At 37.6% G+C, this 101,388-nt stretch overlaps 1 protein-coding gene across 2 annotated transcripts; it reads left to right on the forward strand.

The window, feature by feature from the left end:
- Positions 1-7,651: 7,651 nt before the first annotated feature.
- On the forward strand, positions 7,652-96,802 carry ROCK1 (Rho associated coiled-coil containing protein kinase 1). 2 transcript variants are annotated; one of them, XM_050316371.1, is made up of 33 exons: positions 7,657-8,751; positions 40,924-41,005; positions 44,478-44,578; positions 45,389-45,526; positions 46,733-46,908; positions 49,701-49,785; positions 51,725-51,869; positions 52,154-52,292; positions 52,700-52,791; positions 52,977-53,136; positions 55,025-55,091; positions 58,613-58,701; positions 60,206-60,254; positions 60,756-60,891; positions 61,272-61,363; positions 61,496-61,742; positions 63,507-63,613; positions 64,730-64,880; positions 65,753-65,913; positions 66,792-66,976; positions 67,656-67,725; positions 69,140-69,234; positions 70,500-70,665; positions 72,314-72,407; positions 75,197-75,285; positions 75,617-75,805; positions 76,339-76,504; positions 83,442-83,512; positions 87,392-87,480; positions 88,600-88,678; positions 88,796-89,057; positions 89,812-90,019; positions 95,281-96,802. In XM_050316371.1, exons 1-33 carry the CDS (start codon positions 8,659-8,661, stop codon positions 95,282-95,284), a joined length of 4,077 nt encoding a protein of 1,358 aa, XP_050172328.1. In that variant the 5' UTR covers positions 7,657-8,658; the 3' UTR covers positions 95,285-96,802. The 2 variants fall into 2 exon arrangements, 1 of the variants encoding a protein (XP_050172328.1); XR_007629084.1 differs by lacking the exons at positions 88,600-88,678; positions 88,796-89,057; positions 89,812-90,019; positions 95,281-96,802 and adding an exon at positions 82,887-82,935 and having other exon boundaries at positions 7,652-8,751.
- The last annotated feature ends 4,586 nt before the right edge of the window (positions 96,803-101,388 follow it).

Genomic DNA, 101,388 nt, shown 5'->3' on the forward strand with positions numbered 1-101,388 from the left:
TAATAGTAACAATAATAGTAGTTAGTACTACTACTAGTAGTACTAACAAAAATAATAATGAAGTACAATGATGGGGTACAACTGATATAAAATTGCCACCTTCCGAGTATCAAGACTTGAATTACCCAACAGACTTGCATAGTATACCACAGGAAGTAGGAAGTTTGGTGTCTTTTCTCTTCAAGAGAGGAGGGAGAGAAGAATAAGACTTTGACTCTAGACCTGAGAAAGAGCTTGCTCACACTTGCATACATGCAGTTTTCTGTCTATGATCACACCTATAAAACTTTCATTTCTGGGTTTTGGGTTGTTATGGCCAAATGAAAACAGCATTATAATAATCAAATGCAAACCCTCTCTGTCCTCTAAGGCTAGGCTTTCTTAAACCTTATAGATGTGTTCTTAGAGTAGTAGAGCTCTACAAACAAAGCAGTAGTAGTGTTAGTGTAAAACAACAGTTAACCCATTGCCTAGTGACATGAGATTAATAGAAGAATTTAAAAATGTCCTGAGTGTGAACAAAATCAGTAATTCAATATCTGTGATTTAGTTACTAAAAATCACCAAAAATAATTGACTCATTTATAATTCCCGCAGTTGCAATGAATTTGAATTCTTTTTTTGTGACTAAACTTTTAAAATTACTTTTTGATATATGGAAGAGAGTCATATGAAACACATGGGTATTTAGAAACTGCATATTTAGTAGCATTTGAGTGCCTTAAATTTAAGACAAGCCATGTAGAATCACATGAAGCTTCATGGTATAAAAGTAGCTGTACATAACTGGTGTTGCAAAACTTTACACTGTGTCAAGAACAGCAACTTCTGCTGTTCTGCCCAGAAAAGGATCATATGAAGCCCTCTCTGTTTATACCAGCAAAGTTATGAGAAGTTAATTATCTATTAAAGCCTGAAACTGTTAAATATTTCCCAGGCCCAAGATAAAAACCACAGCTTTTTATGGATTTGTCACAGTCTTCAGCAGAGCAAAGCATTTACAGGGAGCGTAGATATTTAGGACAGCACACATAAAACCAAAGCCAGAAGAATTAAAGCTAGTCTACTTTTAAACTCAGCCCAGTTTACTTTTAACTTTTGTCTTCATAAGAACTATTTGAGCAAGGACTGCAAAACTAATCCAATCACAGGAAATGTGATATGTGTAAGTCAGGGAAGTAGGAGTAAGGTGAGGTGGGAGAAATTTATTCTAGGAGAGAGCACTTAGGGTTATGAACTGGAGAAATAAGAAGAAAACTTCTTAATCTTGTAGGTGATTCATAGCTAACAAGGCAATAGTAGTGTAGAAAGATGGATTCATGATAGCTTAATCTGTAAAGAGATCTAAAATTATGGAAATCACTCTACTTTTAATTGACATATATATTTATTTATATTTCCATTTATACAATGGAAATATACAGATAAAAATATATATATTATTTATGTTTATATCCTGATAGATGAGACCATCAGGAAATGATTTTTTAGCTCCTGCTTTAATACACTCCTACCTTTCCAAAACCTTTATTTTTTTCAGGCTATTTTTTTAAATGTTTTTTCTTTGACTTAGAGTTCAGTTTGCTTGGCTTTTTGAAGATTTCAAACAAGAAGTACTCGGACCATTTTTAAGCTCTGGGATAGGGAAAATAAAAAGCTTTTTCCCAGGATAAAAGAAGAATTTCTGGCATCTTGACATTTTCTGTACCCACCAAGTGACTTTAATGGGAAAATAGTATTTGCCACGGAAATGGTCGTTACTGAGGTATGAAGCTTTTAGCATTTCAGTGGAATTTTGTTTTGTTTTGATTTCACATTACTTTGTGAGCTTTTGCCATATGCTGGTTACAGGCTTTTTTTTCTGCACTTTTAAAGCATAAAAGCAGAGGGAGCCTGTGCTGTATATGCACTTGAAGTTGATGTTGGCCTGAGCCATATGGTGACCAGGTATGTGAATTGGGATCTGTCACTGGGGCCACAGTCCCCTCCTTTCCAGATACAGCAGAAGTTACTTTGGGAGTGCCTATGCTGTTTATACAACTATGCCCTTGTCTGCTGGCAGCAAACACATCTGTGTTTGCGCTGGAACAGACAATGCCATCCAGTTTACTTCCTCCCTTTAAACAGTTTGTTTTCAGACTGAATCCTCTCCATCAAACTGAGCCACTGCAAGTTCCAAATAGTGATTCTTTTTTTCCTATTTCTAGACTGTTCAAGAAAATACAACAAAGATTCAGGTGCTCCATTTCTTACTCATCACTCACCACTCACAGGCAGCAGGAGCAGTTTTTCCTGAAGTTTCCCACGCTGTAAGCAAAACAAGTACTATGGTGCCTGAAAATGCTCTGTAATAAGGAAAAGCAGCAAATGCCCTTTGCTGGGAAGCTGAGATACACTGGAATAGGCAAGGCCATATGCCTGGAGCCTCACATCTTTATTAAAGCTAGTGACATGTAGGAGAAACGTATTTATATATGTATAGGTTTATGTTACACTGTTTCAACATCAAACATATGTTTGTCAACAGATATTTGAAAGACACCGCTTTTGTTGAGTCTATCCATGTGAAATTCTCTTTTGATCTATTATATACAAAATTATCATCTTGTGCTAGCGATTCTTATTGCCTAGGTAATTTCTATTCTATTCTGTTTTTGTTTTATTTCCTGTTTTGCCTCATTGAGTACCAAGATGCCTTTTTTCAGTGTACTAAATTATATGATTTATAATTCTCACATTTCTTTGCTTTCTCTCTCTCCTATTAGTAGAGCCTTTTAGTGTGTTCACTACTCAGAGCACCTTGCACCTCAAGCTTACTGTCTCTAATTCCTTGAGGAGCCTTTTCAGTACACAGTTGAGCCCCCAAGGGAGGTGAGGGGGCTGCATTGTAGTTATCACTGTGACTGAAGCTTTAAATCAGCTGCTTACAGCCACCAGCACTCATCACCTAACGCAGCTTTTATTTTTCAGATTTTGCAAGCACACTGAGATCAGTTCTAGTGTGACTTCATCATTACCTTGAGTTGGTTCAGATATGTCTGATTTAGCATTCATCATACCTTGCCTTAAGGAGGGAACTCCTGCAAATGGCCTATTGCATAGATGAGCTTTAGCAATGGTAAAATATTTTGCCCATGGACTGGATTTGTTGACCACAGTTTTATCTCAGAGCGTTGAGCTGCACTAGCCTGTGCTATTAACTGTCTGGAGGACTAGAGCTGAGGCTAAACTGAGACAGTTGTGTATGGCAAAGAAGGAGAGAGGGTGGTGAACCAAAGGCAGGCTTAACTTAATGTGATTTAACTGCTGAAGGTTTCACGATGACTAAATCGGAAGCTGAATGTGAGGGGAGCTCAGGCATTACTAACTTGGCCTAATATGGTGAACAGGATATAGTCTCATTTCACTCTTGTGCAACTCTTCTGAAGTCAGTAGTTACTTCAGGAACTCTGGTTTCCTAGCCTTTTCTCTCATTCTGAGAGTTTATGCCTTTTAAAGATGCACACTCAGTGACCCAAAAAATCTAGATGGCCTTTGACTTTATTACAAGCTCTTTTGCTTATTTTTTCTTAGCTTTTTCACAAGAGAATGTGAGTAACAGTACCTGCTCAGAGAGAGCTGAGCCAATACTTTTTGAGTATTCCACTGCTCTTGTGTTCTTGCTGTTTGCTCATTTCCTGAAATGGGCATTACTGAAACCTCTTACAATGCGCAGTCTCAGTACTCTAATGTACACGAATGTTATTTACACAATAAAAAGTATTACCTGTACTTTTTATAAGTACATTATTATCTTTTAGAAGAAGCCAATGTAATAGTTCTACAGCATACTGATTTTCCGTATTTAATAATACAGTTTCTTCCAAACAATCAGCTCTTAAGTCAGTGTCAGTTTGTGTCATATCAAAAGTGAGAACATTTAAATATCTTTTGAAATATACGTGACAACATAGATCTCTGGACTGTGATTTTGGTTTTATTAAGGATTATCAGTTTGCATGTTTACTATGCACGGACATCAGCTTATGTAGAGACACTTTCAAGACTTACAGACTATATGCTTTTGAAGCAAGAAAAAATTATCTTTCAGGCTTGCATGCTTTATCAGCTGTTACCAGCTCATGCATATGTTGAGTAATTTCTATTTCACTCAACAAAACCTAGCTTGATTACGAAATATGTGACACAACAAATGCAAGAAGAAATTATCGATTTTCAGGGAGATTAAACCAAACCAAACCAAACCAAACCAAACCAAACCAAACCAAACCAAACCAAACCAAACCAAACCAAACCAAACCAAACCATCGTGTTCAATGCACTGGTTGGTTACGTAGGATGGAAATTCCTATGATTTCTAAGTGGCCAATGCTAGAAATATGCAAGCTTCTAATCCTATAGATACAAATGGTCTGACTGAAGTTTGTGAAAATGGGCTTCAAGATCCAAGCACGTGAATGAGTGTTCTCTGGATTAAAAACTATTACATTACACTCTTGAGCTATAACATGAGCACACTTTATCACACCAGACACTTAAACCAAACTTGCTTTAAAAAATTAGAATCAATTTTTCTTTTTGCTCTCTGTAGCCAAAGCCTCTCTTTTACGGTTTCAAAGCAGGGCTCAGTTTCCTAGACAGCTGGGTGAAGTACCTCCCACACAAATTCTATTCTATTTGAGAAATACAGATAAGCACTTGTAGTCCACCACAGTCATGAGAAAAGCCCAGTCTGACAGACACGTTTGAATCACATGGACTTTGCGCGCAGCTGAACACAAACACAACAGATTCACTCACCACGAACACTGGTAGAGGTTCTCATGTGTATTGGTCTAGAGGTAAGATCCTTCACTAGAAAATAAACATGTGAGGCTGGGCCTGTCTGATGCCCAGCTCTTGTATCTCTGGGAGTTCTCCAAGTTGCCGAGCCAGTGGGATGGTGCTTCTCACCACCTACTCTGTTGTATCTGAGCCACTGTAAAAAAAGAAATGCAAAGATGCAAAGGGCAAGTGGGAGTAAGATCCATGTAGCTTTATTTGCAGGGACATCTGGAAAAGATGGAAGAAGTTTTGCATTTCTAAGGGTACCTATAAGTTTTCCCATAGATATTGGATAAAGAACATAAGCAGCATCTGCTGATCACAGGGGTGATCTGCCTAGTGAGCTGCAGATTCAGGCTTCCTTTTCTGTACTCTATTACAGGCTCATGAATTTTGCATTCTTTCCACCTAGGTGCCTCAAATCACCCTGCTGAGGCCTGGCATCATCCCTGTGTGTGTTTTAATGCTTAAACCAGTTGTTCAAGAGCACTGTGAATTAGGCTCTGTATCTCTAATGATGATTTTCATCTTGCTTAATATGAAGACTACAAGAAGCATTTTCTTTGTGTTTTAGAAACTACTTGCTGCATCACATATGAAACAATCCTGAGCCTACACCCTGTAGCTTGTGGAATACATGAGATGTTCTTTTTGGACTGTGGTTGCTGAAATGGAACATCTGCATTTCCAAGAGCAACCAAACCCTCTGAATCAAAGGGCTGTGGTAATAGCCAGCACAAAACGAGAGAGAGTGAAATGTTGTTGTAGACTGTAGTTTTGCTTTAACTGTACATGCTTCTCAGTAGAAAACAAAAACAAAGATGCAGGCAGCTGTGGACAAGAAAAAGCAAAATGTAGAATGCCATTTCTTTTTTTTTTTCTCTGAATAAAACAGAATAGCAAGTAGTGACATTCAAGACTGAACAGCTTAAATGCTCTAGCAGTAGGTTATACATTTGTTTCTCACTCATGATATTGAAAATAACTCACAGCGCTAGTGATTCAGGTTTGCTATTGGCAACTGTTCAGTGACCAGAGATTAATGACTTGACATTCACTACACAATTTTTAGTGATTTTTGTAAAAATGACATTGCTATTTATGGAACTGCAGTGGAAGTCAAAGAACCGAACCAGTACAGTGGCCCCTGTCCAACATTACTTGAAATCATTATTTTGCTGGAGTCTCAAGCTGTGCCAAGGGAGGTTCAGGTTGAACATTAGGAGGAATTTCTTAACAGAAAGGGTTAAACATTGGAATGCACTGTCCAGGGAGGTGGTGGAGTCATCCTCTCTGGAGGTGTTTAAAAGACTGGCCTGGTACTTTGTGCCATGGTCTGGTTGACATGGTGGTGTTCGGTCAAAGGTTGGACTTGATGATCTTAGAAGTATTTTCCAACCTAATTGATTCCGTGATTCTGTTTCCCTATTTGAACAAAAGGTCCCTGCTGCAAGTCTGAGGGTAAGGTTTGAATTGGAAACACCAAGACACACTGCATGGATTACGTGTTTAATGCTGGTATCTATTCTATGTTTGGTGTACTACCTTGCACATGGCTCTTGTAAGGACATAAACTGGAATGCTTCGAACTTCTGGTCTTGTGGAAGGTGGTTCCTCCTTCCCAGGATCACAAAGTGCCTGTGGCTGGAACAGATCTCTGACGGTCAACTTCTCCAGTCCCTCTGATCAAGCAGGACAGACTCACAGGATGGGTCAGGTTGGAACATACCACAGCAGGCCATCTGGCCCAACTTCCCTGCTCCAGCAGGGTTGTCCTAGACCACGTGGCACAGGGTTGCATGAAAGCGATCCTTGAATATCTCCAGTGAGGGATCACCTGAAGACCACTTACAGCCGGCTGCCTAGGGCAGTGTCTAGGCGGCTTTGGAAGATCCGCAAGGATGGAGAGACAGCAGCAGCTCTCTGGGCGACCCTGGCTGGCACCTGCCACCCCCGTGCCCGTGTTGCGCAGGTGGCGGAGCCACGACCTCTGAGGCGCCTCCAGGGAGTCGGGGCGGAAGCACGGCGGCAACATCTTCCCCCCTCCCACCCCCGGCACGAGGACCTGGCGGGAAGAGACGCTTTTCCCAGCGGGACGGGGCCGCCGGAACAGGCGGGGGCGGAGCGGGGCGGGCACTCCGAGCCAGCGGCTCCCGGAAGGAGCGAGCCGGGGCTGTCACACCCGGCCTGCCCGCGCCGGGGCTGCTCCGAACCGCCTGCCTTCCTCCCGCCCTTTCCTTCACCGGGACAACCAGTCTGGGGAAGGGTCTGGAGCGCAAGTCCTGCGAGGAGCGGCTGAGGAAGCTGGGGTTGTTTAGCTTGGAGAAAAAGACGTTTAGGGGTGGCTTTATCCCTCTCTACAGCTACCTGAAAGGTGGTTGTAGCCAGGTGGGGGCCGGGCTCTTCTCCCAGGTTACAAGCGAGAGGAAGAGAGGACATAGTCTTAAGCTGCGCCAGAGAAGATTTAGATTGGGCATTAGAAGGAATTTCTACACAGGAACGGTTGATTAAACACCGGAATGGGCCGCCCCGGGGAGATGGGGGAGTCACCGTCCCTCAGGAAAGACTGGACGTGGCACTTAGTTCTGTGGTCTTGTTGACATGGTGGTGTTCGGTCAAAGGTTGGACTGGGTGATCTCAGAGGTCTTTCCCAAACGAATCAATTCTGCGACTGATCCTGCGGTTCCTTCCCGGGCGCGCGCCCGCTCCAGCCGCCTCGCGCGCGCGCGCGCACTCCCCCCTCCCGCCGCCGTCCCGTGCCGTCCCCGCCCGCACCGGAGCCGTTCCCCCGCGCATGCGCCCCGCGCCGCCGTGCCGACTGTTCAAACGGAAGGCGGACATGTTGGCGGCTCTCGCAGGTTCCCCCGCAGCCGCCGGACCTCACGCTCTGCCCTCCCCTTAAGCCGCCTCCGTCCCTCCTCCCCTCGCACGCCGCAAACCTCGGGTCGGTCCTGCAGCGGTCCGGGCTGCCGTCCCGTGCGTGAGGCGGAGCGGGGAGCGGAGCCGGCGTTGGCAGCAGCGGGAGGCAGCGAGGAGGAGGAGGAGGGAGGAAGAAAGATGCTGCTGCCGCCGCTCCGCCGGTGAGGTGACTCGTCCGCCATCCGCGGGGGCACTCGCCCTGTGCCTTCTTTCCTCGCCCCGTGCCCACGGACGGACCGACCCCACGGCGCTGAGACACGCCGCCGAGAGGATTCTCCTAAGTTTGATTTTTTTTTTTCCCATCCGTTCTGCCTTGTTGGTGTGCCTGCAGGCTTTTGTCTTTTTTCTTTCCTTTTTTTTTTTTTTTTTTTTTTTTTTTTTTTCCCCTTTTCTCTTGTTTGTTCTGGTTCACCGGAAAGCAAGCCACGCTCCGGAACCTGGCACCGACCCGCCGGCGCTGCGGCAGCGGGGCGAGGAGGAGGGACCGCTACGCTGGATCCCAGGGCGGCTTCCCCGGCTGGGAAAATGGGAATGCTGAGACGGTGGGGCCCGAGCAGAGGAGGGAGGGAGAGGAAACCTGCTGCTGCGGAGCTGTGAGCATCCCGGGAAGCTGCGTGCGTGCCTGGAGAAGCGGGGGGAGAAGCAGCCTCGTTTCCCCCGCCGTGCCACGGACTCCCCTCGGGTTCTCTTGCCCCCTTGGCGGGGACTTGCCCCAGAGACTGCCGTGATTGAAGGGATCTCCCAAGAGGCGCTTCCTCAGCCGGGTACAGGCTGTGTGGTTTCTCTTTTGTGCTCGCCTGTTCCTGTTTTTTTTATTCTTTCTTTTTTTTTTTTTTTTTTTTTTTTTAAACGTTTCCATTATTTTTTTAACCTTACTTTGCTCTGGAATAAGGGAAACTTTTTATCTCCGGAAACATGTCGACGGGAGAAAGTTTTGAGTCTCGCTTTGAAAAAATCGACGTGACTTTGAAGGACCCCAAATCCGAAGTGAACGTGGACTGTTTGCTGGTGAGTAGGGAGCGCCGGTGGGCCCCCGGTCCCGTCTCCCCGAATTCCTTACCCTGTGGGACCGAATCTCGCACTCCTGGCTGAGTCACCGCCCTGCTCAGCTCCGCACTGGTGTTTTGTTTACTCAGCCGAGGGTGCGTGAATGTCTCTCTGTGCTGGGAGAGCGGCTCATGCCAAGGAGCGCCCGCCCAGCCCTGCCTCACACTTGTCATCTCTCGCTCCGTGCGCCTCTCTGTGCCTCACCGGCTGTCAGAGGGGCGGTGGAGCCTTTCCACAGGGGTGGAATTGGGGAGCGCCACTCCTGTGTGTGAGCAGAAGACTGTAAATAGCTTTGATAGCAATTTTCTCTTCAACAACTTTTTTATTAGACTGAGGTCCTCTTAGGCGGTGGTTAAGCCCTGCAGCGCTGACTTCAGCCTGCAAATTAACGACGTGTAAAACACGATTAGTGTGCTCTTATAGGTGGACAGGGGTTTAAATGCATTTTAAACTAGTGGTTGTGCTAGGCCTGCTCGCTTATTGTTTCCCTACTTGATCATATCTAATGGTTCAATGTGTCTCACCAGTGCTGTCAGAGTTATTATTGCATCATAAGAAAGCAAACCATAACATTTCCTGACATAAAACCAATCGATGTCATTTGGTAGCTGCTTGACAGAAGTGGATGGTCTTTCAGTTCTGATTATAAAAAGTACCTCAGCAAAGTGCATGCCAAATCCAACCAATTTTTTTAACATGTAGCTGCGTCCTTAGATATGCCTAGAGATGCCCTTAACTAGTACCAAATTGTAATTTGTACTTTCACACTGAAGTAAAGAATTTCTTTTCTTTGTAGCAAGTGATAAAAGTTCTTCAGTGTATTTTTTTTTTCTTGGCATTCTGTTGTCAGAGAGGAACAAATAAATCGAATTTGTTCCTACTATGAACTCTGACATTTGGATTTGGAAGGGAAGGGAGGTGTGGGGGTGGAGATAGCTCTTAATAGTCATTCTTCATTTTTCTGCTGCATGGCTCTTGGCAGAAAGCTTGCTTGAGCATAAGGTGGGGAAGAGATTAAAAGAATAATGTAGGAATCTGTACAAGTTCATGATACTCTGTTTAGCTTATTACTGATTTGTGAACTTCTGAAGTGTTGGCCCATCAAACCTACATACCTGGATAAAGGAGAGCCTTGTGGATGCTGCTGCCACAGGGAAAATAGCTCTGCATCTTATAGTTAACTTGCTTCTTTTGATCTAGTTTACAGATCTGTCATCTTAGAACCAGAGCTAAAGAGCAGACCTCTGGTGCTTAGGCTATAGTATGTCTATTCTGATAACTCAAGACTGCTGTGTGATCAGAGATTTTTATACCCACGTTCTACTGATAGGTGTCAAGACTATAGAGTCAATTAAGAGTCCAGAGTTTTATGTGAACCATGACTCTCAATTTGCTAGTACAAACTCTCATGGTGGCTGTTCTATGGGGACCTTCCTACAGTGATAGAAAGGAATTTGCAGGTATCAGACATGCAGTTGGTAGTATCTTTGCCCGTATTCCTTAATCTTATAATCAGTTTAAGGATTTGCCCCATTTCAGTTATCTTAATTGCGATTAGGAGCTAAGCTGTAGTCAGTTTGGGAATGAACTTGTTGGGATGCTTCCTGTCATGCTTGTCTAAAATTTTAGAACATGTGTTTGCATCACATCGGATCTTAATGTCCTTTAAAGTGACAGCTTTTTAGAAAATTACTTTTAAACTATTAACAATTAAAAAAAAAGGTGCCAGTTCTAAGCAAATCAGTTGGCTCAGTTTTTATGTGTTTGGTCAATAAATCTGTTTTTCTGTTAACTGGACTTTTACTCTGTTTCACTTGTTCTTGGGTGCTTTTCTATAGAATTTAAGTATCCTAACACTTTCTGAAGAGCTTACATATTTTACTCCAGTTCTTAAAGTGATGATTTAGACTACAAGGATCATTCTTGTCCCAAGGTGGTACTAATGTATCAAATCCATTATAATCTCTGTGGATCTGCATTTAAGAAAGAAACACTTAGGTGTAATTGATCTGCACTTAAAATATCTTCTAAAATGAACATCCCATTCCCCTCCCTGCATCTTCAGTTAGAGGAAAAATTGTCAGACTTTAGACCTGGTATGCTTAAAAAGAAAATAGAATCATGTTTTTCTGATCAGACTACATGAAAAAAACCTCTTTTTTAAATTAAACTTTTAAAATCTAGAATACTTCTTTTACCTTCAGTTGAGGTTGTGAATTGATGTTACTTATAATTGCTTTCACTTTTCCTGAATAAGGGTGTTAGCTAACTGTGTGTATCTGAGTGGAAATATGTGAATAACTGGTACACAGGCACTTCAAATGCAGCATCTCATAATCTGTACACCTAGGCTTAAAATGTTGGGGTTCATTTAGCTTCAGGAAACATACTTTTTTTTTGCTGTACAAGGAAAAGTCTCATCAATGCCTTTGGCTTTATCCTCTTTAACTTTGTTTTAATTCTCTTCTTACTCTTCCCCATCAGTTTGTACCCCTTGTAGACTGAAAGGAAGACATGGAATAACCTTTAAATCAGTTTTGTAATAATTTGGGTTTTGCAAATGTCATAAGTTGTGTTCTGTATGCTAGAAAGATTCTAAATTTACATGTGCAGTAGTATCAGAACGCTAAGAAAAGATGGGGGTGGGGGCTGATACAAAGGAAGATGTGTTACCGTTTCAGGAAGGTGTGGGAGAGGAGTGCTGACAACAGAGCAGAGCAGGCGGAAAAGGCACACTGAGGACTTTATAGCTTCAGTTTACATGCTGTAGGAAGGAAATTCATAATGCTGAGGTGCGGGAGAGAGATGTGTTTATTTTTCCTGTTTTCTCTTATGCAACTGTAATAAAACTGTAAGAATCAGTTGCCACTGTCAGTAACTAGATTTGTTTGTTTCTTTGGGGCTTCCATGCACTTGGTTTAGTACTAGGCTGGGAAATCCGTAAATAGGCTGTCATTTTTTTGAGGAGGCTAAAGCCTGAGTTATGTGTAAATGATGTGTCACAGCATCATTAAATGCTTTTTCTCAAAATATTTGGTACTAGGAGTCCTACAGTCCAAAAAGACCTAAAAACACTGTGAAGGCTGTGTTAGAGAGGTAGTCACACTCCAGTGGTCAGATCCTGGTGAATCCCATAGGTGTGCTGAGTAGGCCCAAAGGCAGTGTAACTAACTAGCTATGAACTTGAGCTAAGTGTCTCATTAATCATATTAAACAGTGAAAAGTAATATTCAGTAAACATACCTCTACAACAATTTCAGAATAAATCCATGTTTTGTTAAATCCTAGGGGTTGATGGGCTTCCAGTTTTTGGAGAGTGGTGTAATAAGTGAATGGATATGGGGTATGTTAACCTGAAGTTACCTTTGCTTTTGATTGTGAAATAACTAGTAAATTTTAATGAAAATGTATTTTGGGACTCTCTCTGTTCTGTTAATAACTCACAAAGAGTGTTTTCATTGTTTATGTAGATGCTTGGGTAACTTGATTATTCAGGTACTTAGTCAATTACTTCAGTAGTTGATTTTTAAAACATTGGACTTTTGGTGGTCTTAATCTTCAAAGATGTCAAATGTTTCACTTGTTGAGCAGTGTATCTTCAAATTAACTGACAATAGTAAACACTGCATGTGACCAACTGGTTTTATCTACTCTGAAGAGATTTCTATTTTTGTTGCAACAAAAATACATAGCTACAGATTGTGATTCATCTCTTTTTTCCTAGGCCTTTTTTATCCACTAGATTAATTCATGTTCATCTATCTTGCATAGCAAAAGGCGAGATGATCTTCTCATCTTTGGGATTTGAAGTTCTATATCTCTATCACTAGACATTTTTTTCCCTTCTGTTAAACTAGTTAGGGAGTGATTCTGAGGGCCTTGTTGTAAGACTCCAGCCCCAGGAGCTGCGGCTCACAGGCTTAACTAGGAGTTTTACTTTAATATATATATATATATATATATATGGTGCTTTAATACCTTGAGATAGTGTTAAGAGAATAAACTACGGACTTGTTCTCAAGAGGTATCTTTATTAATTTAGGGGAGAAGATAAGGGAACTTGGCAAAGGTTCAAAAAAGGCACCACACAAGCTAGACAAAATGTTCCACTACTATACCAACTCAGCACATATTAATCCACAGCACTTAAGTCAAAATCCAGTCTATCCACAACACTTTTAAGTCAAAATCCAGTTCCTCCACCTCCAAGCCACCCCAAAGCATCGAGAAAAGGAAGCAGAGAGAGTAAGAAGAGAGAAGGAGAAAGAGGAGAGACAGATCACGTAACTACCACTGAAACTTTGCAGAGACCAGCTCTCACATGTCCAGGTGGCAGGGCCGCAACATGAGGCAAACACAAGCCTTTGGGTTTATCTGCTCTGGTCCCTGTGGCCAGCCCTTCCAGGTGGGGCCTCTGACCCACCAGCCACTCTGGGGTTCCAGGCCATGGTGAGGGGCAGTGTCCTCACTGTTCTTACCAATCTGAGTCTGGGTTAGGGGCTCTAGGATTTGTGGTGTGTTATAGTTTTCCCAGGCTGTTTGTGATTGGCAACTACTCTGGGGCTTCCCCCTGCTCCAGGGATGTGCCATGAGGGATATGATGCCACTTCAGCTCCGTTCAACCCATCCCTTTGTCCTCCACACACACACACACACACACACACACACAGACACACAGCCCCTACAAGGTGGTTCTGACTCCGTAATTACTGATCTAGTGTCTAACACTTGTGGTTAGGAGTTTGGTTAAAAAGTTTTTAAAAAGCAAGTTAAGTAAAGAAGTAAAGAAAATAACAGAAAATACCTTTTCTTCAGAGGTTCTTATCTATCCAGATAACTGTCAAAAATCACCTTCACTGAAAACACATTAACTCTGCTCTTAGAATCTAAGTGATAAAGTGCTAGAGAAATTTGGTATCCAAGAAGCTTCTTGTACACAGAAGGAACTTTATGAAAACATGCAGATTGTCAACTTCAGAATGCTGTAAGTTGTCTGCACATAGTTCAAAGTAAGGGAAGGTATTATGATGAAATGTCCTTGACCATGTTTCTACCATTCTTTAGATCCAGGTGATATGTCCTGCACTTGGGTTGGGGCAGTCACCAATATCAGTACAGACTGGGTGTGGAATGGTTTGAGAGCAACCCTGTGGAGAAGGACTCAGGGATTTTATCTGAATGTCTGTCCTTCTGACAGAGAGCGACCTTTTTGCTAGGGTCCTTTGGTCAGTTTTTTACTGTGAAGGTGCTGAGGCACTGGCACAGGTTGCCCAGAGAAGTTGTGACTGCCACATCCCTAGAAGTGTTCAAGACCAGGTTGGATGAAACTTTGAGCGACGTGATCTAGTGGAATGTGTCCCTGCCCATGGCAGGGGTGTTGGAACTACATGACCTTTAAAGTCCCTCCCAAGCCAAACCATTCTGTGATGCAGTAGATCTAAAATAAGGCTTCTGACTGACCTAGAAATATAATTCCATGTCTTCAAGTTACCACATCCAAGCTTTATATGCAAGAATACAATTGGTGTTAATATTATCTGCTCATCACTGAGGATTATGGATTATAAAGGTTGATGTTAAATATATGCTAAAATATGTACCTGGATATGGTAATCAAAGGGAAAATGCAACTGTAAGTTGGCTTTGGAAATATAGGAACTTAGTGGGTTCTTGTTTTAAGGTTATGTGTCTTAAGACTTTTTTAATAAGCCTTTAGAATATCAACAGAGGTGGTGGAGCTATCAAAATGTTAGCATTTGTTTCATGGTGTATGGTAGGTTTTACGGAGAAGTAACAGTTAACTTAGCCAATTCTTCTGCTCATAAAACTAGAGGCTGTGTAGGAATGTAATTATTTATTTTTCCTATAAAAAGTTTTAATGAGGGATGATAATAGAAAGTTGATGTTAAGACACGTTCCAACAAGAGGAATAAAACACCCAACCAAACTATAAATGCTCTTACAAAGTAAAAATATTTATAAACAATGTCCTTTTCCCTGGCAACTGTAGAGTGTATTCTTGTTGCTTGAAGGAAGGAAGAGGGAAACACCTGGAATTTGTTTGTTGGACAAATTGAAAATCAACCTGTTGGACTGTAAACCTCTGACTTTGAGGACAGTGATAGTTTCAGAAACCACTCATTGAGAACTTAATAAATACTTAGAAGCCCTGTGAGCAGATGATGTTGGTAGCCTCATAGTTAGCAGAATTCCCTAGGACATCCTTTAGTACTACATAAAAATAAAAAGCTTTTTTAGGTCTCTTAGCAAAGAATACTGAGATGTTTGTCATGGTGCAGGATGTTTATCTTGAATTTAAGAGGTCCCAAACCATGTAAAAAACCCACTTTTTTTTGGTGGATGTTTCTTGATGTTATTTATAAAAACTCTGCTGTCATCAAGAAATTGTGGTTCTAAATGGAGATACTGAAAAACCAAACTTCCTTCTTTGAGGACAAAATTGGAGAATGTTTGAAAACTAATCTGTCTTTACCTTAATTTGTCCAGTCCTTCAAGCAGCAATAAAACCAGAAGGATTATGAGACAATATTGGTAAACCTGCAGGCACTATGCAGACAACACCCAGTTATAGCTCAGTTGAAGCACATGCAAATAATACCATCTTTAACTTTCTCAGCAATCTGCTGAAATAAACACCTGAATTGACAGTGATCGAACAAGAGCTGAAATTTGATCTTTGTGAGGAAGAACAGTGGTTTGGAGCTGCTCTTGTCCATGGCGTTTTGCTTTGCTGAGGATGATTGGATGTCCTGTAGTGAAGTCTCTTGCGAGCAGAGTAGAGGTCTCTCTGTAGTCTGCTCAGCATCAGCAGGGTATAAGATACTGTGGTGCATCTTTAGTTACAGCTGTCTAAAGACCGTCTAGACAAGCGGTGATTGCTTTGTTGGTGAGCTGCCCATGTTGCTAGGGGAGAACCAGTACAGGATCAGCACCAGCTTCTGACTGGAGCACAGGGCAAAGTCTATTCTGATACTCAAAATCTTGTCAAGGATTGGCTTTAACTAACTGAAAGGTTGCCACTCCCTGTCAATATTTATACAATACAAACTATCATGGGGACAGTATGTAAGATCTCTTTATTAATATGTCCTAATTTAAATCTAACTGTGGATTTCTTTATTTTAACATCTCTTAAATTTTTTAAATGCATTCATTTCTCTGTTTCTTTCATATAGTTGAGAAATATGTGAACGTTTTCTTGGGTTTTTTTTGTTTTTTTTTTTTTAAGTGCATGATCTGAGGTGATGCAAAGACTTAATGCTTGGAAACCTCTGTAGAAAACACTGCACAAACTAAGGCTTTATTTTGGACTTTAGATTGGAACTACCTAAATATGTTTCCAGCTTGTGTGTGTCTGGGCTGCAGAGCTTATAACTGAACTGAAAATTCACTGAAATGAATCGAAGTGGAATACATACTTGCTTTTCCTTACAGATCTTCATGAGTCAATGCACTGAAAGGAAAAATCCTTGAATTCTAATAGTTATGTAAATATTGAGTAATTACATCTTTTATATTTTTTCTCTTAAAAGCTGCATAGTATTCAGATAGTGCTGCATAGTATTCACGTGTATTAAATTCTAAGGTAGGAATACATTTAGAGGAAAATTTGTTGTTAGGTATCTACATATGAAATGCATTAATACAAGATGGCTTTTTTCCCATGCAGTCTCTGACTGAAATGAAAATACTGTTTGTGTGGAGGCTGAGCTTCATTTTTAGCAAATAAATAATGGCCAAAAAAACCCATGACTACACAAAACTTAAGTGTGCCATCTGGAATGTGCTTTTTGAAGAAGAGGAAGCCAGAAGCTTCTCTTGACATCTGGAGACTTCAGCTAGGAAATTTTTCCTGGTTTTTTTGTGGTTGGAGAAGTTATGTTTTTCAGCAGATGATTAGTAGGGCTTGTATTATAGCCATAATGGTTATTTCCAGTGGGAAAGTGTGAAGGAACAATGGTCAGGACGTTCATCTCATACTGGCTACTGTTTGATGATGTTTCATCTCTCTAAATCAGTTACTTTGGATGATGATTTCAAAGTCTGCCTTTTTACTGTTTAATACCACGTGCTCAGTGAAAATAGTATTTTGTAAAGTAAAAGTGGTAGTTATTTCACAGAATGATTGAGTCTGAAAGGAACCTCTCAGAGGTCCCTCATCCCTCTGCTCTGGCAGAGTGGCCTAGAGCAGGTTACACAGGATGGCTTTTGAGTATCTCAGAGGTGGTGAACTCCACAACCTCTCCAAGCAACCTGTAATTTTCCACTTCTCAGCAGTAACACTTGCTTGGTTGATGCTTCACATAGAGAAAAATAAAATTCACCGTAACTAGATGGAAGAATGGTCAGTACTCATTTGGTGTTTATTTGCAGAGTTCTCCAACTGTTTTGGTCTTGGTGAGTAAAACTCTTCATAGCTCAAACAGTTTCTAAATCTACCACAAAAGACCAGAAGAACTTTCTGCATGGAGGCAATTGTAGATTTGAAGATTTTAAGCATAAAGACTTTTATCTGAGGGGCCAGATAAGTTGCTGGGAATTAATAAGCTCATGTTTAATTTGGGACTGTGGTTGAAACATTATAAATGTAGAATTTTTCTGTTGGAGGTAAAAAGAAAGAGTGAATGCCTTGCTGTGATGTCGAGTTTGCACTCCAGGAGTGCCACTTCAGTTTTCCATGATTATGAAACTTGGTAGTGTTGTGCTTTCTGTATCTGTGTACACACATAATTTTCCTTCTGACAGGCAGTGAGGTAGGCTAGGTTGGACTTCCTATTTGGCATGGAAATTTGGAAGACTTTTTGATACTGATGGGATAGGAACCTGTCCTTGAGAGACAGGTGAAGAGGAGACTGTGGAGTTGTCAGGCAGTCTTTGGAGGAGAGACTTCAGCTTCAGACTTTCACTTCAGAGAAGCTCAAGGGTAAGGTGTAAGCATAACAAGCACCATCTTCCTGGAGTACAGATGAGAGGGTCCAACACGTTAATTCCAGCTCCTACATCTGGGAGCTCATTTGACTACAAGTGTGAAGCGACTCTGTTAAATACTTTGGAGGGAAGGAAACCTCTCTAACCGGGAGATAATAGAGTAGGAGTGGACAGTGAAGATTCTTCAGGGAGGAGTGAAGCTAAGGGTAGGACAAGGAGTTAGTGCTGGTTATACTTACCTTGTGCTTTTTAGGAGGTGCCAGGTTGTGCAGAATAATGCCAGGCAGGACATGAAGCTGTAGCTGAAAATAGAGGCAATACTGATGCCTCCCACCTTTGTCTTGGTACTATGCATTTCTGTCAGAGGTGTAATCAAAGAATTTTCTCATGAGCCCTTCTCTGTTATGAAATCTGATTATACCAATGTATTATTATACTAATCTCTTCTTAGAAAGTAGCTTTAATTGTAGGCATGCAAGGAATCCTGTCAACATTAAGCTGAGAGAATTTATTCTCCACTTTAAAAGAGGAAAGGTGATTCTGCCACATGATTGACAGTTCACTGCTCTAATACTTGATCTGTGAGTAGCTGTCCTCCTTCATCTTAATTTACTACTAAGTTCATTGACAATTAAACAAAAAATTACCAGCATACCAATCATATAATTTTTTGTGGTCTTGGAACCTGCTCTTATATGCCATGTATCTTCTTTTATAGGAGTACAAAGCAAAAGCGGTGCCAGCCGAATGGTAGACTTATTAGGAATTGAAGTTTTTGCTTTGCTAGTATTGGTAACAGTGATCATGGCTTTTGAAACTGGAGCTACTATTGCCAATACTATTGGAGAAAAGATGATGTTGGAAATAAGAAAATGCCCATGAAGACTTGTGGAGTGAAAGCTGAACTAGTGGTGTGATCGTGTATTTTACTTTTGTATTTGCTTTTTTTTTGAGGGGTGTGTTGGTTGTGGTTTTTTTTTTTTTTCAATACACTGAATTTATAATTGGAGATGTCATTAAAGAGCTAGGCTTTCTCTGTAGAGAATAAATCAGTGTGCTTCCTGGAAGAGCTTTTGTCTTCTGTCTTTTACTAAAATGCTCATGACTATTTTTAGCTTTTCTCATACCCCACAAACTGTTTTGTGCGTATGGTTTTGCGACGTAGTGTGACCTTAAAATGTTCGGGGATGGTTTTGCCTTGTAAAATCAGATGGCTGGAGGCATTGTCAAAGCTAATCACATTGTGGTTCTGAGTCAACCTATGAAGACTCTTGTTAAGAAGACCATATTCAGGAGAATTCTGGATTATTTGTGTAAAGAATAGAGTTGTGACACAAATGAGGTCTTACATCAAATAACTTGCACACTCAGAGCTGTTCATTGATTCTACATGGCAGATTAGATTGGGGAATGGAAAGGACTGAAAGTCTCTCTTGCTGTAATTCTTGATGAGTGTAAGGTCAGAGGATTCTTCTCTCCTTTTGTTTCTTTTCTGTCCTCAAACGCCTTCCAGCTTTCATAAGAAAGCTTTTGTCCTTCTTAATGCAATGTGTACATGAGAGTATTTTCATCAGTAGTTTAGACTTGAGATGTAAGCAAAGATGCCATTTGAAGTAAAATTAGGGTGTTGATTATGCTGGTGCTGCTGGAGCTGCTTCGGTGCAGGGACTGCAATGACTGTAAACAACTCCTGTGTGACTTTCTGCCTTCTGTAAAATTGATTTTGGCTGCCATCAGGGAAGAGTCTGGATGACTGCATTGTTCTTGACCTTTTCTCTTGCTCAGTCTCCTCTTTGAGCTCCTGGCAAAGAAAAGGCCTCAGATTAACTTCACCTTCATATAAAGAATAGTTTCTATCCTATAAATAATAATTTCTGTCATAGTTCTTGGTACGTTCATGGGAAAGAAGGGTCTGAGAACCATGAATTCTAGGGGAAAGGAAAAAGGTATTTTTTTTTTTGTTAATACCCTTTTTTGTTGTAGTTTTGACAAACTCATAGATGTGGTCAGGAATAAAAGAAAAGATTGATTAAAACCATTTATTTGCAGGTTGGGAAGTTTGGTGGTTTTTTTTTAAAGTTTCTGATGCCCTGGAAATAGAAGCTTAATTTTTCAGTTTAAGATTCAACCAGAATAGGCAGCTGAAGATTTTCCTTCAAACCAGGCTGTCTTGTGAGAGGCTGTCTAGTTCTTTAACCAAAGCAGGACATCTTTCACTTTCTATCTTTCTTGTGTGTTTCAACATCAGCAAACCTGCCTTCCAGTGGTGTTGTGTTACTCTTATTTTGTGGGAGGAAATAACAGTATTCAACAAAGGTGTATTGTAGAAACAAGTTGATGGAATCCTTAAACTGTCTTCTGACTGATAATTTCTCTTTCATGTGTTTACACTTTATTTAAAAAAAAACCCTTATGAAGTGATGGGTTAGCAGAAGTGGAAAACATGGGGTGATGAGTTTTTTTAATAATTACTTTCAAAAGTAATCTGGTGTTTTTACTAAATACATTTATTTTCTCAGAAAATCAACGTAACAGTGGAAAAAGACACATCTTTTTTAACTGGTAACTTGCAACTTCGAGCTAAAGCTTATGCTTAAGATTAGACAATTCCCTGTAGATCTTGCTTTTCTTGGAATTGCATCATGATAAACAAATGGGTTTCAGGTGTAATGAAATGCAGCTCATAGAAGTGAGGTGGTTTATTTGTTAAGCTTCCTTTCTTCATCTGGAAGAAAGTGAAAGCAGTGTTAACCATAAGAGGGCACGGTTAAGTTGGACAAGATACCTGTGTCCTCATCTCTGCAAAACACAAGAATCAATTAATTTTTTAATCTGGAAGGGTGATGTCTGTTGTCAAGATCTGATGTTCTTCACTGTTCAGATATTTTTAATTTTACTTCTGCACTAGAAGTGAAACAAGTAATCAAGTTCTAAATATGAAGAGGAGGAGCAATTACTTGGGCTGTAGACAGAAAAAAGTGATTTTGTCAGTACTGCTAATCCTGTCCGTTCACAGTCTCTCGAGTTAATGCTTAAACTCGTGCAGTAGATATTTGCCTACCATAAATTCCTTAACAGTTTGGTAAAACAGCTTTATCCTTTTGGCTTTGAGATTGTGGAAAGTCAATCATTCCATTTAAATACTTCCTCTTGTTTGAGTACCAATCAAGTATCTTCCTCAAAAGACAGAGAAGTTGAAATCAAAATTGGTGTGCCATATTGTCCTCTTACCTCCTACGTAGGAAATGAAATATCAGCAAATAGGGAGCATCAGTGCAGTGTCCTTGATACTGTGATATGTCCTTCTTTACTTTTGAATATTTGTAACTGCAGAACACAACAGATTTCGCTTGGTGGGAGGACTGGTAGCGTAGAAAAGAAATACTCTTTGTGGAAAAGGAAGTCTTGTCCATCCTAAGGTATAAATACAAATATGAAGGTTGGAAAAAGAAGCAGAGAAATTAGGAAGATGATAATTAAAGATGATTTTGGGGTTGGAATTGTTTGTGTCGCCTATGGTGACTTATGTCAGGGCTTCCTGATTTCTTTAGGCTTTTTGTGAGACTGTTTTGAATTTCTGTTTCCTGCATGTAAAATAAGGAAGTACTTTCCTCCACCCCCACAATTTGTGGGTTTGATGGTGTAGAAGCAAGCTACTTTTTGTACTGTTTTTAAGGGGCAGGAAATTTCAGTGGTAGTACCACGGGATATTTGAAAAGCAGACATCAAGTTACAAGGACACGTGTCAAACATCAGTGGCCGAAAAAACCTCCACAGGAAGACTTAAAGTCAAAAGAAAGGTGTGAGACTGTTTAACATTGCATCTTCATTGGTATGTTACAAACTGCTGTTTTAATATAAGCCATTGCTTTTAGATTCTTAAGTGTTTTAATAGACTCGTAGAATATCCTGTGGAAGGGGCCCACAAGGATCCTCGACATTCAACTCCTGGCCTTATACTTGACAAACCCCAAGAATTACACCATATTCCTGAGAATGTTGTGGAAATGCTTCTTGAACTCTGGCAGGCTTGGGGAGCCTGTTCCAGCACCCAGCCACTCTTCGGGTAAAGGAGCTTTTCCTAATTTTCAACCTAACTCTCCCCTGCCACAGCTCCTTGCCATTCCCACGAGTCCTGCCACTGTTCACCAGAAAGAAGAGATCAGCACCCACCCCTCCACTTCCCCTCACAAGGAAGTTGTAGACTGCGATGAGATCTCCCCTCAGTCTCCTCCAGGCTGAACAGACCAAGTGACCTCAACCACTCCTCATACGACTTTCTTCTAGACCCATCACCCTGTATGTGTCTCTCCCTTGGATACTCTCTAATACATTTGTGTCTTTCTTAACATTGTGGTGCCCAAAACTGCACACAGGACTCAAGGTGAGGCCGCTCCAGTGCAGAGCAGAGTGGGACAATCCCCTCCCTTGACTGGCTGGTGATGCGGTGCCTGATGCCCCCCAGAGCACACAGCTGACTCACGTTCAACTTGTCATCGACTAGGATGCCCAGGTCCCTTTCCACAGCACTGCTTTCCAGCATCTCGTTCCCCTCTCTGTGTACATCCAGGGTTGCCCCATCCCAGGTGTAGAATCTGGCACTTGTCTTTGTTAAGCTTCATACAATTGGTGATTACCCCTCTCTCTAATTCATCAATATACCTCTGCAGAGCCTCCTCGCCTTTGAGGGAGTTGACAACTCCTCTCAATTTAGTATCATTAGCAAACTTACTTAGTATTCTTTTGAGTCCTGATGAAGATGTTGAAGAGCATAGGGCCTAAGACAGAGCCCTGTGGAACCCCTTTAGTCACCGGACGCCAGCCTGATATTACCCCATTCACTATAACCCTTTGTGCCTGATCTGTGAGCCACTTGCTCACCCACCACGTGATGTGTTAATCCAACTGTGTGCTAGAAATCTTGTCCAGAAGGTTATAGTGTGGGACAGTATCAAAACCTTTACTGAAATCCAAAAATATTACATCAACTGCTTTCCCTTAATCAACTAGGTAGATTACCTTATCATAAAAGGGAGTTAAGTTTGTCAAGCAGGACTTTCCCCTCATGAAGTTGTGCTGGTTGTGATCAATGACTGTGTTGTCCTTCGGGTTGTTTTTCAATAACTCCGAGAATAATCTTTTCTGTAAAAGTTACTGAAGTGAGACTGACAGGCCTGTAGTTTCCAGGGTCATTCATCCTTCTTGCCCTTCTTGAAAACTGGGACAATGTTCACCAGCTTCCCGTTGACTGGAATCTCCCCAGATTCCCTAAACTGGTCAAAAATCATTGAGAGTATTGTAATTTTGAGTTAGAGTTGTATTTTTCTTTAGTTACAGATGTTCCCACAGATAAGTGGGGGATACTGATCTATGTAGACATAGACTTATCACTGCAAAATACTGTTTTTAAGTAAAGGAAATTAATTTCTGTGCATGTTAATGCATACTAGTACATGAGCCTAAAAATTACTTTGCTTCAATATAAGTAAATTTTTACAATACATTAGCTTTTTTAGTAACATGGAAACTTTAAGGTTCATAGTGTTCATCAGTCTCTAACTTTGCACCGAACGTGTGGTACGGATTTGTACTTTTTAGGGGGAAAATTGTAGACAAATTAAAGAGGAGCTTCATGAAATTTGATGTTTTTGATGGAAAAATGTCAATACTGCCTGGCTGCTTGAACTCTGTTTTGGCATATATATGAAGCTATTAAAATGAAGATGTATGCATTTTAAATTGCAGTTAAACTGCAGTGTCCAATCAGCTGATAATGCTTAGTGGTATAACAGGAGACTGTTCCTGTTTGCCATAGTTTCCAGTAGTGTAATCGCTGGAGAAAAGGGGGAAAGATCACTAAAATGTTCCACTGACCTAAGCATTTTTGAGGATTGTAATAAATAAAGTTAATTAGTTCTCTGAAATAATTCTGCCCGTTAGCTTTACGTATTGAGTAGGTAATGGTTTTCTACCTTAATGAATTTATATGCAATTATTGCTTACCTTTTACTTTAGGTCTGAAGGTGTGCTTAACAGATTTCCAGGAAAGCCTTTCTGTGAAAAGCTTCATTAATTACTTGAGATCATCATTAAGTAAATGCATTGACTAAAAAGAAAAGATTTATGTTCGGTACATTCACGGACTTTTATATACATATATACGCACATGATATATGATGAAAAATATGAAATCATAACATGCATTTTCCTTTAAAATAAAAACGTGCAAGTTCAGTTGAAGTACTCTTAAGCTTCAGAAAAAAATGATAGGAGTTTTTGTTTTCAATGCATTTCAATGTGCAATTACAATTTTCTACTCTAGATTTTGTTAGAAGGAACTATGTTGAGAATGTTCCTATATACTGAGTGATGACACCAAAATGGCACAAGGAATAATCTAAGTAAAGTTTGCTAATACAGAATCATATTAGAGTTAATTTTGGTCAGACATCAAATATATAGTATTTTAAAAATGTATCAGAAGATCTCTTTATGGTCGATGGTTTTTACTCAGGCTGGCAGCCTGTCACAAGTGGGGTCTTTCAGGGACGGATGCTGGGCCTAATACTGTTCAATATCTTCATAAATGATCTGTCTAATGGGTTTGAAAACACCATCAGCAAGGCTGCTGATGGCACTAAACTGGGCAGTGAGGGGGATCCTTTGGAAGGGAGAGACAATTCAAGACAGACACTGACAGACTGGAGAGGTTTTAAAGAAGGGTGGCAAGGATGATCAAAGGGCTGGAGAACCTGCCTTGTGAGGGAAAACTGAAGGAGTCAGTCTGGAGAAGGCTTGGGGGGACCTTATCACAGTGTTCCAGTACTTAAAGGACAGCTACAGAGAAGATGAAAGCTGTCTTTTCATGAGGAACCACATGGAGAAAACAAGGGACCACAAGTACAGGTTGCACTGTGAGAGATTTTGTATCTATGTAAGAAAGAAATTTTTTACTGTGAGAATAGTCATTGGAACAACCTCCCTAGGGTGGAGTCCCTGTCATTGGAGGTTTTCAAGACTCAACGGGGTGCTAGAAGATCTCTTTGAGGCTCCTTTTTGCATGAAAGGTTGAACCAGAAGAACTTTTGAGGTACCACCAAATCTGGGCTGTACTGTGATTCTGTGATTGTCAGTCTTTTGAGCAAATTATCTTTACAGTCTTTCATTGTTTGGTTTTCCCTTTGCCTTGTTCTAGCTTTGATTTCAGAGCATTAGCGAAGTTCTTAAAATCAGTTTGACAACATGTTAGCAGCAACTCTAGTTAAGCACACAGTAATTGTATGTGCTATATGTACAAATTGCTTTCTCAGCTGTATCTATCAAGGTCCTGTTTTCTGAGGGAACACTGTACAGGATATGATGTCTGTGCCGAGCAGCACAGTGTTCATGTCATTTCTCTTGTAACAGCAGATCTGGTCTGATGAAAGTGAAAGAGTCTTAGGGAGCAAAACCTTCTAAGCTGGTGGCCTCAAGGGATGGAGGAAACTCAACCACAGAATGCATGCACAACAAATCTAGTTTCTAAATGAACAAAAAGATAAACTGCTGTAATTTTACTGTATCTTTTTGAACATAAATGTCAAGTATAAATTTCAATAGTACCTGAATTGAAAAAAAATAGGAAAAACAGCTTACATAGAGTTAATTCTTTTCATGATACTTAATACTTCTGAAGTGAAGATGAACTCTATCTGGAAGGAGGAGAGAAATACTCCAAATATTTAAAACGGCAAGTTCCAATTGTCCGTTTAGATTGAAAATTTCTGTTAAGCTAAGAGAAACCTCCAAACTGATCAGGAGCTAATCCGGGTTCTTACAAGACTCAGTGAGTTTTGTCTCACGATGACTTCAGGTGAGAAGTTGCTCAGTTAGTATATAACTCTTCAAATTGAGAATTATCATAGAATAAAGTTTTAAGTAAATGGAATGTAATTCTTTTGCTGAGTATGGAAGTAATACTTAAATAGTCAACTGTAGCCAAGTGACAGTTAACTTCTACTACATGAAGATATGCATTTTATTTGGCCATAAAATCATGGCTTCAAGTATGCTTTCAAAAAATAAGTAAAGTAGTTTCTTGAATCTGCATTTCTGATGGAACCCTAAGAATTATAAAGAAAAAAAAATGCTCAGTCTATGCTCTAATTTCAAGTGTATGTTTTTTCTCAGCAGATTATTGTCCTGTAATAAAATTTAGGAGTGCCAGGGATTAATTTTAGAATTTCACTTCTACAGTGAGACTGGTGTTAGGGTGATCTGTAGGAACAATCCTCAGGTCTATCTTTTCAGGCCATCAGGAGTGAGGCCACAGTATTTTTGCAACAGTCTGTAAGTCAGCATCTAATATAGCTACAGCCCTTGTGCTGCATTCTGTAGCTGTAGTATTTAGACATAGGTCTTTTAAAATTGACCTTCCTTTTACGTTTTGGGTTTGTGGGCTGGGGGACAGCTACCGTGATTAATAGCAGAAGATATATTAGATGAAATAAGAATTCATCAGAAAAACTCAGTGGAAAGAGCAAATCGATTTCCAGCTATTGCCTGTGGTGTTTTCTTGACTGCAGCTATGTAAGGCCATTGGCATCCTCCACTGGCTTTTGAAGAAAGTAGATGCTCCAACATCTGCTGGACCAAACAGGCAAATTCAAGCACTGTTACTCTGGTGTGGCAAGGAAAAAGGTTGAATCAGGGTATCATTTAGTTATCTTTTTTCCATCAGCTTTCTCGTTGTGTTTTATTTAGTTCAGAATACATTGTGTTGATAGTTGACTCATGACAAAACTGAAGATGCTTTTCCCTTTTTACAGAAAGCAGCAAATTTCTCTGAGGATAGGATAAGAAAAGTAAGCTATATTATCTATATTTTGACTTTGCATTTTTAAGATTATACTGCAGGTAATTAAAAATCAAACTATGTTTTTGACATCCTCATGATATTGAACAGCATTTGGAAACAGAGCAAGTCAGGTTGTGGGATATTCAGAAGATTTTTCGGTTGTTAACGTTAAATTTTATGTAGAAATAGTGTTGAGAATTTAGAACTACTCCACTTGGCTCTTTTTCTGAATTTTCCTGCTCTTCTGGACAGCCATCAACTTTCATATTGGTTTTCAGAAGGAACAACTTGTCTCTTCCTAGATGTGTTGTAAGCTTTCTGCTGTGTTCTTACTTCTTTATGTACAGTATGTACAAAAATAGGTATAGTCAATGATAAGAGATGGAGTCATCTCTAACTGTGTTCTCAGTTATAAAAGTTGACTTTTGAATGAATCTGTTAAACCAGACTATGTGTCATCGTCATTTTATCTTCCACAGAAGAAATGGATTAAGAGGTTTTTCAATGAGGTAAGGTTGTCTAAGACTGGAAATTGGTTGTGTCATAGTTCAATAGGCAGACAAAGGGCCAAAATTACTAAGAACAGTTCTCACACTTGTCCCTTAAATCTAAATTGGAAGGAACAATAAAGAAAGTTCTAAGCATTTGAGCATGGCATGATCTTAAAGCTGATCTACAGTCACTGAGAAAAGAGAGGAAAGTCAGTTCTATTTGCTTCAAGTCATACAATGTGTTGACTGAAGCAAGAGGTTTTTTTGAGTGTGTTTTACATGAATGACAGTATTAGATGAAGTGCTGTATTGTTTGTGTTCTCTGGAGCATTGGTTTTCTTGAGGATAGAGCTTTGCATTATGAACTTCTTGTAATTTTACAAGTGCAAAGGAGCTTGTGTCTCTCTCTTGAAGTTTTTGGTCCATATTTCTCTTGCCAAGCAAACAATTTGAAAAATGTGAATCTGAATGAAAGGGATAGATTACATTTATTTTATTGTTTTAAAGATTTGGTTGTTTGGGATGTGTAAATGTATGTATACTGAATGTATGGACACACATAGTTCCTGCTGTGAGACCTTTCCTAATGTCAGGTGGTTGGGTTTTTTCCTTTTCTAAGTCAAATTGCTTATCTGTAATTCAGAGACATGTGCCAGTGCATTTTGTTTGAATACCACAAAAGATGTAACTGCCTTCCTTATTTCCTCTTTAAGTCTCTGAGGCTATGTAATTATGTTCATTTAGAAAATGACTGTGATTGGTAACAAGCACCTGTTTCCAAAATTACTGTTTACATCCATTTATTTATGTAGTTCTTTAGAAACTGGCACTGTTGTCCAGCAGAGACTTCTGGAACGTGAAGTGCATGATGTCTGACAAAAGGATATCTGAATTCTTGAACTGACACTACTACTCCTTCATTTATGTTCTAGAATATCACATGCTGATACTTTGTAGTATTTAGAAATTGGAAACTTTCCTCAGAGTTTTATAAAGTTCATAAGAATGGGAAGTAGTAGATGCTACCTGATCTGATTTGACATGGCTTTTGAACCACTGCTTTTTTAATATTTTTATATAGACACACACACACACACACAAAGTATCTCTAGTCCCTTAGTTTGTGTAGCTTTCCAACAAACTAGTGCTTTTTTTATTACTTTTTTTTAAGATTAGATACTTAAAAAATGCTTTGGTGAAGCAAATGTGTGGGAAAAAAATCATATAGAAGTTGGATGCAAGTAAAAAAATTCCCTTTCATAAACTTTTGGTTTATTTTGTAGAAAACACATTTTCATCAGTTTTGCTCTCTGCTTAATGAGAAGCTAAATGACAGCTCTTCAAAATGGTCTGTGGGAAGGAGGAACGGAAAATGTCGTGTTAGTGTGCTCTGATTTGTTTCGTGGCAGGATTTTATGGTGTGACAAAAATATTGCTTGCCCTCATCTCCTGTAGAGATTAAGTTAATCAGCCCAAGCTCAGCCTTGCTCCCTTGTAAGGACAGGCAGGAGAGACTTTGACAAGATTCCACGGTAGTGGCAATGGTCCAGACAGTCCTGGCTCTCTTTCCTCTTGGGCTAAGATTTGTTTTCTCCCATCTTCTAAATCCAAAAGAAAGCCATGCCTTTGGAGTAAATGTATCAATATACATATATCAATATGCATCCTCTTTGGCTGAGGGGACATTTTTCCCAAGTTCTGAAGTGTTATTCAGGAAGACTAGTATTAGGGAAGAGTTTACTTACTCTTTCATTTCAATGTAGATGGAAAAGTTACTAGAAGAGTTGCTTTTTCAGTTATTTCTTAGCATTTTAGTATTTTTCATCCCTATGATAGCAGTGTACAAGCTTGATGAAAATACCCAGTGTTCTAGACATTGAATACCACTGTCTATGTCTTATGCTTGAGCAAGTGTATTAGAAATGTGTGTCTCATGCTTAAGCAACTGAATGGAAATGTTGGGAAAAACTTTGTTTCTTGGTATATGAAGTAACTGTCTTTAGTTTTCTTCAGACTGTAGTCTCAAGGCTTGAAAGGAGCACAGAAGACTTATTTGTGTGTCCCTAAACAAACTTACAAACAAAATAAATCACAACATCTTTGGGCTTTTTTGAAATTAAAAATTCTGGATACTCTAATGAATTTCTTCCTCTAGTCTTGAAATACTGTACCTGACCATCCCAGATAAGGTAGCTTGTGTTGTTGCAGTGTTACCTTTGATAAAACCATTACTAATTATCGTGTCAGAGACTTGCAATTGGAAAAAGCCACCCTAAATTCCCGGTGGCAGCTTTGGTTCTGTTCTGTCATTTCAGTACTTGAATATGGAACCATGTTTTCATGTAGGTTTTTGATTTTGTAGTTACACATCTGTTTTCTCATGTGCAGTCCAAAGCATTCAGGATTTTTGTCATGACTCTACTGTGGTGTCAAAAGGGTGAAAAATTGAGTGCTTAGAAGAGATTGGGTTTAGATCATAGAGTCACAGAATGGTTTGGGTTGGAAGGGACCTTAAAGATCGTCTAGTTCCAACCTTCCTGCCATGAGCAGGAACACCTTCCACAAGACCAGGTTACTCAAAGCCCTGTCCAACTTGGGCTAGAAGACTTCCAGGGATGGGACACTAACAACTTCTTTAAAGGTATCAAAGTATTTCTTGACCTCAAGTTAGTCACTTGAAAATACACTTAAACATCCAGTATTAAATAAAAATTATTACTAATAGCATTATCTGTACAAATTAGCCATGCAAATTTCTCAGAAATGTGAAAACCTCACTATTTTATTCATGTTAGTAACAAAATACTGTCAATTCTGAGGAATCTTAGTGCTTGGCAGTAGATGTAACTTGTCTATATCTAAAATAATTCTCATGAAATTTTTATAACCATTTTAAAAAACAACATTACTTGAAAGTGATTCTTGTGGCTATATTCATCATGGAAAAAAGAATAAATATAGAAAAAACATTGGGTTTATGTATACAGAGATCTGTTTTATTGAAAGTGAAGTTTTTCTTTTAATCAATAAATGAAAAAGAAATCTACAAGCTTTACTAGAGTTTGCGTTACAAAACAGCGTAATGATGCACAAATTCTTAAATAGTGTTAAGTTCTTGTTTAGTTGCATATTTCAAATGTCTGCTTGACATGTGATTGCTTGTGCTGGAATGTTTATTGCAGAAATGTAGCTTGAGCTCTGACAGGAGATTGCGCAATCAGAGAAGCTTCTCAGAGTTGGTCCTTTGCTTGAGTTGTGTTCAACTTCCCATATTTTTCCTTTTGCAGACCATGGTTTGCATGTGACACTAAAGAAAGGCCTATTGCTTTACAAATGACTATTTCAGTTCCTAGTGTTTTTTTAGTATAATTCTTTCATATACTTCATTTTTGCACTTCTGTCATGGCTGTTCACCTCTAACTGTGAAAGTGTTTTGACTTGTTCCAGAGTTTTAGGGGAAGAATTTGCCTTTTGGTGGTGGGGAAGGGGAGATTTTGTGCAGTGTTTCCAGACTGCTGGAAAAATTACGGTGTTCTCACTCTTTCTTGGAAAGTTATTCAATTAATTGTCTGCCTTCTGTTTAAAAAATTAAGTACTTTTTTGTCTTTCGGTTTGTCCATCCTCCATTTCCATTCACTGTGTTATTTTTTTTTTTTTTGTAGTCTGGATAATATTACTAGTAATAGAGTTGTGGGTTGGTTTTTTTTTTTTTTTTGATGTACCTTGTTGGAGTCTTTTCTCAGGCATAATTCTTGAACTAATATAATCTCCAGAGACTGAGTTGTCAAGGCTAAAGATAGAACTTGCCTTTTTATTGTTTTATAACTTAATTTTTACATCTGTAGTTAACACACAGTTTTATTTGCAGCAAACAGTCCAGGTCAGGTGACAGCAGGTACTGTATGGCTGATGAGGTGTTGTTGCTCTACAGAAAAATTAGTTACCTTTGCACTGACTTATTGTATTGGAAACTTTGCTGGTAATTTTTTATTTTGTTTGTTTTTCATGGTGAAGGTGACAACTTTTCAGACAAAAGTCTGGTAGGAGACCTAGAGGCAGCAATTTAGGCTATCGTTGGGACAGCTTACTCTAGTTTTACCATAGTGTATTAACCTAAGAGACCTAAAGTTGCTTTACATATTTAACAGCTTTTACAAGAGTTGATGCACTTTTATTTATGTCATTTGCAGTAATTCTTATGAATATGTTGGTGTCTTGCAAATTCTCATCTTGTCCAACTGACTAAGGCTTACTTCCTGAAGTCTGGTTTCATGGATACCTGCCTGGAAAAAAATCTAGGAGGCAGACAGCAATTTCCCAGGCAGCAGATGTGGAGGGGTTTCTGTTTCCTTTGCTGAATACCACTATTTCTTAATGGAATTATACAGTTTCTTTCTTTTCATTGACGTCTTTACCTGAGTTCTTGCAGGCTGCTGCAAAAGAAGCCTTAGACTTTTGAGCTGGGACTGGACCAGTTTGTCTTCATTCTTTCATATCTCTGATCTGTCTTTATACCATTTTATGGAAGGGAAATTATGTACCAGTATTTGCATCCATAGTGCTAATTTTTATCCTTGTTATTTTTGCTTTCTAGTGAGTGTGCCTTGGAGTGTTGACACCCATTGATATAAGTTGTTATTTTTAAGTGTGTGTGTTTAAAATGAAAACTTTAAGACTCCTAAATTGGAAGTGGTAGATCTATATGTGCTGCCTGGGGAAGCATCTGCCCTCCCAGGACAACCAAGAAAGCTGTGGGGATGTCAAAGGCCATTTGCTGATGCAGTTTATAAGTGACATTTGGATTTTTAGAAAAGTTTACCTAAGTAGTTACTTTACCTTTCAGGTGAGGGGACAGGGCTTGCCTTATCTTTTTGGTGAATATAATAACCTGGAGAACTCAAAAGGATGTGAGGTCACTTTTTTCCACCGGGAGATGTTGCTGTGGATAGTGTTACCTTGTCGTGTCTCAGTTTGGCTGCTGTCTCAGGTTGCAGTTGTTACAGTAGCGGGGAACTCTAGACCTATGAGGCATTTCCTAAGGCCAGGTGCTGCAGTGGCAGTGGAATGCTGCTTCCCTGGTGATAAACATCAGTCGGTTCTTTAACTACCAGTACTTCTACTTTTTTTAAACACTATTTAAATATATATGCTCTAAATGTACTTGCATTCATCACATTTAATACAGTTTTCTTGAAAAGGGCAGCTTTAAGAAGCTGTACTTACACATCATTTAGTTCTAGTATTAGACAAAGACAGCTTGATAAATCATTTAAACCTAAAGTAGGCTATCTATTTTCTTATTTTCTATGCATTAAAATATCAATATTCTATGTAGCCCTCCAGGTAGTTCGACAACTGATTTAGTCTTTTTATGTAAGTGTTGTATTGGTGGTAGAATGTGCCACCTTTGGTATAGAAGCTTTGAGGTTTATTAAACTTGCTCACAGAACATATCAACCAATGCAAGTGAACCATTTTAAAGGAAAGTTAGTTGCAAATATCCAGAAATCTTACTTGCTGTGAAATTAATATAATTTGACTGAATGGCTATCAGCTTTCACTCCTGTTTCACCTCTTCCTGAACAAATATTTTCAAATGATATTGTACCTGCTTCTCCATAGATTTTACTGAAATATGTTCTTCGTGCTGTTTTGGTCTGTGTTCTTCATCTTCCTTGGAGATTCTGCTTTCTCATCTGATAGTTGTTCCTAAAGATGCAATACTAAATAGAATTAATTCTGATGCTGAATGGAAATAATAAACTACTAATGTAATAAATTAATATTTGGATGTAAAGGCTATTAACCACAATAAAATATGCTAGTATAGTGAAAATAGTATTGTAATATATTGTTGTAAGTATGAATTTAGAGTATTTTTTTGTAAGTATGAAATATATTTTCTGGAATGCATCTTTAGAAAATGTCAGCTTTCTGTAATTCAGGCATAAAATAGTGCCCTGAATAGGTGTCATTCAGAACAGATCTGTTGATTCAAGATTCCTGCATCTAGTCAGGGGACAGAGAGCTACTTTGGTTTGAAGGATCTATGACTTACCCCCAGTTTTAGTGGAAGACTGAGCTGTGTAGGTTCGTCACCGTCACGAATGGTTCAAATGGTATGTGTAGTGGATGCTGACACTACCCTTGCTTGCCTACTGTAAATGAGTTGATTTCACAGCTTTGCACTACATTTTGTTTTAGTTTATTTTAGGGGATGCTTTGGGTGGTAAGAGTCACTGTTACAGTGGAGAAACAGCAACGCCCAGAAGTGCATGAGAGAAAACATTACTACTTGTATGTGTATCTGTCTGTAACCTTGCACCTGGGGTTTCCTTAAGTGCTAATATGGATGTATCAATATTGAAAGGTCTGTCGGCTCTGGTGACAGTGTGTATTTTGATATATATGTGTGTGTATCGATATATATTGAGATATCTATATTGATTCGTGATTTACTGAGTCATGCAGTAGGTGTATATTCCAGGAATTTGCCAGTAAAAATGTTGAACAGTTACTGTTTGAACAGAATGCAAGTACATGTACTTACTTATATATGTAATTACACAGAAGGTGGGCAAAGTTTGTAACTGCTCATGGAATAAGTTTTTAAAAAGGCCAAAATGAGAGCAATAATCTGTACTGCTTTCAATAATCCTGCCTTGAAGGATTATTTCAAGATCTCCTTATTCAGATATTAAATATTTACTGAGTTAAGCTCTTAGCTCTTTTTTAAGTTAAAGAAACCCTGGCACTTCTTTGTGAAAGGCAATCTCTTTAACAAAATTTGCAAAAGTTGTTAATATATTGCTGTTAATAATATTGCAAAATATAAGGAAGGAAGAAGCTCTGTAGAGAGTTGTATTGTGCTGGCAACAAGAATGGACAATGAGTCCAGGCTCATATGTCAGTTTGTATACTTTGCCTAATCTAACAATTTAGTGAAAATCCTTAAGTGAAGTGCCTTAGCTCTGTCTACACTGGCTTGTCCACTTTAAAGATGAAGTGCTAAACTGCAGTTTTCTCTGGACAGCAAAATTAATTCCTGTGATTTTCTGCTTTGTGTCTTCTCTTCCCCAGGCTGAACAGTCCCACCTCCCTTAGCCTTATATATAGTATGAGAGTTGCCCTAGTCCCTTAATCATCCCTGTAGTCCCCACATCATTATGTCTGGATGCAGCACTGCAGGTTTGGCCCCACCAGGGCTGAGTAGAGGAGAAGGATCCCTCCCTCAACCTGCTGGGAATGCTCTGCCTAATGTATCCCAGGATGATGTTGGCTGCCTGTGCTGTGAGGGCACATTGCTGTCTCAAGGTCACTTTGTTGTCTACCAGGACCCAAGGTCCTTCTTGGCAGAGCTGCTTTGCAGCTACTCAGCTCCCCAGCCTCTGCTCCCAGCGTGTACTGGTTGCCTGGAGCTGTTCCTCCCCACATGCAGGACTTGGCATTTCCTTTTCTTGAACTTCATGAGATTCTTCTCTGCCAATTTTCTGCAACCTCTCCAGGTTCCTCTGACAATTCAGAAACCTGATAACTCAAACAATTCAAAGAAACTTTTTTTAAATTGAGTGGAGGTATTACTTTTCATGCAAGTTTGAAAATAGGCCATAATAACCTAGCTAGCTAGACTAGCTTCTCACTTGTAGCTCTTAAATATACTCTCTCAGGATTTGATAGTTGACCAGAAAGATCATTTATGTATGACAGGGCATTATTATTAATTGTGATGGACATATGCAATTCAAGATCAGTCAGGTTTGTTGATTTAGTGTGTGGGGTGAAGCTTACAGTACAACAGAATAGGAAAACAACTACAATAGAAGGAACTAAAATATGGATAGTTAAGAGTTTTAGATCTTAAGACTTACTTTGGTCTCTCCAAAAAAGGCAAAGTAGCAAAGAGTTTAAAGTTGGGTAACTGCCAGTCCGTCCAAGGATTGCAAATTTTGTATGCTGGTAATACCCATTAAGTATTTTTTTTAGTTCTTTGAATGTTGGATAACATTAAAATAACCAAGTGTCTAACAACAAAGTTTCAACCAAATTTAATACGTTTTTAATTGTTATATGCTTGCACTAGATGATACTGTGTCATAATGAAATGTGTATGGAGTAACATTTCAAAATATAAAGGTGCTATAACTGTGCCCTGGTAATGTAGATCATATATTATATTTTCTGCTTTATGTCACTTGTGAATCCTGAGATAATAGGTTTTGCTGAATTGGAGTAGGTTGATGGAGTGTATTTTTAAATATCCTACCAGTAAAGTTTGCTATAAAATCGCATCAACTCATACATCTGAATAAAACCATTACGTAACTGTAGTTAGTTTTGAGTTTAAGGAGTGTAGCTGCAGAGTGAGGAAGTCTAGTGTAGTCATGGTAGGACTGACAGTTTGATGCATTAAAACTTTGGAAATAAGTGTAGACCAAAATTTGGGGAAACATCCAGTTAATGTAAGACTGCTTAAGTCAAGCTGAAGAAAATCAGTACATTTTAAATGAATCTAATGAAAAGAAGTTAATGTAACAACTTGAGAAATTCAGTGTTAAGAGGCTGTGTAGTTAATGTGTGTTTTAATGATAATTTTATGTTATATCATTCTGTTTTTAGAAAAACCTTAGGAAATCTTTGTGCTCATTGCTTCGTAAAGTAACTTAAAGGAGTTTCCGTAGTGGAATGCTTTTTTAGAGTGTTAATGCTGGAGTTTATCTCTCAAGGTAAAGTGCTGCTAGAAACTTTTTTTTGACAAAATGACACAAACAGAAAGATTGCTGAGGCTACTTGATGTTTATCAGTCTTCTTTTGCACCCGACTGTGTCTCATTAAGGCAAGTAAGTGTGTGTATAACTATAGTGTTTATCTACATGAGTGCTTAAAACTGTTTTAACAACAGGAGTAATGAAGATGGTCAATATATAGCTTTCTTTGGCTTTTTTTTCTGTTGAAGAAAAACATCTTGTAAGTAATGCAGGAGCCCCTGGCCCAGTAGCAGCACCAGTGAGTCAAAGGTGTGATGGGGAAGAGCTAACTCATGTATTGTGGAAGAAAGTCATGCTTTGCAAACCTAGTGGAGTTCCTTGAAGTAATTGCTGAGTATGAGGATAACAAAATGCTTTTGATGAGACTCTTAGATAGATGGCATGAATAGATGATTTATGGCAGATAAATGAATGAATGGAAAACTGATTATCAGTATATCAAAAACTGATCAGTAATGGAGTCTAACAGATGTGTGGTATTTCACAGTCATAAGGGATCTAAAATGGTGACTAATGATTAATTAATGATGATAGAGCAGTAAAAATTAAAGATCTAGCAAACCATGGAGAAATTAATACTTGGTGGTACATGAGTGGTTAAAAGTGATAGGTAAATGATGAATGTTGAGTGAGTGCATGAGAGAAAAACCTCTCATCTTTATGTACTTGTGTTATTGAATGTTGAACTAGCTTTGATTTATAATGCTTAGTTGTGTGAAAGAATCTGTTTAGTGATTATTTTAGTGACTATAAAAATTAACCAGATATTTCAGTTAATAAAACACCAGAGCAATACTACCATATGCTGGACTTGCTCATAATCCTCATTCTGAGACCCCCTTATTGTCATGTCTGGGGCAGTAATATGAGTCCAGACTGACCTTTGATTTTACTCCATATATCTGTTCTTTTTAAACTTGTAAGTGTGGTGTAACAGTGAATGAAATGAAACCAACAGTATATGTGGGAATGTTGGGTTTGTATGGGAGAACCCTCTGCATGTTGTAATGGCTCCCTAGTATGCCTCTTTTTAATTTCATTATAAAATGGGGAGTTTTAAATAGATTATGAAATTATTGATGATTTAATTGAACAAATGTGATATAGAAAAGAGTGTATCAGACCATGAAATTATTTGAGTGAAGGACGCTATAAAGGAAGTTTTTTCCCTGTTCCTTTTCAATCACCTCTGAAATACTGTTGCCATGTAAATGGAAGTCGTATGTTTGCTTTTATAAACCAATTTATTTTAGTAATCTAATTTAACTGTTAAAAGGAAAATGTCTGCGTAAACCTCAAAGCTAAACAGGAAAATTGCTCTGTAATGACAGAATAAGGTAGAACTTAGCATTAGCTGAAAATACCTCTAAGCCACAGTATGTGTTTCTAAGAAGTACGGAATGTGCTGTATATAAGGATGATACATACTAAAAATACATGAAAACCATCCAAGTGGGGAAAAAAGTCCATCATAAAAATGAGGCTTTGTTATATTAATAAAGCATGTGAAATTGCTTGATGTATGGTTGCCTATTATAGTGATATTTTAGTATCCTTTTTCTTTAAGAGGAGAAGAGTGTGGCTTTTATAGGTCTTGAAGAAAAGATCTTCCATTCTGTATTAGGAAAATAGTCAGGTGACATGGAAAGATTGAGCAAGATGAAGTCAGGAAAGCTGAGAGATGAGTTGTCTCTGCAGCCGTTGACAATAATGATCATGTCCCTATTCATTTGGCCTTTACCCTTTTTCTCCTAGCCATTATAGCTGCAACTCGATAGCATATTCCTGTCTCTCTGGACTTGCACCACTTTCACCCAGCATTGCCTTCTCACTGTTGAGCTTGTGTACTCCTCCCTGTTTCTTCACCAGTGATACCACTTAAAATAGCTGTGCTTCTCTATTTCCCTTTGTACTGGGACAGCTTGTAGTGTACACAAGTTCTTCTGCTTTGGCTAATGTAAGTGAAATGAAAAGGCTGTTTCATGTTAAACACTAGGAATCCTGAATATTTTACTTCCATTATTCACAATTCTATAAAATTACCTTAAGCTTAGTCTTGTATTTGCAGTCCACCTCTAAAATAATGCTGTGCTATTTTTTCTTCAGAAACATACTTCAGTTGAAGAAATTAAATATTTTGAGAGTTGAGGATTTACAAGTCTCTTAATTATTATAAGGGACACCACCCACCCTTACTGTTTTTAATGAAAGTTTTGAACCGGGGTAGTTTATCCACCAGAAACTGTAGTGAAGGGGAGCTGATTGTACTGATTATTGAAGAGCCTTTTAAATAAGCAACTCTTGACATGGAGCTTCCTTAGATATTGTTAGCGTGATCTTGAAATGCGATTTAAAATGAATGTGAGATCAATAGCTTAAATCTATTTCAGAGGTTTTTGGTTAAGTGTTTTACTTGACAGAGTTCACGTCTAAGATCTGAAAGGTGAAGAACAGAACAGGAAACTTTGTATATGGTGAATTCTGAATTAAACAGTACTGAAATTTGCTTTTTTTCTGTTAAAAGTGAATTCGTATACTGCTTTCTAACTTTTAAAAAGAAAGACAACAAAATACCTAGCATGCCTGAGAGACCAAGGAAACTGTCACACTTTCTCTGCTTCATGCTTCTTTTGGCATGGGCTTATATTTTAGCATTTTGGAAGAAAAAGTATGATACAAATGAAAGATCGATGTTAAAAATTTGTATGTATTCCCATTTTTACTGTATTTTTGTATTCAGTGTTTAAAACCTTCTCTCCTATAGAGAAAAAGATGGAATTTTGGCTTTTGAAGCAAGCCCTGAATTGAAGCAGGTAGTTGCACAGCCCCAGAGCAAACCAGGGTTTTGAGAATTTAGTGCTTCTGCTTGACGTGTGTGTTTTCTGTGTTAGCCATGGCTGTGGACAAATTGATTGATTCTACAGATTTGAAGGCTTCAGGGCAGATTGGACCCCAAATTTTGATGGTTCATCACCATCACTAATCTGCTGTTAAAAATCCCTGGATGTGGCCCAGCACTCTTGTGGATGTTCTTTGCCTGCTGCTTCCCACAACATGGATATAAATGCACAGAAGCTACCAGTGTACTTTGTACTGCTGTGCAAGCAGTTATAGTTCTCTGCTGAATTTACCAAAGAATTGAAATTATTTCCTGGATTTCCCGGATAGATACTGTGTATCTTTGGAAAAGGTGTCTTTGAGTAGCTTACAAAGTATTTCTTGCTAAGTTACACTTACCCTGCATAACTTTACTTCTACATCCAACTTGAGCTGTTCTTGGCTTCTCACTCTCTTATTACTGACCTGTTAAGTGTTATTTCATTGCCATTTGCTTTCATTTTTCATCATCAGTTTCAGTCCAAAAAGACGATCCTTTAATACACTCAAGATGCAAAACCTGACTGTATTTTAGAGCAGTGAAAATACTGTGATACTTTTCTTGAGTTGTATAATTTTCATTTTAATGTTTCTTAGTTCAAAAGGAGCCACTGTATGGAGAGGTAACTTAAAACAGGAATGTTTTTATGATGTTGACAAATTTAATAATATCCAACCTTTTAAATAATTCTGACTATCCTTGTAGTTACCTGTTTTCAAATTCTACCATGATTTTACTGCTCATTATCATTATATCTGAAGTAAATAATTTCTATCTTGCACACTTAAAAAGAGAGGACTGCAAACCTATAAATAATTTTGATTTTGCTAGCATTTGATTTTTTTTTTTATATAGTCAAAAATCTCCTGAAGAGTGAGGGTGAAAAAGGTTTGAATTTGAGGTGAGGGATCAAAGACTATTATTTCAATCTGGATCAAATGTGTTCTCAATTATATATTCATGGGAAATAACCTTTCAAAAAACTTACGCTCTAGCTTTTCTTTAGGCACAGTTACTTGATACATGTAGCTGTCAAAGACCGATGGATCAGCTTTCAATCCTGAAAAAAGGAATTGAAAAATCCTTTAAAAGCTGAAAACAGTCAAATAAGGTCCCATCAGATCTGATCAGATGAAAGATATTTCTGGTCTAATATCTCGCTACCAACGAGGTAATGATAGATAGCATGGACACATAGCTATGAATTGGACAAGTAAATATAAGTACTTCTCTGGCATGCCTTGTTAACATCCATCAATTTGTATTTTATGACCTTCCTTATTTTTGCAGTTGTCACTTAAACAATATGTAGCTGAGAGAGAAGATTCCCTAATGGTCTTTAATTCTTTGCTATGTAATTCCCTAGAATACTTGATCACTTTTTCATTAGATGCCATATTTGTGTTTTTTAGCCAAATGGCCGGGTTTACTTTTTCTCCAAAAAGGTGCTCTCCACTGAAGAATCATGTATACCTCTTGACAAATTTAGACTTAGCCTTTAAGTGGGAAGTTTTTGGCACTTAGCAAGACCTTAAAACCATCTTCTTCTCTGTTGTATTTTTCTGGGGTTTTTTTTCGGTAGTGTTTGTTTTTTTCCATAGGGTTATGTTCCATGGTAGTAATGCCATATGGGCTCGTGGCTGTTTGTTCCTAGATTTCAGTATATAGGAAGGTATAAAGCCTTCATAAAAATTACCACTGATTTCAGTGAATAAAATGTGTGTGGGGGGGGTTGACTCTCCAAAATAAATTACTGTCATTGTCCTATTTGCCAGTTGCCATTTCACGTTCAAGTCCCTACTGTGTGATACTTTGCGACTTTTTAATATTGGTGAACTGTTTAATATTGTTGAACTTTTTAATACTGATGAATGCAATTTAATAGCGTTAAAACTGCTATTTGTTCTTTTTCTATTTGGAAAAATAATTTTTTCATTTAAGTGTGGAGCTAATTAAGATAATTAATAATGCGTAGAAGTATGTTTGTTTTGGTATGGATGGGAATTAAGCTTTGAAGAGTCCAATGGAAATGAAGAGGAACAGCTGTTTCATATAACTGCTAACTGAATAATTAAATAAATATGAATGATTTGCATGAAAAATTACTACGGACAGCTGTTTTTTTTTTATTTTGGCTCTTCAATTAGCAGCATATGTAATTATTTTTCCAAATTCTTAATTTTGCTTTGTTTTTGGTTTTGTTTTTCTTTTCAGGATGGATTAGATGCTTTGGTATATGACTTGGATTTTCCTGCCTTAAGAAAAAACAAAAACATTGATAACTTCTTAAACAGGTGTAAGTATTTAATGTCTTTAAATATCAAAAAGATAAAAGCAGTTCTAGCTTTTTGGAAGGCAGCTGGGGATTTGGGGTGCATTAAGTTTTGGGGTGCAAGTTGTTTTAAGAGTGATTATTTATTTATTTCCCAGTGAGAACTGACAAATGAACTGTGCAAATCTCATCCCCTGCATTGATTCACTGAAAGTCCAATCTGTTACCCCTGTAAATGGCATTGTCTACAGTGGCACAAAGCCTTTTAAGAGAAAGGCCTGTTGTTTTTGTTAGGGCAACTCTCTGGATTCCCAGAACTTGCTTTCTAATTTCATGTACTAATATATCATAAACAATTACCAGTAAAATATCATAATGTTGCATAGAGCGTCAAGAAATTGTATTAAAAATTTGTTCACAGACCGGAGCATTGTCTTTTGTAAACTTTTTTTTTAAAGTATAAGAGGTGTCTTTTCATGAATATCCTAAACTGCATAGCTGCTGTATTTACTTGTATATGCAGCTGATGTACCTGCAGAATTCTCTGTATTTACTCTGTATTTGTCCACTACCAGATTTCCTGCACATTCTACTCTATAATAGCACTTTAAACTAATAAGGTTGATGTTTTTAATAAAAGTCATAGTTCCATATTTTTTAAATTAAAATAAACAAACCACAAACAAACAAAAAACCAAAAAGACAGTTAAAAATCAAGTCTTTTCTAAAGGCTGCCAAACTGACAAATTCTGGAAATCACTGCAGAGATGTCAGCCAATTCAAGACTTGCTTCTCCCTGGACTAAATGGGCAAACCTTGAAATTAAGCTAATATTATTAGATTTTTATATTTTTGTGGCAAATATAAAGTAATTTGGCTAAAATAACTTTTGTCTTTGCTTCACTGAAGTTTATGTTGTTTTTTTATTGTGGGTGTGTGCTTTTTTTTTTTTTTGTGTGTGTGTGGTTTTTTAAATCTATTTCCAAGGTGTTTTCAAATAGCTTATTTTGTGAAACTGAAACCTATGACAGTGAATTTGTGGAGTTTATTTTATGTTATTCTCCATTTGTGGAAATTTATAAGTCCACTAAATCCAGTTGATGGCTCAGTTGTATGTAAGCTGGTTGCTGAAAAGCCTAAGCTCAAATGTTCTGTTTAACTTTTCACAGTTCAAACTGTAATTGATACCATATACTGAGTTACATGCACATTTGTATACTCAGTTATTTACTGAGAAGGTGTGGTGAAACTCTTGGAGAAAAGAGAAGTTGTATTAGGCAAAGGAAATACTCATTGCAACAGATAATTTGAATGTAATTTTTATGAATAGCGAAATTATTAGTGAGTCTCAGAAAGGTTCACTTTTGCAATTGAGTGAAAGAAAATTTCTGTTAAAAAATAGACATTTTCATGTTATTTTAATTCTAATAGAAGACTGTTTAAAATGTCTTTTTGCAGTACTAGTGGTCCAGTTTGCACCATTATTGTAGAAGTTTAGAATAAATTTCTAGGTGGCAAATAAAATGAGAGTTTGCTTCCTTTATTTTGTAGACTGATGGACTTTATCCCCTCTTACTTGTCTCTAATTTACGTTGTATGTTGGTGGAACCTCCAAAATCTGCTTCTACCGGCAGAGGTTTTGAGGATGATTTTTTCAAATATAGAACCTTATTAATTTTCTACCATATAGAATTAAAAGAATAAGGAAATCAGTATTAGAGATAGCTGAGAGCCATACTTAACAGCAGAGTCTCAGTTTATTTCAACACAGAATCCAGGGTTATAACCAAACTTCAGAGCAAGTTGGAGAAAGTGATTTTTTTACCACGGGAGCCACCCTGCCTCTTTGTACAGCATAAGCTCCATGGGTCCTCATCTGTTCCTGGGAAATAAGGAACCTACCTATTTAAATGTGTTGCAGCCTGATAAACCTTGTTTAACAGATCTTAGAATGTGGAGGTCAAATTTCCAACACTGTTGTTACTGTAATGTATTGTCTGAGGATAATTGACTGTTAGTATGTATATCAAACAAGAAACTTCAATTTGCAACTGCTCACCAGCCTGGTTTACATTATTTAAAAATCCTTAGCTTAGATTGCCCTTCAGATGTATTTTCCTCAGTTCTGTTTTGTGCATAGGTGAGGCTTGTGATTGAATACCATTTAAAGGATTCATATTGTGCTTAGCTTTCTTTTGCACCAATGTCCAGCTGTTCATTCAGAAGTGGTGAACCTCCTGTTGTGAGATTACTAGGCAGTAAGTTAACAATAGCTAGAAAATTGCTGTCATGGGAGTTGCTGCATTTTGGCTTTTTGCAGTTTTGTTCCTCCTCTACTATAGGTCAGTTTTCACCAGGGCAAATAAGGCAATCCATTATTTGTTTGAATTACTGAATATTTCAATCCTTGTGTAAGACTTTGTCAGAATTTGCAATTTTACTATAATTTATTGAAATCAGCTAGTGATGTGCTGCATTGTAAAGGGTTGGCTTTACATTAGACAGTAGTGCCACAGAGTACTTAGTCAAACAAAACTATGTTTGTTCCTGCTGTGGTAATAAAATCTTACTGAATTTTTATTGTACATGTGCTGCGTTTATTTTAAATCGTGGGCTGTGTAAGTAGGAATCTATTTGTAATTTTCTGACATCTACCTCATCATTTTTTAATAATATAAAAAAAAATTGATTTTCTTTCTCTTCCCCTGTCCTTATTTCTTTCTAAACTTTACTTTTAGGCCTAAAATATTATTTTTGAAAATATCATTGCATAATCTAATTTATTAGAAGCATATCTGTTTTAGTAGAACTTCCTTGCTTTTAGAAATACTGAAGCATGAAGCTTTTCTACGTAATCTCATGCCAGTGTTGACCCACATGGATTAAAATAGACTGTTTTAATCTTTGACCAAATTTGGAATTAGAATATCTACCCACTGGGAGTTTGTAAATTATTGTAGTTTATAGAATGACAGGTTTATATAAATAATTGCAATGATTCCCACTGCATGTTTTAAATTAAAATCTACTTTTTTTTAGTATTAGGAATCATAGAAGTGCTGAAAAGTGAAAGCTTTGTTTTTTAAAAAAACTATTTTTTCAAGTTTCTCATAGTGTACTTTCTGATACTTTCCTGAATGTGTTGCATATTTATTCAGAAATAATCTTTTTATGCTGATGAGCTTACAGCAAGATCATGCTGGATACGAAATTTTTGTATAGCTTTTTTTTTTTTTTTGCAGGTAATTATTTTTAAAGAAATTCCTAAATTAAGATCTGTAATGTGATTGTACAGTAGAGTCCTTGCATTATGTTTATGTCAGGTTTTGGTTACTGTGGTAATGAGAATGAGGTCATGCATTCTGCAGAGAATTTTTCAATAGGAAAGTAGGTTCTTTGAGCAGCACTTCTTCTAAAAAACTATGAAAAAAGGAAATTAGATGACTGGGTTTAATTAAGTTGATTATATAAGAAATGTGAATTTTGTTCTATGTAGATAAAGACACGGTAAATAAAATGAGAGATCTGCGCATGAAAGCTGAGGATTATGAAGTGGTGAAGGTGATCGGTAGAGGGGCATTTGGGGAGGTTCAGTTGGTAAGTAAAGTTTCTATTTGTGCATTTGACTGTATTCTGTAGTAGTTGCTCGTGCATCTGTTTCTGAGTACAGGGTTTAGAAGATGCAGCCTTTAAGTCAGTGGAATTTTATTTCTTAATAACTCATGGAAATGCTTTTGAAAATGTCGTATTTCAGTACTGTCCAAGTCCACAAGTACTTGTTCTGCATTGTAGTCATTCTTCTCTGTTAAAATGAAATGGAATATATATTCCTCATAGTCAAGAAAATTAGCCTTTACCACTCTTTACATGGACACTTGAAGAAGTCTTGAGGACTAGAAGAGTTTCTGCCAGTTCAGGGACTACACCAGATTTTTGTGGACATAGTTCTCACAGATGAGAGATGTGTGTTGTTTGTGATACGTTAGCAGCCAGGCTTGTTCATCCTGCTTTATTTAATTGGGAGCTGGTGGAAGAAACTGGAAATATGGCAGCAATTATGCACATCTACTGATGAACTCTGGAAAATGCTTGTAGTTTTAACTTTGTAGTATTTAACACATGCCAGTATTTGTCCTTTTAAAGACACGTGCAAATTACGTAAGTGACTGTTATGCCTATGGACTTCTATATTGAATAGTTCCAGCAAGTATTTTAAAAGTAATGCTTTGTCAGATAGTGGAATATAATCATTTTCTAGGCCTGTGGTATATAATGCTTTATAAAAATGTGAAGAGTCTTATAAAACATGTTGAATAGTGAAGCAGGAAAAGTGATATTTTCGATGATGTTCTTCATATGTTAATATGGCAAACTAATATGTTCCGTATGTCATGTTTGTCTTCATAGGTAAGGCATAAATCCTCGAGGAGAGTGTATGCTATGAAGCTTCTGAGCAAATTTGAGATGATAAAAAGATCAGATTCTGCATTCTTCTGGGAAGAAAGGGATATTATGGCTTTTGCTAATAGTCCCTGGGTTGTTCAGGTATAGTGATATTCTTTTTCAATTATTTTCATTATAGAATAGTTTGGTTACAACACTGCATGACTTGGAATTGCATGTTTTCATTTTTTGCATTTCACAGTCTTTTTTTAATTGGTCTATTAGGGAAATACATTATTGACATCAGGAATGCTGTACAAAACAGCAGATACTACACTTGCTTCAAAACTGTATTTTGTCACAACATTTACAAGATGTTAAGCTATTCTGTTTATTATTAAAGCTCTTTGCCAGATATGTGTTGGTGAGTCTGCTCTGTAGTAATACTTGGAGGCATGCAGCATACCAGAAAGATGTGCTTGACACACCTTCTATATATTCTGATTTCTTTGTGTATCTTTGATTGCAAATTTTGCCTGCTCTGATTATTTTTCCCTCATTTCAGTATTATCACTGACAGTTTTTTGGGAAGCACTGCTGCCTTTGAGGTTCTAAGGAGTGTGTCTGAACCAATCATGCATTGTTGCACATGTCAACTTGTTAATTTAAACTGTTCTTACCCTTAAGCATATAAATTCCTTTTTTAGGTTGGAATTATACAAACTCATTCAAGATTTATCTAAGTCAAATGGGTAACTGCATTACTGTCTCTCTGGGTGTGATTGTTCAGAATAAAACTTCTATGAATTTCATAAAATTTTAAGTTAAGAGACTTAAATCTGCTCTGATGAACAGAGCATTGACAACTTTAAGGGAAATATTTTTATTTAATTGTATAAAATTTAGGCTCATTTTCTATACAATAAATATATTGACAATAGAAAAATAAACATTTAGTGATAATACAAATAGAATAAGGCAGATGTTTGCAACACAGTATTTTCACATTTGCATATTTGTCAAGTAGCGTCCTAGTGAGAAAGAAGCATTTTTTCTTATTATGTAATAAATGGTCTTTGAATTGATCTCAAGATCTGTTGCATCAGATTGACTAACCTTAACCTGTAACTAGCACTCTACTTCTCCCACTGTAATATAAGGGGATGGAAGATCTGTCTGAAATGTGCTTTAGAGATTAATTTATTTTTAGGAGGTCTGCAGGATGATGCAAAGTTGATGCAGGAGTTGTAGCAATTCTGTTGCTTTGTAAATCAGTTTGTGCAGAAATGCCTTTGATTTCCAAAAGCAAAACATTAAAGAAAACTGGAATATTCAGTGACTTATCTTTTGTTCATTTACTTTTTACAGTTGTTTTATGCATTCCAAGATGACCGTTACCTTTACATGGTGATGGAATACATGCCTGGTGGGGACCTTGTGAATTTAATGAGTAACTACGATGTTCCGGAGAAATGGGCCAGATTTTACACTGCTGAAGTTGTACTTGCATTAGATGCAATTCACTCAATGGGTTTTATACACAGGTGAGAAACTAGAAGGTGTTGTTACATGGTGAGGTTTTATTCCTGGTGCTGCCAGAATGACTTCAGTTTGTTTAGGTAGTTTTAATATTTATGATGTTACTACTTTGATATTATTTCATAATTATTCCGTCTTACAGCTTGAAAAGTTCTTGCCATCAGAAAATTTAAGTCTGAGGAGATACAGTCAAAGTGAAGGCTTTCAGCAGGCCAGTGTTGGGAACTAATAAAATTGTTCCACTGTACCAAGAGATACAAGAATAAAACTGATACATGCATGTTGACCCCAAAGTGGTTCTTTTTTTTGATTAGAAAAAGCTGTTTTGGGAATTTGATCACAGTAGTATCCACTGTTAGGAATTATTAATTCTCTGCTAGGCATTTGAAGCCTCAGTGACCCATGAAACAACAATCTGTGAACAATGTGAGGAAAATCTCCCAGCCATATGTTTTCTTGTAAAGGGCAAGATGGAAAATTGAGATGCAGAGCAAAGGAACTTAGCTTAGTTTCATCTGCACTTACCCTAAAGTGAAATGTAGACACTTCTCAGATAGGTAGAGAAGTTTCCTTTTTGATATTTGAAATGTATCTGTTGTTAGCTTTTAATTGCATTAACTGGGAGCAGAAGAATAATTTTTTCAACAGAAAATACAGGAAGAACCTGAGAAAGCATATAGTATACTCTATAGTATATACATTTTCAATTTGTAATTTGGTCACAAGATCAGTGTTAACATATAAGCTTTTGCAAAAAAGCAAACACGAAGCAAAACAAACTACTAATCCATTGCTTGAGTAGGATCTAGAGCATCATTAATTATGTAGCTATGCTGCATCTGATGGATAAATTATCTGGCTGAATGAACCATTTGTGCATGTGTATTGCAAGCTTTAGAAAGCAGGCATTAGAAGTTGCCTGCAGCACAGCAAACTTTTTTCGTGAAAATTTGGATTATTTTGAAACCAGCAGAGTTTTTTGAATTTGTTTTCCACTGGAGTTAATCTGTTCAACTCTGAGGAACGAAAAGAAACTGATGAAAATGTGGGCCCACTGCTCAAGGGATCAGGGACAGAGTGACAAAGGACATGGAAATTACTTTTCTACCTTTGCCTCGGCTGTCATTGGTAGGATCTGCCTTCAGGCCTGTCAGGGCCCTGTGCCTAGTGGCATTTCTCTGGCAGAGGAAGATCAGTCTGAGTCTAGTTATACAAACTGGACATGCACATGCCCAAGGCAGCAGGTGGGATGTGCCAAAGGTCATGAGGGAGCTGACCATGAGCCTTATGATACTGCTCTTTCTCACCTTTGGAGTGCTGTGGTGATTAAGAGATTCCTGATGAGTGGAAGGAAGCAAATGGCACACCTGTCTTGCCCCAAAAGGACCAGGAACAGAGGGTCAGGGGAGCTACAGGCTAGTGATTGTAAGGGCAGTTGGATTAAATTCTCAGGAAACCATCCAAGCATGTGGATGGGAAGGTGATTGGAAACAGTCATGGATTTATGAAGGGTAAAGCATGCTTTACCAACCCAGTTGCCTTCTGTGATGATGGCTTCATTGATGATGGGAGAGCAGTGAGTGTTGTTTGTCTTGACTTCAGCAGAGTTGCAGATGTAGCCAGACTAGAAAGATGCAGTTTGAATAGGTAGAATAAAGGATTATACTGTCCAGCCAACAGTCAGCTACCAGTGATTCCTCAGAAGTTTGGTACTAGGGATTAACACTATGTTTTCATTCACAACATGAGCAGTGTTCAGGAAAGACAGAAAACCTCAGTCATGAGCTGCCCATAGAAAAGGTGGGAGTCAGACTGTACTTACATGCCAAAAATATGAAAGGCAATGGATGACACAGATTGCAGCAAGGGAATATCTAGCTATTCACTAGGAATCATTGTCTCCACTATGAGGGAGGTCGAGCAGTAGAAGAGAGCCCTGAAGATGTTGTGGAATCTCTGTCCACGGAAAAGGATCAAAACTTGCCTGGATTTTACCCTGAGTAACTTAATATAACTTTGAAGTTGAATCTAACTTGGTAACTCTACTTTGCTCAGGCAGTTAACTGAGAGTTTTACAAAAATCCCTCACAACCAAAATTATTCTATGAGTATACTGGTACATTTGCACTACATTTTATTTGACAGTTACGTCCAGAGCTCTTCTTTGAGGTCTCTGAAATATACTTTGTCCTGAAACTCGTGTTGTGCTGTCTTGATAATTGTTTCCTACTATTCTGCTTCAGTATATTCAGTAACATTCCCATGCTGCACTTTACCAGTTACTTTATGTAAACTTCTGTTCTATAATGGAAGTACTTTGTGGAAAAGGATATAAGGCAATACTCAATAATCCTTTTCAGTCACAGAAAAATAGTTGTTCACATTAATAGAATTCTGAAAATGGCATCCCTGAAGTTATTCCCTTAAAATAGAAGTGGTACAGAGAAGAAGTTATGTTTTCAATGTCTGTTTGAGATAGCTCACTCATTCTTCAACCAGTGAGTGTTTTTTTTTTTTTTTTAGGAATGTGAGGTTCAAGTTTGATGTCCAGATTTATTAAATTCGGAGACTTAAGGCTGTGTTCTCACATCTGTTGTACTTTTTAAAAATGCTGTTGTTCAGCAGTCTGTGTGTTGGGCATGATACTTAGAGAAAGCAGAAAAAAAATGGAGGGAGGCAGTGGTGGTGCTTTAATGTTGCTGGTTTTCCTTATAATGTTGCATCTGAAAGACTTCTATTGTTTTAGTAAATTGATTTATTTATTTAATTTTAAAAATATATATGTTTCTCCTTTCAGAGATGTGAAGCCTGATAATATGCTGCTAGATAAAGCTGGTCATTTAAAATTAGCTGATTTTGGTACTTGTATGAAGATGAACAAGGTAAACATATGTTTGTAATTTCACTTTTCTGTTTGTGAAAGGAAAACATAGTTAAAAGTGAAAAGAAAATATACTGAAAACTTTTCAGCTAGATGAGCAGAGTTGGAAGTTCCACTCTGTTCCCATTACTGCTCTTCATGGTCATTGTAAAAAGCGTCCCTGCCCATGGCAGGGGGTTGGAACTAGATGATCTTTAATGTCGCTTCCAGTCTAAACCATTCTGTGATCCTGTGATTCATGCATCTTATTCAACGACAAGGTAAAATGCAGGAATGGTTCTTCGAGTACTGTTTTCTAGAGAAACTTTCTGAAGTCAAGCCTTTGATTACCTCTAGATCCTCAGGGTTATTTCTTTAAGTCTTTGGTTATGAAAAGTTAATGCGCAGAAGTGAGATCATTTTTACGTAGTGTGTCAGTAATGAGAGAATCAAAACTGACGTGCAAGTCGCTGAATACCAGTTGTACTTATTAGCCATATGCTGACATAGCACAAGGAAAAATCTGAAGGAAACAGGTGTCAGAGAATTATTTCTTTTTTAAAAATATATCCTGAGGTCATTAAAAAAATATTTTGCAACAGTATTTCACACACCATGAAGCACTGTTGTTCCTTACACAAAATGGATTGGTTTGTGTTAGCCTGCACGTATATTTGAGGAAAACAATCTGAAATATGTGGTACTTAGTAGAGTCAGTGTAATATGTACATTGTGTTCTCATCATATTCCAGGAGCTTTGAATAAATTACTGTGCTTGGCTGCTTTGCCATAAATAAAAGGCCACAGTGAAAACCAAATGCAGGTTACGTGTACAAATTCAAGGAGTTTTCTCACTAACAGCCCACTTCGGTAGAATAGCTGACACAAAATTTGGCTTTATTTTGACTTAATGTAGCATTATTCTTGACTGATTATGTTCTTAACAAAGAGGAATTTTGAAATACAGAAAAGCATTATCCTGCTCCTTAAGCTGTACATGCAAAAAAAAACAAAGAGAAAAATATTGCAAAACTTTGCTGTACATTAGCATCACTGAAGTAAACTTATGTCAGCATAATCTTACATTTTGTACTGCTCTGAACAAAGCTGTCCAATTTGACTCTTGAGCCTAGTCTTGGTTCCTCTAGTCTTTTGAAAGAGGAAGGTTAATCTGTAGAAGAAAAGCTGCTCAGCACAGGACGTTTAGTTTAGGTGCATTCTGGATTTGCTGCACATGCAACACTGGATTAATATTTGTTTTATTTACTTAGTTATATATTTTAATGCAAGTTTTTCTACTGATCCCTTCCTAGGAATGGCTTAGGATTATTTCAGAAGTGCCTGAGTGGCACTTGAAGAGGGTGCGCGGTTGTAGCCTCAGCATTCTGGGTGACAGCTCCAGTGTGACTGACCTCAGATCTGCCAGTCCTTTATCAGGGGTGTGAGGAATGTCAAATGTTCTCCTCACCTGTTACCTGTTTCGAAGTCTGTCTACTTAGAGTTTCAAAGCCCTGTCTACAGCCCAGTCTTCCTGGTATTAAGTATATTGAGTCAGAGGCAAAAAATTTGTACTTTATCAGTTCCTGTCAGCAAAATCCCTGATGTTGACCCATTTATGCTAACAGAGGAGCTTTCACTATTTACGGTACATCCTGTCAGTATATGACACATTTATGTTGGCATGAACAGTGTGTGCAGGGCCTAGGTGCAATTCTCATTATTTCTTGGGTACTAACAGAAGTTTTTAAATTAACTTTCACTGTGTTTGACAGATCTGGTGCTTTGCTCTGGATGTAGCAGTTTAGACTTCAAAAATATTAAAATACCCATTCAAAAAAGAATGTTTGTTGACCAAAGTTGATGTGGATCTGTTGATGTTGCTTAGGGTGCATAAACTCTTGGAAATGATTTGCAATTTTGGATCTTATATTTGGGCCTGGGTGTTTTCCTGCTCTTTGTAGGAAGGTATGGTACGATGTGATACGGCTGTGGGAACACCAGACTATATCTCTCCTGAAGTACTGAAGTCCCAGGGAGGTGATGGTTACTATGGGCGAGAATGTGACTGGTGGTCAGTTGGAGTCTTCTTGTATGAGATGCTTGTAGGTGAGTAGTAGGATAATCAGAATTGACTACACTGCTTAATCAGACTCCATGTTAAAATCACTGTTGTTTTCCACTTTATTACTCTTCTGACATAAACTGTGGTTTACAGATCCTGGTATTTACAGAATATGTTCTAGAAAAATTCTGTCACAGTTCTTAAACATTTGGCCTTGCCTCTTGTTCACTTGGTTGCTTACATTGTTGCATGTGTAGTTCATATATTAAAAATCAAATCTATAATACTTTTGGTTTGCTTTTTAACTTTTGTGGTTCTGCTTTTTCAGGGGATACACCTTTTTATGCAGATTCTTTGGTTGGAACGTACAGTAAGATTATGAACCATAAGAACTCCCTTACTTTCCCTGATGACAATGACATTTCTAAAGAGGCAAAAAACCTTATTTGTGCCTTTTTAACTGATAGGTAAGACTTAAATTTTATTCACAACAAAAATAAACCTTTATTAAGACAATTTCTTCTCATGTTGAAGGAAAATACATATTTGTTTTATGTGGGCTTTTAAACTACTCAAGAGAAGTGAAATTCTTATTGTCTTGGCATGAATGGAGTGTAACAACTTGGCAGCTGTGTTACCAGTCCATGATGCAGAGCTTCCTGTGGACAAGAGTTAAAATCGGACTGTGTTCTGAAATGTAGCTGTAGTGCTCATATAGTTGTCTTCTTATGAAAACTTTTGAGTTATGTCTACTTCTTACCGTAGTTGGAGGGGTGTTTTATTGCCTTTGTTCTTATATTATGCCTTGAAATGAGTCTTTCCTTCAGAATAATTTATGTAATCTCACATGTTTAACCACAACTGTCTTTAACAGGGAAGTGAGACTGGGACGAAATGGTGTAGAAGAAATTAAACGGCACCTTTTCTTCAAAAATGATCAGTGGGCTTGGGAAACACTCAGAGACAGTAAGTACAGCACTCTTCTCAGAGATGATGATCTGGCTTACTTATGTACTGTGTTAGCAAAAGGATGCCTCTGTATTTTGTTTAAAGGAATTTAAAATTTTATTTACCCTGTACCAAGGAAATAGATTTCTTAGTCACTTGAGTGATATAATGATTATTATCATACTGTTTTGCATTTTTTCCAGCTGTAGCACCAGTCGTGCCTGACTTAAGTAGTGACATTGACACTAGTAATTTTGATGATCTGGAAGAAGACAAAGGAGAGGAAGAAACATTTCCCATACCAAAAGCATTTGTGGGCAACCAGCTTCCTTTTGTAGGATTTACGTATTACAGCAACCGTCGGTATGTGTGCAGAGAGCAAGCTCGTGGTGTACTCTCTTGTCAACAGTCTTTCTGACTCTTACCAACCAGTATTTAGATAAAAGTCTATTTGGATGCTTAAAAACAATTCAGAATACTAATAAATTACACTCTTTTGATACTTTGCTAATGACAAACTCTACTGCTAGGCATCAACTCCTTAAAATATCACACTGTTTTTGGATGTCCTATTCTGCTATGAGAAGATTATATAGTAATGCTGCAGAAGCTAAGCAAGAAAAATCCACTAGGCAGAGTTACCTGCAGAGCACTGAATTGTATATGTAGAGTCATGAATCAGGGGTAGGAATGTCCATTTGTTTTACTGCAAATTACTGTTCCTGAGCTGTAGATGAAGTTTCCATGCTTTACATCTGTGTTATAGCATGTAATAAATTAAACCTCAGCTTACTAGGAATAAAATATTTCCTACTTGGCTGCTTTCTGCTTTATAATTCTAAGTACCCATCCACTGCAGAGTGAGATTGTGATACTTTACAGTTTTCACTATTGCTTGAAAGACTTGAAAGTTAAAATTGTATGCATTGATACTTTCAACTGTCATTAGTATTGTAGGCCCTGTGGATAGCTATAGTTACATTCAAAAATTTCAATAACTTTTTCTTATTTTGAAAGCTGCTTTTAATTGTGGTGGGTATCAGTCAGTTCTAAAATGGACTCAAACTTCCATTAGACCATGTCAGATAGAGACTATTAGTTTTAATAGCATTTCTGCATAGGAAAACCTTAAAGGAAATAAATCTGTTTTTCATGCTTGCGTAGAACAGGAAACACTTTTCCAAGCCTGTGGTGAAATTCTTTCCATCTCCGCGAAGAGTTGGATTTGTTGTTGCTTTCTGCGTAGTGAGGCATAGAAGGACTTGCAGGCTTTTCATATAGGCTGTGAGTTCAGCAGTTCAAGAGTCTTTGAGTCTATTGGCCTTGCAGAAAGATCTTGGAATATGTTGTCAAGAAGGTGAAGTAGCATACAGAAGCTCGTTAATATCAGAATTTCTTCTTTCCCCATCTTCCCTTTTGGGGGACAGTATCAGGAATTTTGAGAACTAAGTGACTGTGGTTTTGCTGTCATGGAAGAGCTTTGCTGCTAAATACTATCATAACTTTGTAGGCTTACTAGAACTATGATGTTGGCCTAGAATTGAATTTTGTCCTATAATATTCTGCTGGTGTGATTGTCTTGAAAAGTCATGTGTTGGAGAGTTCTTCACATAATCTGATGCACTTAAAAGATGCTTTACTCTCTCCAGTTCAGTTATCAGGCTAAGAAAATCACATCAGATACCAAAGGAATTTGAAGATAGTGATTTGTATTTATTTACCTGACTTTTCAGAATCGTCATGAATAGGAATTTGTAGTATTTTTAGAAAACGCTTACGTAAAATAAGAACACTGGCTTCAGGGCAAACTTTTTGTGTGTGGAACTCTTAGTAACTTTGTTGAAAGATACACAAGCTCTGCAGAGTTTGCTTCATTATTGCTACTTGCTGCACAAGTGCCTGAGTAAATATTTACGGGATGGAAGCCAATGAGAGTGTTGTAACCAAGGAAAGCAAAGATTATTTTTTTAAATGGTTATTAAAAAAGAAAAGTGGTTGTATTAGTATTTGGCAGAAATCCTTTTTTTCTGCAGGCTTTCTACTGCAGCTTTCTACTTTACCTTTTACAATAAATTAAGCTTTTCAGTTAAATGTGCTTAAATGATTATCTTGCTATTTGGTTATCCACATTTTGGAGCAATAAATCTTTTAGGTTATCTTTTAGGATGATTTTATTATTTTAGTGTTTTTTTCATAGTCTTACCTTTAAATAAACAACTCTTCCAATATAACTTTTAATATGTTTTTGCAGGTATTTAGCTGCCTCTGCAGAAAATTCCAATGATAACAGAACAGGCCCCACTGTGGACAAAAGTGTGGTATGTCTTACTGATTTTCAGCTTTGTTTTATCCTAGTAAAGAATCTATTGCATGGACATAAACTGTTTTGAGTTAGAAATGTCATAAATTATTTTAGTGTTTGAAATATGAGAAATCAGTTAGTAACTTTTAGATGTTTACTATGGTCTCCCTAATAAAATTATTGAAAAAACAGGATTTCACTTCTTCATATAGCATTAGTTTTCGTGAACTGGATAAAATAGCTGAAACTGCATGCTCTTTTCGTGGAAAAGGATTCACAGTTTTTATCTTTAAAAATATGAAAGTATTTGTGCAGCATATTTAGAGTGCTCTGTCTATCTCAGATATGTATGCTAGCCTTGCAGCAACCATGGAGCCTGGATGTGAGTGGGATGGGAAGCTTGGACTTTCCAGCAACCCACCAGTTTAGCTCTGGAGTTGGGCTTCCTATGAACCCAAGTGGGAGGTGGCAGATAATGTGCCAGGCTTGGGTGTTCTGTTCCTTCCCAAGGGTGCCCCACAAGCTATTGGGAATTAGGGCAGTGAAGATCATCATTCTTGCAGTTCACCTTGCAAGAAATGATCAGGAATTCTTTCAGTTACTACTTCCCAAGCTCCCTGACAGTCGAGTTTCTAGGAAGGTACCCCTAAGGTGTTTGAGACAAGACCTACTTGGATTCTCTGTAAGTTCTGATGTAAATCGAGCTATTCCCTTAGAATGGTTTTGTATTTTAAAAATTCCATTCTTTCCAGGAAAAAACCTTGTCAAAATATTGATAATTAACTAAAAGAAGTCTTGGCTTTGACTAGGACTTACTTTGTTAGTATTTTGTTCTGCTATGTTTTCTGTTGAGAGTAGAAAAGAAGCAGATATCAATCTATGTTCCCTTTTCTCTTAAACTTGCAATGTAAGGGTTTTAATGATATATGGCACTATCCAGAGAAAATTTGAAAGGGCAGGGAAACTGATTGTGTCTGTTTTTGAGCAACTGTATTAATTAATCATTGCAGTGTCTTGATTCTTTATGTATGTTGATGTGTTCCACACATTTTGCTTTCCTCATAAGCATTTAACTGTTGATATAGTAAAATTTAAAAACCTAACCTAGCCAGACTTTCAAATATTTGAAGATACTTAAAACTGTGTGTTGGCTTTTGATTGACTTGGAAAAGAGTTACTGAATGGGCTTGGCGTGATTAGTGGGATACAGGCAACTGTGTGTAGTTAAAGAACCCTCAGTAGTCCTGCCCATATTGTCAGATACATTTGAATGTCTTGTCATTTCCCAGTTTTGGGAGGTGAAACTCTGGAAGGATCTGAGTGATATAGGGAGGTTTAAATAAATGTTTTTACTACAAGGTATTTTTACCCCACAGTTCTTTCTCAGCTGTTTTTCTTTCATTACATGCTGCAATGAAAACGGTAATGTTGACACATGGTTAGCAAATTAATTAGTTCTGGAAATATAACACAAGATGTTACCTGGTCTATCTGATTTTGAAGTGGTACTGAGTGTCTTCTGGGAGAGATTGAGTGCCACAGATTTCCAAAAAATTCATTGTGTTTTGTGAGTGTGTAAAACTTCACAGAACTAGACCGTGAAGTTAAACAGAAATGGAATTCAACATCCTTTTACTGGATTTCAAACTTTTTTGAAGATCTCATTGTTTACTTTGGTTTAGTGCTACCATAACCACCTGTCAATAGTTTAGATATTAAGAAAGAGGAGATTAACAGATTCTTTTGCACTGGATCTTAGCTTTTCTTCATTGCTCAGGGTGCAGAACCAGATGCACTATGCTGTGGTGATTAAGAGAGAGAGAGGAAAAAGAAAAAGTATGACAGTTCCAAAGGGATTTTCCTTGACTTCTCTGCTCTACACAGGCTTTTCTATAGTACTTTCCTCCGCTGCTTCCTGCTCAAAATGGAAACTGAGAACAAACTGAAACTTAAAGGAATGCTTTTATACTGAGTTAATTGTAACTCAGGATTTTCTTAAGGTATTATTTAGTCTGTTGATATCAGATTGTGAACTAGTCCGGAAGCCTGTTGTCTTGTACTGATATAATTAGACTGCTCAGCAAGCTTAGATAGGCCCCTTGGGGTACAGCCCTCTATGAGAACATCCAGAGACAGAAAGAAGCAAGAGGATGCAATAGCTGTCCAAACCTAGTAGGAGCCAGTACAGAAATGCTTCAGTTGCCAGATGTCTTTTTGAACCTGTTCCTCATCTGTCCCATTTAGTTCCTGTCTGCACCCTGTCTGGAAGGGCTATAATGTGAACAACCAAGAAATGGAAGAGCAATTACATGGAAACTCTTGTCCTCCGTTTTGTCATTTGGCATTTGCTGTGGTCCTTTTTTACTGAAGTGAGAGATAGCCTTTAAGTAGTCTTGCTTCTTGCTTTATTTCTGATTGGTTCATACCAAGGAGGTAAATGTGTTGTGTACTGGTCCTCCTTCCTCAAAGTTTAGATTTAGAGGCCATCTCTGTGTTTTTTTCACTACAACCCTTGCCTGATCCATATAGTGTTATATTCTGTGTCACACCAGTAATTCATTTTCTGGAGCTGCTCTGTAAGTGCTGAGATGTCTAATTTTTTGAGATTTCTTGAGTTTTTGGAGTTAAACCAGGAAACAAGAAAGCAAAAGATCAGAACCACTTGAATATGTTGCTTTGAAGAGAATCTAGATTAGGAATATAATTCTTCTTTATGCAGTTCCAAGAGTGTTGAGGGAAAAGTGGAAGAACTAAATAGGCTGAAATCCTGATAAGATCAGTGGAAAGGTTTGTAGTGAATCAACATAAGATTGACTTAATGAGCTTCCTCAAAGTTGAAACCGTCTTGTTAACTGAGGATTTTGGTGATGTTGAATTGGGATTATTGTGCCCAGAGATTCAGTAGAAGGTAGATATTTTAAGAGCACATGAAAAGACTGAATTTTTTAATTTACCCTGCTGGCAAACAGTACATGCTATGCAGTAATGTTCTGTATTAGCATCTACATTTTTTACTGTTTTTGAAACCTTAGTACAGTTCTAGCTGTAAAAGTGTTCTCTGACTAAATAGATGTTAAGAATGTTTACTCCCTATTGCTAATAACTGACAAGCCTGGTTCTGCTTCCTGAACTTGTTGGGAGTTTGAAGATGCATTGCAAAATACATGTGGTGGTTCATGCTAGAAAAAGAAAGTTTGAGACTAACTAAAATGCTTTCTTATAGCTTTGCAGTGATATCTTTAGTCAGATTCTGAAGATACATAAAACAAGGACAATTTGATTTAGCTTAGCCCTGTGAATTTTGATGATACCCTAAAATTTTGTGTGCATGCAAATGACAAAGCAGTGTTGTTTCTTGTAATTAAATTTCTTAGCATTTGGGGTGGGGGGGCATCATTTTAATAAGGTAAAAATTAGTGTTTTGATAGGAGAGAGTAAACTGTGATACAATCTAAACAGAACTGAATATTTTGAAATGCTTTTTTAAAGTTTCTAAATTTAATGCATGTTCTTTCATGTACAAATATATATTTAAAGCTGGAAAATATGCAGAAGATGATCTATGAGTTGGAAGAACAGCTACATAATGAAATGCAGTTGAAAGATGAAATGGAGCAAAAGTGCAGGTGAGACTTTGAACTTTATTGTTTACATAATTTAAATACATCTGACACTTCAGTTCTGTGTTATTGCTCTGGGGATTACCAGAATAACACTAAGAATGGTATTGTAGTTCTCCAAGGGAGTTCCAGGCATAGATTTAAGTAATTCCAAAATTTTCTTGACTATAGTATGAACATAATGTTTTCTTTTCATTGACACCTGTGTAACACACATTCTTTCTGAACACTCGAGTGTTTATCTGGTATCTCTGTAGTCAGATGTTTTATTGCACTGAGTTACACACTGATCATGCTGATTTTTTTAAGATACTGTATATACGGTATATATTAGATTATTAAAATTAACTAACTGGTTTCTAAATACAGGGTACTTGTTGGAAAACTTTTTTTTTTTTTTTCTGTGAATGACAGATAAGAACAGCTGTTTGCTTTCTAAAGTTGTTTCTACCATATTGAAAGAAGTAGCTAGTGAGAATTTGCATTTTTCTTGCAGCTACACTTATGAACAAACAGTTGTGATTCTTACTTTCTGATAACCAGGCATTTTTACTTAGATTCATGCAAACTAAATTCCCCTTCAGTCAGTTCTCTTTTTGAAGTGTTTTCCTGAAGGACTAAATAATACCGGGAGGCAACATAGGTACAGGATACATGAAGAATTTAGGCTTGTGAATTAGGACCAAAGTGTATAGCTGTACAAGCTACTAATGTGTAAACTGGTAACCCAAGTGGTCTGGTGGGAATTTAGTCTGTGTGACACTGTTGCTTACTTCAACACAACCTCACTGTTCACACGTTCTGCTTGCTTTCCACAAGCAGGACGTACCTTGCTTGAAGGATATTCAGTAACTGTCTCCCTGCAGTACTACTGAAGTTGTCAGAACACAACAGTGTGTCTTCTGGTATGTCATACCATTCACTGCAGAGTTAGTAGATAGGATATATTGCTGTAAATGCTCATTTTTGTACCTGCCAGGTAGCATTGTCTGGGTCCTTTTTGTTACCTCTTTGAAGAGAGCTACCTAGCTACGAAAATGCAGTGGATGTGTCAACGTTATTGCCAGATAACCTCACTCTGTAGTCCAGTGTTCTAATACATTGCTTCAAAATAGGGACTTTCAAATAATATTATTCAGATATCTTTATCTATAGTAGGAAGCTGCTTACTGCTGAATAAGGAACTATTTTAGGTATTTGGAAAGTCACAAGGAGAGGAAGTTTTAGCAGTTTACCAGGGTATTCTAATTTTAAGGATAGCCTGTTGTGTACATACTCTGTTTTACATTTGCAGATCTTGGAATAAAACGTGACACCCAAAGTTTTGCATATTTATTCTGCAACAAAGTGGATAATTACGTAATATATTTTACAAGTTATTTCCAATGGTTGGTTGTGTTCTTCAGCATAAGTCAAAATGTGAATGTTCACTTTAGTAACGGTCACAAATTGTTTCACTAGAAAAAACGATGTATAATGTATCTTGTTTAATGAGCTTTTTTATTTTTAGATCTTCAAATATAAAACTAGACAAGATAATGAAAGAACTGGATGAAGAGGTAATTTTTTTCCTCACTGAAGTCACCTTAGTTGGGTAGAGAGTGGAGTAAAGAATAGTACTTTCATGATTCTAAGATATTTCTTCTGTGACTAAAAACCGTGACTGAGTTTAAGTTGGATATTAAAAGCTTTTGCTTTCTGTAAATCCTACTGATTTATGTTTTCTCTGCTAAATATTTTGCTTAGTCTTGCTCATCGCAATTTCTCTGGAGTTTATCAAATCAACTACTATAAAAATTATTATACAGATGATTTTCTACTGAGTCCTTATGTTGTCTCTTATAATAATTTTAATGGCTACTTTATGTATAATCATATTAACAACAGTTTTCCTAGTAATTTCATAAATTTGTCATGCAGAAGTTAAAAAAGACATAATTTCTGAAAACTCATTCACTGGAAACAATGCATCAGTTTCCTTGATAATTAATTGCAGAGATACTGGTTTAGGGGTCATTCCTTAAAATGTAAATAGAAAATACAATTGCTTCTAATTTTAGGGCAATCAGAGGAAGAACTTGGAAACAACAGTGTCTCAGATTGAGAAGGAAAAGATGGTATTGCAACATAAGATAAATGAATATCAAAGAAAATTTGAACAAGAGAATGAAAGAAGGCGAAATGTGGAAAATGAAGGTATGCCATACTGACCAAACATTGACACTGATGAGGTATATGATTTGTTTTCGGGTATAATATACTACCTTGACATCCTAAGTGCTATCCAACTTAAAAGCTATCTTTTCGAATAATGAACACAGATTTTGAGTTTATTTTTGTCTGAATACAATATTTTTGTTCTTATTTTTAAATTCTATTCTTTACAGTGCGAGTTGTTGGTCTGCAAGCATAAAATTTGACATAAAAATATATGTAAGAAATAAAAAGCCAACAAAAAGGCTATTATATGCCAGGAATTTTTTAGAGCATGTTTGTGTAAAAAACCCCAAAACTCAAGAACAAAACCCTGAGAATGTTTTTTAATCTGCTGTGTTAATGGTGCCATTTCTCTTTAGTGTCCACACTAAAAGATCAGATGGAAGACTTGAAAAAAATCAGCCAGCATTCACAAATTTCAAGTGAGAAGATAACACAATTACAAAAACAGGTATGTTGCTTCTGTTCTTTGTCTTCATGATTTCTTAGATTTCAGCATTCAAATGTACTGAGCTTTCAAATGTAACCAAACTGGACTCAATAATTTTTGTATTTGAGAATCTTGTCTGGTTTATTTTAACAGCTAGAAGAAGCGAATGATTTGCTGAGGACAGAATCTGATACAGCAGCAAGACTGAGGAAGGGTAACACAGAAATGAGCAAGTCATTAAGTCAGTTAGAATCATTGAATAGAGAACTTCAGGAAAGGTGCAGAGTCCTGGAAAGCACAAAACTGCAGGTGGAGAAAGATTATTACCAACTACAAGCAGCTTTGGAGTCGGAACGAAGGGACAAAAGTCATGGATCTGAAATGATTGGAGAGCTACAAGGTAATTCTTTTGTATTTATATTTTACCAAAAAAGTTGTGATGACCCTACTTTATTAAATAAAATACAGTTAGATAAAGAAAGGAAAGGCAAACTGCAAACCAACTGTGATTTAACAATTTCTGAAGATTGGATCTTATTTCCTGGATTATGTCTGAGCAGCTCTTGGGAGGGAGAGAGAGTATCAAAACCAAAGAGTGGCAAACAGTGATTGTGAATCTGGGGCTTCTCTGGCTGAAAGTCTGAGCCCAGTTGTACAAAAATATGAACAGCTGATACAGTGCTAGAGAAGACACACCACTCTATCTTACTGCCTTCTGCAGTTGCCACATTGAAGTATCCTGCACTTTCTCCTTTCATTTGTGGAGGAAGTGATCTTGCTGTTAAATTGCATTGTTTTCTTTTATTATGATTCTAAATTACTTTATATGCCCTTTATGAGATGAAGGGCATAGTAAGGGATGCAGATGTGGAATCCCTTTATTTCAGGATGTTTGGAACCTCCTACCACTTGTACTGATTCTTCATACCAGAAACTATTCAGATACCTTAGTTCATGACTGTGCCTGTGCTAATGGATCCTGTCTCTTAACTTGTCATTTTAAACCATCTGTCTGGACATGAGTCACAGTCTTTGGATGAGGACTTTTCCTTTCCATACTAAAAGGGAGCTTACGTGTTGGAGACTTTTTACCAGGGCCTGTAGTTTCAGAACAAAGGGGAATGGTTTTAAATTGAAAGAGAATACATTTACATTATATATAGGAAGAAATCTTTTACAATAAGGATGGTGAGACCCTGGGACAGAGAAATTGTTGTTGCCCTGTCCCTGGAAGTGTTCCAGACTGGGTCAGATGGGGCTTTGAGCAATGTGATCTACTGAAAGATGATCCTGCATATGGCAGGGAGTTTGAACTAGATGGTCGTCAAAGGTGTTTTCCAACTCATGTGGATGTGATTCTACTTAGTATTTAGTGTAAACTTCTGATGCTGCAAAGGGCTTTGCAGTAGATGCTGTGTGGTATGGGGAATAGTTCCTTTAGCTGTGTTAGAGCACTTAAAATCCTAGAGTGGTTTCAGTTGGAAAGGACTCTTAAGATCATTGAGTCCAACTGTCAACCCAGTGCTGCCAAGTCCACCACTACCCCATGTTCCTAAGTGCCACATTCACATGGTTTTTGAACACTTCCAGGAATGGTGATTCCACCACTTCCCTGGGCAGCCTGTTTCAATGCCTGACTACCCTTTCTGTGAAGAACTTTTTCCTAATACCCAATCTAAACCTCCCCTGGTGCCATCTTGTAGGTGGGTGTCACATTTGCTCACCTCCAGTTAACTGGGACCTCTCCATGATTTGAGTCACAGTTGTGTAAATACATATTGGATTAGTGCCTGTAGATCCATCTGAGACTGACTTTCTGTGTAATGGGCCTTATCTACGTATTAGTGAAGTTAGCACTGGAAAAGGTGCTTGTTGCATAGCATAGCAGAACTTGGATTAATGGAAGGCATTTTGCATATTAGATATGGGAAGGGATGGAAGGCATGTACCAATTTTTGCATGTGATTGGGTTTTGTGGATTGTTACTGATGGCATGCATAGAGTGGCTAAAAAGATCAATTTCCTCTACAATCTGCAGTCTTTGCGTGCCTGAAAATTTTGAAGCCGTAAATACTTTATGGGCCCAGAAATCAATAAAGGTTAAAAAGCCAATTGATCTAAGCCAAGTAACTAATATTGAGTGGTATTTAATTTCTTGTGGCAGTTCGGATTACAACCTTACAAGAAGAAGTAAAAAACATTAAAAACAATCTTGAAAGAGTGGAAGCAGAAAGAAAACAAGTACAGGATATGCTTAATCATTCAGAAAAGGTATGGTAAAATGGTGTTGAGACTAATGTTCTTTGTCAGCTTTTGACTGTATTTTCATGTAGTATTTATTGATGTTTCCAATTCCTGTGCTATATACTCTAAATTAGCCTTATATAAAAATTATTAACTAAATAGTGCTAATTTACAGTCTCATGAGGATGGTCTCACAAGTCCTTGGGTAGTTCTTACTTGTAGCATTTGACATAAAAATCTTTTCTGTTGTTTACTATCACTGATTCAATAATCCAGACCTTCTGCCACTAGCAAGGAAATTTTTTCTACCTGCCCAACCAAGGCTGCAGAGAGTTGCCTCTGAAACTATGAACTTTTAAAAATCTGAAATTTAAATTTTTGCTTTTATTGGATTTTAATTTGATTGGAACAGTGCCAGGCCTTTTGATCAACTTTGGAGCTGAAGCATTTCGATTTTTCTGTCCTTTGATCCTTCCTTCTGAATGGTAGCAGCACATTCCACTGTTTTCTCTGATCCCCTCCATAAGATGGAGAAACAAGTAAAGAAAAGTGAAAGGAAATCCTACACCCTTTCTCCAGACAGACTATGTAGTTAGCTCTGTGTTTTGAGGTCAGGTAAAGCCTTACTGTGCTGTGCAGTCTATGCAAATAAACCAGAGAGGTGTGACTATCTATGAGGGAAGGGGCAAGCAATTCTAATTTGGTGTTACATGAAAGAGCTATTCAAAGGCAAGTCCCTGTCTCTTAAAGCTCATCTCCAGTGCTTGTTTCGTGAGTTACTGTTAATGGCTGGCAGTTCCAACAATGAAATAGCAGAATGGTATCCAGGTAACAATAAATCAGATTCCTCTGTTCTCTAGCATTTTCAGTGCATTCGTTGCATGTTTCCAATTTAAATGACTACTTACTATTCAAACGGAGAAGTTTCCATTATCTTAACAATTGATAGACTACTGAAAAAAGTTAATGAAGTTTTTTCCAGAGCATTGAGTACAGGTTTTGTCTGTTGGCATTTTTTATTAAGCATGGAAAATAACACTGATAATTTCGTGATAACAAAAAGTTAACACTAAAGAAGGGAATAAAGGAAATGTGATTCCCTCAGGTATTACAGAAATCTGATAATTTTTTTCTTATCCTTAGGAAAAGAATAATTTAGAGATAGATTTGAACTACAAGCTCAAATCATTACAAGACCGATTAGAACAGGAAGTCAATGAGCACAAAGTGACTAAAGCTCGGTTAACTGACAAGCATCAGTCAATAGAGGAGGCAAGATCAGTTGCAATGTGTGGTAAGTGTTTCTTGCAAGTTTCAGGTAAAAACATGGTAAAAGTTATTTTGGTTGTGATACCTCAAAACACATTGTGTTACAATATAGTACTCTTACACAAGTCTTCAATCCCTTGTGTAAAGAAAATGCATATTGTAATCTTAAAATGTGAAAACTACACATTTAACATTATTTTCTCTAGTATGGTACTTGTTCCATAAAAATGGCATTGTTTCTCTGATGTTTTGTGTATCTTGCTGCATTTGCAATTCAAAGCCTTCCTTGCCTTCTAAAATGCTATTGATTCTTGAAATTCTGGCTAATGCTGAACAGAACTGAAAGAATGTATTGTCAAGACAGGTGTCTTAGAGGAATCTTTCCTGTGTAACTGCATTAAAAATATCAGTATTGTATTAGGCTTGGCTGAAGTGAAGTGTGAAGGTACATATCCATGAATCTTGATATCTTAACTGAATATGTCAGGTTTTCTCTGTGAAGGTTATCAGTACCTAAATGTGACTTTTCAGAGAGCTAACAGAAATGGTAGCATTTCTTTTCTTTTGCTCTACTATCCATTCATGAAAATGAAACTTTACCTTTACTTCATAATGATTACTTCATAAATCTGCATTTTTTTATTTATAGTTCAGTTGTCATGATAACATTCCAGTGCTTTGATTGCAGATTGGAATTATATTTTCTGTTTAGTGTCCCTTGTAATAATGCCAGGAACTTTGTACTCAGTAATCAGTCCATCTATTGGCAAAAGAATTTAAATAGCTGAACAAAAGTGTCTGAAGAATATCAGGATATTTAACACTGTGTTTACAAAAACATACCTGCAGATGCTATGTATTCATTTTTGCTGTATTTCTTTCCTTAATCTTTTTTAGAAATGGAAAAAAAGGTAAAGGAAGAACGGGCAGCAAGAGAAAAGGCAGAAAATCGAATAGTTCAAGCTGAAAAACAGTGTTCCATGTTGGACTTTGACCTGAAGCAATCTCAGCAGAAACTGGAACACCTTCTTGAGCAAAAGGAGAGACTGGAAGATGAAGTAAGCAAAATGTTCATCCTAACAATTTTCTATATAAATAAGAAAATTAGAGTTGCAGTCAGAAATAGAAAAGTAAATTCACTTAACTGAGCTCCTTGTATAATACACCTCTAAGTAGAACTGAAGATTGTTGTTGACCTAAATAGGGTTAGGTACCTTATACTTGTTTCTTAGCTCTTGCATGCCTTACGTATTTGAGTCCTCAATTTAATATAAAGCAGTTTTTTGTGTTTTCTCTGTTTTAAAAGAAAAATCTTAGTTGTAAATTTAACTGTGTAGTCTGATTAGTTTGGATGGTTTGCAGGTCTGAGTCTGTATTCTCTAGAAATGGTTTTGTTCAAGGAATTGCAGTTGGAATATTCGGGATGAAGACTAGGTTCTAAGAATAATAGTTTCATTCTTGCATTTTCTTGACAGGACACTGGGAATGAAAGTTTTAATACCTTTCCTACAGGTCGTAACTCATGTAAATTAGTTTTTATATAGCTGGTAGGTTGCAGTTTTTTTCTAGGGTGAGAAGATTTTAAGATGTGAAACCCACAGAATGGTTTGCAAGACCTTTCAGCAGATGATTTGGGTTTCTTCCACTCTTGCCTTTAAGATAAGATAAAACAAATTTGGGACTTTGAAATAAGCTAACTGTGGGAAAGCTTTGTCATCATGCAGCGTCATAGCTGTGCTTTCTGTAAGGGCAGCAGCTTTGTGTAAGATTATTGCACTGAAGTGTTCGGAGATTCAGGCATATTTTTTTGTACAGTACACTGTGTAGCATCTAGTCAATGGTGTTTAATATGAAATAATCCAGATATGAAACTTCTTCAGTCACATGCAATTGATTATTTAGCAAGCACTCCTAAATTGAAATGTGTCTCATTTAGGTAAAGAATCTGACATTTAAGCTAGAACAGGAGACAAATAAGCGAATAATGGCACAGAATGAATTAAAGGCACAAGCTTTTGAAGCTGATAACTTAAAGGGTTCCGAGAAGCAGCTGAAACAGGAAATCAATACGTTGCTGGAAGCAAAGAGGTTACTGGAATTTGAATCAGCTCAACTTACTAAGTAAGTAAAAATCTGAAGTAAAATGGAAAAAATTGCTTAATTATACATGTACTGTTTTGCCTATTCCTGTTATTGAATAAAGTTATCTGGTGCATAGGCATTTTTTCCTAAACTAAAAGAGTATTTTTAGCTGTGTGTTGTGATTTCTGTATGTAGGCTTCGGTGTTGGAATATTTTTGTTATGAGCGATGATGCAGACCAGTTCTTGACTCATCTTTCTATGTCAACATATATATATATATACCACTTTTATTTGAATGACTTCTTTACAGATTGACTGTGATGCTACTTCCTAAATCATATGAGATTCTTAGATCTAGTACAGAGGAATCAACAGCTTTTTTCCCCTTCAATTACCTGATTAATTTTCTTAATATTTCTTAAACTGACTGAAGGCATTTTTCATAATTAGACTTCTATTATAAATTCCTTCAGCTGACTTAACATTTGTCCATTTAGATGACTTCTTATGCTCTGAGTTATATACTGAGATGATTATCAGTTTAGAATAAGAAATGTAATTAAATCAGAATTTTAGGATAAGCAAACTGTTAGTCTTTGTAAAATAATCTCTGTGCAAATGTAAGATTGTCGTAGGATGCTGTTCTGGTTAGAAATTGTCTTTGTCTTTTCTTAGTAGCTGACTTTTTACATGTTTTCCATTTTTATTTCTTCAAAGGCAGTACAGAGGAAATGAATGTCAAATGCGAGAGCTTCAGGATCAGCTTGAAGCTGAGCAGTATTTTTCGGTAAGACTTGCCAAGAATTGTGTGTGCTACATTTTGACGTAAAATCATTTAACAGTGAATAGTTGACAGATACTAAAATTTTTTAAATGTAAATGACAGCCTGGCATAAATCAGCCATTCAGAAAATCCTGCTTGAAATACGGACAATGAAAAATTATTAGGGAACATTAGGTAGTGTATCTAAAATGTTGCTTTGTGCTTGTTTGTTAAAACTTTTATATTACATTGAGTTACTCTTATCTGAAGTATTCATCAGGGTAATTCCTATCTTGAGGTTGGAAAAGAGATACTTTTCTGACATAATTGCAAACTTTGCAGAGAGTGTAAAATTTTCATACTTACTGGAAAATAATGCATGCTGTTGATCTGCTTTAAGTATATTTAAGAACCACAGATCCAGTAGCATTCTGCATCTTCTAAAAAGATACCTTCTCTGCACCTGAATTACTGAAGTAGCCTTACTGGGTATTCCAGGAAGCCAAAATGTCTATTTCATAGATGTAGTTTGATCTGTTTCGTTTCTGTGAAAAAAAAAACACAATACACGATAGCATGAGATTCTCTGTAACACCTGAACTTCAGATACATTTGTGAATATGGACAATCTCATTTCAGTTCTTCCTTTGAGGGGCAATAAACCTTTTTTTTATGTTTACTAAACTGCATATGATTGTCATTTCATGATGTGTTACAGGGTTTTTTCGGTGCGTTTTTTCATGACATAAGAAGATCCAGAACATTGTATTTAATTCTCAGTTTTCCCTTTTTCACTAGTGTGTAGTATAAATGAGACATTCATAACTCAGCCTGAATATTTAGAGAAAGTAGTTTACTGTAGAAGATCAAATTTTAACTTTCAGAATTACAGGTGGTGTTAATAACAATATAGTAATTAAGAACAGAAGTAATTCACAGAAGTCATTCACATAAATCAGGCCTCCAGTTGAATCACTTATTAAGAGAAAGTCTGCACACAAAAATCTTTAAGAGAAAAGATACATGGGCACAAAGAGAATACAACAGGTGAAAGCACAGGACAGTAGCAGGCTTGTTTGACAAACATTTTGAGACAGTGATGTTACAAGAGGATGCAGTTTTTGTTCTTTGTCTCCTGGAGACTTTCTCTGCTGGGTCCTAGTGCCTTCCTTCACTTTTGCAAGCACAGTGCAAAGTGTTTGTGCATCTGTGTAGGAAAATAGACTAGAAAAATGAAAACTAAGCTGATCACATCATTTCCCTACCCAAGGGAAAATGGAGAAGCATCTCAGACAGGCAGGAAGGAGGAAATTTCATTGAAGACAGTATTGGTGTGTATTGTGGTTTTGACAGATTCAAACTAACTAGTCTGAAAACAAGGGAAAATTTCAGTGTGGAATTTGAATAATGATTCTTTTTTTAATGCTTTCTTTTACAGACACTTTACAAAACTCAGGTTAAGGAACTGAAAGAGGAAATTGATGAAAAGAATAAAGAAACGCAAAGAAAAATGCAGGAGTTGCAAAATGAAAAGTATGCCTATTGTGTTTGTCAAATACACATAAGTTTTTCCACGTAGTATCATCTCACTCATGAAGATTTTGGTTCAGATTTAAGATGTTTTAATTCCTACAGGAAAAGACAGGTCTTAAAGGTGTTCCATGACATCTTCTAAGATGGCAAATACATAGGATGTTACCACAAAGCCAAATATGGTTATTCATATTTACTTTGGACACTGTAGTGTCTGGAAGAAGAAAGATGACTTCTCTGAGAATTTAGTAAGATGCAAAAATTTGAAAAAAACATTACAATTTGTGGTAATCATCTCACTTATGTAACAGCTTTTTTAATTTGATTATATTATCCTGATAATCCTGGTATATACCTATAATCAATAAAATAATTTGAGAAAAGTTAATGAAAAGTCTTTGAATTCAAAATTTAGTATACTAGTACTGTATTCTAAGCTAGCAAATAAGGAAAGTTTTTTAAGCTTACTTTTCTGATTTCTCAATTTATTTAATATAGATTTATTTCATATATATTTATTCTGAAGGAGACTGTAGCCTTATGCATGAAGTAATTTCTTTCTTCTAAAGTCCGAGTCTCTTGTTCTACTTAAGCATCAGCATTGCAAAACCAGAATCTGAAGGGCAGAAGTTATGTTCTTGTTCATGGTGCATTTTGGTGGGCTAAGAAAGGGAGAAAGAAAGGAGAGTGTGCTAATAAATATGATGTAGGAGGAAAATACATGACTACACAAAGTTGTTCAGGAGTAATATCTAACTTAAAAAGAAAGGAAACAGGGAGGGTGGAAGAGATGGGTGAGACTTCCTTTATTCTTATTGTTGTTTTTTTCTTACTTGTTTTTATAGACTCTTTGTATTCTATTACTCTCACTGTTCTCTACAACCTTTTGTTCCTCATAAATGTTTCTGACTTGGATACTACTGTGGGAATTGTGATAATGGCTGAATGTGGGTTAAGTATATTTTGATGGACTACTCTTTACATGCAAAATAATTTTATTTTTTATTCCTCAAAGACATGAGAATTTGGCTTGGTGTTTCATGGATGATCGAAATTTTAATGAAATCATAATCAGCTTGTTGCTGTTGCTTGTGTAGACCATCAAAAGATACAAGTGTACAGAACGTGGTTTTGTAAGTCTTGCTTTTCTTAAGAAACTGATATAATGACAATTAGCTGAACGGTATAGTTTAGGTCTGACAGTCTTCCTGAAAATTTGCAATGTTTTACGTAGGAGAATGAACTCTTGATGTCCTTTTTTACAGAGAAACGCTCACTACCCAGTTGGATTTAGCTGAAACCAAAGCTGAGTCAGAACGGTTGGCACGAGCACTCCTTGAAGAACAGTACTTTGAACTGAGTCAGGAAAGCAAAAAAGCAGCATCAAGACACAGGCAAGAATTGACTGATATGGACAGCATCATAAGAAGGGTAAACTAACTGTTATTAATGCCTATATATATGTCTTTCGACTGGAAACATAAATTCATGGTTTTAATTTATAAAATCTTGTTCTGGTCTTCAGTGACAACTTAAATATCTTAAGGTTTGGGCTCACTTGGTAACTTAGACTTGTAAATTTCATCATGTAAACTGCCAAAGAAACATAGACTTGATTAGTGTGAGGTGAAGCCAGAAGGAAAATCAAGTGAATGTCTCTAATTTAATTAGGCTTCTGTATTTGGTTCCTGTCATTATTTAACTCTTGTAGATTTGTGGAGCAGTGTATTAGAGACTCCTACTGCAAAGTTACTTAGTCTTTAAAATAACCCACTTGAGAGTCTTGAGTAACCCCCAAACTAATTTTTGAAGGTATTTTCTAGCATAGCTTTTGAGTGTTGTTGATCGATAAATGTGTTTACCCAAGGAGTCTCAAACAGCAAGCCGTTTGTAGCATAGTTATTTTATCATTATTGCTTTATCCCATTTAACATCAGCTATGCACATTTTCTTAAGAATCCTGGGGATGTAAAACTCTAGGCTTAACTAAACTTGGCTCAGTTTCTCAAAGCTTTCTGTCAGCACTACCATGGGTATTCCATCTCTGTGTAAAGATAGTGGAACTAGTGTTTGTTTCATGTGTTTTCTTTTTTATGCTTGAAATCTCCAGAATGCCACCATTTCTTAAGAAGCATTTAGAAGATTATCTCTGTGGCATCAAAGTAATACCTTCTTGCCAATGTTTGTTGGTTTCACATATTCTGATAATTTTTTCAGACACCTTGATAAACAGTCATTTGTATGGGCTTCAAACAAAATCTTCCTTCAGGCAGTTATGTCTGAGTTTTAATATGATATTTGTTAGGTGGTCTTGGCTGTGGGAGCTAACATATTCACATATCTGAAGAGTCATGGGTTTCCTTACCAGATTTTTTTTTAATCAACCTATGTATGTATTTATCTATATATACTTTGATGTAGACCAAATTATTTTTTTTATTCTCCTGATTTACACCTGTTTTTCATGATTTATGACAATTATTTAGCAGTAAATGCCTTGTGTCTACTCTAACGTTTAAGGCTGGAGTTGTAGCAATAGGCAAAAGGACAATGGTTTTAAACTAAAACAGGGTAGACTCAGGCTAGATATAAGAAAGAAATTTTTTATGGTGAGGGTAGTGAAACACTGGAACAGGTTACCCAAAGAGGGGTGGATGTCCCATCCCTGGAAACCATCAAGTTCAGGCTAGACAAGCCTCAGAGCAGCCTGATGTAGATGAAGGTATCCCTTCAGTTGTAGGAATCGGGTCTCTAGGTACTATTTCTTCCAAAGTACCACAAATGAACTGAAAATTGCCACATTCAGTAACTGACAATCTAACTTGAGTTTTTAATTATATATTACAGTGTTGTCAGTTCTGCAAAGATCATTTAAAAAAAATTATCTGGGACAGGTGTATTTTGAGCCTTCTGGTAAATCAAGAAAGCACAGAAGAATAGTTTAAAAATTCGCATAGACAGGAATAGTGTTTGAAGTAAGTGATTGGTATAGATTTAAAGGTAGTTAAAATTACAGTTATAAATATGTTTAGGATTTATGGCAAGTTCTTTATTTTAAAATGTGTTTGTTTTTATATAGCTGGAAGAAACTAATAACACATTAACCAAAGATGTTGATTTGATAACAAAGGAAAAGACAGAGATCAATGAAAAATTTAAGAAACAGGAGGAAGGTATGTCATGTTTGGAGTTTTAATTCATCTGTTTTGAAACACAAATGAATTTGAAGCATATGTGGAGAAATGGGTAATGGGAGAAGACATTGCTGTTTATCTTCCCTATTATTTTGGGCTTGATGAAAAATTATCTAAGTAATTGTTTTAATCTTGAAAATATATCTTCTGTGTAAATTGCACCATTTTTAAAAAGGGTACAAAGGAGGACTCTGTGAACTACTGACCTGTCTGCCTTGGCTGTGCACCTGGAAAGATCATGGAACAGATCCTCCTAGAAGCTCTGCTAAGGCACATGGAGGACAGGGAGGTGATGGAGTGACTCCATCAGTGGACAAGGGAAGGGCTACAGATGTCATTTACTGGACTTCTGTAAAGGCTTTGACATGGTCCTCCACAACATCCCTCCCTTTAAATTGGAGAGATGTGAATTTGGTGGATGGCCTGTTCGGTGGATGAGGAATTAGCTGGATTGTGGCATCCAGAGAGTAGGGGACAATGGTTCAGTGTCCCATTGGACATCAGTGAGAAGTGATGTACCTTGGGGATCTGTACTGGGACCAGTACTGTTCAGTATCTTCATCAGTGACACAGACAGTGGAATCGAGTGCACCCTCAGCAGGTTTACAGATGGCACCAAGCTGAGTGGTGCTGTTGACACACCTGAGGTGTGGGATGCCATCCAGAGGGACCTGGACAAGCTCAAGAAGTGGACCCATGGGAATCTCATGAATTCAGCAAAGCCAAATGCAAAGTCCTGCACCTGGGTTGGGGCAACCTCCAGAATCAATACAGGCTGAGGGATGAAGGGATCAAGAACAGCCCTGCTGAGAAGGGCTTGGAGGTGCTGGTGGGTGAGGGGTTGGACATGAACCATCAATGTGTGCTCACAACCTGGGAGGACAACCATGTCCTGGACTGCATTGTGGGCAGCATCAGAAGAAGTGTGGTCAGCAGGCTGGGGGAGGTGATTCTGCCCCTCTCCTCCATTCTTGTGGGACCCCACCTGGAGAGCTGCATCCAGCTCTGGGGTCACCCCCAAAGGAAGTATGTGGACCTGTTGGAACGAGTCCACAGGAGGACCACAAAGATGATCAGAGGGATGGAGCACCTCTCCTGTGAGGAAAAACTGAGAGAGTTGGGCTTATTCAGCCTGGAGGAAGAGAAGGCTCTAGGGAGAACTTATAGCAACCTTTCAGTGCTTAAAGGGACTTAAAAGAAAGATGGGGACAAACTTTTTAGTGGGGCATGTAGCAATAGGAAAAAATACAATGGTTTTAAACTAAAACAGGGTAGACTCAGACTAGATATAAGGAAAAAATTTTTTATGGTGAGGGTAGTGAAACACTGGAACAGGTTACCCAAAGAGGGGTGGATGTCCCGTCCCTGGAAACCATCAAGTTCAGACTGGACAAGCCTCAGAGTAGCCTGATCTAGATGAAGGTATCCCTACTTATTGCCAAAGGGTTGGACTACATGACCTTTAAAGGCCCTTTCCAACCTAAACCATTCTATGTTTCTAAATTGTCACTCTGTAGTATATTGTTTCCATTTTCATGTACTGTCTGTGTTGTTGAACACAATTAAAACCTCAGCTGTACCACGTAGGAAAAAGTGAGTTTCTGCTCACGCTACCTGTTCATTTTATAAAACAAGTTTGCGCTAAGTTCCTGATGGCATAAGCTGGAATGCCTGTCCGCTACAGCTCATCCATATATTGTCTGTCTAACCCCCTTCTTCCAGCCTTGCCCTTGTGTGCATGAAGTTATGAAGCTATTTTCCGCATTTCATATTGCACACAATGTATTTATTTAAATGTTTGTGTCTATCTTCAGTGTTTACAGTAAAGCGGTATCACTATTTCAATTTTCATAAGATTTCACTTTGATACGAAATCTAAGCTGTGATCTGATGTAGATCAGTGGATGGACATTCTCTTTATATGCATTCTGACAGTATGGGAAGGTACTTTTTGCTCCCATGGTTTTGCATTTGAGCAAATTGGAATGCTTTAATATCTGAGGGCTAAAAGAGTAAAGGCCTTGTTGGTTCTGTTGCCAGTGTCTTTGCAAACACTATGTAGGCAGGAAAGCATACTAAAATATTTTCCCTTAGTTCTACATTTCCATAGTAGCAGGAATTGGGTGAGCAAGCATTTTCAGTGTTTTTAAGTTTGTTACTTTTGTGTACTTAAAAATTGTTCTTTAACTACTTCTGGTGGGAAATTCTTATCAGTGAACTGCATACTTACAGATACTTTAGAAACAAATCATCAGACTGGAGGTGTGGTAGAAAGACTGGTAGAATTGAGTAAATGGTGTGTAAGAGGGGGTGAGGGGTACGTAACAGAATCACTCCTTGTTTGCAGAAAGCCTTTTTCCCCATGCTCTCTTCGTGCCTGATTTGAGAATCTGTACTAAATGTGAGTCCAGTTATATCAGTCATATTCTGCGTGGGTACTGAAGTAATTTTTGGTACTGCAGAGACACTTTTGATAGTGCAAACATGAAGGAAGTGGAACAACAAACTTAAGTCATCATCAGGAAATAAAAATATGTATATTGGCTTCAGTGTTTCATCTTAGTGCCTTTCTGATATGTCCTTCTTGTAATTTTCTATCATTATAGTAGCATTAAACTGGTAATCTTTATCTTTACAGACTGTATTTTACTCAATAAGGGACACAATGGAAAAAGAGAGGGATAAAAAGAAGATGCAATTGTAGAAGCAATTAAGTTTAAAATTATTTACCTTGTCCTAAAATGTCTTATTGAATATTATTTTAACAGATTACAAAATGAAAAAAGAGGAGGAAATCAATAATATTAGAATGCATTATGAGAAGAGCATAAACAATGAAAGAACTTTGAAGACACAGGTATAACTTTTTATGCAATTTAATCACAACAATTACTTTGCATAACAGAAATGTTTTAAGTTTGTTGATTTTGTGAATTCACTCTTAGTTCCTTCGAAATCAAGTTTATATTAACCATGATGTACAATATGCATTGTTGATATTTACAGTTGAAAGAATAAGTTTTGATGTTGTGTAGTGTTCAGTATTACTTTGGTCGTGAGTAAGGGCCATTTATGTCGGTGAAAGGTTTTTATTTAAATGAATCCTGTTAGTAGAGGAACTAAGCAGTTTTGTATGAAACGTGCTAGCATATATCATTTTTCCCACTGGTTCTCCTTTTTCCTAACAGGCTGTCAACAAACTGGCTGAGATAATGAATCGGAAAGATTTTAAAATAGACAGAAAAAAAGCTAACATGCAAGATTTGAGGAAGAAAGAGAAGGAAAACCGAAAGCTGCAATTAGAACTTAATCAAGAAAAAGAGAAATTCAATCAGATGGTAGTGAAATACCAAAAGGAACTCAATGAAATGCAAGCGGTAAAATAATCTAATTTTTTTTGTCGCGTTGTGGAATTGTCTCTACAGGAAAAATGTATAGCTCCTAATCCACTTAAAAAGAGCTCTGTTTCAGATGTGTTAGGCTACAGAATTTTATGTGAGGCAGAGAACTTGATAAGTACTTGTTCTCATTCATTTCCCCTTTCTAAATTCTTAACTGTGGAAGTTACTGATATATTATGAAGGCTAAAAACCTGAATAGTGTTCAGCATACTAAACTGTTGTAAAGCAAACTACCAGTTCATTTCACTGGTAGATGGTCTCCTTCTCCTAACAAATGGTGATTTAACAGATGAGTAGGTGAATCTAGAATAGACTGTTTTGTGCTTGAGTGTATTGCTGGATCTTTGATATTTTAAGTTTTTTCCTTCCAAGGCTAAACAAAAACTTCTACTGTAATAGTTTATGTCGATACTATCAAAAAGATCTAGATATATTAAAAAAATAGCAATGAGTTATGTTTTCAGAATACTTTGATATCCCAGTAACTGTGCATGTGTATATAAATACAGCAACTAGCAGAAGAATCTACATACAGGAATGAGCTCCAGATGCAGCTGGATAGTAAAGAGAGTGACATAGAACAACTACGAAGGAAAATTATGGATCTCCAGCAAGGAATGGACTCTACCAGTGTTGCTAGTCTCCCGACAGATGAAACAGATGGAAATCTTTCAGGTAAGAGAAAAGCATATTGATCTTGTGCACGCACATAGTTTTGGAAGGTATTCTTTCAAACAAATTACTACCTTTTAAAATCTTCTCTTTGTCTCTTGCATATCTCATCTCTGCTTCCTTTCTTTGTTTGTTTGGTTTTTCTTATTTCATAGCTTATCTGCTTATATTTAAGTCTTAATTTATTCTCACATCACACTTTCCACTGTACTACTTGGCATTAGCATAATTTATATCCATTTTTGTGGAAAGAGTATCTTTACATCTGCTGTTTCTGGGATACAGTGAATACAATGGGCAGTGTTCAGTGAATAGAATACAGGGCCAGCACTTCCTCAACATCATTATATCTCGAATGCAAACTTGTCTGTTCTTACTCACAGTCATGTAGGACCACTGTGACAAGTGGCAATAATTGCTGATGTGAAAAATAATTATGAAAATTTCCATTTATGGTTTCATGGATGGTGCTTTGATTTAGCAGGTTAAAATCTGAACAAATAATACAGCATAGCTAGCCATTTCTATGTGGTGTCAGTTCCAGGCATTATACTTTGAGACCCACTGTTGCACGATTTAGTGATGTACCTCTCCCCTTCCCCAGTGTTTGAAAAGTGTAATCAGTTTGTACTTTCACATGATCCACTTCTGTATCTCTTGATACAGGAAAAGAAAATGCTTAGAGGCAATAAACTGTGTTTGACAATTTCCATATGTCAGAACTAGGTTTATTTTTTTTTTATATAAGTAAGTATTTTTAGAATTCATTGTGAAATTCTTAATAAACTTATCATAAGTGCTTGTCTTACAGATTTATAGCCTGATTTCTGTTGTTGAAAAATATTTTTAAACATACAAAACCAGAGTAATATTTGGGGTACTTTAACACTTCAGTGGATGAGTAGTCAGATAAAAATAAATAGAATCATTTTAGGTGTGTCTTTTACTGTTAATGTACTTCATGCTGCTCAAATTGCCACATTCTAGAATTTTTCCAGGGATCTTAGAGTGATTCAAATTTCAGGTAGGTCATGAGTGTTCGTATATGTTTTTGTGTAGTTATTCCTTTCTGTGTCTGTTTTTGTGTCCTGTCTTCCCCTAGTGTATTTTTAGATTTTTATTTTTAGTTAGTGTTTTAATGAATTTCATTCTAGAATAGATTTTCGTTCAGATGTTTATAGTAATTTTCTTCGCAACTTCCATTCTGTTCAAGAAGCCTTTTGCACTCTTATTTTTGATCTGTAAAACTCTCAGGCAATTGCCATCTTGTAAAGAAAATGTCTATTTTTTGTCTTTTGAAAACATCTTCTAGGCCAAACTCCTATTGAATTCTTAGATCTATTAGATTGGTTAAGGAACATTTTTTTTTTCCTTAGCTAGGAAAATAGGAGTTCCTGCTAGGAACTTCCTCTGGTATTTCTGAACTATCAGTACTTGTCAGGAGTTTTTCTTTTAGATACTCATTTGCAGTGTATTGCATTAAGGGAGGTAAAAAAGAAATCAGAGGGATGTTTTCCCCCCTCAAATTACTTTTTGGAATCAAGCCTTGCATTTTTAAGTGTCTCCTAATTGAAGAACACTATAGTTTGTAATTTTTAATTAAAAATTTCTAAACGCTTTTAAATTTAGAGCTTTAGGTTTTTTTCTTTCTACAACAAAACAGACCTGATTTATTTTACATTAAAAAAGTAGTTTTGAACATCATCACTTTCCTTCTCAGCCATTTTCAATTAATGTCTGTTGTGTATTACACAGAAAACACAAATGCATCCATCTGGGCATAGATATCTTCCCTGTTTTCTTCTTAAGGGCAGTAGTGTGTCAGTATGACCCTGTTGTGTCTCAGATCTTAGAAGGAATATAGGAAAAAAATCTCTTTCTTTGTCTGCCTAATTAAAGAAGGCCATTTTTAGTTTCACCTCTGGAGATGTGTAATGAGACTTTTGGTGGCATGACCTGTTGCTTCAGTTCTGAGGCAGAAATTTCAGTCTGTGCAAGAGCTTTTCAAGTCAGCTGTTCATTGTTAATTAGGACATCACAATTAGTAGAAGTTCTCTTGGTGTTCTTGAGTGGGGGGTCTTATCTATGCTCATGACCCCTCAAACTATTTCTTTTTTACTAGCCTTTCATTTCTCCTCTTCTCTTTTTTGCCCTTTTCTCTACACATGCCTCTGATTTTTACTTCAGTTGTGCTGCTGGTGTTACTGTGTGATACAGGTAGGAAGTCTAATACATATTATTAGGACTTCTCTAGATCTAGATCATGTTCCTACATGCTGCTTGTTTTTTTTGTTTTGGCTTGATTTTGGTGGGGTTTTTTGAGTTTTTTGGGTGAGTTGATCAGGATCTGAATAAGAAACAGTTTAGTAATTAAAGGAGATTAAGTGACATTAGCACAGTCAAATTTCACACACTTGTCAAAGAGCCAAGCAAGCACAGAAAAGGAGTGCAGTAGTGTTATAAGGACAAAAACCAGCCAGACTTCAAGGTAGAAATATCTCATGCCACAGAAAGAGGAAATTATCCAGTGCACAGTTATTTCCCTGCAAACCAGGTAGTTAATCTTCAAAACAGAAGGTGACATATCGCAGCAGTTCATTTGCTAAAATTTAGTTGTATGATATTGATTGTCTTCAACTATGTGCTAAGTTCCCATCACTTCCATAGCCCAAATACAACCATTCCTTCAGAGCACCTTGAACAGCATCTTGTTTAAGAGCTGGATGTGATGAGTAGTCAGTAGGATTCTCTGGCTGGTGCACCAGTCGTTAAAGCAAAGACAGTGCTAAAAAAAAATTAAAGCAAATAAACTGTCAAATTTCAAAATAAGTAATGACAGTATGATTTATTCAGTTTCCTGTCACAGCAAAAACATCACCGGGGGAAAAAATGAAGACACAAAATAATGTGACCATGTATGAAAGAATTATTCCATGGTCTCAATTCTGGCAGTGGGCAGGCAGTCTCTGGTTTAATTAAGGAAATAAATTGGTATTAAATGGTGTGATAGTATAGTTGTTGTCTCTGTGTGGCAGAGAGGTTCATGTGTTGTCTGATCAGGGAGTTTAGGTTACTAGCCACCAGAGAGGCTACAAAAGTAGAATTCACAATTTACGGAAGAGCATCTTGTGAAATTTTGGGGTCAGAAAGATTTGAATAAACTTAAGGTAGTACTAAAATGAGTTTTTAACACTCAGAAAATTTTAAGGAAAAAAAGTCTTAATTTAGTGGTAGATACAGAGGAATCACGTGGTAACACGCCTTTTATGGCTGCATTTCATTTGGAGGTGGTTTCTGTCTCTCATTGAGGTAAATACCCCATCAAGTTCTAGTAGCTCCCAGGGCAGCTTATGCTCTCCCAAGGCAGGGGTTGGCCCCTTCAGACCATCCAGGCTGTTCTCAGGCTTTTGCTTACTTAGGTGGAAAAATCATGACGTGGTTTTCCTTGTATTCAGTTCTAGGCATGTTTTGTAACTCTCACTCCTGATTATTGATTCAGATAGCAGCTCATATCTCAGCTGATATCTCCAGTGTTAACAGTCCTTGCTGAAACGGCTGAGATATTTGCATTTTAATGATGCCTTTGGAATGCCTCTTCCTCCTGGCTGGACTTAGGCAGTCTTAATACTTGCATGATTGTAAACAGAATTCTTCCTTGTCAAGACAGAACATAATCAAGAAGTTAAGAGGTTTTTTCTCCTAGTTGTTATAGGGCACTTAACCTGTTGTGAATTGCTTCTTTTCATCTGATTGGCACGATAATTTAAGCAATTGAGCTGACCTGGGTTTAACTGCAGCACATAATATTTTACAGCATGTGTTATAAATCATGTTTTGTGCAAAGATAGGATGGAATAATAAACATGGAGCATTTAAGCCAACAGTTTTATTGCAATATGGACTCAGCTAGGATTTTCTGAAGTACCTGCAAGTAGCCATCACCTGAATAAACTTCAAAGCAAGATCCAGTCAGCAGTCCTTGGTGAGATCCACATGAATTTGTAGTAAGACAGTCTGAGGAAGGAAATAATCAAGTGGGAAGAGTGGACTGGAAAGAATTAGCAAGGTAGTATCTCCACGTTTTTGTTAACTTTGGAAAAGCCTTGAGGAGTAGAAATTCTTGAGCATTGGAAAGAGGTGCTCTGCTGCTCATGAAAGTGCCTGTGCTACTTAGCTCCAGAACAACAAAACATCTCATAAATCAGTACAGCCATGGTTGTCTTGTGTGATTTTATTGAAGTCTTACTGTTAGAACTCACTGTTATCATACTGAATCCCTATGAATCCTGGCAGTATGAATACTAACCATGAAGATGTTTAGAATGACAATCTCAATTTAAAATATATTCAGAGATAACTGTAAGATCTGTAGCCTTTATGGAATTCTTTCTTCATATCCTATTCAGATCCAGCTAGCCATCAGATATTTTTGAGGCCTATTGTAGATTTTTTGGACTGCAAATAAAGTATCAATTCTGGGATTCTTTCCAAAATACAGGGACGTTTTCAGGCAATAGTTTTGAGCCTGTTTTTAAAGACAGGAATGGAAGAATCTTTTTCATAGTCTAGATAGCCCATATTTTCTTAATTACTTAATCATAACACTCATAAATATTATTCCTCTGGATCAGATATTTGTGAAATGGCCAGATGAGCATTTGCAGTTGTGCTAGCTAACTTGTCAAGGGAAATGAAAATGCACTATAAATATTACTTGGGAGAAACCTTTGTGGCAAGGTTGGAATGAAGGAGCTCATCTATCCTTTGAAGAGTACATTTGGTTCCAGACGAATGTTAGCTTTGTTGAAATGGAGTATGTTCGGAAACTTATTTTCAACTGCAAGATGTTATTCACAGCTCAGAAATCATCTCTCATTCAAACAGAATTTGCTCACTAAAATAGATTTGTGGTAGACAGAAAAGAATGTCAACTGATTCATTTGAAATATCTCATTCACTTCCTACTTCTTTTGAAATTGTTTTCAGAATGTGCTGAAATAGAAGTGAACTTAGAACAACTCCTGCTCATACTGTCCCTATAAGCATCTTTTAAAATGTATTATTATTGGATCTTTCCAGATTTTCATATGCTGCAATTTCTACAGATGCATACTTAGTCTTTTTGAACAGCAGTCATCCTTCCCATATTTCCTTTGAACTGCAGTTGTCCATACTATGTTCTTTATTAGCAATTAATCACTCTATTTTGCAAGGGAGGACTTGAGTTTTAGGGTATTTCTGTAATTTCTAAAAATGGAAGAATCTTCTCCTGATGTAGGAATTAAAGTGTTCAAAACAAGGTAAGCATTATCTGTGATGCCTGTAGACATGAAGGAAATAGGTTTCCTTTCCCAAAGCTACTGTATCAAGAAGTGGGGAGGGGTTGAGGCTGAAACCCCCAAACCCCACTTTTCTTATGCAGATTGGAGAGGCAGGGAAGTACAAATTTCCTTCATTTTTTGGGATGTTTTCTTATTGAAATGAGTTCTACTATCATGCCTTTCTTCCAGGTGGTTTCAGTAGTTCAGTGGTCCCACTGTATTTTGAGGCTATTCTGTGTGGAGAAATGTTAGGAAACAATTCTATACTTCTAAGTGTAGTCATCTTCTAAATATTGTAGGCTGTAAGGCTAATATGGAAAAGTCTTTTTAGTACCTGAATTTTGATACCTTGCTAGGCTGTCAGTCTCGCTGTCATTTTACAGAGCATATGGACAATAACTTTTAGATATTTGGATGCATTTTCAGAGCTTGCTGGGATATACTTCACAAAGATATCCTTCATTCCTGAAGGATAAAAGGGACCACAAAGATATCCTTCATTCCTGAAGGATAAAAAGGACCTTCTTCTTACATAAATATTTGTGGAGAATATTTCCGAAAACTTTAACTTAATGTTTTTGAAATTTTCAGTGCTACCAGTTAAGTTTGTTATAAAGAATACATACATTAGCTATTGGCTCTGGTTCTGTTTTCTGGCACTTTTTTTTCAGATCACATTTTTACAATCATTTTAAAAAAATTTCTCAATTTTGAAATAGATTTATGGACTGAAATTTTGATTGCTTCCTTCTCACATTTCCAAAATTGTGGGACTTTACTGTGTCATTTCAGGTTAACAGAATAATGATAGCTTCTCACTACCATTATCTGATTTCATAATTTTAAATTTTAGAGATCAGTGTTAGTTAGCTGGAAGGATTTTTTAAATCTACAATTCACATTAGGCAGAATGCCAATTTTCATGTGGCCCTTCTTTGTATCATTGCTAAAATATTTCAGTAGTTTTGTGGTGGGAAAACACATTATTATTATTACATTGCTCTTTGGAGAATATTTCACTGAAAATTTGAATAAAATGCTTGTCTCTTATTCTTTATATCTAGTTGATTCTTCCTGCATTCCTTATTTAATTATCTCCTATGCTTATCTTCTGTGAGTAATGGGGACATCCTTGTAGCTTTGCCTGCTCTTGTGCTCTCTCCCTTTTTTGTTTCCCATGGAAAATGTGGATCTGATTTGTTTTACTTCCTGCATCTTCCTGCTGAGTATTTTCATATAGCCCCTCTGAATGTTAAATTATGTTTATATTGAAAAATCTCTTAATTTAAACTGTAACATATTTTCAAAGCAAAGTCTTTCCTGCCTGGCTCTTTGCAAACTATTTACGTACAGTGTTAGATGTTGGCATCAAGGAGAAGAGCTTTACTTTTATTGTGCAGTAACTGTGTAATCAGATGTTGGCTTGTGATGAAGCATGAATTAAATGCTTATATCTTCATTTTATTTAGCCGTGCTTTTTATTCTGCTCTGCTGAATAGGTAATTGCCTATTACTGCATGTAGTACATCTTCCTTTCTCATAGTAGTTTGCTTTCGTGTTATCCTGCTTTATTGTGATAAATACGTGAAATTTTTAAATATGCATTTTTTTAAAACCAGAATCAAGACTTGAAGGTTGGCTTTCAGTACCAAACAAAGGAAATATAAAGCGGCATGGCTGGAAGAAACAGGTACAAATGTCTCTTTTTTTTTTTTTTCCCTTCCTCAATTGAAGAAGTTTTTAGGCATGCGGTGAATTGGTTTTACTACTCATATTTAAGAACCAAACAAAATAATTAAGAGTAACTTAGTGTGTATAAAAAAAGGAAACAAGAAAATTCAAGTTCAGTTTGAAATCTTTAATAATGATGTTGTGCATGTAACAACAGGTGGGTGAGGAAATGCTTTACAATAGGCATATTGGAACCATTAAAAATCCCATTTCTTCTTTGAGCAAGCTTCTTTATAATCCTGTTGCTGAAAAAGAAGCTCTTTTGTGCAACTTGACCGGAGAGAGTAGGGAATACTACACCTAAATGTTCTGAAGGTCATGGAAGAGTGCATCACACTATAACTTACCACACATGATTTCCAAGGACTTTTCTATCTTCCTTACCTTTAAAATGGCCAGTGTCTCTTGGAAAGAACTGTTTTACTTTCAGAAACTGGATCTATTTGCTGGAATTCCCAATCCAAACAAAACAGTACTCTTTTGCCTCTGCAGAGGTTATGATCTGCTTCTTTGAAATGTCAGATGTTCAAACTGAGATACTTAGAACTAGTTTCTGATTATCTTTTCTGTCTTTTCAGTTCCCTTCTTTGAAAATTCTTTGGTATAACTAAATGCCAAACTGAACATGATGACTAGAATTCTGTAAATTTTACAAGCAATTTGTATGAAGTAGTTTATTTCCCTGCATCTTCTTAAATTCAAAGATCGCTGTTGGGAATGATTCAGTTTATTCATGGCACTTTCAAAGTAACTTTCTGATTCCCGTTAAAAAGTCTTTCTCAAATGCTTCTGTTTACATTCACATTCTACAAGTGTTGGAAGTGGTTCCTACAGAATTTAGAGGAGAAGGAATTAATTCCTGTCAAAGAAGCACTTAAGTGTTTGCATTGGATCTTTAGCTGCTGAACTACTTCTTTCAACTATTCCTGTTTTCGCTTGTCGAACATGGCCTTCTTTATACAATCCAAGTGTTCGAAGTTCCAGACCATCCTGTTTTTACATCAGTATCAGACCCCATTGATTTGTCTGTAAGTTAAACCCACCACCTATTCTGGCTTGCAGAGAGTGATTGTTAAGGCCTGCCTTATTTCAGCTAATGGCTGCATAGGGTATTCTCCCAGCTCCTCAGATGAGAGGCAGTGCGAACAAGTGCCATTTCGAAAACGCTTGGTTGCCACAGTTTGGAACCTGGGGTTTGTTATAAATACCTCAAATTCTGTTCTCTCTGTGTTTCGCTTTGTCTCCCTATTAGCAGAAGTGCAGGAAATCTAGAGGACAAGGTTAGGATGTTCTTGGTGCTATATTTGATTCAAATGCCTGTAACGTTTGAACATTCTTCAGGTATCTCATGAAACACACCTATTTGTGAATCTGTTCTGCAACTTGTTCTGTTTGATAGCTAAGGCTGCTTAACTCCTCTTGTTCCTGAATTGATTTTCTAGGTTGCTGTCAGACTTTTGGCAGTGTCCACGAGCAAAAGTAACTGTGCCTAGGCAGAAATCATTTGTTCTGTTCTGGGTTATCTAAAATACTGCATCATTTTTCTGTCAGAATACCTCCAGTAGCCTTTTATGGTTGTTTTTAGAAATGGATATTATTCTTGCTTCCTCTGATGATTGCAATTTTAAACTCCTGATAAATGCAGCTTCTCCGATGAAGGACTATATCTGAGCTTCTTCAGGCATGCCCACTGTAGGTATATTTACTTCCCTCAGGATATTTTATGCAGTTACTCCATTCATACTTTCCTAGTTTGAGTAATGCTTACACTTTGAAGGAATTTGAGCTACAGATGGATGCCTCTGTCATAAAATGAGTTGTGCTGATAAGATTCTTTAAACTAGTTCAGGTTCAAATCAGTGACGCACAGTAGTGAGGGGCCATGCTGATTTACATGTGTGTCCTGTTAGCTGAACTGTACTGCAGCTCAAACAAGCTGGTGTGGAGTCAGCCTCTACAGGTGTTTCTGTTCCAAATTCTCCTGCAATTTCAGTTTTGGTTTTGGTGGGAGGTATGCAACCTCAAATATAATCATGCCCAGATCAACTTAAATGGAAAGCAAAATTGCATTAGCAGTGCAACTGGGTTAGTGCCTGAGTTGTTCCAACTTGAGCTGCTGCATTTCTGACTCAAATATCCGTAGCACTGATGTTTTTGCCCCGTGCCCTCCGAGTCATTTACCTTAAGTTAGAAAGGGGTGAGTGTGGAAAACTTATTTGAGAATAAAAACTTGAGTTATACCTCAAGGTAATGCTAAAATGGGTTAGCTGTGCTTTTATCTGGAGCTTCATTTCATCCCAAGTGGAGATGATAAAGTATCCTTCCAAACCCACTGTAGAACAGAGCTACTCTCAAAAGATTTTTTATGTATGTTCACAATAGGATATTGAGGCTGTTGTACAGAACTTTTCTTTTGTGAGGTTAAATTGTTCTTTCACCAAGAGTTGTATATGGTGTGATAACTGAATTCCTTTGCAGTTAGAATTTGCATCTGTGATAGTTGTCACCTTAAGGCCTTGCGTTTGTCTGTGAAAGGCAGAGGTGAACACTTCAAAGACAAAAAAAGCATTAGCTTTCTGTTGAATTAGATAGAGGAATTGAAGTGGTTGTTTTCCTCAGTGGGAAAAATCTCTAGAGGCTCACACCATTACAACTACTCAAGTTGATCAGGCTTTCCATTAAAGAATTGTGACTAAAGGGCTGAAAGCTCTTTAAGTCGGGGCCAAAACACCCTTTGTGGCTTTTGAAGATGCATTTCAGCAATTGAGAGTTACAACTGTAGCACGCAGCTTGTGCAATGCATTTCTAAAATGCTATTCTTGTTAAGGTAACTTTCCTATTTAGGTTTTGAGGTTAGCTTAGAGTTCTGTGTAATGAGGAGGTTGAAAACTCCTTTTGAAGAAGGAGTAAACACCATTAATTTAAATTATCAGTATCTTCATTGTCCAGAAACCCATTCAGTTACCTACCAGTAATCAGAATTCAAGATGAACTGTTGGTGTATTCACTTTCATGGTTTTCTGTCCTTTCCCCTGCTTCTGGGTCATATTATACATGGAGTTCAATATAGACAGAGCAGTCAGTTGGCCTCTGTTTAGTCCTCTTTAGTACTTCATACCATTTAGTTGTTTCTAAAACATTTGAAACTGCAGGTGAGGGAACTACCACTGCTGTCGCGGAGCTTATGCTTGTGGACAGTTTCGGCAAAGATGCTGGACTGGCAGCTCCCAGTGAAGAGCAACAGGCAATGAATTCTAGTCTTGAACTCACTAGGAAGTGCTTAGGTTAGAGGTGTTTGATCTTAACTATCTCAGTGTATGCCTAGATTTGGAATGTATACCAGACCTCTGTTTCTGCTGATTCATTTTGCCTCTTTATTTCACCAGTCCATTAAGTTGAAACTGTAGGAAATAATTAGCTGGAGCTGTGAGAATCTCTTTTAAACTACCAGTACTTTGGTGCAGGTCTGTAGAACTAGAGAAGCTGTTTATGACTTTCCCAGTCAAGTGATAGATTTTGCACTGTATCACTCTGTGATGCATAATTTTCATAGTAATGTGCTAATAGCAACTGAAATTTGTGAGTTTGTGTGGAGATGGACTTCCAGAGTCATGACAAGCGTTTTAGGATGCTTCAGTGAAAATACACAGTCACTGCAGCTGTAGCACTGCCCAGCTGTCAGTAGTGTAGCTGCCTGCATGATGATTTGAATATGCCTTGATATTAGTTTAAAAACTTTCCTTTACTCAGGCTTTAAATGTGTATGTAGAAGAACATTGGGATAAATGTTGCTTTTTAAAATGCAATTTTAACTTCTCTTTATCCTTTTTTTCCACAGTATGTTGTGGTGAGCAGTAAAAAGATACTGTTCTACAATGATGAAAAAGACAAGGACCAGTCTAATCCGTCTATGGTACTAGATATAGAGTAAGTAAAGTTACTGTTAATTTTGGATACAAATTGGCAAAAGAGCCTTGTGTGTGAGATAGCTGATAACAAATCTAAAAGCTTGGAATTGAAATTCCATAAATAATTTTTAATTTCCCAGACTAGTTGGAAAATGTCTGTCTTATCTCTATTTCAGCATGCTGTTAACAGAAGATACTACTTTCTCTTTGTTCTACTATTGCTAAAAGTTAGAGAAAAAAGAAAGTATCATTGCTCATCTAGTTCAAAGCATTTCTAACTTTTCCATATGGTTTCTGTTTAAAGTGATAAAATAAATTAATTGTGATCCCTTTACATTTGTTGTACATGAGGAGAATTGTGTCAGATATCACTGAAGTCCATCACTGATACATAGCTGTGATGTTTGAACAGCTGATTGACATTATAGGACCTTATAGAGTAGTAATTGAAAAAAGGTTTTAGAATTCATGAGTAGGTCTGTAAGTGACTAACAAATACAGTGGTCTGGAAGGAATCTCAAACTCAGGAAGTGCTTAAGCTGCCAATTGCCTATAACCAGGAAAAGAGTTATTTTCTCTTATTCTCTTTTCATAAACATCTGTTACGGCTACTGTTGAAAACAGGATGTTGGGATAGATGGACTTGACTGAGTTTAAGATGACATTTGTTCCAATTTTAATAGCATTTTCGACAGCTAGTGCCCCAGATTTCCTCTTGTGATGTTTTAACATTGATTGTTTATCAACTCATAACATGATTTAGTAAAGAAACTAGTTAGTAGTATTCTGTGGTTAGTTCCATCCAGGTTTATCACTAGGCTTCTCTAGCAATAATGTTAGGCTTCCTAGTGTTCTGAGGAGGAATTTAAAAGCCTTTTTCACACGCAAATTTGCCATGATGGATCTTGAGCTCATTGTAAGGTAACCCTCTTTCCATGCTACAGAATATTTCGGTCTTACTTGGGTAGGCAAGATCTATATGGTTTATGAATTAACTCCTAAAATCATATTACAGCCTTGAAGTACATTGTATTGCTTGCATAAGCAAAATTTCCAAGAACTTCAAAGCAGTTTGATACGTGTTTTAAAACATATGTAGCCTTTTAGCATTTTCTGATTTATGTTTCTTCTAATTTAGTAAGCTGTTTCATGTCCGACCTGTAACTCAAGGAGATGTATATAGAGCTGAAACTGAAGAAATTCCTAAAATATTCCAGGTAAAGAGAAGTTTATTCTCATGTCTGTTTAATTCTCTTGAAAGTTTGGCAGCTTCTTTGAAAAGGGTATAAAAGTATGTAGTGCTTCAACAATAACACAGCAGTGTTCTTTTTCAGATTCTTTATGCTAACGAGGGGGAATGCAGGAAGGATTTGGAGGTAGAACCAGTACAGCCGGCAGAGAAGACAAATTTTCTAAATCACAAGGGCCATGAATTTATTCCCACATTATACCACTTTCCAGCCAACTGTGAGGCCTGTGCCAAACCTCTTTGGCATGTCTTTAAACCCCCTGCTGCCCTAGAGTGTCGAAGATGCCATGTGAAGTGCCACAGAGACCACTTGGATAAAAAGGAGGAATTAATTGCACCATGCAAAGGTATACTCATGGTTTGTTCTGTATTCTCTTCATGGTTTAGCCACACCCGTTAAACTACTGGAGGAAAATAAAAGCACTTTAGTTTAAAACTAAACCTAAAATTAAAGTTTTATCATTTTAAACGTGAGAGATTAGAACAATAGGCTGTTACACTGCTTATGAACAGGTAGCTGTGGCAATCCTCTGTAGCTTTTCATGGTGTAACTGATGGGGCTCTGCTGAGGGCCCTGAGAGCAAAAGGTTCCCTGGAGGTTTGTGCCCAAGTACTGGGCAGCTACCCCAAATCATTCTCTCTCTATATTTACACCTGGCCTACAATAGGGACAATTGCAGTGGCTGCATCACCAAACTCTGCTAAGACCTTGCAGAGTGGTTCTTCAGCCACTTCACAGATTGGAGTTAAGGTTTCTTCTCTGGGCTCCTGGGAAGTGGAGCATTCAGGGTATGTACTCTGGAACTCGACCATAAGGCATCCAACTTTTCAGCTTATTAAGACTGCAATTGGTGTAAGTTTTCTCATTTCTTGAATATTAATTAGACTCAAGAATCTTAATGCAGAGTGACAAATAATTGAAGAACATTATATTCATAATCTCCCCTGCTGTTTGTTATCTTTCAAAAATACATAAACAAATCCAATACAAGTGTGGATATAGGTGCCATTGTTCTTTCCAGTGGCACAGTTGGTATGTCTCAATTCCGATTTTGATAAGGAGTCCTGGTTTTCACTGAATAATCTTCCTCCTTTTTACAGTGAGTTACGATGTAACTTCAGCAAGAGATATGCTGTTATTGGCATCCTGTCAAGATGAACAGAAGAAGTGGGTGACTCATTTAGTAAAGAAGATCCCTAAGACACCACCATCTACTTTTGTTCGTGCTTCTCCTAGAACTATGTCTACAAGATCCTCAGCAAATCAGTCATTCCGAAAAGTTGTCAAAAATACTTCTGGGAAAACTAGGTGAGAAATAAGCTACAAAAACTAAGTATCTTTTTGATTAAAAAAAAATATGTCTGTGTGTAAATCTTATTTAATGCGGAATTGTGAAATAATTCCACAGTTAGGACTGTTGAACTGCCGATCTAAATCTCTGCTCAAATCTCAAAGGAAGGAGCAGGCAGAATTCTCTTGCTATCATGGTAAATTTGTTAGTTCTTCAGATTTGGAAAGGTACTGTAGAGTTGGTACCTGGCCTGCTAATACATGCAAGGCCTGTTTAAAGGCAAGACTCAGCAAATATGTCAGCAATGGCATTTAACTGCAAGGATGATCCATGTAGTCATCTCATCCATGGATTGACTCATAGAGCCTGTGTAAGCTATAAGTCTTCTGCAAATGGGGGTAAAGTGAAAAACTTAGATTCTCAGTCTGTTGTTAGGACATTTCTTTTGTTGGAAGGTTGCTTAGGTATTAATTCGATTCTTTCTCCCTGCTTACTCATTCCCTGTCTTCTATTCCAGCAGTTGTTTTTGTAAGCTGTTTGTGACCCTGTGCATTAACCGGGGCAAGATGTAAAATGTGTTTTCTTAATGCTAGGTTACTTTAAGCTGGTTTCAGCCTGCCTTAGCTTCCTCCTATAGTATGTGCATCCCTTTCTCCTCAGATAACTGATTGAATTGACAGTGTGAAGTGGGAACTAGTGTCTCAGTAGGGAAAGAGTCTTCCGAGATTGGCAGGGCTACCAAACGTTCCTTGCGTGAAGAAAACCCAAACTTTTGCTTGTAAAGAGACACTGGGTGCATCATGAAACATCCTCCTGCAGAGGAGCATATTTTATATGGCATTTCCGGTCAGTATAATATGCTGCCAGATTTACATTTAAATTTTGCTGTCTATTCTCAGCTTTTTTGCCTCAAGACCCGACAAAAACAGTCTGTAGTGTCTGAAATAGTATCCCTGATTTTACCGAAAACTTTGCAAACAGAACGATACAAAGGGTGCTGATTTTCTTGTCCCTAAGACTTATGTCCTGAAACATAAGCAGTCATAGAATCATAGAGTGGTTTGGGTTGGAAGGCATCTTAAAGATCACCTAGTTCCCATCCCCTTGCCACATGGAAGGACACCTTCCACTAGATCAGCTCCATCTAATGTGGCCTTGAACATTCCCAGGCATGATAGTTTTGAGATAGTAATATATTCAGTGAAGTTCTTCAAGATAATTTCATTCAGGAAAATTGCTTTAGGCCTCAAATACAAAGCTGTCAATATAAAAATCAGTAATGCTGCAGGCAGTTTGGTATTAGAGATGATAATCAATGCAACAGCGTGAGGAGAACAACATAAAAGGAAATCTGAGAGCAGCAGTTAAGAACATGTAGCTGTGCCAGAGCCTTTGGGGGAGAAGTCATATTCACAAACACTGAACAAAGTCTCAGTTTACAAGATAGAGTTGAATTGGTAGGAACACAACAGAACCATGATGTAATTTTACATTTTTCAACACTGTCACTTAATCAAGCCGAAGTTCTGAAACACATAAACACTTCTAATGGGGAATTTTTATGGGAAGTGGGCAGTTTTACCTACAGTCTTCTCTGTAAAAATCTGTTAAAAATAAGAGTGAGGGCAGTGGAAAAGCACACAGTGATAAACCTGAGCTAAGAATGACTGTAAGATCAGAGCTTCCTCACTGAAATAGTAGCATCTTCAGTATTGTATCAAAAAAAGGCAAACTGGTAATTGTTACTTCCCAGGAGTTTGTCATGTTTGTTGTGTGCTTACATTGTGTGTACTTGTGCAACAGAATCTTGTTCAACTATTTATCTTGTCTTTGATGTGTCCATTTCTCTCAACTTCCAGAAAGTTTTATAAAGCTTCATGGTATTTCCAAACTTATTTTTTCCTTCAGTCCCCAATTTTCAAAGATCTACTGAAAAATGTTAGACCTTTCCAGAGGCTTTAGCCAGATCCTTTAAGACTAATTCCCTCAAAATCAACCAACCAACCAACCAACTAGTGGGGTTGGAAAGAATTATTTTAATATGTCATTTACTTGCATCTTTAAGGTGTATTAACTGGAATAATCTAAAAGAATACTTTGAAGATCCTAATTGTATGTTTTAGAAATCATCCTCTGTTTTTGAGTACACAGATTCTTTTTTTCCCCCTTGTCAAGCCTTGCCTTGGTAAAGGAAGTGCATTCTTCTTTATTTCACATTTAGGTATTTAGAGTTGAAGACTTTCTTTTCCAATAGACTCTTTGAATTGTGTTCTGGGTATGCTTTCCTTTCTGTTTATCCTTAAAAGGTCCTCTGGTAGCTGTAATAACCAGCTTCCATTCATACTCCTTTATGGAAGAAAATCCATTTTCTGAAATCAATTAATTGATTCTTTTCCACTCTCTCTTAATAGAAATGCTGTCTTAGGGTTGCCTTTAGCAAGGGCAGGTTTGCAGCTAATCTATTATAGAATGAACAGATTTGCATATTTGGAAATTTATAGTAGCTCTTAAAGGAATGGTTCTCTTTGGGGAGATCAGTTATCCTGACCATTTCTGTTATTAATCCTGTTTGTCCTGTGATGGTGTTACAGAATCATAGAAATACACAAGTAGTGAATAGAACTTTTTTAAGAAATGAGAAACACCATCATTAAAGCTCTGGTTTTAAATCCTAAAGATCCAATGAGGATCCTAAAGATCTAGTAGCTCACCAGCACCAGAAGGAGGACAGCTGCACATTCCTGAGCTTTATCCTGTGTCAGTTCATGGTTCACAGATTACCAGAGTCAACTGAACTATTTTTCAGCAGAAAATTAATCCAGGAATGTTTTGACTAAAGGAAAGCCAAAAAACCCAAAGCATAACAACAAAAAAAACCCCCAACCTGTACGCCACAGAAGAAAAGCAATGTGGTTTTCTGTTGGGTTCAGAAGTTGCAGTGTGGAAGAGACTCTTGTGGAAGAGTCTCAAAAATGAAAGGAGGAAGGGTGAAGTCTTGTACTAGTGAAGTATCAGGTCAGATCAGCTGTTCAGAATACTTCAGTCTTGCATTTTCTGTGTCTGCTCCCAGTGCATTGCCTCTGTTACCACCTTCCCCATCACCCAGGGAGACCTTCCAAGTTCTTGGTGAGAAGTAAAGCTCTTAGGTTTTCTGTCAGTTCAGAAGTTAATACCTGCATGGTGTTATCTTATCTCTTTAACTGCTTGGATTTATCTAACAGACAGATCCCACGGATGTGGATCAGACAGAAAACATTTACATCACTCTTTTAGACTGACCCCAAATCCATCAGTGAGCATGATGACATAAGTGATATTTGACCCTAGAATCTTGCTTCCTAATGATGTCAAATACTGACAGAGCTTCTTAGAACAAACAATTAATTACAGCAAACTCTGTCTTAATGCTGAACATTGTAGGCCCTGAGTATGTGGAGAAGAATCATATTGAGCATAAGCCATTTAGAGGGGCACAGAACTTGACCAGCAAGGGTGCTGAGTACGTGCGTGCTGCATGGGGGCAGGTGGGGAGCCCCTGCACCTTGCTGATGCTTGAGGAGCTGCTTGTGGCATGCTCTGTCCCCATCAGACAGCTGCCACTGGGTTGACTGGGATGTAATGGGGCTTGTGTGGCACCTGCAGGGCAGTGTGAGCAACTAATGAAATGATTCAGAGTTACACTGAGCAAAGAAGCATTAGGAAAAGGCCCGGTAGGAACTTCTCTTTCTGGCTGTTCTACTGTGGACATTTTTGTGGCTTTCTCAGACAGATTTGTTGTTAGTTGTATCTACAAAGTAGACAAGTGCTGCTGTGATGGAGTATGCCCAGCCTGTGCCCTCATACCATTACATATTTCACCTCATATGTTTAGAACGAAGAGGCATGGGATTTATTTTAGGAAAATTCACTTCCAATGTACCAGATGTTTAAATATAGATTATTAAATAAATTTGCAATGGATCTTATGTACTGAACACTTCAGTGGTCATTGCACATTAGCTGAGCTAATCTGACAGATGATTTCCCCTCTGTGTCTTCCTTCACTACTTTTCTGTCAGTGGATCCTGGGGAAGTGCTTGAAACGATCCATTTTGGACCCTTCCATGAAGGTCCACAATTCAGTTTCTTGACTGTCAAAAATGTGTGTAAGACTTACTTTGCTGACCTAGTGAGCGTGCTAAGAAGTGCAGTGATTGCCAAAGCTGAGGACAGGTAAGTAGGAGGGTCAGGAAGGTCATAAAGTGAGGAAACAGCAGGAACAGCAGGCTCTTTTCCTTTCAGGAGGCAGCAAACTATTAGACCTGCTTCTCTGAACTCAAGACACTGCACCCTGCAGTTCTCCTCCTCACCTCTTAGGCATGGCAGTAAGAGAAGCAGTGATGTTTTTTATGGGATACACATGTTTAGCTTTTACTAAGTATCTGAAAATTGTTCTCTTATCAGGCAGTATAGCAGAACTTGCCCTCGGTGATGGAGTCCTACCATGTAAGCAGGCATTACCTGTTTTGTCCAATGGATACAGACTTCAGCACGTGCTTGAAGACATTTCAGAACATTTCATTCAGGGTCTGACCCACCTTTCTTTGCAGTTGGTAATAGAGAGGTGTCTCAGACCCACTGAAAGAAGCTTCACGTATGAAAGTTCATCTTAAGTTCTATTCCTCATTTTCATAACTTACCACTAGTAAATATGAACCAGAACTTCATGATGAACTCACTGGCATTTGCAGCACTGCTTTGAGATAGGAAACTACACTTCATGATTCATAGTATGTTGATTTATTCACATTGTATCAGCACAGTCGAGGGGTTTTCTTCTGATCTATTTGGACTTGGGCACCTGGTCAAGTTAATGCATGTTTAAAAAAGAAAGCAACCAACCAACCAACTGAAAGTCCTGTGCATCAGATGAGGTCTGGCAGCTGCATGCGCGTGCTCTTAGCCTAGAGAGCCTTTTCTTGTCCTGCAAGTGAAAGAGGGTCACCTTGCATTTGCCGTGAATACACCCATGATTGTTTACTCTTAATCACTTGTAAAGCTACAGTAATGTTATTATCATTGTCTGATCATCTGTGTTCATTTAATGTTGTTTGAAATCAAGAACAGTTTGTGGAAGATGATGTAGGTGTGATCTTAGTATTGTACCATGTCAGTTGAAAAAAATATTCTGTTAACATAAAGTATTTTCTTTATGAAGCTCTTGGCAAATGTGCACTAGTGTTGTGAAGCTAATTTTTATATTTGTTATTAATTGTCTGTTTTCTTCTTTTTTTTCCAGCTAACCACATGTACAGTGCTTAATGGAATCTCATGGGATGCAGTCAGAGAAACAGGGCTTTTTTTAACCACACAGAGCAGTGCAGACGGGCTGTTGTTCCTTTCAACATAACTATCACAGGCTTCAGGGTTAAGATTGCTATTACTGTCTCCTCCTTGCTTTGGCACAAAAGCACGCTGAGGGTGTTTAATTGCGGGTTTGCCTCAAGGTAGATTAGATTAATAATTACTATGTAATGCAAGTTAAAGCAAATAAAGCTTAGTTAGGTGTATAAAAAAAAAAAAAGAGGTGCTGCCTTTTTGGATTTTTAAAAAAAGCCTGTCAATCACAATGAAATGCAGCCAACTTTCTTCATACCAGTGAAAGAAAAGGACTGTTAACCCTGTGAAGGGGATATTTATGTCAAGATGAGCATATGAAACTGAGTAGAAGAGGAAGGTTTCTCAATGAGAAGGACTGCAATTGCTTTCAAGACTCAAAGTTGTGCTCTTGAAGACTGCAGAACTAGCTTAAAATGAAGCCTTATCACTTGAACTTCAGTGCCTTCACTGCAGAGTTCTTTACAGCCTTAATGCTAACCACCCACTATGGAATGGATCAAAGTGTTAAATATTTTGCATTATGCTTTACAAAATACTGATGCAGCAGGTTTGTAAAGGGGGGAAAACAAGTAATTTCCTTTAATCTATGCATTTTTGCCAAGCCATACTGAACTATTTTATTGTTAGAGGCATTAGAAACTAACAGTAAAAAGAACCACCGAGTTTAGAAGCATATTTTGGGGTACATCATTTCTATAACTGTGTAATGTATTGCCTTACAATTTTAAATGATAACGTACATTAAGTTAACAAACATTTAAGAAATATATGCACTGTTTGAACTGTAAATTATTCTTAGAACACTTTTACTTGGTTTTACGTTGTTCTTTTAGTGCCTTGATTTGAGATAATTGTATTATTGCCATGTCAATAAATGTAGAAACCTAAAACTAAAGAAACCTCTAAAAAACTGTTGCATATCAGTAGTTTTTACTGAATTTTAATTGGTTGAAGTATTTGTAGATGCTAGATGCATTTTCTAAATTAAGTACAATCTTTGAATGAGAATTCCTCTTACAAAGAAAGACTGATTCTTGTTCATAAGCCAAGAGATGTGTAGGCAATGCAAAAAAAAAACCCATATGACGCAAAAGCTCTGGATAATTCAGGAATTACAGTAAATGCTGTCAGACTCTTGCTTTGTAGCAGGAATGCATTCATGGTATGGGCAGTATGGTTTTATTTTATTTTATTTCTTAACCAAATACCTCCTCAGTAATTTATAATGGCTTTGCAGTTATGTATTAAATAAGAAGCACTGGAAAACTGATTCGTCCTTAGGACGATTTGCATGTTTCAAGTGGTATTGAAAGCCGCACTGATGGATATGTAATAATAAACATATCTGTTATTAATATGGTAATGACTCTGTGCTCATTTAATGAGAAATAAAGTAATTTATGGAAAGACCCTTTTGAAAACGACTGGCATGGTGTTTTCTCCTGACTGCAGCTTAAACATCTTTCTAAGCATTCAGACATTGCAGCAGCTTCCTGGTACAAGGTGCACTTACAGTGTAACACCTGGGGGACTCTGAAATTTTTGGGTGGTTTTTTTTTACTATTCTACATCAGTAAGTGAATACCATATTAAATTTAATTATTTCATTCCCTTATTCTCATGGCCTGCCTAATTTTAAAATTAGTAGCCTAATTTATATTTATTATTCAACCACTACCCTAAGCTGGCCTTGTCATTGCTTCATGATGCAGGTTTGAAGCTTCAGAAATACCACTTATTTGAGGGAGGGAACACTGTTCAAAAGACAAGGTGTTTTTTGTTAGTGGGGGTTTTTGGGGTTAGGTTTGTTTGGGTTTTTTTGGAACAGCCTGTTCATCCCATGAAGCTACTGTCCCTAAATCTCCCTGGGTAATCTGCCAAGACCTGCAGAACAATAGAGCAGTAAGGACGTGAATGGTTGTATGTCCTTTGAAGGTCACAGAGCTGGGAAGTATAGATAAACAGAAGCAGTTGATGTGGTAATTTCAGGAAGTTCCTCTATGTTGAGCTTGCTGTATCAGAAGTGTCAGCAATTTCAAAGCTGTGACTGGAGCACACTAAAGACAACCTTCCATGTCACCAATCACACTGTGAGCTTGTCAAGCAATATAAGGAATAATTATGACCTGCTTTAATCTACTGTCACATACTGAGAGGGGAAATAATAAAGTACAATGATTAAACATATCTTACTTAAAAACATACATTATATAGGAAATTTGGAGCAGTACAAAAGGCCTATGGTCTCTCCAGACCCGGATTAGATTGTGGATTGCTTTTCTGCTTTCCTTTAGGTGTAACTGGCTACCTCTACAAGGTCAACAACTGAGTAATTTTATTAATAAAAAAAGCAAAGTCTCGTAATTTCATATTTCAGTAATCTGAAAAATGGCATAAACTCCATTATGAATAGATAATGGCTAGTGGGAAGAGGGTAGGATTGTGGAAAAATGATTTTGCTCTACAGATTGGCACCTACTGTCACTTTCATAGTTTTTTTAGTAATGCTGGAGTTCTGCAGTTAGTTCTTTTTAAATGCTGATTTTGCTTGGGAAAGCAGCAGCAGACATAATGAAGTGTAAAATTACATTGAGTACTGTGTCTGGGATAAATTGCAACTAAAATGCTGTAATAATAAAGTCTAGACGTGCAAATTACAGTTTGTGTCTTCGGGTACACTGATGTTGGCACTTGTTTACTGTAAGCAAGGTGCCTGTCTACAGGAATAGCTATACTTTGAATAAGAAATTCAGCCAAAGGTTTCTACTGCTAGGAAACATAATGCTTACAATCTCAACTGTGCAAACAGATATTTCAGGGGAAAAAATATCTGTTACGAAACTTTCAGTAAGCATCAGCTTTACCATCCAGAAAAAAGCAATCCGTGCTGCCACGGTCACTACAGCTCCACTTAATCCGGCTCTTGCCACATTATTTTGATTTTACTCTCATCACTAATGATTCCTCTTACAGGGACATTTTGCTTACACTCATCTAATACAACACCAGGAAGTCATCAAGAGAACATGAACAGGTAAGCTGGGAGGAGCTGGCATAAATTAGCCTGGCTTCCTTCACAGCGGTGACGAACACAACTCTGGTGCCCACAGTCTTCCCAGCACCGCCCAGGGCTGGGCAAGGCCTGAACAGAGACCACTGTGGCTGCCCATGCAGGAGGGATCCAGGATATGGCACAGCCCAGGGATGCCCAACCTGAAAGCCACTGCTACACTTGATATGCTCCTTGACAAATCTGCCTCCACCTTTTTTTTTCATATTTCTTTTACTACTGTATTAGGTTGAAAGTTCTTTACCATCGGTAAATGCCGAAATCTGCTCTTTTTCATTCCCTCTTCAAGCCTCCATATTCCTCCTAAAGGCAATAGCAATGGTAAGTGTAGCTAACTAGCAAAACAGCATGGTAATAAAAAGATCAGGCCTCGCCCGTAGGTGGGTTTTAGCTACAGTAGTCACTGACGCTGTAGCCAGAAGAAAGGTGGGAATTGTTAAGCGAGAGGTGGGGCAGCAGGTGGAGAGCTTTCCTCTGAGCTGGTGAACACTACTAGGATCTTTTTTTTTTTTTAATGTACTAGTTACAAACATAAAAAATGCAAATAGTTTTGCTCTTGTTCCTTCCCCCACGTGTGCCCCCAAAATGGAAAAAGTTTGCAAATCACTGATTGCTTTAAACACCTCCAGGGTTGCTATGCTTTCTCTACACTGCCATTACATTTTCTGTATCATCTGTTATTACCTTATTGATGCTCTGTTTTAGTTTGTAGCATCAGTGATATAGGGATCAAGCGTAACAGTGGCATCCCTGGGCTGTGCCATATCCTGGATCCCTCCTGCATGGGCAGCCACAGTGGTCTCTGTTCAGGCCTTGCCCAGCCCTGGGCGGTGCTGGGAAGACTGTGGGCACCAGAGTTGCGTTCAAGCATCTGGTTTCTGTTCTTCTTTCTCTGGGCACTCATTTGGAGACAAGTCAAGGTTTGCAGTGCAGAGAACTGGAATGCTTACATTTGTCACGAAGAAGAACTACTTTTAAATGCGTAAAGCACTGTAGCATATCAGGACACCGGAATACTGGACCTAAACCACTTAAAACTAGGATTTTTTTGATTTTAATTTACATGGAAATTACCTGGAAGACAGCAGTTAATAATGTGATTGGATCCTACCTGTGCTGCGAATACACACTCATTAAAACGTTTCAAGCCTGAAGATACATAGAAGATACATTGAAGCTGCGGAAGCCTCATCCCTGTAAGTGTTGGAGTCCAGGTTGGATGGGGCCCTGGGCAACCTGATTTAGTGGATGACATCCCTGCCCATGGTCCCTTCCACATCAAACCATTCTATGATACACAGACAGGTTCCCATGAACATTACGTCCCCCACAGAAAACAAAATGTTCTTTAATAAATGCACCTGACAATATATCAGATAACACATTTTGCCCTCTTGCCAAGCTGGCTTGCATCCGTCCAGCTCAGGATGGGAAGGAGCCATGCTTGGATGGGCCTACAACACACCAGAGAGACACAGCCAGGGCAGGCGGTTGCTGCCGACCAAGGTTTCCTCAGGGCTTGACTTTACTAAGAAAAAAAAAATTATTTAATAATATTCAACCAATCTTTTCCATTTTAATGTCATCAAGGTAATCTGTACTTCATATGAATAGATCAGGTTGCATTCTTTTTCTCTACACTCCCTATGACAGTTTGTGTAAGATTCAGGGAAACCAGCACATATTGATCCCCTCCTTAAGGAAAAAGGCACGCAGCTGTTACTGCAGGAAGAGATCTACACGGGTCTCGGAGGAAAAAAAAAAAAGAGGTAGTGTGGTTCTTCACCTTGCAGAGGCTGGGATGATTTTTCCTGTAGATACAAACCCCCTCTGCTTCTCTTTCAGCACAGCACCACCTAGTGCCTTTCTCAAACCCTGGAAACACATGGTCTGTGACTGCCTGGGCCTTGATCCACTAAGGATTGGTTACTCCAAAGGGGAGAATGTGTTCAGTGACGCTTCAGACAACAGAGAATTCCACTACCATTTAGCAGTCCCAAATAAACGGCCTCTATGGAGGTCACTGTTGGTGCTAAGAGGCTAGACTGGAGATATCCCAGACTCACAGGCAGGCAGCTGGGGTCTGCTCTCACCTGAATAGATGGTCTGCAGGACCTCACCCTAGAACGGGATTAAAGCTTTTCTAAAAAGCTCCTTTCAGCAAGTCAAGGTAACAGAAGATTCATCACTCTTGCTGGTCAACTTTAACAATAATTAAATTGCCTCAGTAATTGGAAACTCTACCTTAATTCAAGATCTAGCTTCATTTCAGCATAATACCCATTAGAGCTTCTCTGTGAAATGTAATGCTTACATTGGAGCCTACACTGGGAGCCTACACTGGATAAAATCAACTTCCACTCTTCTCCATGACGAACTGAAAAGACTGAAATTTTAAGCCAAGACCGAAATTTCTAAGCCTTCCATTTTAAGGCTTACTTTCAAACCTTGGATTATTTTTATGGCCTTTTTGTATATCATTCTACTCTTTGGAATTGAAAATCGCATTTGGTGAACAGCACGTTTATCAAGGAAAAATCCTTCTTTTTTTTGGATATCACTTCTGTGGCAAAAGCAGGACCAGAAGTGCACATGCAGACAACCAGACGGTGGTATAAGCTGTGTCAGAAGCTCTTAAGAGCTGCAGGTGTAAGCAGCAGAGGACTGTCAGGTTCCAAGAGGTGGTATGTAGGAAGGGCCCGAGGAAGGGATGTTTCTTTCTGCCATGGTCTCCCTTTTTGTATGTTTAAGCACTGCTTTGGTTCCTTTAACCACAGACTAATACTGAAAGCTTTTGTAGAAGCAGTCGAGACTCGTGTCTCCATATCTACTGGTTTCAGTATCTTTGAAACTTGGGGGCTTTTGTCCTGAAGGCTCCTGGCCATTGCCATCACACTCATGTTTCAGCGCTCCTTATCTATCACCAAGTCTTAAAAT

The sequence above is a fragment of the Myiozetetes cayanensis genome, unplaced genomic scaffold (genome assembly GCF_022539395.1).
Source record: "Myiozetetes cayanensis isolate MyiCay16 unplaced genomic scaffold, myiCay2020 scf1, whole genome shotgun sequence".
Taxonomy (NCBI): Eukaryota; Metazoa; Chordata; class Aves; order Passeriformes; family Tyrannidae; genus Myiozetetes; species Myiozetetes cayanensis.

Excerpts from the sequence above, each read along its gene's own strand:
- ROCK1 (XM_050316371.1), top strand. The coding sequence starts at position 8,659 with ATGTCGACGGGAGAAAGTTTTGAGTCTCGCTTTGAAAAAATCGACGTG. Across the intron at positions 55,092-58,612 it reads CCACTGTGGACAAAAGTGTG|CTGGAAAATATGCAGAAGAT; the intron begins GTATGTCTTACT and ends ATATATTTAAAG. Across the intron at positions 89,058-89,811 it reads ATTAATTGCACCATGCAAAG|TGAGTTACGATGTAACTTCA; the intron begins GTATACTCATGG and ends TCCTTTTTACAG.